Genomic DNA, 144,179 nt, shown 5'->3' with positions numbered 1-144,179 from the left:
CTCATTTGCAGCCACTAAATTTCATACTTTATTTTTAATCAGACCCCTTCAGTTAACAAGTCATGGTAAACTTCTCTTTCTTTAGCATTCATTTTGTCTTGAATTACATGCATTGATTGATTTTAGTGCTGTTTCTTCAACTCATAAAAGCAACTTGGTTTTTTCCAGCTCATTGTAGAAGAATCCACAATGTAGGAGAGTATCTGGGTACTGAGCTCTCTAAATGCTTATGATTACAATTCTTTTTTACCTCTCCCCTAAGATTTACACCTGACCTCTTATTCCACTTCCCTCTCCTTAAGTTTCTCAGATGGGGAACAGCTGGGAACATGGAAGGAGTATTTCATCTGCAGATGCCTGGGTCAGTCAAAGAGAAATGAGATGTTCTGCTCCATTAGCTACTGTGCTGTGGAGCTGCTTTTTCTGTGTCAGAGACCGGAGAAGGTGGTCCTGGGGGTGAGATGGGCAAAAAGAGGCAGGAAAGCATCTGTGTTAGCAAGCTGGGAAGAGAATATTAATGCAGTCTGAGAACATGTGGGCTGCCCTGAGCTCCTGGAAGGGCTCCTGAGCCTCTGCTCTCACACAGCACAGGCTCCTCACTGGGCTCAGTGTGTCCAGCCTGCCTTCCCACTTGCTTGGCTGCTGAGGTTTCTCTGGGGCCAGTTAGAGAAGGTCCAGGGGCTGGGGGTTCCAAAATGATCTAAAGCAGAATTATCCAACTACTCTCTGCAACTGCACTGGGATCAGGACATTTTGACTTTTGTTTCATCTTGCAGTGACAATCACATTAACATCTTCTCTGGCAGTAACATTAAAAATCTAAATTGGTGTCCACTGAAGTTAATGAAGAGTCCTGATTCATCAGGCACACAGCATTTCAAAAAGATCTTGGGCAAGTGTTTTACTTCTTCATGTTTTATCCATTCCTTCTGTGTATGGAGATTATATAGATGGTTATCTGAAAAACGCACATTCTGATATTTTTTAAATAAAAGCCAGCTGTACTGAACCCTTGGGTGGCAGACACTTGGAGAAAACACAGAAATATTATTAACAGGTTTGTCTTTAATACGTATCTTTATCTGTATAAAAGTGTTAAGAGAGGTTTTGGAAGTGTTTTAAATTCACAACTGTCCTGGTTTGAAAAGACAGGTGTCTGCCGGTAAGGGCAGAAGTTTCCCTTTGAATCAGAGACTTTGGTTCCACTCCCCACCAAGTATTATAATTGTTTGAATCAAGGACTCTGAGGCAGAGATAAGGGGGTGGGAATAACAGCTCTTTTACTAATATATCTAACTGTACAAGCAGAAAACAACAGCAGTTGTTAAAATTGCTAACAGAACAGAACAGAACAGATAACTCGGTGTCAGTCCCTTTAGATGCAAGCACGCTGTGTCTGTGCTTAGTCCACAGCCCGGAGCTGCCGAGGGCAGGCGGGGGGCGCAGGAGGAGCTGGGGGGGGGGGAGACAGCAGCAGCCACGCCGGTCTCGGGCGAGAACGAGCTGGAGCGGGCGGCTCCTCGCTCACCGTGTGTGTCCGGGTGATCAGCTGTGTCCGCAGAGGCAGGAGGCTGGAACGGGGCAGATGCAGGGCAGGTGATCACAGAGGGTCTGGCTCTGCTGTGCTCCGGCCGCGTGGCTGAAGATCCGAGCGTCCTCCTCCCAGCTCGCCGGAAACACGAGTGCCCTCCCGGAAGCCTCAGAGGCCTCTCCGGGAGCCGTTCCCACCCACCCCTTTTGTCTGGACTCATCAGAGACCCTGGGTGTAACCCGGCCAGCTCCATTGGCATGATAATGGGAAAAATTCTTTCAATTGACACAGTAATAGGAAAACACTCAACCCCCAACAGCAACCCAGAAACTTGAGAGAAGGAGTGGAAAGGCTGTCTGGGACCACTGCAAGGTGGCAATAGTTACTGGGGAGGTCAAAGGGGAAAATATTTTCAGCAGAGAGCACAGCTCTGCCACCATGTTGTGGAGGGGTGCTCATGGGGTGGATCCCATTGGTTCTTGCTGTGGAATATCCTGAATTGGTAGGATCATGAAGGGTCAGTTTGATCCTGTAGAGCCAGTCCAAGGGCTCAGTACCCTGAAGTCCTCCCACCTCTTGGTCCCCAGGTCCCTCTTTCCTTGAACTGTCAGAAGCCTTTAAAATGACAATTACTTTTGGGGTGGGAGAGGTAGTTTTCTCCCTATGAGTGTGAGGGAGAAAATGTCATAACAAAAAAAAGATAAAGAATAGCTATAATCAAATTAGCCATGATTAATTTACAGTGCTCTGTTGGGGGCTATCAAATACACTGAAGTTCAACAAATCACCTTCAAACCACAGGGATCTCACTCAAGGCTGTAAGTCTCACACATGTGAGATTAAAGGAAATCCAAGAATGTAATAAATTACATGCAGTATGTGAAAGAGTTTACATCAGATTTTTTGAAGGAATTTGTAGAAGCAGTCGGTTTATCTGCAGCTATGTTATGCTCATTTAATCTCCTTTGCAATCCTAATGGTATACATGTTTTTCTCCCTGCCCTCTAGAGTTGTTTGGCTGTGCCAGGCTCTTTGGTGTTTCTTTGGAATATCATGTAAGCCACTGGGTTGATGTAAACTGCTCTGTTTTGTAGCTGGTAATTGTTCATGACACTGAACTCATGCACAAATAAAGAGCATTTGTGTAAGTGCAGCCTTGGGTCTGCCTCAGAAGTGCAGCATTCTGAAATAACTGCGTAGCATCTGTCTCTGAAGTTACACTGCATGTATGTCTTATCCCCAGAAGTTTTTTTATTCCCTTTGAGTTGTTGTTCATGGTCTGAATTTGCTTTCTTGAAGTCAATGGAGCATTGCCATTAGTTTTGACCAGTGAATTTCATTAGTGACTGAACATCTTTTGCTAGCTCTCTCCCTACCCTCTGTTTTCTTTTTGATTCTTCTACAATGCTTAATGCATTAGATCCTCTATAACATATCAACCATATTTTTTATTTACCAAAAATAAAACTCTGGAGAGGGGGGAACCCAAGAACTATTTGACAGGCTCTGTAGATACAAAGATGTTGTCCACATGGCCAGATTCCTGAAGCTCTGCAGATGCCTAGTGACATTGTCATAAGAGTCAAAACAGATTAGCTATCTGTGGTATTTAGGTATGTCAATGCTTTTTATTATCTACCCCTTAATCTCCTCAAAATTTGGCTGTATAACAAAAAAGAAATTATGTGCTAAGGTATTTACAGAAAGGAGCTTTTTTAAATACCATTCTTCTGTGACTAGAGCATGAAAATAATATTTATTGAACTTGCTAGAAAGTACCCTTGTGTTTTCTCACTGTCCATCCTTAAATTTAAACCAGAGATTATGTATGTAAAACTTGCAGCAAATTGAGCATGGTATGACCCTTCAGCTGGGACTGAGGAGTAGAAATGCCAGTATTTTTTAGGAGTCCACAGCAATATGATTCAAATAAATTGAGTCAACCTACACAGCAGAGAAACGTTACTTGTTAAACAGTGGAAGAAAGTCACTGCTGAATGAGCTGCATCCTCTCCACCTTGAGCTTGTAATCAATAAATCTCACTTGAAAAGTGCTACTGCCACTTATCCTGTCAGCACCAAACTGTATTATTCCTAGTCTCACAGGATTTATCCTGCTGACCTGTTATTAGCCATGATATCAGCATACATGGCTAGGTTTTATCAGAAGCCAGTGGGTGGAATTGCCCCAGCTGTGGAGCTCATTGACGGAAACAGAAGCACTTTTCTGTGGGAAAGATGAGAGGGATGGGCTATCTGATGGCTGGTGTCTTGTAGCAGGTCAGACATGCATCCTGACATGAGGCCATAGGTAGCCCCAGATGCTTGGCTACAGTGGGTTATAGCTGTACATGTAATTATTACATGTCTCAAGCAGCAGCAGAGGGTTGAGCTTTGTCATCACACTGCCCTTGATGCTCCCTATGCCCTTGAACAAGATGTGTAGGCTCTGTCTACACTAGCAAAGTAGTAAAGCATAAAAGGATCACATCTGGAGACTGAAAAAGTTGAGGATAAACACACAATAAACACACAAGCTCTCCAGGCTAAAGAGTTTTCCCCAGTGAAGGTCTAGTCTGATCAATAGTGCTGAACATTCATGAGGCTGAAGCACAATAGGTGCTCTCTTGATAAGCATCTTGCTCTAGTTTCACCCAGGTTGAATCCAGCTGTTACTCTGTGATCTGTCTGCAGTATAACCCAAGGTACAGGAGCTGCAGACAACCTGGCAAGTGAGCTTCAGGAGTGCAGTAATGGTGCAAACTGAAATGCCCTTGCAACTCACCTTGTTACTCCCAATGCCTCAGAAGGAATTCAGAGATTCATTTATGTGTGTCCTGCTCAGCACAGCTCAAACACAGTTATGTTCTTTGTCCATTTCAAAATGAGGACTTCTTATCAAGTGGTGGCTTTAACCTGGGTGGCCTCCCAGGGAATAGTTTCACCCCTTCTCCATGGACTGGGAAGATCTGGTTCTTTTTTCTTCTGGGTCTGTCTGTCCCACTTGCTGAGAGTGATGAGTAGGAAGTTCCAACTATAGAAGTGAAGCAAGTAGCACTATTTATTGCATTCTAGGGTTTAAGAAGTTATAACAAAACTTTAAAAACAATAATGTCACCTTGTGAGCTTCCTAGATCATAAAGCCTGGGTAAACTTTTTTTCAAACCTGCCCCATCCATTTAGAATTGTTAATTTCTGCAGAAAATGGAGATTTTTCTAAATTGCCTGAAAGAACACTGTTTTGTTTAATTCTGGTTTTCTTTATCAGAGGTATGTTTGTAAGGATGGAAATTGCTGCACAGATAAAAAACACCCTGGGCTTCAAAAGAGGAAAAATGTGGTAATTAAAAGCAAAAAAGCAAAAGGCAAACTCCAAGCTTGTCTTTTCTGCTTTACAGGATGAGCAGAGTGTGAAACATCTGCTCAATCTGCCCTGTTACATAAGACTCAGACTAGGATTTTGGCAAAAACTTAAGTGTTTGGACAGAAATTTTCTGTATCTCAAGTCAGTTTTTGTTTCTTAGCCTAAACAAGGCTTATGTTCTCAAACTGAAAGTTGTGGTAAATCAGAGTGAGTGTTGACCTGAGCTGATGGGTGCCAGAGGAGAGGGAAGGGGAAACATGCCTCCTGCCACAGAGAAGCAGATGATGTGCTGCCTGTAGCTAAGGAAAAGTCCAAAACTTGCACTGTTTTTATATTAAAGCATGCATGGACTTTTGGTTGTTGTTGTTTTGTGCCTTGTTTTTTGGGGTTTTTTTGTTTGTTTTTTTTTGTTGTTGTTGTTTGGTTTTTGGTTTTTTTTTTTGTTTGGTTTGGTTTGGTTTGGTTTTTTTTTTTTTTGGGGGGGGGGTGTATTTTTTTCCTGGCATGCTGAGCAAGTGCTCCCTAGTTTCCAGGTGGAATAGCCTTTCTGCCATGCAGGCAACTTCTTCCATCTCCAAGAAAATCCATAATAATACAAGAACTGACTGTCTGGAAAACCAGCAGCCTTGGACAAGAGGGATACCTTAGGCCTCAGCAGCTTCTTTTTAAGCAGGTAGACTTTAGGTGCACATGTTTTAGGTGAAACCATCAGATCTCATCAAGGCTCTTTGGTATTGAACCATTTTAAGCTTTCATTATCAAGTGCTTAATTCTCTGCCAAACAGCATGCGCTGAGGTGTCAACCTGACTTTCAAAATTTTCACCTCCTGCCTTGGGCCATGAGGGATGCATGGGTCAGTCATCTCTGCAGCCTCTCAGTTCCCAGTTTGTCACTGTGGCAGGCCCTTTGTTTCTCAGGCACTAGGCTAGACCTGTTATATATCATCTCTAGAATAAACCAAATATTCTGAAGGGAGCCTGGTCCTAGTTACCATACAAACTTTGAACAAAAAGGTGATAAAAAGATTAGAAATCTTAGAATGGAAAATGGAGTTTGAAGGAAGTGTCTGCAGCTAATGGCATTATAATGCTGATGAAATTAATTGTTTGTATTCCAAGAAAAATAAACAAAAATCTCCCAAATCCAAGGTGACTGTGTTCCAAGGTGGCCACATAAATGTGGCATTCAGGCTGTTCTGCTGCAAGTCTGCCTTCAGCTATATAGCTTGAGAGATTAAAGGTATCCTACCCAGCTGAGAAGCATAGAGCTGTGACTGTGCTTATTTTGAGAATATATTTTGAAATAGGAGTAATAAATTTGGAACAGAGCTAGAGAAGCTATGTGACTTTACTTGGTTCTAGTTATGTAACTGGATTAAAATGGAATTGCACAATAGTAGACCTGTACTTGATATCCAAATTTTTCTTCCTCAAAGGGTTTTCCATGCCTTCAGCTGCCTTTTTTTCTTTTACTTATGGTAAGAGTTAGGATGCCAGTTTGGGTGGGTTAGATATGTGTTTCAGCAATATTATGAATACTTTTTCTTCAACTTTTTAAAATGTTGATATATGAAATACAAATTTTTACAAATTCAACAAAACAATCTGGCTTTAAAACCATGATACATGGGTTTCTTTTTAGCAGGAGATCAGTAAGAAAAGCAGGCTAATGTGTTTGTTGTTAAAAGTTGCTAATAAAGGGATGCAGACAAAATGCTGTTTACAATGCATGGAGGGAAGTTTGATCCAGTCTGGGAGAAATAAGTGCCATCAGCAATCAGCATATCTCCACACACATCTCTCTCCCAGGATGTGTCCATTTTCTGCTCTTGTGAAATGGAGCTGTGCAGTATGGCAGAACATGGCCAGATGCTTGAAGGAGCCAGCACAAACCAGAGGAATCAATCTGGAGCAGAGCCCTGGGACTGTGGGAGGAATGATGCTGTGGTCCCACTGACTGATTTTTACACTGAAGTGTATTTCCCCATGCATTTATGCAGTGCTTTGTCTTGCCAGCATCTCAGGGCTGACAAATTACAGGCAGAAACAAGAGCCAGACTATCCACCCCAATCTGCTGCAGAGATAATGTTCTTGCATTGAAGGAATTTCACCTCATCCCAGGCAGGTAATGGAAACCAGGTCAAGCAGGCCAGCAGCTCTGCTTTCCATATTCCAGCAGCTTTCCTTGGTTTCACCCTTGCTTCCATGCTACTCTCCCAGTCCAAGGAGACATGGGGTCTCCACTTTGTGTGTGCTGGCTCCTCACCCTCTGGGTTCCAAGGACAGTCTTTCTCTGGACTCTGTTTGTTTAAGCATTTTCCAGGTATCTGCTTGCTCTCCATGCAGTGAGACAGACACTGCTCTGCCCCACAGGTGTTTGTTGCTGTCCTTGAACTCTTGAGCTGCCCCTGACAGTGGGATGTAGATGTGAAGAGAAGTGGTGCTTGACTGCAGACGTGAGGCAGGTTCAGGAATCTTAGTCCAGTTAAATTCTTCTAATGAAAAAATTTGTCTTGTATACAAAGTCCAGCTAATGCTAGAGTTTTTGCTAAACCAAGATAAGAGAGAAACCTGAAGTCAAAACAATCCAAGGAACAAAGTTTCCCTTTCTCCTCTGAAGAGTTTAGCCCACAGAACAGTAGATTTAGTTGACAGAGAGATTGGAAAATCTGATACATGCAGACAGATGCAGACATGTATAAGATACATAAAGTAGTTACCTGTAGGCATAAGGATTAACATACAAACATACTGAGATTTGTCAATGCAAATATGGGAATACCAGTACAAACACTGAAGTGATGGTTTCTATACATCACATAATTATTAATTTTTGAACCTTGAGAATGTGTGCCCCAAACTTATCTGTTCTGAGGATGAACACAGAAGCAATTTGTCCCTCTGATCGCACACGGCTGTCTGGATAGGCTAAGGTATCTGAAACTGGCTGAGATCCTCTCAAGGCTCTTTTACAGCCTGCCTGGGCTCTGACTGCCCCTCTGGAAAGGTGTGTTTCTTCCACAGCTCCTACCTCTGCCAAGTGGTGTGGGTATCAGAGCTAGCCCAAAACACCTACTGCACAGGTACCCAAATTGCTCCCTTCAGGAACCTTGCTGGAGCCTGTATTTAGAGAAAATTTTGACCAGAGTGGATTTTTGCCATTGGGAAGACCAACACACTGTGGAAGGAAGAAAAAAATTAGAATGGATTACATAGGGATTGCTTGACTAAAATGCTACCAGTTGTGTTTTGGAACAGGGAGTTTTGTTACTACAGGGAGGAAAGGGAGAAAAATGCCCACTTTGTTAGTTGAGAAAACCCAATTTGTAAAGTTCAAATCTGCATTCAGACCAGAGTCCAGGGTTATTTTGATCAAAGGGGTAAGTACAGCTTGCTGAGAGGACAAAAACTATAGCCAGGCTGGGCTGGCAGGGAGAGAGACAGAGTTTTCAGCCGCCAGCTTCTCCTATCTTGGGAGCATTGAGCCTGGATGTGGCTGCCTGGCAGTGAATAAGTGCACAAAGCAGCTACATTTGGGGGCACTGAGGCTCTGTCAGGTAGATAAGGCACTAGCAGGAGATTAGATTGTGTGTGTTGATGGAACATGTGTTTTGGGGAACAGCAGGAGGAACAGAAAGAAAAAGACAATATAATGTGCAGAAGGTAAGGTTTTGACAATACTGTCAGTTATTCAAATTTTTGGATTTCCAGGAGAGTTCTCCTTGTCCAACCATGGGTGAACTTTCCCGCTGCTCCCTGCTGGCAAGGAGCTGTGTCCTTACAGGAGTTCCAAGGAATTTGCATGTGATGGTTACTGCAGCAGAGAAGGCCCGTTCAGTGGCCACACTTGATTTAAGGTAGTAAACCATACCAAAGACAGGATTTATGATGCTGTAAAAGAAGCATCTGCATTGCTCAGGGTTATTTAAAAACAGCCTTTACTGAATCACAGTTCAATATGAACAACAATATGAACTTAACAGCACAAACCATTCCTGCTCACCTTTAAGTTTTCTTTAATCTCTCTTTATGTTGTGCTTCTGTTCTGAAAAAATAAAAATAAGTGGTCCTAACAACACCAATCATTTGAAGAAATGAAAATGCTGATAGGATGGAATGGCTCAGCAGCAGAAAGCAATTTGGCACTTAGGGTTGCAGAGGCTACAAAGAGCTCTAAGTGCTGCATTCCCAATGAGAATAACACTATTGATTTATTTCATAAATTCATCTGCCTCTCATTGATAGATGGCTGCTTATTTTGGTCCCTGGAAAACAGTTCTGCACAATAACATAGGTGCATTGAATGCTCCAAAGGTCAGGCAACTTGAGCATGGGAAAATATTTGTGAACGAGGCCCAAAAAACTACTGAAAGAGGTGATTTCTGGCTCAAAGATTAGTCTTCATTTAGAGACTGAAAATTTATTGCTGCCCAAACCAGCATTATCAGCTTTCTGTCAGCAACAATCATCAGGATTTCCTTTCCCAATCAACATGAGCTGTGACCTCATCGCTGCAAAGGTGAAACCCTGACAGGGATTAAAGGCTAATAGAAAGAAATGAGGTAGCAGGGCTGAACAAAGAGGAGCTTGTTACACAGCAATGGCCAACTCAGGCAGAATGTTACAGCTGAAACACGAGCCACCAAACCAAAGGTGAAAAAGAGTATTTTTAAGAGCCTGAATAATGCTGGGTCTCCCCATCTTTCAGTGGAGAAGGAAGGCAGACTGCCATCCTTGCATCAGAAATTTTTCAAGTGGGATTAGAATAGACTTGTGGTTTGTCAAGTGTTTAGTTGCAATTCTGCAGGGACGCAGCCTCAAAGACACTGGAAACCAATTTAACAATCATGCCTATCATTATATTCACCAAATTGCTCCTGTGCACATATAATATTCAGTAGTCTGAAACAGAGAGGCTGAGTCTAGGGCAAGATTTAGAACGTGAAAAGTGATGAAAGGCAAATACATGTCAGATATTCATCAAGCAACTTAATCCATGGTGGAAGAGGGAAAACAGGTAAAAAGGGGTTTATGTTGTTGATCTGTGAGTTGCTAGTTTTTTTTCTTTCATCCCCCGAGTTCCTGGAACCAGCAACTGAGGCCATTTTTTCGGGAGCGATTCTTTTCTCTTAAAGGTCACTCTTGGCTGCCACAACATCTTTTCATCTTAAAACCCACCACAGACTTGGTTCAAGCCCCAGTGCAAGCCATATGTATCATAACTTTCAATGGGCTCTGGATAGGTCCCTTTGTCAGTCACCAACATATCCCTGCTTTTTCTAGCAGAGGTAGACTTGTACTGTAGTCCAGATCCAAGTCTTTTGGAAGTCTATTGCATCCAGGATGCTTTCTGCAGGTTTCAAATGTCTTTAACCCACCAACACAGGATAGCATCTCCTCATGCTGTGTTCTGGGCTCTTTCAAAAGGGACAGGATAATTTGACCTCTCACTGGAGAACTGTCCTGGTTTGAAAGGACAGGTGTCTGCCAGTAAGGGCAGAAATTTCCCCTTGAAACAGAGACTTTGGTTCCACTCCCCACCAAGTATTATAATTGTTTGAATCAAGGACTCTGAGGCAGAGATAAGGGGGTGGGAATAACAGCTCTTTTACTAATATATCTAACTGTACAAGCAGAAAACAACAGCAGTTGTTAAAATTGCTAACAGAACAGAGCAGATAACTCGGTGTCAGTTCCTTTAGATGCAAGCACGCTGTTTCTGTGCTTAGTCCACAGCCCGGAGCTGCCGAGGGGCAGGCGGGAATGGAGGCAGGAGGGGGGCGGCAGCGGCCACGCCGGTCTCGGGCTGGAACGGGCTGGAGCAGCGGCTCCTCGCTCACCGTGTGTGTCCGGGTGATCAGCTGTGTCCGCAGAGGCAGGAGGCTGGAACGGGGCAGATGCAGGCAGGTGATCACAGAGGGTCTGGCTCTCCTGTGCTCGGGCCGCGTGGCTGAAGATCCGGGTGTCCTCCTCCGAGCTCGCCGGAAACACGAGTCCCCTCCCGGAAGCCTCAGAGGCCCCTCCGGGAGCCACGGCAATTGACACCTTTTGTCTGGAGTCATCAGAGACCCTGGGTGTAAACCGGCCAGCTCCATTGGCATGATAATGGGAAAAATTCTCTCAATTGACACAGTAATAGAAAAACACTCAACCCCCAACAAGAACAGAAATCACCTAACAGGGCTCAGGGTACTTCACACCTCATGGCATGAAGTCTCTGGGCTGTAGTCTATTCTGAGGCTGCAAGTAGAGGACTAAAAACCAAATCCATCTCAAGCATACGAGAATACTATTGAATTTGATGTAGACCAGATACTGTCATATTTGACATGGTGTACTTTGAGCACTTCTCAATCCAGCACAAAGAATCCAAGTGAATCTCAAGCAGAAACGATGAAAGGAAACATTCTTGTTATAAGTACATGCATAAATCAGGTTCCTTGCTGATACTGAGCAGGCTTCAGAAACTATTTGGAATAAAAATATCTCCAGCCTAACACATTATAGAGCTCTCTGAGAGGAATCAATGCATTTTAAAAACCTCCAAACCTTAATTCTTTGTATTTTAGAGATTAATGTCAGCCACAAATGCAACAAGATTAAGTCCTTTTGTTGTAAAGAAATCATCATCTCAAGCAGTCTGGCTGATCCCCAGCTCCCAAAAGGTCAGCCTTCAGATGCTTCTGAAATGTTTGTAAGCTTTCTCCAAACCCTGAGGTTGAGCCGTGGATAATCCCCAGCCCAGCATTAGGAAGCATTACGATGCAATGTTCATAGCTGCAGAGAGTAGCCTGGCTGAAATTCCACTAATGATGAAAACCTCTGCAGCAGCTTTAGAAGCCTGGGCAAAGTCAGTGCCCTTTCTGGGGTGATTCGGGTGGAGTTTGACATGGTTAAAACTTTTCACTCAATGGCAGTTAGATATTTAATTGTATGAAAGACTTAGAAATACTAGATTTAGTGATTCTATAGCTTGAATTCCTTTCATTTACTACCCTCAGCCTAAAAAACATGAAGCCAATTGGGATAGAGGAATAATGAGTCCTGTAGCAAAACCCAAAGCTACTACCCAGCATTGCAAGGCGAGCAACAGGTTTTGGGTTTGTCAGACAGTTTTCAGAGAGGAAGACATGCACATAATGTTGAACTGAAGGGAAAATATAAGTAGGGGCAATGTAATTACCAGGCCAGGAAACTGGGCTAGGATCTTTATTCTTTATGAGAACTACATGGATTGATGCTTGGCAAACTAATTACCATGAATAATTTATTAATTTGTATGATCTATCAATTTTAGTCACAGACTACCTGCAAACAAAGTTAACTTTTCTCTTTTTCCTTCATCAAGTCTTCAGTGGTGATCAAACAGGATCCATCCCAGCTGCCACCTTTCTTGCCAAATTCTTGTTTTGATCAACTTAATTTCATTCATGCTATTTCTGCTTCATGCAGAAATAGCCCTGGCTCTCCAGGCACAAGAAAACAAAAAAACAGTGAAAGGCTTCAGTCTATTTTAAAGTTGAGTTCAAACATTTTTACCCACACCTGAAAATGGAGGAAGATTTTCAGGTTTTTACAACATGGGAATATTTTAAAGACAAAATTAAAAGTCTCATGTCTCTTGGTCCCATGTCTTTGTAAGGAATGAGCTATGGAGATTTCACACTGGCATGTGGCCTAAGGCACCTGCATCTCCCTCAGCTCCCACGCATGCTACCAAATCTCTTATCCTACTGAATTAAGATATGCTCCTTTGAGATCTTTTCCTGGTATGTTTGAACACCTTTTTATTTGTATTATAATCAACTTGAAAGCATGCCAAGGGAAATAGCTGTGCCTTCCACAACAGGACCAATTAAGCACAGAGATCAGCATTACTCAGCTACAACTATCAGAGCCCTCCTCATTTCCTCCCTTTCTCTGCAAACATACTCTAATCTAGAGTGAGCTAAAAGTATTTTTCCCCTGCATATATTGAGGACAGACTTGGTGTTTGTATTGGAACAGGGCCTGACATGGCATTTGTGAGGATGAACCATGAGCATGTGTACTTCAGCTAGGCTGAACTAGGGAAATATATGCTAGAATCAGGAATAAACATTTTCCCCTCTCCTTCTGCTTCCAAACCAATAAGGCAAGGAGGAAAACACACTTCAGGCTTTTCCTTTGAAACCTGCAGCCAAACTTCCTCTTACCTCTCTTGGCATGCACACGCGAGGTCCCTTCACAGGGCTGGGGACTGGCACAGCTGCACGAACAAGTTCTGTGAGGTGGCTTTTGCACAGGTACAAGGGGAGAAAGATACAAGTGGCCACACTTTGGATGGCACTTTGGCTTTCTTTTCCAGTAATTTGTGAGGCAACGCAGCTAAACTTTAATGGAAAAGATGATAATATGTCCCTAATATAGGCAGTAATTGAGCGTATTCCCAATTAGAACACAGTGGAGGGATCTCTCCAAGGAGGCAGTAACAACTCTGTGTCTGAATTTTGTCTCTGGTGTGTTCCTGGAGTAGCTCTGCTCCTAGCCCCAGGCAGCAGCAGCTCACACACTGCAATGAGCAAAACTCCATGGCATTGTACAAAGATGTGTTCTGTAGTAAGGTTAATCTGAAATGTACAAAAGAGCAGCTTGGCACGTGGAGCAGAGAATTAATTGTGGGACCTTTACACGCAATGGTCATCACTTCAGGCCTCACCCAAGCTGCTACCAGCCAAACTCCCCTAAACAGACTCTTCTGTTCTTGGGTGTCTTTCACAGGCAATCGTGGCTTTCTCACTGCCCCTCCAACATCCAATACAAACAACTCCCTGCTTGGTAACTTTCCACTTTCCAGAGACAGACTGTACCAACAGAGTCAAGAATTGATCCCTTTTCAACAGGTACCATCTTATAGTTCTACCTTTGCACTGGTGCCTATCACTGCTGGAAACTGAGAGCCAGTTGAGCAGGCTATTTCTGTCCCTCTGTATAGGAAAAGCTCCTGGGATAGTGTCCTGGTGGTATTTGTGCTGTGCTCATTCGAGGGGCAAACCAAGACATTTTTTTCCAGTAAATAAATACAGATGTAAGAGGAGATTAAATTTGTGTGGGTACATGTGAATCATGTCTGTAGAGTGTAAGGGCTTTCCAAGGACCACTACAGAGCAAACTGAACCAGGCTGAGTCCCTGTGCACTGGCAGAGATGCTCAGAATTGCAGCAACTGGGCTAAGAGGTGGGAATGGCTACTGTGCAGAGGGAACATGGAGATGCTTCTCCTTATTTGAGGCCAGTGGCAGCTTCTTGATGCCCTAATAACTTTTGTTTTCAAAATCATCTACCTTCCACCTGTGCTCAGAAGTATGTTGTTCATGTCCTGGAGGTAACTCCTACAAAATATCTTGATTTGCAGTGTGACTGGAAAAAATACTGTCATTTCAGCTCATTAGATCCTTTCAGTAATTAATTGTATTATTCCTGCTGCTAAATCAGCAGATTTGGTCTGGTTTTTTTCTTTTTTTTTTACAATATTCATTGAGACTGTAATGCTGGAATTTAATATTTGCAGTATTCTGTACTTATATTGTGATTATAAATGTAGTTGTGTGCTGTCATTCCTACCCAGATTATGACATACTCTATTTACTCCTCTTTTATCCAAATGCTGCAAATCTTTCAATGAACTTTTCTCCTTCAAATTAAAATGCTCATACACATTTTTATCCTCACTTCAAAACTTGGAGAATAATCTGCTCAAGAATGAAAAATTAAAGTGTTACCTTTTTTTTTCTAAAAAAAAAATGAAAAAGACTTTATTTGATATAAACTCAAAAATTTATATCAAAGGTGACATCATCCAAATTTTGGAAAGCTTTCCAAAGAACTGAGTCAGATTTATTAACTCTAATAAACTGGATATAGTGTGATGGAGGGGTTTCTGTGATTGAAATGGATAAAAACTCTTTGTGTTTAAGGTTAGGGAGAGCTAACTGAAACACCTCAGCATCTCCTCTAAGTAAATTATTAAGCATGCGAAGGTAGAAAAATCAGGAAAACTGCAGTTAATATGTTTTCCTGATAGATTCCTCAGTCATTTATACCTCCTCTTTTTGTTTAATCATTTAATCAGTCAATCTTTTCTGCTTCACTTGCATCTGACTTCTATTGCTGTGTAGGGATCTTAGACAACTTTTCTCTCAGAAACCCTGCAGGGATTAACAAGTTGTTTTTATAAATCAAAGGGAGAAAATCAAGAAAAGAGATTTTGTTTTACTATAAGCAGACTGGCTTTACTTCCTTTGGAATTTTTCCCCTTTATTGTCAATAAGAAAACATAATCTCCCTACCTGGCTTACTGTGAAACCCTCTTTGCAAGTTTCTTAAATGCAAAAGACGAGTAGGATGGGGGTTTTAAGAGAGATTATTGGACAGAGTGTCTAAAGAGGTTGATATACAACTTTAAATAGAAGGTATTTTTAAGAATTTGGGCTTGAGAAAAAAAAAGTTTCTGTCAGCTCAACTCTTTGTTTGCCAGAGGTCATTGAATGATAAGGAAGAGATTACACAGCAAGCAAACAATGTTGAATAACAAGTTTGAAACTCTTCTGAAATTTTAAGCTTGTGTTTACTCCTTTTGTTTCTTCTGCATTGGTCTGAATAAGTCTTCTTAATAAAAAAAAATCAACATCTGGAACAAATACTGATGTGTCATGTAGACCATGGGGCTCAACAAATGTTATTGCTCTTTTGGGCCTTAGCAGAGTGAGTGTGTGGTTGTGGCTGTGCTGTAGCTGCTTGGAGGATGTACTCTGTAGGGTTTGGTCCATCCACCCCTTATTGGGTGGGATTCCCTTATTGGGAATGTTTTCCCTTGGATTCTCTAGAGCTATCCATGACTGGCATGTTTCTGTCCTGTGCTCAGATAGGTGTGGACAGCCTGTGCTGCTCTCACCCAGGGGGGGACAGAAAGAGTACAATGTCACTTCTTTGTTCATGAGCTGCCTGTGGTTTCCTTGGAGTCTAGTTTGGGTACCTTCTAGCTCTGAGCTGTCACAGCTCTACAGGTACCATGCTATCTGCCCAGCACAAACCGCAAAGTGTATCTTGCTTTCCAGCTCTGACTTGTCTTCCCAAAATCACCTGCCCCACTGCTATGGGGGAAGGTGGCAATGCCAGTTATCATATCCTGCCCTCTCACGCTTCCTGTCCCTTGTTCCTGCAGGCCTCCATCTCCTGCCTTGTGTTGAGTTAAGTGTAGAACCAGCCCACAGTTGATCAGCATCAGGAATAAATAAAAACTATAGCAAGAATATAACGCAAAATTGGAGCAGTTAAGTCACCAGCCCACAGGGATGTGTGGCCACAGAAACGCTCACAGCAGCACAGCATGAGTTGTGGGGCACCAGCAACCAAGAGCAGGCAGGAGGAAGGAGGGCAGAGAGTCCTGAAGTCAGCTTCCAGCTTTCCTGCTGGATCAGCCCTCTCAATCAGCTTGTTCTTCTACTGGGTCACTGACTGATAGACCTCAAACAATGGAGCAAAGATGGGAAGTGGCCTCCAGGGCAAAGCAGGACTGTTGCTTTCCAAGAGCTGTCAGCTCCAAAATCAGTGTGCAGTCATTATGTGCACCCGGCTCAACTCCCTGAGCCATATCCCCAGCAATCAAAAGCGGAGGAGGGAGGCCAGACCACTTCAAGGCAGACCATTTAAGGAAGTCATCTTTATCTTCTGAAAGCACAGTCTCCTACAGGATATTCACTGCTGTTCCCCCCATCCTGGCCTACCTGCCAGAGAATATCATGGGGTAGAAGTAGGTCTGTGAGGTGCATTGGCAACCTCTTCTTGATGTTTGCCATTGCACCAAGGGCTGAAATACACCCCAGTTAGTGGCACCCCAGTAAAATACCAGAACAGAGCTATTGTTTAAAGGAATATACGAGAGGAGAGCCTGTTGAGAATGGAGGTATCCCCTGAAATAAGGAATTCCTCAGAAGGCTCTTCCCAGCGTATTCTGGTATACTCAATACCAGAGTAAAACAACACAACTTGTTTAAGACTGAAATCTTTGTTAAACAGTGAACTCGGGCTGAATGTACTCTTGTGTCTAAATCTCAGCAGTCATTAATGGGATGGGAGAGGGGAGGCAGAAAAGACAAAAATAACCCATTCATGACAAAACCAGTCACTATTTCTTCCTTTACAAACAAAGGGGGAAAAAAGGAAAAGAGCTCTCATGAGAACCTGCATGAATTTCCTTAAGAGAGTGCACTTTAGATGGAAAATAAGTTAAATTCTGTGAGATGTTTGGGTTACCAGGGTAACAACATTTTGAATGCAAAACCAAATAGATGTATGAGCCCAAAGTAAATAATTAATGTGCATCAGTATATTTGAGATGGGTTGAAGTGACTTATATATTGTAGTCCTTCTTTAAAAAGTGTTCTTTGATTTAAAAGTAAACACTTAGTAGGCCTCTTTTCCGACAATCATGTCCTCTTTTCTACAAAGCACTTTGAAAAGAGACTAGTCATTGATGCCATCTAATAGAATAAACACAAAAATTTGATGGAGTCAAACAGAACAAAGAGGCCTTGATACATCAAGAAACTTAAACATGGGCATTATTTTAAGGTTGGTAATCATCCCAAGACTACCCTGTTTCTTGCAAACTTGCATTTAACATCCTGCTGAATTCAAGCTTATATGGTCAATTTGCACTTTTTAACCACAAGGAACATATCTTAGTAACTATTTTTGAACTGAGTTTTTCTATAGTAGAGGAAACGAGTGGTTATAGATAGGTTGGGGTTGGATGTAACTGTTTTCCAAACAATTATCTTCTTATTGATACCTGTTTTCCTTGTTTAATACCATTAATTTAGTCCAGGAGACCTGTTCATAGTAGCATGATAAATAACTGCAAAAGTAAGTTAAATGAATTGAAGAGATCTCTAACAGGATCCTAAATTAACCCTGGCAAGTACTGAATCTCTACTTGTTAACTGGTGCTAGTAACTGTGAATGATTGCTTTCTTCCCCCAATATCTGACCATTCTTCCCGACATTTCTTCCCATTCTCATTTTTATTCTGGGGACATACTCAAAATTTGGGCTTCATAATTAGTAGGAATAAAACATGGTCATTTAACAATGTCACTAAGCTGGAACAAATGGAGTTACTTTGCTTATTGAAGTTTGGGGCAAACAACAGAGAATAATATCCCAGAAGAGAAAAAACATACTGCATGCCTAACATTATGGAAGGGAATTAAACTCTGACTTGCAGTTAGGAAATCGTTGTATCTACTTTCATTAGTCCAGTAAAGAAACTCAGTTCTTCTCTCAAATAGGAAGTGGCAATTTATTAAATGTTGGAATTTTTGCAGTTCACAGAGCACTTGAATGATTATGAAAAACAGGTTCTGAAGAACAGAAGTAGTGTTTCTTCCAAGGATTATTTTTGAAAACTCCTATTTGCTGGACATTATTGGTGTCCCTTTTAAAGTGGTGGTGAGTTTAAGCAACTTCTCTTGCAGGGCTGAAAAAGGATATTGGTGAATAAGAACTCCTCTGGCTCCTGCAACCCTGCCGGTGGTCTGACCAAACACCTTTCTGGGGGAGAGCAGCTGCACGGTTAAAGGTCAGCACAAGAGGAAGGGGAGCTCTGCCGACCTTCCCTGGGAAGCTCCAGCCAGATGACAGTGCCACACCACATCACTGCTGACAGTTCCTTGAGCAGATTCCTCCGTGGGCAATTAGCTTTCACAAAGCATGAATGGACTAGTTTTCTATCAGGAGACTGAATTTTAGCTGACAAATTAGACAGGTTCCCTGAGGCCAGAGTTATGCGGCTTTGCCAGTCTCACTAAAAATGTGATTTATAACAGATTCCTCAGCAGAGGCACTCCTTGCTTCAGGAATGAAGGTGCACACTGTGCTCAGACTCTTCACCTAACATGATGATCTTACAAATCTTTGTCTTCTGTAGGAAAAACTGACTGTTACCTGCTGTTGACTTATTAAGTGACTCCTCATCTGCTCATGAATGGATAGTGCTGGGAAATCCAGTGCATGTTTAGAAGTCAGGCAGGCACAGGTGTGAATAACATTTTAGGAGTTAAGAGTATATTAATTTAGGAAGTTATTTCAGATGTAGCTGGATGGAGTTTCTAGCTGTAAAAACAATGCAACAGATTTTGTCTAAGATGGGACTCTGGCATTTGATGCTGGCATGAAACAGAAGCAGAGGAGCAGAGGCTGTGGTGCAGAGGGCTGCACTAATTATATGCAAATATCTCACCCTGCATGTTCCCAGCACAGGGCAGGTGACTCCCAATGCCAGCTGGTTGTGATACAGCCGGGGGCAGGAGGAGTCAAGGACAGCTGTTCCATCAATGAGCAGCAAGCACAGGTAAGAGACAAAATTAAAGTCTAGAAAACACAAATACCATATTGTACTTTATTCCCTTTAAACCAGACCATTCTGAAAGGGAGAAAAAAAAGAGATGTTCTCCCAAAGCTAATTAAAGACACAGTTTTGTGCAGTTGCAGAGTCACAAAAACGATGGGCAAGGAAAAAAGGGAAGAGAGAAGTTAGATCCCAGACCCAATTCCTGCCAACTGAGGCTCCACCTCTGACTCATCACAAGGTTTTCCCCTTGTTTCCCTCTCTGGTGAAACCAGAATTTGTATTCTGTGAATATTAACACTTGCTGAGATCAAAAAGCAGGCTCACCCATCCCTAACAGTGTCTTGAACATGTCTGTGTTTGCATGGAATTAATAGGTAATAATTTAATTATTATTATTATTTAATAACTGCATGCTGTGTTACAGGGGTATGAGGCACACTCAGACTGGTAAAGGATGGGAGGGGATGCTAGCAAAGCCCACATAGCATATATCTAGCAAATGGATAACATGTGACACACGGATGCACACACAGGGGCTGATTTTATTTGGATGAGTTTTGGACTTAAGGAGAACATTGTACAGGTGAACAGATGGACAAAGTGCCTCCTTCAATATCTGCTTCTATCTCCATATGAGCTAGGAAATGTATAGCTCTGAAGTATTGTTAGTCCCAGTCATTAAAGAATGTGGGATTTATGAATTTAGAAGCCTGTCATACAAATTTAAATAATGACTTCTTCAGAGGCCAAATCTTATAATCAGCAGATGCAGAAGGAAACTATCAAACTTAACTTATATTTGTAGCAGCTTAAAAAAGATGTTAGTTAGAAAAAATTAATAACCTATCACTTTAGTATACTGACATGACCTTGTGGAAAAAGACATATAAAACAGGCTTGGATCAAAGTTTCTGTTCAGATAGATAATTAGACAAGTGGTTTTGGACAGCCTTTACATACTGGTTTAAAAGAAACTTAATTTGCTTTTTTTTTCAGATTCACTGGTATGACAGGGAGGTTTCATTAGGTATTTCTTCATTGGGTTAAGGTTTTGAAATTAAAAAGCAAGAAAATATCCATATATCTGAACCTTCTGAAATCCTCCAACGATATTATTTTAACTGAAATATTAGTTCTTTTTTATAAGGTTTAGGTTGCATATTTCTTTCAATGAATATTAAGCTAGCATAGGAAAATTATAAGAAAATAAGTTCTGAGATTTTTAAATAGAACTTCACAAGCCTCATAGTATTATATCAAAATGAATGCTCACAATTTTCCATGGCTTTTTCATGTAAGTATTGAAGCTTTTCTTATAGCTGCAAAAATTGACAAAGATCTAAAGAAAAAGATTCTGGAGAACTGAAGTTTAACCCTTTATTTCTCAGTTCTGTCAGTGTAGTAACTCTATATATATTTTCTCCTTAAAGACAAATAGATAACGTATGTAGTAACTTCTAGTTACCAATAGCATCTTCTCAAATATTTTTTCTTAAAATGACATTAGACTGGCTTTCATAAATTCTGCAAAAGCAAACTTTGTCTCCTAACATGAAGATACTAATCCCAGGCCTACTGCTCTCACCTTACAAAGATTATCTGCTGACAGGTGTTGTACATAGGGAAAACCTAATGGCTTAGGTTATTGTGATTCAGAATCCTAAATTATCATGAGTTGGAAGGGACATGTTTTTAGTGTACAATCAAGATGAGTAAACTAACTCATATTTCACAGATGGAATTAACAAATTAAACGGCCTCTACACCAGATTCTGCAGTGGGATGGTTTTAGGCTGAGTTCTGTTGCCCACTTTTTACCTCCACTAGATGTCAGGCTTTTGACAGAGCTGCAGGGGTTTACTCTCTCTTTCTTAGTATGAAGTGTGGTCAGGATCACAGCTACAATTCTCTAATTCCAAGCACCAGCAGTAACCCAAAATAGGAGATACTCTGAGTCACTGTATGGGCTTTTCTTGTTCTTCATTCTTTTAGACCTTGTTTTTTCCCTGCAGCAAATTTCTCAGCATTGACAAGGTACACCAATGCTGGTAAATGGGAGCGCTGCCAATGCCCTGTGGGCATTTCCCTTTGCTCCTCCATTCATTGGCTTGATACATCGGTTCAGGAAGACTACAGAACTGCTGAATTCCTTTAAAACATTCAATGCCTCTTTACTCTCTGACAGCTAACAGGTAGTGGGGAACTTTTCAGTTATTTCTGCTCCTTAGTAGGGATATTTATTTCTATTTTCTGGGAATGAGATGCCATTTCAGAGAGTGTTCCCATCTCTCCAACAGCATCTTTGTGAGACATCTGAAGGAGCCAGGCTGACCCCCAGACTTAGCAGATGAATTACATTTTCCAAGTGACAGAAGGCAGATAGCATTTCCAAGACAGTACACAGGATTTTGTAAGACTTTGCTAACCAGTGACTGCCACAGTCCCCAAAAGGTGTGTTTCCCATGTGGAGCTATGCATATATGGAGCAATCCCAGCAGGTTTAATGTGCATGTGGAGAGTGATTTCACACTGTGGAAAAGCAATGAGTCTGCTTGAACTCCTTGTTTTGTGCCACAGAGTGACAAAACCCTCTTGAGCTCAGCATAGAGGTAATTTATGCATACTGGCTCAATAGTAGCTTTTTGGATGCTCAGTTGTCTGGACTGCTGAAGTCCAGAAAAGCTGTTGCTGCAATGAAAAGCAGGAAAACCCAATATTTTCACATGAGAGATGAGATCTGATTGTATTTGTATGGGAAATGTACATTATATGGCACAACTGTCAAATCTATCTCCCACATTGCTTGTGGGAGCATTTTCACACTGGCTTCTAGGACTTTAACACTGGATAGCGGAAAAGGTCACATGAGGAGACTAGTAACTGCATGTTCTCACCTTCACAGGCCTCCTCAAGAATCCTTCTTTACCACAAAACCTTAAACAAGATCCTTAGAATGTATTTCAGATTTGCTGTCTCTATGCAGCATTTCTACAAGCTCATTGCTTACTGTCACATTCCCCATATCTATAATTTTTCTTTCGGCCTCGTGACTGGTGTCAAGGGCAGCCTGGCTTGTGGAGAGAGATGTCTTTCCCTGCTTTGTGTAGGGCCTTGTGCATCCCTGTCCTTCTCTACAGAAATTAAACTGTGGTAACCATTTTTTCCCCCTGCAGCGGTGTTAAACTATATATTACTCCAAATCACAGAATCATGGAGTGGTTTGAGTTGGCAGGGAACTTAAAGAGCATCTCATTCCACTCCCCTGCCTTCAGCAGGAGCACCTTCCTCTAGAACAGGTTGATCTAAGCCCTGTCCAACCTGACCTTGAACACTTCCAGGGATGGGACATCACCTGACACTCAAGAAGAAGAAAAATCAGTGACTTTTTAAAAGTTTAGTTTTATCCAAATTTGTGTTAACTCTTAACAGGGACATTCTCTATCCATGAAAATAAATTTCTAAACAGAAGGAGGCCTCTTCCTGGTACTTTGTAGCATGGGAAGAACTGCAGGATGACACAACATACACAAAACTTCCTTTAATTCAGGACCATCCTTTCACAATTCAGCTGCACTTTCTTCTGTACCAGACAAAACCCCGACTCTAAATTCTACACATTATACACCAACTGGTACATGAACGAGGTGAAATTCATGTACCATGAAATTCCTCAGGCTACCAGGGAACCTTTGGGTACCAGATATCCTAAGTAGCATCTCTTTGATTGAGCTGACCAGGAAAAGGTAGTGTCCTTCCACATGCTCATGCCATTGTCTAATATGATGAGGATAATGCTGATCCTAACAGAAACACTCCATGCAATGTGGAATAAAACCTTTGTGAAGGGTAGATGAGTCATAAAATTCCTCACTGCCTCTAGAAACTGGACTGCATCTAACAAACGAGGCAAGAATCCCTGCAGTGACTCGGAGCCTGACAACTGTGCAGCTGACAGCATTTCATCTGTGTCTGCCTCTCAGAAGACATCATTTGTTTCCAGGACAAAATGCAAGGGCTTTAAACGTCTCTGAGGCATTGCAGGCTTTTTTTCCAGATGGAGGGATTTCATTCTTATATAGAATTAAATTTATTTATGATATTACATAACAAACGAGTGACACATAAATCTCAACATCAAATGTAACTGCTCTTTTATGGCCTTCAGACACGTGTAACATCTCACCTGAAGCCAAATAAACTCTGTTTATAGCTGGCTTCAGATTGCAATAGTTATTCTTGGGTTTGAGACAGTCTGCAGTATTCATTTCATATGGATTCTGTTTTACCTTCAGTGTTTAAAAAGATGGTGCTACCTCCTCTCAGATCTGCTCTTCCTCATCGTAATGCAGGTGTTCAGAATTCCTTGGCAAGGCAAGGAGTGCCTGCAATTTGCCCAGTGTAAGCAGGAAACAGAGGGCATGCTGGCCGGGTATGCTCCACAGATTTAGCAACAGAGCCTAATGCAAAGCATTTTTCCAAGTGCATCGATCAATTTCACTAGATCCTATTAAATAACAGAACAAAAAAAAAAAGGCTTTTGGTCTACAGCTTCAAAGCTGTGTGGGCTAAGTCATGCTTAATGTAACACAGGCCCAAAATAAGAGTCAGAAAACTAGTATTTATGCCGGAAATATATAAAATATTTATGCCACAGGATTTGCTTCTTTACCGTAAAGTAGCTTTTCCCAGAGCCCAATTTTATCTTCTGATGGAAGTTGCCCCCAGTAAAAAAGAAACACAGTCAGTATACACATTATAATACATTAACTTTTCATACATGTTTAGAAAATGCTAGACGATATTAAAAAAACCCCAAAAAACCAACCAACCAACCAACCAACCAACCAAAAACACCTAAAAACGTAATATTTAGTTAAAAATATTTTAAAACCTGAAACAATGTAATATTTATTCACAGAAGGGCTTGCGCAGGGAAGGACTTTAGCAATCGTCTAGGTCCACACCCCTGCCACAGGCTGGGAGATCCTTAGGATATTAAGCATGAACTAATGATTCCCGCACTTTATGTATTTTTATATTAACATTTGTTTAGATACACGTATCTCCAAGAACACACACGGAGAGGTGCGGGACGCGCAGCAGCAGCGGGGTCATAGGAGCCAGCGCCGCGATGAGCTTCCAACGGGGAAAAGGAGGGAGAGCAGGAGAAAAAGGAGAGAAAGGCGCGGGATTGGAGAGGAAAAGGACCCGGAAAGGCAGCCCGCCCCTGAGGCAGGCGCGGCCTTCTCGGGGCGGTGCCGCGCAGCCCGTCCCGCCCGGCGCCGCCGCCATTTCCGCGCGCGGGGGCGGAGCGGGAGCGAGGCCGGGGGCGGGCGATGGTGATGGCGATGGCGGCGGCAGCAGCAGCAGCATCAGCAGTAGCGCTGCCCGCGGCCCGCCTGGAGAGCCTGCGGGCGCTGTCGGCTCTGTTCCGGGAGGCGCAGCCCAGGTAGCGGGGAGCAGGGAGCGGCGGTGCCGGTGGATGTCGGGCAGGACTCGCCTCGGCTCCCAGCGCGGTCCTGCCCATCGTGGAGTCGGCTACGGGCCGGAAAAGGGGCTCGCAGTATTCCCATATGGATCAGGTCCCTTCTGGAGAGGTTCTGCACCCCCAGCTTCTCCTGTGGGGGAGCGTGCCGGGAGGCGATCTGTCCCTTCTTCTGTCCTGCCCCCGGGGGTCCGTGAGGAGCTGCGGTGTGCTCAGTCCGTGTGCCCGTAGCGCGGGGGAAACGTGTTTGTCTCTAGTCGTGGGTGACATAAAATATCCTGGAGATACAGAATGGCTTGGGTTGGAGGGACACTAAAGCTCATCCCATCCCACCCTTTCTATGGGCAAGGATACCTTCTACTATCCCAGGTTGCTCCAAGCACCATCCAGCCTGCCTTGAACGCTTCCAGGGATCCAGGGGCAGCCGCAGCTTCTCTGGGTAACCTCTGCCCGTGCCTCACCAACCTCACAGGGAAAATTTTCTTCCTAACATGCAATCTAAACCAACTCTGTCAGGCTGAAGCCATTCCCCCTTGTTCTGTCACTTCAGGTCCATGTAAATAATCTCAGTCTTCTTGTAGGTTCCCTTCAGGTCCTGGAAAGCATCAGATAGGTCAGGGCAGAGCTGCTCTTCTCCTTGCTGAGCACTCCCAAGTCTCTCAGCCTTTCGTAATAACAGAGTTGCCCCATCCCTCTGATCACCTTGGTGCCTTCTCTGGACTCACTCCATGTGCTGGGATCCCAGGGCTGGAGGCAGCTCTGCAGGTGGGGTCTCATCTGAGCAGGGCAGAGGAGCAGAACCCCCCTCCCCTGCTGCGCACGCTGGGGGCTCAGCCCAGCACAGGGGCCTTCAGAGTCCCAGTGCACATGGCCAGGGCATGTCCAGTTCTCATTCTCCAGCATTTCCAAGTCCTTCTCCCAGGGATGCTCCATCTGCTCATCCCCAGCCTGGGCTGATCTAGGGGGGTTTTCCTGACCTGGTTGCAGCATCAGCACTTGGTCTTGTTGAACCTCATGGGATTTGCACGTGCCACTTCTGGGGCTTGTGGTGCATTTCTGGGCAGACACCTTAGGTGGGATGTAGCTGTGGGAGTAGCAGAAGTGGGTGAGATGTGCCTGTGTGAGGCCCTGCTGGGTGACAGTCTCATGTGAAGCCAAAGCTTTGGATGAGGGAGGTGACTGTGGGCCTTAGGGACAGAGAGCATGCACTGTGTGGCAGGGTGGGCTGCACTGGCTTCATGCAGGAAAGGTTAGATGCTCCTCAGTAGGTTTAAGATGAGTAAAGACAGAATGGGGCTGATGGAGAAATAGGGCTGATATGGTGCAGTGCCTGTAAGGTCAGGGAGACCTCTGGAATACCACACAGCACTGTTGGCTTTGGCAGAAGCTGGGCTTGCAGAGGTTCAGCTGGGAGACTGGGCTTAGAGTTTTGCTCTCCTGGAAGAAGGGAGAAGGCACAGCGCAGTAGGAAGCTTGTGCTCACTTCTAGCAGTGATTGATTGAAGGTCTTGACACCTGAGAATGAAAAAAACAGACTTAAGCTTGGTGTAAAATCCTGCTGGTGTTTTGTTTTGATTGTTTAAATTCCCAATATGGTTTTTAAAAGTCAGGGGGCAAGGGGGGATGATATACTCACAAATATTTTTTTGTGATCTCCATGGGTGCAGGAGGCCTAGGCGACTTTGTTCTGGTGTTCGTCTCAGCTTCTCTGGAAAGAAGGGAGGACCTGTACAAATTTTGGGCTTATGGACTGATGCTTTCTCTGTCTTGCTCCCCGAAACCTCTGCCACTGTGTTTGAAAGAAGAGCAGGTATTTCCCAAAACTGCCAAGTTTTGTGGGTACAGGTGGGCTGAAAGAGAGACACTGCAGTTGTCCTTCCAGAAGGACCAAGCTGTAGCATTACCTTACATCCCACAGGATGTGTCAGAATGGATCTAGGAGCAGCTCTGGCAGAAAATTTGCCAACTCTGGCAAATCTTGTTCTTGATGCTGTTCAATCACGAAGACAACCCAATGGATGGTTTGCTTTGAAGGTGTGATATTTAGTGACAGTTCTTTTGTTATCACAGCACTGTTCAGTTTCATGGAAACAAAATACATTAAAAATGTGAGTTCTGTTATTTTGCAACTCAGAAGGAAATAAAGTGAGGCAACAATGCCCCTACTATGAGACTGTGATGTGGAATTTGGGAGAGTTGCCTTTGGCTGTATGATTTACTTGAGGCTTCCAATGCTTTTAGTTGATTTCTTTATGCTTTCTTTACTAAGCTACAAAAGCGAGAAAATGGTTTTATTTTGTTCCTTGGAATGTTGTGAGGATAAGTACTTCAAAGGCTTTTTAGGAACTCTGCTTACAGGGATGGAGTTGTGCAAGTACCTAAAAGTTAGAGTGGAAATACAGAATTGTAAATTCGTGGATTTTTTCACATAGTTCATAACTAGTTTCATGGTTTTTTTGGACCCTGGGCTTTTGAACACTGTTTCCTTACTGTTTTTAACACTGTGTTCACTAGAGTGCTATCTTGTAGTTTCTGCTTTTAACAATCAAACAGGTCTGACAAGGAGTGACAGTAATCTTCCTTTTGGCATGGGTACAGGAATTCTGACTCTTTGTTTTGACTTAACAAGGAACATGTCCTCCTTGTCCAAGAGCTGGGCTGCTGTACCCTTTGCCTCTGCTTCCTTTTGTATTCCTGCTGAACTTGATGTGGAGATGAAGGACAGGTAGCAATAGCAAATTGTGGAGCTGCTGTGTTAGTCAACCAGACACAGGAAATAGAAGTTTGTGGAATATCCACAAAGCAGTTCTGGATGGATTTCAAGGCATGTTTACAATGCAAGGTATTATTTTAATCTAAATTTAGGAGGCTCTTTGGCAGTTCTATAGATTAAAAATTAGGGAAAATATTATGGAAGGAAAATACTTTCCATTTCAAAAATATGTTTTTAATACTTATAGCTGCTGCTTTGTATATGAATATTTGTTGTACTGCTGGAAAATGATTATTTTTAAAAAACTGTTAGTAAGCATTGCTGTGGAGCAGTTTCCTGAAGTCAGTCTTGGCTGGTTTCTTAATATCAGCTAAATATTTTCCTGCCGTTCTTGCTAATTTGAGGATTTTTTTATTCAGAAGGATAGTTTTCATTAAAATTCCTTTGTAGTACACACACAAATTGCAGTGCTCTTTGAATGCTTAGGTACAAGACTCACATGTAAATTTTCTCGGAAAAGAATCTGCTTTATCAAACAACATTTAAGTCAGTCCATCTTCATTCAGAATACCTTTCGCTTGCTCACTTAGGCTTTGAGATTTGATTTCTGCTGGAATGGTCTGGCTTGGTCTGTCTGGGTTTTCTTTCATAGTGTACAAGAGGCGGATTTGGAGTTTTGTCTCTCCTCAATGATGTAAAAAAATCAACGTCTCCTTCCACATTTACACAAGAACAGATACTTTCTTGTGTACCTCACGCTTGCTCCATTAGGACTCACAAGGTTTTCATCTTCGTATTTTACTGGAAATGTCTGCACTCTTAGGTTTTTGGTTTTTTTCTACTTTCAGTATAATTTTAAAAGAATTGTCACAGCAGCTCAGCATGCTTCTGTTCCAGTGTCTGACTGAAAGTTCTGTTCTGCTACATAGCTCTGCCAGGAGAATGGAGCTTTTCCAGCAGAAGAATAACTGTAAGGTGTCCTTTTACCTGTGGAGTCACAAAAATGTGCACAAAAGTTCTTCTGGCTTCTTTCATTTCTCTTTTACCAATTTAAATAAGTGAATGTTGTACAGTAGTATGTCTTGACTGACCTCTGTTTTGTGTATTTTGCATGGGTTAGGAAATGACTGGTTTCATGGAATAATCCAACAAAAGGCATTGGCTGATATGAAGGAAACTGCAGTGGGTGAGCGCCGCTCCCATTTCAGAGTAATGTCAGAGTTGAAGGAATCAGAACTGCTAATAGTTCTGCTAAATGCAGCACTCCCTGGCTGGGGGCTACCTTACCAGGCCATAGCTCTTCTTTTAGGAAAACTTGTGTCTGGTGCATTTCCCATGGGGCTGTGGTACATCAGCCACTGAGTCTTCTCTTGGCACATCATGAAGTGGCAGGAGCTGCACTGCTTCTTGTAAGTTGAAGGTTCAAGTTCCATGAATATATTTTCTTCAGTCTTGAAATCAAAACCAAATTCCAAACTTTCTTTCTGGTTATGTAGGCTCAGCTGTTTTCTTTATGACTGAGGGCCAGCTCTGCTTTTGGTCTTTGTTTTTTATGCCTCTTTGGTATTTTCTCTTTAGTATTGCACCACTGTAAAATGTAGCTTCTCCCCTGTAATTCTCAGTGATGCAGTGGTGGGTTTTTTAATGTTTCAGTGTACATGGAGAATGTATAAATATATTGATCTTAATCAATATATTTGATTAAGGTTGCAGAATGAAGTACTTGCTTCCTGGAGATCTGAAACCTAATGTTGTATAATTCAGTGATAGTTGTATACATTGTTGTAGTTCCTACAGCACTGCCCCTTCTTTTTAAGTTTCCTCCACACCTTAACAGACCTCAACATTGGAGGCACTGTACTGTCAGTAAGATGTAACCTAGTAAAAAAGTGTCACTGTTGGAGAAAACAAATCTTTTAAGGGACTTAGAAAATGTGAAGTGTGAGTAAAGACTAAGAGTTTTGTTTAGTCTAGGAAAGAAAACATGGCAGGAGCAGAGGTAGGAAATAGTATCTCCAGATATGTCTAAGGGTATGCTTAGGGACAAGGTGGATTGTCAGTGTTTGGTTAATGTTGAACTTGATGATCTTAAAGGTCTTTTCCAGTCTTGGTGGTTCCAGGGTTTGATTTATGGGCATGATCATTTATGAAAGAGAAGGTAGAATTTGTGTAGGCATTTGAGTGAGCAGCAGAATGCAGGTAATATTATATCACCCTGTAGTGTTTGATCAAGAGCTTTTTTAATTCTCCTTTAGGAAAAGTTTTCTGTGTGTACACTTTATTTAATGCTACTTTATATTGTCTCTCATCTTACTTTTTTCTATTTGATCCTGACAAGCCTATTTAAGGTTCAAGGAGGCTGCATCTGGATTTCCTTTTCCTGATCCCGGTCAGAAGTATTGGATGAGCAGATTTATTGAACTTCCCTGTAGCAAGGCCATAAACACTCTCTGGTGTGGCTTTTCTCCACCAGCATGTGGTATCAGAACTGAGTTAGCAACATATGGCAAATGTTGTCCTCATCTCTTTTGTGGACATAAAATCAGGGCATAGAGTAGACAAATAGCTGTAGTTTGGAAATGTTGTTTACCTCTGTGTGACAAATCATCTGTAGATGTGTGTGTCCATCCCAGGAGCCATCCCATGGAGCAGCAGCATCAGCTGTCATCCAGTTATACGGATTTCTGCATGTGCTTGTGGTTTGGTAGTGCTGTTTTCCTTGGTCTGGGTGCTCCAGGAAGTGGCCTGGTACCTTCTGTGTTGGATGGTTATGTGCTGAGGTGGAACAGAGTTGGCTTTTTCCCTTGACTGTGATTCACACATTTCAGAATGGTGCTTGTGCAGCCACCAGCTTTCTTCATGACCTTTGTCCCTCTGAGGAAATCTGCAGCAGGGTGGAGCTTCTGATACCTTATGCTTCTGAAACATCTAATGCTAGACATGTAAACTATGTTCATTAACTAAAGCAATTTCTCTTAAAGCAGCATGCAGTGGCATGTATAAATCTGCCAGCTATATGTATTAGAGAGAATTTTTTTTCTTTTTAGTAAAATTCAAAAGAGCTGTTGTAAAGTCAGGAGGAATACTAAGGCAACACAGCTCTCCTACAGCCCCTTTTCTAAAAAAGCTGATGGGAAGATTTTTGTTCTTTCTACTTGAAAGACTGTGGGTAGTTAAATACTCTGAATAGCTAAAGATTGCTAAAGAAACATCTTTGGGTTTACAATAATGTCAATGTCATAGGCTTTTTGGTAGGAGTGCATTTATATTTTTTCTTCACCACAACTACATGTGTTTCAGAGAAACAGCAGAAGAAAGTGTGTTTCGGAATGTCCTGGAAATCCTGACAAGCACCTCAAGTGCCATTGAGCAGACCTGTAAGGACTCCTGTGGACTGGCAGATCTGGACACCCGCCTGCTGCTCATAGCAGAGTGCTTCAGATGTCTGAGGAATGCCTGTGTTGAGTGTGCCAAGAATCAACATGTCATGAGGTACAGTTATGATCCTTTTTAGCCCATTCCCAAGTACGACCCTCTGGTATTTGTGTGGTTTTATAAAAGAGATTCTTATTTTACACTGCTGTGTTAGTTGATTTATTAACTGGCATTTCCTGCTTGATACAATAACTTGAATTCAAATATGCTAGAAACAAAAATAGCTGACCTGTTTGTAGGCCAGTTTGGGGCCCTGCTCAGTAATAGAACAAAGTGTTTAGGTCCACAATACAAGTTGATTTACACAAATCATATAAGCCTGTTGGAAGCCTGACTGTAGAACTATCCTTTTTTTCCTCTTTCTTTGATTTTTTTAATGACAAAATGAATAAGTAAATGGTCTTAATAATCAGTTACAGGATTACTCTGTATTTTAAAGTTCATTTAGATCTGTCTGGCTTTCCTAGCAAAACACAGCATGTAGAACTGTGCATATTAATCCTGGTGCATATATACAGGCAAGCTGAGCTTAAAGGATATTAAGTCTATCTGGTTTCTTAAGTTATTTAGCCTCTCTGTTCTTTGCCTGTGTCTGTTGCAACATTGAGGGATGCTTGTGATACAACCAGCTGTAGTTACCTGACAATCTGGTTGATATTTTTAAAAAACCTAGCAAAATAGCAATAAACACCCTTCTTGCCCAGATGCCCCACAAGAACCCCAAACCAACCAACCAACCGAAGAACCCCCTGAGTTTGTTAACCCTGAGTTGGTTATATCAAAGAATTACTGGGGACTATAGTCTTAAAAATTGGCTTCTTGGTCTTTTCAAATTCGATTATTGGACTAAATGTAATTTTGACATGGGATCAAGTCTTACTTTCTCCGCTGGGGCAGAATTCTATTAATGCCAGAGAAATTGCAATGCAAATCATTCAGAGAGTCTACCTATGATTACTCCTCACTGGAGAAAGGATAAATGATTACTTGTTCTTTATGCTTCTCTCTGAGAGCTGTGTATGTTTCCCTTTGAGCTGGCCCTGTTGTTTTTTGGTAGCTGTCACTAACTCCTTTGTTGTCGTTGAAAATCTTCCAAGTTAATTATGAAGTAACATGCATGATTCTTGTTCTGGATGCTTGACCTCCAGACAAAGCAAAGTTTTTACACAACTAAAGCAGTTGAAATTATATGAATAATTGGCTAAAGTTTAATGTCTGATAGGAAGAATAGCAAAAATGGAGGAAAAGGTACTTAGCTCTAGAGGTTCTGTGCCCAAAATTGATAAAATGCAGGATGATGCAGTAAACCCCTTTGATTTGCTTCTGATGTAGTGGTGTGACTACTGATAAGCAGGCAGTAATGTAGGAGAAAATATTTTTCCTAAAGATTTCCTGTTAACTTTTGTGAAAAGCCTTTTAAATTTTTTGGGTGTAAATTATTGATTTTTTCTCAATTTAATAATAGGAACTTGGGTCTCATCTCTACATCTGTCCATTTGATAAAGTTGCTTCATGGAATACAAATCAAAGAAGAATTGTTACTGACTGGTAAGGCTGGGGATTTTGTTAAATGTAAAGCCTGCACTATACTTCTTTGCATGAGTGGTATAATGTCACTTTACTGATGTATTTGTTTTATAAATAAGCTTAATTCTTTCTTGAATTGCAGTCAAGAATTGGCCCTCTCTTTGACTGCTTGAAAAAGGTCTCAACCTCAAGTCTAGTTCAGCTATATTTTCACTGATCTGTTCCTTATAGATCGCTAAAGGAAAGATATGTGGAAATTTTAATATGAAGCAGGATATTTGGTTTTATAAAAGGAAAAGTTCATGTAGTACCACTATTCAAAATACATTCTGCTGTTTTACTGTCTTTTTATTTGTTTATACTTAAAATAATTTATCTGATTCCAGCAAGTAAATTTGACTGTGACTTCTTAAAAATTATTTTTAATTTTTATTTGGGTACCATGGTCGCTGGCCAGTCAGGGTGATACCTGCCAAGAGTTAAGTACTGATTTGAGTAGTGTTCACATTTCCTTAGCAGATGAGTTTTTTATTTCAACTCAGTGAAGAGAAAATGTGACTATGTTACCCTTCCTCCCTAGTGGTGGTTATTGCTACTCATTTTACTGGATATTTTAGTTTTCAGTTTTTCTCCTCACAGTCTGTTTTTCTCGGTGTGTGCATGTGAAGCATTATATTTTGGACTCCAGTTGTGACTGTTTGTGGTTGCAGAAAGTAAAGCTTGTTTGTTTTCTTTATTTCTTTTCACTCCTGTTCCTCAGATGAGGTTTTTTACTGCATTTCTGCTGCTGCTTTTCTGTTGTTCTGTGAAAGCAGGTGAAACAGCTGTCATATGGTACCTTACCCTCAAACAGCTTTATGAAGCTGTGAGGGAGCAATGAAGTCCAGACTGGGTTTCCTTTTTGCTGATGTGTTTGGCTCAAAATGAAGCCCTGTGGGCACGAGGGTATTATGCTTAAGCCAGATTCACCCCTGGGCCTGTTGGTCAAATCCTGCTGCCAGGGAAGGGTCGGTGATGCCAGCACAGCCCTTCAGTGTGGGAGGAGTTGAACTATAACCTCTGTGGGTGGCAAAAAGGGCTTGCTCAGTGGCCCTAAAGAGGAGGAATTGATGGTGCACAGGAGTGGCTTTCAGGCTATGGTACAGGAAGGACTGGAAAAGGTCATAGAGGGCAAGAGCATCCTGCCCCACAGTTGTGAACTGCTTTGCAGACCAGCAAGATAAAAGGAAAAGTGATGGGAGCCAAAATGTTGTTTCTGTCCAACCCAGTAATTTGATTATCTACATCAGGCACTTTTTCTTAGTCAGAGGACAGTGTAAAATCTCTGTTTGTCGACATTTCCTATAAGGGTGGCATTGACAAGACAGTTTTTAACAGGATTTCAGTAAAAGTTGTTTTGTAACTGTTAGTCTGCATAGCCTTTCAGTAAATGCATCTGAGTTATCACTAAGATTTGCTGTATTGACCTAGGATAGGAGGTTCATTTAATGCTGTAAGTAGCATTGATCTCCTTGGAGTACAATAAAACAAAAATTGTAGACAAGCAAATGTTGCTAATTCCTTGCTGAGTGATTTTTTTTCTAAGTGGATTTTTTATTCCAAGTGGAAATTAATGTAGTGCCTAGAGCACTGATTCCTTCTGCAGGGTTTACCTCAGAAGTTAACAGTTACATTTCACTGTGGATTATTAGTCGTAACAAAGCAAATTGCTAAATTGGACTTAGTATTGTCAAAATGAAAGAGACCCATGAAATTAGTAAATGGTACTGTGTTTATTATCTGTAATTCTGTTTCATGATTCTCCTCATGTTTCATGTAGGAAATCAGGTCACAGGGCTTGAGTAGCATGTGTATTTTGTTCTTGCAGATAATTAGGTGTTAAGTTAAGTATTTCAAGTTGTTCATTTGGGTGTGTCTCATTTCCTTCCTCTTGGGTTGGATTGGATGATCCCTCTTGGTGCCTGTGTAAATTCTTAAGGTTTTTAAAATACCTTCATGTAGCTTCCATAGCAACGAAGTACAAGGAGGAGGTGGTAAGGCTGTACTGCAGGGTGAACAGTACTAAATGGTGTTTCAGATCATGTTCCTGTGAAAAATTCCCAGAACAAATCATTGTAGGCTAAATAAACTTGAAGTTCCAACATTGCCACATTTATAAAGATGAGATCGAAAATTCTTTCTGCAGACTGAAATATTCATTTAACCCGATCTATGGCAGGTTTGCACTCTAATCCAGTAGTAGCTGTAAAGGCTAGTAAGTGAGTGGTGTGATAATTTTTGTTAGAAAGTTCAGTGTAGTACAATTTCAAATGGATAAAACAAGAAATTAAATAAAAGTATGTGTTCTTTGGCCACTGCTGTGACCCGTGTGATGGTTAAGGGAGAGGACATGATCAAAGAAATAAAAAAGGTGATGTTGTACAAAGTGGTATGACTAAAAATTGTTGCTAATATTTATTCAAATAAATCCAGACTCCTTTGCATCTTCTCTGCTAGGAGTAATACTTTAAAAATGGTTGCCCAGGAGTTATATGCATGGTTAATTGGGCTCCTCAATTCAGTATATCTACTGAAACAACTCTACTGCATGTTTTCACTGTACATATTTTTTTTTTTTCAATGCTTTAAAAAGCTTGATAAATTTCTGTATGTTTGTAATACTTGTCCTACCCAGCTATGGAAAAAGTTAATGTTTTGAGTGCATGATATACCAGTGAGGCAATGGGCCAGAATCCTTGAAGGTGAGATAGAATGTCTATCCTGAAATAGTTGTTTGAAACTTCATGTAGGTTGAAAAATAGTTAATTCATGCATACAGCATTCAGAGATTAAATCCAATCCCACAAACAAGCCAGCTGTAATAAGAGTCTTCTTTCTTTTTGATACTTGCATTTAAAAAACAGTAACATTTTTAGTCATTTCTTTTATGGTATCGTTACAGTTAGATGTTTGTCCCCACTCTTCCTCCTTGCCTACTTCCCATTTACTTTGAGTTGAATGCCACAGCCTAGTTTTATTTCCTGTAATTGCTTACATAGCACATCTGTAGTAATCAAAGACATTCTTAAAACTAATCTTTCTTACAATTAATCTGTCTTGAGCAATATGTGTTTTGTACTCCTTGGAGAAGGGAACCTTCTTTGAGGAGTTGCATGAGGAAGCCAACAGAACTTGAATATTCCTGGTGGGAAGACAGACAAGATGATAAATGCTGCCCCCTTTGCCCAGTTCAGAATTAATTTGGATGAGGATTGAAGGCGTAGAAACTGTACCTGCTCCTGCAGAAACACTACATGCAATAAGATCTCTTATGTTTCGTAACTGATTTGAGACCACAGTCTTCCAACAAATAGATAATAAGATACTAAGTTTTTTTTATCTGAAGGAAAAAATTCCCTGCAGGATATATATTTTATGGAATTTCTGAAGTGTCCTCTCCACATCCCTTTTGTTTTAGGTGGGTTTTTTTTTTTTTTGGTTTTTTTTGGGGGTTTTTTTTTTGGTTTTTTTTTGTTTTTTTTTTTTAATTAGAGGAGTCTCATCCTAACAGCCTTTTTTTCTGCTGTGGGTATGAAGACCAAGAACAGTTGCCAGAGAAGCAGCTGATGAAGCTGCCAGATGAACTTTAACTGAACTTAAAGCAGACCCACATCTCTTAAGAGATCAGAAGTAGTTCAGTATGTTTGGGATTGCAGCAGACATAGGAAATATCCTTGTCAGAAGCCCATGTAGAAAATCTCCTTCCCTTCACAGCATGTGTCTTTGGTTGTGGGGTTAAGTTTGTTTGGTTTTTTTTTTCCTTTTTCTTATGGCAAATCTTAAGCTTTCCAGTGGAATCCAGCAGGTCTTTGTGAAGGTACATTGAGATTTGTCAAGATGGTGGATCTTTAGGTTGCATAATGTGAGAGCTGGATTTAAGATCCCTCTCCAAAATCTGGAAAAAGTCTGAAGGATAGATTTCTGTCTCCTTGATAAATTTCAAGCAAGGACATGCCTGTTTTGTGGCTGCTGTAGGCAGCATACCATCTGATCCTTTCATTGATTCCCACCTCAGCTTGGACAGTAGGATCTTTAATGTTTTTGTTTGTAAACACATCTTCTCAGACCTTTCACCACTTCAAAATACTGCTGATGCTGAAGAATGCTCTTTGAATTCCAATATAATTGCTTAAAAATTATTTATCTGCCAAAGTACAGTTCTGTCCTGCCAAAATACATTTCTGTCCTCTCAGGTGAAAAGGCAATGAATGCCTCATAGCTGCCCTGCGTGAGACAACTTATGTGAGTTCTCCAAACGAGGTAATTGTCCTCTCTGAGCAGAGCTGGAGTCTCAGCTGCAGTGCTTGCCTGAGAGGTGCTCCAAGCATCCCACCAGTATTCCTCATGTCCAGGCTGCTGGTGATACTGACCTTGCTTTAAACCAACTGGCACAGGTATTGTTATTGCTGTGCTGATGCCAGACCTCCATAGTTTTTAGGGGTTTTAACAACCCAAAGAGCTACATAAAATGTGTTAACTTGAGAATCATGAAGTGACTGGGGTTGAAAAAAGACCTCCAAGACCACCATGTCTGGCCTGTGACTGATCCCCACCTTGTCACCCAGACCAGAGCACTGAGTGCCATGTCCAGCTATTCCTTGGACACCTCCAGGCATGGGGCTCCATCACCTCTTTGGGCTGTCCCTGCCAGTCCCTGACAACATTTTCCATAAGGAAGTTCCTCCTGATATCGTACCTGAACCTCCCCTGGCACAGTTTGAGGCCATTTTCTCTCATCCTCTCACTTATTCCCTGGGAGCAGAGCCCACCCCCCCTGGCTGTCCCGTCATGTCAGGAAGTTGTGGAGAGCCAGAAGGTCCCCCTGAGCCTCCTTTTCTCCAGGCTGAGCCCCTCCAGCTGTCTCAGCTGCTCCTTATTGGACTTGTGCTCCAGACTTTCCCCCAGCTTCATTCCCTTCCCTGGACATGTTCCTAGCCCTTCAGTGTCTTTACTTTTTTAGGTAAAGGCTGAGAACTGAACAGAGGATTGGAGGTGCCTCGGCAGTATGCCAGTCACTGCCCTGGTCCTGCTGCCACCCTGTTGCTCGTACAGAATTTTTTTGGTACAGAATGTTAAGAGCCTGGGTTCATGTCACAGCCACTTCTGGGGATCTCAGTCAAAGCCTGTGCCCAGGTGTGCTGCCTGGTAGAGCAAGGTTTGGGGTGTTCTCTGCTCATAATTCTATGAAGTCCAGAAACTTTGGTTAAATTGTAGTGGATTGTAGCTTGAATCCACAGACAGGAATTTGAACTTTCTTCCAATTTTCTGCTAAGTGTTTAGGTGTAGTTAAACAGCTACATATACTCTCTTCAGAACAGAACTTACAGCATTCCTTTAAAAACAGTGATGAAAGATGACTCTATGTAATTTTTTTAATACTTCCCTTATAGTAACTTGAGCATTTTCTGGTAGGATGTTCAGTAACATGAATATTGTAACACCTGTTCATGCTTCCTTTTGTGAGGGAGGATGTGTGGGGAAAATATGTGATACCTTATTTTAAGCATTTTTCAAGTACTACAAGTGCCATGTTCTTATAAGTGAGCTATAAAAAAAAATAATTGAGCCTTTTTTCTTCTCCCCCCCTTTTTTTTCTCTCTCTTCCCTCTCTCCCTTTTTCTCTATTTTTCTCTTCATTTTTGTCTCTTCTTTTTTCTCTTTTTTTTTCTTTTTCCTCTGTCTACTTTTTTTTCTCTCTCCTGTTTTTCTCCTCTCTCCTTTTTCCTTTATCCTCCTTTTTTCTGTCTGCTTTTCTGCCACCTTTTTTTTCCTCTCTCCTCTGTCTACCAGGACCGTTAATAGTACAATGGGTTCAGCCTCAGTCAGTGTTGTTGAACTACTTCAGCTGTTCTGGACCTGATCAGTTTTCATGCACATTTTTCTTTCACTTAATGAAAACCCAGTTGCTCTTGACCTATTTGTGCTTTATGGGTTGCTCATGGTCTAGGAAGAAAGTGCCTTGGGAAGTGTTTTTAATCTATCAATGTGGAAAAGAAACACTCTGCAGAAGAGATAGTAATGAGTAACCTTTGAATTCAGAACTCTGTATAAATAAAAATATCATTCCTTCATATACACTAAAACAAAATTTTTTAAAGCACAGGGGTGTCCATGTGCTTCAAAAATTAGATGCAAGGGACCTAGGCCTATCTGTAGCTTCCAGAGATTGTTTCTTGCAAAGGCCAAGTGGCAAGCAAACATTTAATCTTGAATGAAGTAAAAAGACAAATGTTTCCCTGAGGTCTACAGGAGAGCATCATGTGGCTGTTCAAAGAGGGATACTTTATTTCTTTGCAAGCTTTTGGAGGTGAAGACATGTTGGGTTTCAAAAGCCACGGAATATAAGCTGTAGGTGCTCATGTAGTACTAGAAAATCATGTTGGCATTTTTTTAGGAGAGATCCCAAAAAATAAATGGCAAGAGGAAATAAATTTCCAGCAGCTACATTGGGTACCTTCATGGTTCTAAAAAGTTGTTAATTCAAAATGCTTTTTAAAGGTTTACATAAAAGGAGATATTTAATCAAATGTTCTTGTTTTTCTGAAGAAGAACATGAGTAAAACAAGATTAAATTGTTAGGTTTACAAAAGTGTTCCTGAAAACAAAAATGGGTAAATACCCATGAAGTGATTTCTATTTTTTCAAGAGGATATAGGGGAAACAAACTTTCAGTTCCATCCTCGCTCAGTGAATAAAACCAGGAGATGTTTCTTTGCTCTGACCTTTTGCATTTCTGCACTCAAGGATTGGCAGTTTGGAATTACAGTGGAAAATCAAGAGTGGCTAATTTTGAAGGTACTTAGAAGAGCAGGGGAAGGAAATGCTTTCAAACTTGCCAAAGCACACTGTGTTGGTTTTCATGTATTCCTTCTTAAATGGGCAGCCATGTCTCCTTAAATGTTTACTGTTTCTTGTCAATGTTTATTTATCTCTGTATTTATTTTCTTCCCCTAGAAGGCAATAGTCCCCTTAAGAAGGCTATTTTGGCAGTAGGAAAATGAGTTAGAAGTAAATACTTGGACTTTTGGGAATGCATTGGAGTGGTACCTTTGCAGAACCAGTGAGTAGAAAAATCTGGGCATTAGAGGCTTATGTACTGGCATCACAGTCTAATTAGTTTTCACCTATTCTTGAAATTATTTGAAATGCCTGGACATTCAGCAAAGTATTTTAAATCAGCAGGAAAGAGAGTGGCCAGTTATGGAACTTAAGTGGTCTTTAATGAACGCCAATATTGACCAAAGAAGTCACTCTCATCTTTCGTGCTTCCCTTTATTTCTTGTCCACTATTTTTCATTCTTCTGTTTGATTCTTTTAAAAACCTGCATTTTGCTTTCACTTCTTTTTGTAGTTTTTCTTTTTGTAGTTTTTTAATCATGTTGCACTGAATGGTTTCACTTCCAAGTTACTGTTAATGTTTCCTATATAAAAAATAAATATTTTAAAACATGCTTGGAAGATGTGATGGACGCAGGAACTTTTTTCTAGACAGACATCATAGCAGAGCTCATGCAATGCATTTGGGAAACCATTGCCAAGTTTTATTGTCTATAAACAGAGGTTTGTGACTGTCTGAACAAGTGTCTTCACACAAGCTTATTTAGAGGGATTTGGAGAAGGTACAGTTTTTAAATTGTGTCCCCGAGACTCTCATAGACAGTGGCTACTAAATTTAAACCAACAGGGTTAAGGAAAGAAAGCTGATCTTTCTTCTGTTTCCACAACACTGTCCCAAATACTTATCTATGAAGGAAAAGGCATTCTCTTTTGTTAGAGACCTTGGGACTGTTTGTGACCAAATACAGTAAATTATTGTGCTGCAGATTTTTTTATACAAGTCATGTTACATGCTGATTTACATGGAATGAGTGAGTGGTTATAAAGCTTAAATAATTTTATCTCTCATACAGGCATCATGAACTATTGATTGGTGACATTTCTCAACTTGAGTTTACATCAGCTTTTCTTTTGAGGGAGAGGAAGAGGGAGAAAGCAGATCCTGAGTGGACCCACAGTCCATGGGATTAATTGCCAAAAAGCAGCATGACAGAACATGCCTGAATTGCATGAAAGAGAAGAGAATATGAAAATCTCCACTCCCATTTATTTTTGTATTTGGGGTTTCCTTTTGCTTGCAGCTAGCATAATTAAAACTACATGTGTATTATACCTTAAATGAATCAACTGCTAACTTAAACAGACTTTTTTTAGACATAGGAATAAAGGACAGCCCTGACCTTAATAGTTGCCAGTTTCAATGTGTGATCTTTGTTTTGTCTGTTAGGATTTTTGTATGGGGGACTGGTGCCAATACTTTGCTGCCACTGTTAAAGTAAAAACTGTAATTACATTGTCAAAATAATACTTAGAGTATTTTTGGGGAATAATTGTGGCAGTGTGACGAATATATTATACTCATCAAACTTTTATGTAAACATAAGCACGAGTTTTTTATTTGAGTTATTTGTGTTGTTTTTGGCCTTTGTGTTTTTCCAATCTGTAAAAATAATACTGGGATTTTCATGGTCTCTAGCATTTGCAGAGTGTGTGCCCTAACAATCAGTTGATACGCTATCTGGTAGGAGTAAACTGCTAGTTGCACTTGTATGGGGATTTTGGTTTCATGTTTCCATAGCTTAAGAAAATCCTCTGTTTTTTTGAGTTTTGCTATCCCCTAATTACTATAGCTCAGAGTATTTTACTGCTTTACCAAACAGGAAAGTTTTAAGTAATTGGTTTGTTCTTTTATACCATTTGTTTTTTTGGTTTTTTTTTTTTTCTGTTGTTGTTGTTCCTCCTTTGTGTTTAGCTCTTTTTTATTTTTCTTTTTTTAAATGAGTCTGAGTTCCTCTTAAAAGTGAGTGTGAACATCTCCCAGAAACATATATGGTAAGTAATTGTGAGGTTTTCTAGCAATATGTAGATGTCCCTTGGCTGGTTAAAGGTACAGGCAGAACTTGGCTGCTGGGCAGTGGGAAGTTACCAGATGCACAGATGCTCCAGTCCTGCCTTGTACTGCAGTTTTAATTGTGCAACTGTTCTGTCTCTGCTGTGTTTCAGTGATTATTGCCACAGATTTTTAATTAGTTGTGTTCAGAACACCTACAGCAAGGATTCCAACTGTGCAGCTTTATGTTCCCAAATCATGCTGAGCTGATGCAACCTCCTGTGGGCAGGAATGTTATCTTGGTTCTCGTAGTTTGGTCCAAAATTCATTGAAGGCTGTGGAAAGACTCTGATTTGTTTGGGTCTTGGTTGAGGTCATTGTTCCAAGGCTTTGTGCTTTGGCCTTTTTGCAGAAACTCCAAAATAGAGAACCAACCTTTACACCACTTGCCACTGTCTGCAAAAGAAAAAGAGCCAAACCTGGACACCAAGAGCACTCAAACTGATGGGTTGTCCTGAGTTAGCAAATACAGAATTCTCTTTAGCTCTTGTGCATGTGTAGTAGTGGCCCTGCCTGCAGTGGCTAACTCTTGCCCCATTCACTGAGAGTTCCCATGCTTTGGGTCTTGCACAGTTCACAGCTCCCTGTGCCCTGCAGGTCTGGGGTATTTATGTGATACAGCAGGAACTGAGATTTTGAGTAAATGCCAGTGTTACCAGTGTTTTCAACCTGATACGTCTGTGTAATGTTGGCTGTGACTTCTGGTATTAATATGGGAATTTACACATGCATTAATTTCATTTTTCATTTTTTGACATTTGGAGTGGAGTGGGGTGGGGTTTGAGAGAGTCTAGATCCTCTGAAGGAGGGCATTGTAGGATCCATTGTAGGACTAGGGACTCTACTTAAATGCAGCACTTTCTTATCTTAATGGCAAATGGAAAAAGAAGAGGGAGTGGAGCTTCCAACTTCCAGCAGGACTGGGATTTTCATTATTACAGCCAACTGTAGTTGTAGGCTCTTGTGTCCAAATATAGTAAGCTCCAGTTTGCTGTGTTTATCCCTTATTAATCCCATGGATTTTAAAACCCTTTCCTAACTCTGGTCTAAATGTCCTACTGTTTGAATGCAGTGATTCATGGTAATGGGGTTTTTTCCTACTGTGGGCTTGATCCTTCCTCTCCTTGAGTCTTGCTGGTTCTGCAGTCGGGGTCTGATTTAGAACCACAGAATTGCCTGTGACTCTAAACAGGACCTTAAAGATCATTGTGTCCACACCCCCTACCATGGTTCCACTATGTCAGGACTCCAAGCCTTATCCAGCCTGGACTTGGACACTTCCAGGGCTGAGGCAGCCACCCCTTCTCTGGACAGCTTGTGCCAGGGCCTCACCACCTTCATAGGGAAGAGTTTCTCTAATATGCCATCTAATCCTGCCTTCTGGCAGTGGGAAGCATCCCCTCTTTTCCTGTCAGTCCAGGCCCTTGTAAATGTCTCTCTCTGTTTAATCTGTGCTGACTGAATTATTTTATTGACTGTGTATATGTGAGTATAAAAATGTTTTATTGCAGCAACTTGTGGAGTCACGATTTGAGCTACAGACCAGATCCTGCCTGATGAGGTTCCTCTGTCAGGTATTAATGACATGGATGGCATTGGAAGCTGACTTTGAAATAAAGATTAAAAAGCTAGTGCTTTCCTAGCAGTTTGGTACTACTTGTGCTGATGGTTAAAACTGTCCTTCTTGTGGTACTCATGGAAAGATGTTTTGATTGCTGTACTGGGAGGCAGAGGGAGTGACTGTCTCAGTGTCAGTGTAAATCGTTTTGCTCCTTCTAGGAGAGAGAGTAACCTGAGGAAATATCCCCAAGTTAGAACAATTAGTCAGTGGGCTCCCCTGTGGGCTCCCCTGCTCTTGTTGCTGGTACAGCTTTTAGTGTGTAGAGCTGGTTTGTTTTTTTCCTGCTCCTGCAATTTGGAGGCTTTCTAGTATTGCCTGCCAAGATGTTGCTGATTTATGCCACATGCATAGCGGTTTTATAATGTGGACTGATACCCACTTGGAGCACAAAGGAAATAGGAGTTTGCTGATGTCTATTTAATTAGAATGGTTTCTGGTTACTTTGGTTGAGGCTTGAAATGAATGGTAATGCCTGTATTTCTGTGGATCTCTAAATACAGTGTTCTGTAAGCCCTTTCCTTCCTTCCTTGCTCTTAAGTGTCCGCTACCCTACCCCAGCAAATAGTGTCAGCAAGATTCGTAATGAGGCAAGTTTCTGTTCTACACAAATATACGTGAATCAAACCATGCAGAAACTTCCCTAGATTTAAGATGGTCACCATGTTTTTTGCAGCAGGGACATTAGGATCTCAAGATTAAGGTGGGAAGAATGGAGCAAACCAACCTTTTAATTGCAGAGAACTTCCTAAAGACAGAACATCATAGACTTAATGCAGGGAGAAGAAGCTTAACTTTTTTCACATATGCTGAGATGAAATATCCCTTCTAAAGAGCTACCCACAGAGGCCCAAAGGGCCAAGTGAAAGCCCTCCAGGGAAAGTGAAGATGGAGCAGGGATGGAAAAAAGCTAGAGGAAGATCTGGCCAGAAGGAACAATGGGAAGCATCTGTTGTCTGTTGGGATAAAAAAACAAGTGCTTATAATTATGTAGGAGTTACACATGTCATTCTTTTAACTGTTTGATTATCATTGCTATGGCACAACTTCCGTACTCCCCAGTTACAGGAGCATTGTTCTGGTGGAAAAGGGGGAGTTGTCCAACCATGGCTTTCCAGACACAGTGCTACAAGACTTTTATTTCCCATTCTGCAGCACCCTTTTTTTCTAGTGGCTTTGGTCTTGGAGGGAAATGTGTCTCTTGCTTTTTGTTGAGAATTTTAGGGAACATTGCCAAGTTACCTAATGTGTAGAGACATCAAGTAAGTTTGTGAGACAGATCGAGTTCTTCCCCTTTCTTTCATCCTCTGGGTATATGTGGTATAAAAGGGACCATAGCATGATAATGAGAAGAGGTAAGCCGCCTTTACAGGTATTAAACTAAATAATAATGCCCCAAAAAGGCAGGTCCTAAAACCGTTGCTGTGCATTAATATGGATATGCAAGTAAAAATAGTAAGTCAAAGTTTGCTTGTAATTCTGTATTCCAAAAGAGCTGTGGTCCATTATTAGCAAGGTTCAGAATATAAATGGTACAAGTAGGTGGGGGGAATTCTGATACTCCTTCCACAGACTTACAGAAAAAGATCATTCAGCTCTTTGAGTGCAAATATAAACACTTCAGTGGAAATTTTGGGTTAAATGAAACAACATACATAGTATACTATCAAAAGTAATTGGAGAAATTTGTTCATAACCTTGGTTAGTACTTTATGTGTTAATAATTTTTTCTTCTTCTTTTGTTTTTTTTTCAGACCTGTACAAGGTATCATGTGGGAGGAGTGTGTCTTATAGTCAGACACCACAAATAGTGCATAGTGGGTGGCCAGTCCTTCTTATTTTTCTTAGTTTTCTGGCATGGTTTAAGCCCAGTTTGAGACTCCCCAGTACTTCAAACTTGCTGATTTCACTGCTTCAGGACCTTTAAAGAGACATTGCATTAGATTTAGACTCAGCTCTTGGGCTGATACAGGAATAAGATTTTACATCCTAAAGTGTACAGGAAGGTAATAAAGGCAGTTCCCAAGTCTGCAAGCACTTAAAAGTGTTTTATTTCACACAGAAGTGTAATCTCAGGCATGTGTTTTTGCTACTTGTGGGGATGTAACAGGAATCCCATTTGATATGCCTTTAGATTTTAATTGATAATTTGTTAAAGAAATGAGCACAAATTTATGTTTAGTTTCTAAAACTGAAATGATGCAATTAAAATAACAGGAGATAAAGAAAATGGTTGTAGTACTATGTTTAATAAGCCTTGTTAGTGCTGTATGAATCAGAGTTGGTTTGAACCTGATCTTGATAACTGTCAAACTGACTCTTTTCTTAGTAAATGCACAAGTAAGTGGTTCGTTTTTTATTAATCTCCCATAAGGAGATCTCATTGGAACTTAATTTGCATTAGAGGCTAATTTGACATGTGGTCTGGTTTCTTCCAGCTTCCTTCTAATTTATTTATAACTCTACATTTTTAGTAGTGTGGTAAGAATTTCACTTGCCTTTGAGTCAAATTCTCCTTTTAAGTCAGAACAAAGTATTGATATTTTGCCTAAACATTTATCTTCCAAGAATACAAGGATTGTCCAATCAACTGCAGGTAATGTTCTGTTAAAATTAGAGTTGACACTTCTGAAGAGAAAGAAAAAAAAAGTGTGCAACTGTTTCTCAGATGGAGGGAGGGGGAGCAGAAACTTGCTAAACACTACATTTTTGGTATTCCACAGATGGTAGAAATGGGTTACTAGTCTGCACTGCAACAAGTGCAGTAAGACCAAGGTGGAAATATAAAAGGTAGCTAGAAAATAATTTTATTTACAGCAATAAAATACTAAGTACAGTTTTAATAACATTAAATGACAGAGCCCATATGTGTATTGTACATTGAATTTCAGTAGTCTAGACAGACTGTTTTCCAAGGAAAATACATTTTCATCAGTATTTGTGGTATGATTCATGGTGGTGAAGAGGCAAATAACTCTTTATGACTGGAAGTTGCTTTAACTTGTAGCCACAAGGAAACGAGTCAATGACCGGATGATAGTGGTGGAAACTCACATTTTATAGTAATAGAGGTCTACACCTTATGCTGAGTTGGAGGTTTTATGTTTTTGACGCAGTCTATCACAAAGCATTCTGCCATTGTTTACAAACAGCCAGAGCTCCTCTGTGTGACAGTTCACACCCCACAGTTTAGACTTGCAGAGTTTATAAGCAACTGTAAAAGTGTGCAGGCGTTTGAGAGCCTGGGGTGTTGTCCCAGGACTTACTAGGCTTTGTGCCTACCCCAGTGCAGAGGGGGCACTCCAGCTCTGTTTTTCCTGCCTATGAGAACATTAAGACAGAGCAAGTTTGTAAGGCTTATATTTACAGTCTGACAAGCAATGTTGCACAGGTTTGTATGGGCTTTGGTTGGATCTGTTTTATATCTCTATTTGTTTTATAACTCCAATAAAGGCAGAGGCTTGTGTTCACAACTGTCACTGTGTTGTCTGACCCAAATAAAGAGCATGAAATCTCTTAGGACTGTTTTAAGCCTCTACAGTTGATGTCAAGGTTTTTTGAAATGATTGCTGAGCACATTTATAGGCACCTGTTCTGACCATACAGAACAGAAGGAAACAAGGTGTTGAGTTTTAAAATCCTGATGCTTAAAGTCGTTGTCCTCAGAACTTCAGGGATTTTAATTTTCACCTAATGCACAATCTGATTCTGCAATTGCTGTTGCGTGAAATGTCCTTGTGTGGACTGGAGCATCTGTGCCAGGGAAAGGCTGAGGGAGCTGGGGCTGTCCAGGCTGGAGAGGAGCCCCAGCTGAGAGGGGCCCTGAGCCCTGGGTGTCCCTGTGTGCAGGGAGGGGCAGAGCAGGGCCAGGCTCTGCTCCAGGGGCCCAGCAATGGCACCAGAGCCACGGGCAGGGACTGAGCCCAGGGGGTTCCACTGACAGGAGCCACAACTTCTTCCCTGGGCAGTGCCCAGGCACTGAACAGAGACTAGAGAGAGTGTGGAGTCTCCTCACTGGGCGTATTCCAGAAACCCTCTGGACACAATCCTGTGCTCTGGAATGACCACACTGGAGCAGGGACCAGATGAACCACTGTGGTCCTTTAGACTATATAATGTAATTGTTAAATGAGATAATGTCAATATAATAATTAAATTAAAAGCATGCGCTAGAGCCTGGCTCAGCTGTTCTGTGATAATAAAGGACTGGAAGAAAGAAAGGGAGCTGTGATGTTGAAGATACTGAACTGCTGGAGTGCATTTAAACCATCCTCATACAGGACCATCAAGTATCAATTGCCTCACCTTTGTCATGGGTGGCCTTGAGCAACGAAATGTGCAGTTTACATGTAGACAAACATTTAGGTACCAGAATTCATTAGGTAAAGAATCAGTGTTTCTGCTTGTACCCTTTGCCCTGTTGGATAAAGAGGTTATTTTTTAGAATCTAGAGAAGTTCCTTAAACTGTTGCCGACTGTTGTGAAAGCAACATGTAATCTGTGTATTTGCTAAAGAACACCAGCTTTTATAGGAGCTATTGAAATCTCAGTGAGGGGAAATCTCTTCAGCTCCAGGGTTGATTTGTGTATCAGAAGTTACATCTTAGAACATGCAATTTCATGGTGGTTGACCAGCAGGTTAAAAATACTCCTCTTGACCACACATAGAGTAACCTTTTTTTAAAAGTAGAATTGTGTCATACTGATAGCTACTGAATTAAGACAATTGTTTTTAGCTTTGTTAAAGTCTGCATATTTTCAGACTTATGTCTTTTCTTCCCCCGCCCCCCTCTTTTTTTTTGTTGTTGTTTTCCCCTCCCCTCTTTCAGAAAGCGCATCTTTATTGCTTGGATAGCAGAATGGAAGTCTGTCTTCATCAGCTTCTTCATTTTCTTGCTTTTGCTGTAAGGACATGGAAAGACTATGGAAGTAAATTGCCTCAAATTGTGCCAGGGGAAGTTCACATTAGATATCAGGGAAAATTTCTTCATGGAAAGGTTGGGCAGGCATTGGAATGGGCTGCCCAGGGAGGCAGTGGAGTTACCATTCTGGAGGTATTCACAAAAGGTATGGATGTGGTACTTGAGAACATGCTTTAGTAAATATAATGGTGCTGGGTTGACAGTTGGACTTCATGATCTTACATGACTTTTCCAAGCTTAAAATAGTTCTATGGTTCTGTGATTTTACGATGAAGAAATTCTTACAGAGGGGAAAAGCGGTATTTGCATTGTACAGATATCCAAGCATATTTCAATCATATGTTGCAGCAGTCAAGTCCAATAGAAATAAAACAGAAAAAGAAAAATGTGAATGCTAAGAAAATACTTCCATAGTTCAAAATGCAATACTTCTGTTGTGTTTGTGTTTTTTAGCACACACATACCTCATTGTGAATTAACAGCTCTAGTTTGATTTTTGAGGAGTTTCTTTTTTAATGCATAAATACAATAGTATAGATTTGCAATGCTTGTATCTAAATTCACTGTCCCTTGGTAACTTGGTGCTAGGCTAGTACATTTTATTTGGAGTTACATTTGGTGAGAAGCACTGGATGAGACATTTATGTATTCCAAGACCACCACCTGTGGAGTTCTGGGGGAGTTTTTTAAACACAACCATACAGATACTGCTGTCATATGCTTCAAAGAGCATCCTGTGATGACCTACTCTGGGTGTGGTGTGATGACTTTTCATGCTGTTTGTGCCTCTTCTTCTGTGCCTTTCTGTCTGACTATGTGACTGCTACATGTGGTGTGTGACAAGGCTTAGCTGCCTTGATTCCTCATTTCTGTTTGTAGAATCACATCTTCCCAATTGCTGAGAGTCATCATGTGAGATTACTTGTATGGCAAAATGTTGCATTATCAAGGCATCCTCTTTCTCTGTTTAGTTGGGAATAGATGTGATAGGTTTTGTCTTACAGAATATCCACTTGCCCATATATTGATTTGTGTTCTCTAATTAAAAGAAAAATCTTAACTCTTTCTGGTTGAGAACAAGTACTTAGTGATGAAACTGTCTTTTTTTTTCATGGGTGCATTCGCAGAATTGTCACCTTTTCCTGTATCTTCCTTCCATGATTAATGGAGAGTTCATAGCTATTTATTACTGTACTAGAAATGTGTTCATGACATTTTCTCTTTGTTACAGAAAGAATGGTAACTTTACAAGATCTTGAACTTTTTTCCTTGGTCTGTAGAACTTTTTGGACAGACTAATCTTTAACAACCAAGATGTACTTGATAGCTGAAAAATGTCAAGCAAATTTTAAGGAAAAATTGGAGTATAGTCAATTTCACCAAGTGAAATAGTACCCTGTTTGTAGTATTTACTACCTAGTTATTTTTTCTTCTAGCTGGAAAATGTTTCCATAAAATGTCTGCTGGTGTGTCATGCTTGCTATCCTTCAGAAACTCCTTAGTCAGCACAATGGGAACCAGATGGGTGGGAGAAGCGGAAGCACAATGATGAGCAGAAAATACTAAACCACTGCAGATGTGTAGGGGGAGACAACAGAGATCTTAAGAACTACAGGAGAATGAAATTCAAGATGCATTATGGAGAATACATACATATTTTGGGCATGCATATATATATATATAGATATATATATATATATGGCAGAGAAAGTTACTTTTTTTAAGCCCAAGTGGCCACTTTTTAGACTTGCTTTCGTGTTCTCAACAGGACATATGCCCAGACCTGTGTAGGAAATCTGGCTGCCAGCTGGCTCAGCAGCATAGCACCTTTCCAAGAGACCTAATTTTAGATTTGGAGAACCTGGCAATACTAGCTGCCTCCATATGTATTAGACTCTTTGTACTATCTGTTAAACTGAATTTGAGCATGTAATTTCAAGTTTCTTTGACAACTTATTAATAAGGGCCAGGCTATTGAGAGCTGTTGATAAGCACAAAAAAAGTGTTTTAATTTTGTGAAGTCTCTGGGTTTGTGCTATTGTTTTTTTATGAATTTACACTTTTTGATGGCTCCTCTAGAGTATAAACTTATGTGGTGAAATATCATCTTCTTGTATTTTAAATCTGTATTTAGAGGCAGCTAAAATAAATCATTTGGAGTAAGAGCAGAAATGGGCCATATTAAATTCAGTGTCAAAAATGGAGGCAGAGCAAGCTTTCATTTTTCTGGGATAGAAGGTATTGAGCACATCATAATAGTCTATAGTGATTTGTCTAGCTAACCAGAATATAACGTGAGGAGCAAGAACCTATCAATTAGCTCTTGTAATCACTAGTACCCAGTGTGTAATACTCAGACAAGTCTTAGGTATGATTCTGAAGTGCTTCATAAAATTATTTGCATTAAAAGAGAAAATGCAAATATTTATGTACAGTAGCAGTGAAATACTGCACCTAAATCTTCCTGGAGATGGATTCTGTGGTGTGTAACTGGAATATTGAAGTATGTAATTTTTGTGAAATTTGTATGTGTTGCTTTGAATTTTATGTGTTGCTTTGAATTCTTGTTAATATATTTTCTGGATTTCTTTCAGCTCTTCGCTGTAGTCTCCAGTTTCTTGGAAACATTGCAGCAGGAAATGGAGATTCCCAGAATAGCATTTGGAAGTGTGCTTTCCCAGATCTGTTCTTGTAAGCATGGATGCGGGTTTTTTTTCTAGTGTCAGTTCTGTGGTTATATTAAAATCTTTTGTACATGGTAGTTGTGCCTTTACTAGCACCATGAAACTGAAAAATAACTTTGGTGAGAATGGAGTGGTTGAGATCGTATCCTGTAGATGTTTTTTGTTAGTCAGCCACAGGAGTCAGAACCTTTAAAAACCTGCTTGTTCTAAACTAACAGTAAATTGATTTAATTTAGCAGAAACTGTAAGAAAGCTATTTTAGATTACGAGCTTCAAACATAAGCTTTATTTCAGATATGTTTTCAAGTAGTTACACTCATTTCCAAGAACACAGCATTTTCTTTTCCCATGTTGCTGCTGTGCAGACCTGTCAGTATTGGTGGATCAGATTAATCAGTAAAAATTCCTTAATCTTCATCTCTTTCAATCCTTCTGTCTTTCTCCTAACCTCACCAGAATATCTTCCTGGGGATTTGATGACATACATGTAAGGAAATAGTGCATAAACTATTTTGTGCAGACACATGTGCAGCACTGTTGATGTGTTCAGCCGGATTTTTTTGTAGTAAGCTGGTAACAAAGGCACTTTGATTTAGTTTGTTAATCATTCTGCATGGGTATTCGGAGTCCACTTGTCAGCAATGGGTGTAGGAACACCTTATGGTAAGAAAAACAGTTCCAATTTAGCATCAATTTTGTAAACTTCCTGTGAAGTTTGACCTTCAGCTGTGAGTTAGATATTTTTCCTTGCAGATGACTTTTACCCTTCTTAGGCAATGACAAACTCGTTCTCTAGAAGACAGCAAAGGACAGCTCAGCGAGCTCAATGCCACCAGCCTGTTTCTCCAGGGTCTGTTTTAACTTGCCCGTAACTCCTTATTTTCTCTTGAAGGACATGCCTGATATACAGTGATGAGAAAATTGTCACCTATTGCTGCATGGTCCTGTTCACCTGCCTGGATTCAGAGCGAGTGAGAGAACTCCTGGATCCAGGGAACTTGACTGTGGCTCTTCATGTCCTGAGAGCCTACAAGGAACAGTTGGATTCTGAGTGGTCGTATGTATCGATACATTTTCTTTTTCCTCACCTCATGATTAGGTGGTTTTTTCTGGTGTAAATCACTGTATTAAAACTGTCTAAACTTGTGTCACTGCAAAGTAGTCAATGAAGATCTAATAAGAAATTAGTAGTTTATAAAAGAGATAATTTTCCTGGTAGTTTCAATGACTCTTGATTGCTGCTAAAATAAGAATCCTTTTTTGTTGAGGACATAGGAATTTTCAAATCATGGTCTGTTTTTCTTTTCTTAATGAAACAGGGTTCTAGAGTGCAAACCAGTTTATACTTGTGTGCTGGTTTGTGGAGATTTTTTAAAGTTAGCACTGAATAGTCTCACAGACTTGTATTTCTAATGCTTGTGAGTGCTACATAAAACTTGTTTTTCAATATAGCCCTTTTCTACTGCAACATGCAGTCATTTTTATATCAGAATAGGGAAGACTATTTTTTGTGAATCTTCATTTCATACTTTAAGAGCACCTAATCAGTGGTTTTATCCCTTTGAACTTTATATTTTTTACAATGGCCATTCCTCTAAATACTGTTGTCAGTTATGCCTTAAATAAATGTGCTGCCCTATATAGCAAGAATGCACATTCAGCTAATTGTTACACTGTACTCCAAGGAGAAAAAATTGTTTGTATGTTTTTGTAGCATTCTTTCTAGGCTTGTGTTTAAATTCAGAATTTAATGAGGAAGAATTGTTGGTGTTTTAGAAGTGATATGGAAAATCTCAACACAGACTTAAGAAGATTGAATGAAAAGTAAATGTCATTTTATAGTTTGGTTTTGTACTGAGAAAAATGACCTGAAATTTGTTTGTGGCTGTGCTTTTTTAATGGCGGGGCAACTTGCTTAGGGCATAAGTAGTTTTCAAAAAACCAACTGTAAGTTTAGGGTCATGTGGTGAGACTTCTGTTTCAAAACTGACAAACTGAGTCTTTAGTTTTGTTGTCTGTCAGTAATGTGTAAATTGTTGCTTTTCAGCTAATTATCCTGATAATTTTTTTAGATGTATTGAAGATACACTGAAATTTGTTCTGAGATACCAGAGTTGTAGTGATTGTTTTGAAGTTAAATGCAGAAAAAAATGCAGAATCAAAATAAATGCTGAGGGATGTGTTTCCCGGATCTCTCTAGTGTGAAGTAGATTCAGTTGATGTTATGATGACTTATCGCCACTGTGGATGTTTCATGTGGGTGGGAAGTGGTCTTTTTTCAGGGTAGTCTTGAAATGAAAAGGGCAAACTCTAACCCTAAAAATTTGCAGTTGTACTTCAGCTCTCACTGAAGTCCATCTACATCCCAGTAGAATTGCTGGAAGGAATTTTCATGGCTATGACATTTGCAGTGTGCCAATGTCCTCTTGGAAAAGTTTGGATCTCTCGTGCCACAGCTGGCAAAAGTACACAGCAACCGTTTTATGGTATTATACGGCTGGACTCAAATACGGATTGTTCTTGTAGGTTATGCTCACTGCTTACTCACAAGCGACTGAAATTAAGATGTTTTTACCTGAAGTTAAAGGTACCACTTAATTCCTGCCTACCTTCTTGCCTCTGAGCTGGAGCATCTGATTTCATGTTACAACAAATAAGAAGCGATTGCTGTGTGTATGTTTAGTCGTCCTCTTGACTGGATTTTCTTGCTGTCAGTTCCTGCTTTTAGGTATTGGAACTCTTTGTTTAAATAACTGGGGAAGTTTTGGTCATAGGAGAACTTCTGTTCATTCTTTTATTCCCTTTTGTTGTGTGCTGAAATTTATGAAATCAATGTTTCTCTGAGACAGCATCCAATGCATTCCGCAAGTAAACAACTGTGATGCTCAAACTACTTTTGCAGTTGCTGCCATGACTTGTTAGGACAGAGAGAGTATATTTGGGATAAATACATGTATTTAAGGCCGCTGGTTGAAATGTAGTCTCTCCCATAGAGTCCTCACTATTCACATTCAGCTAGCACATGTTAGATTCTCTATTCCTCACCCATAGCAGGAACACATTTCAAGTCTTTATTTTGATGAGCTGACAGTTCTTGCTCTGTTAATAATCTTATATTCATATTTAAAGTCATGTTTCCCATCTTCAAGTTGGAAAAGTCCTTAGGAAAAGTTCAGGAGGACCCTCTTTCCAAGTGTGATGCCTTTTGCCTCTTGCACAGCAGTTTTGTTGACCGCCTCTGTCTGAGGAAATCTGAGATTGTTCTGAGCAGTTCCTTGGAATTTTTTTAGAGGCAGCAAGTGGTAGCAGAACTTTTGCTGCTCTTCTGTCTGCCATAAACTCCTCTCCAGTTAGAGAGAGCAGAGGAAGGGTCTTTAAAGGCTGGATGTAGCTTTCTGGAATTTTTTTGTCACTTTTGCCTACAAGATGTTTGTTAGAAGGTTAAGATTTGGGTCAGGAAAGAGGGAGTATCTGAGGTGTTGGCTCTGCTTCCTGAGAGGGGTGGGTCATGGGAAATAAGATCTCAGTTCAGCAACTTCTGATTCTAATCAGTAAAGGAAAGCCAAGTCATTCACTTGCTAAGCAGTTTTTGAAACAGAGAAGAGCTGTTTTGCAAATCAGCATAGTGGAATTTCTAGGCTAAGCGCAGATACAATTTTAAAATGTGTTTGTAGATTGACAATATAACAAAAAGTTGCCTTGTAACTCGAAAGAATGAGAGGTAACAGTGTTGTGTGCACATCTAAGTGTGTTTCTTGAGTGATACACATTCTCTTAAGTATTTTTGTCTTGTGCTGTGGGCTTAGAAATAGTTAATAAAGGAGGAAGTCAGTTTTATAAGGAATGCCCTGGTCAAATTTTGTGTTCAGTTCTTCAGTGATCATGTTTCTCTGGATCAGATGGTCTGAAGGCTCATTTCATTAAGCTTGTGGTTGCTTGTCAGCCTCAGAAATGCTTCTATCTCTGAAATCTGTGAAGCTGGGGAATGTAATACACACATTTAATAAATATTCTAATGATTTAAGAACTGAGGCATCCTTCTCTTTCTCTTTTAGAAGCTTGATCTTATCAACTGCTCCAGAATTATTTACATATTGCTATCTGCCATTTTTAATGTTAGATGCTGAATGGCATATTAAAATAATTTTAGCTAACTTATATTATACAATATATTTTTACATTCTATTCAGTACACATCCTGAACTTGTGTCAGGCTAGCAGTCCTGTAATCATGAGTGCTGGGAGCTCATCTGAAGTTGCTGCTGCTGGTCTGACTCTCAAGAGCAGTGATCTGAGGAAGCAGATGTTGTATATCTCCAGCTGAGGCTCTTAAAAATATTTGTCTGTCTGTCTGGTACCCCTTTGTAGCTGGGCTTGTGGAAATTGCCCAGAGCTTGCTGCTTTGGAAAGTTGCAAGGTGTATGTTACAGAATGTACTTCAAAGAATAAGTCTTTGCAAAGACACTAAAGCTGCAGAAACAAGTTTGCTTCCTTTCTTGGATGTGATTTCTGGCATACCCTAATTAACTGATCCTATCTCCTCAAGAGTTCTTTGCTGTGCAGTTGTTTTCTAGAAAGCATGCTGTTCTTCACAAAGTGAGCTACTGCCTGAGCATTTAGATCAGGAATTAATGCTTCCTAACTGTGGTGGAAAACATGCTGCTCCAGCCTGGTGCATCAGGGACCATTCATGTCCTAACTGTAATTTTGCTCTTTAAGGTGGGCTTCCCCTTTCAGGGATGCGCTTCTTCTAGTTTGCTCTGCTCAAGATCATGGTTGTGGATTAGCATTCCCTCTAAAATGCTTCCTTGCACATAGAAAGTTTTTAAGCCTCTCAGTTCGGTTCAGTTTTTCCTGCCTTCTTGTGATCATTTATTTCCCATTTCTTTTAGGGTTACTTTTTTCTTTTTGATCTGTTCCTAAGCAGCAGCAGATCTGTCTCCTAAACTCTTACTGTTTTTTCTGCATCTTTTGGGTCTGCTTCTTCCATCCCTCTCTTCCATCTTATATTTCTGTTTAAAGAGATGAGTATGGTTTTCAAGCTCTTGTGTGACAGTAATTAATTTTCTTTGTATCTTCCATCTTTCCAAAGTATCTCTAATGATACACAAATTTAATTCTGAACTGTTAATATACTGAGTTGAACATAAAGAATTGTAGGATAGTTTGGATTGGAAGAGGCCTTATAGCTCATCCAGTTCCAGTTCCCTGCTGATAAGGAGAGTAAAATCGCATAGCATTTTACTCACTTGGTAAGGATAACAGAACAGAACAACCTTTTACTCTAATCAAATAAGGGAGCAGTGTAGTGTTGGAAAAGTAGGCAAAACAGAATTAATGCAAAACGCAAGCAGGATGCCAGCTCAGCTGTGCAAAGCTGACAAAAGGGAAGTTATGCAAAATGATGATATTGCTCTTATTCAAAAGTGAGGGTCAAGGAGCAGCCACATAAAAGGGACGCTGGATGTTGAAGGGGAGACTCCCAAAGAACCATATAAGGACTTCCAATAAGGAGTGCAGCTGTGTCAAATAAAGTCAAGGAAGTTGCTCATGAATATGTAATCAGAGTGTGCTAAAAAATTCTGTTCACCTGATGCTTGGAGCACTCAGTTGAAAGAAGTATCCCCCTGGGTGCCCAGTGCCACCCGGAAGAATTGCTGCTCTCTAAACTGAAACTGTGTTTCTGTCCTCAGTATCAATGCCATGGGCAGGGACACCATCCACTATCCCTGGTTGCTCCAGGCTTATCCAGACTGGCCTTGGACACTTCAAGGGATGGGGCAGTCACTTCCCTGGGCAACCTGTGCCAGAGCCTCACCACCCTTACAGAAGGAATTTCTTCCCTATATCTAATCTAAACCTACTCTCAGTTTATATCCATTCTCTGTTGTCGTGTCACTACAGTTCCTGATGGAAAGTTCCTCTCCAGCTTCCCTGTAACCCTGTCAGATACTGGAAGGTGCTGTATGGTCTCCACACAACCTTCTCTTGTCCAGGTTGAACAGCCCCAACTCTGTCATCCTGTCTCCATAAGGGAAGTGCTTCTGTTTCTTTATCAACTTTGTGTCCTCCTCTGGACTTGCTCCAATAGTTTAAATGTGTTAATGTTTAAATATTTTAAACACATAAGCAAACCTGTTCCATAAGCTGATTCTTGTCTTCCTACCAAAGGATGCTGTCAGGAAACTGGACGTATCCATCCTTTAGGAAACAAAGCTGGAATATAGCTGAGTACAACTGTTCAATAACTGAAATGTATTTTCTACTCTGTTCTGTGTGGATGTTACCTGAAGACCTTCTGTTACAAACTGTCTTGCAGTTCCACAATGTTCTATCTAGTTTTTTCAGTAATAACTTTTTCTAAACACATGCAGAGAACCTTTGGCTCTGGAAAAAAAGTTGTGGAGCCTTTCAAAAGTTGTTTCTCTGTGTTTCCACATACATCTGCATTTACTCCCTCTGGGTTTGTGTTTATCAGGAGCAAAGTATGTCACACAATGTACAAGGTACAGTATTTAGAAGAGAAACCAACAGAGAATGCCACATGAGATCTATTTTAGAATGTGAACCTGGAAAAATATGGTTTTTTAAATAATTAGTAAAAAGTGGTACAAAAATTACGTTATAATTCATCCTAATCAAGATCAATATGTGTTCTAAAAGCTGTTTATTTTAGAAATACCTTGGTGGCCCCGTTAGAGATCAGAGCATAGCTTGTGTCATTGGTTTTTTCAAATGTGTGTATGGGCCAGTTCAGGTAATATGGACAGGAAAAAACAGGTTGTGTTTTTGATTCCTGAAAAGCAAAGAGCAAAAATCCTCAATTTTTTAATTAAGAGAAATAATGTGCCTTTTGGCTTTCTGAAAAATGATATTAGGAGTGGGGTCAGCTGTTTGACATTGAAATAGGTTTTGTTGAACATCTACTCTCTTTTTGAAACCACAGCTAAATGATTACTGTAAAGATTGGGATGTGGGGCTATCCCTCCCCAGTTTTTTGCCTTTGGGTTTTTTGTCCTGGCATATGGAAAGATGTGTGGACAGAAACTGGTACTCCTGGGGCAAGAAGACTTGCCTATGGGCACAGATTTAAAGGTGAGGATAGCACTCTTCAGTACTGCTCTTTTTGCTTAGTTCATGTGTGTGTGGTGAAGAAACTCTCTTTTCCAGAAAGTAATTTTTTTCAATTCCAGAGAAGTTGGAGTTACGATGCAGATTCCAAGTTCAGCTGTGGTTTTAAATAGTACTGACACTTGGAAAAGTTTCCTTAATTTTAGAGATCTGAGTAGCTTCTACTTTCTATTTGCAATAGCAGTGAATTGGCACAGATTTCCTCAATCTTTCAAAGCTCAGCCTCATATATTTAATTATCTTGTCACCTCTTTCTTCTTGTGTATATTGTGGAGAGGGGGGGAACAGGAAGTGATATTAGCCATTGCTGATCATCTTCCATTTTTTTCTTGATAGCTCTCCATAAAAAAAATATTTCAATTTTACATATAAGTTAGTTTTAATTTTTCTTTAGTGCCTTTCAGATGCAGCTGTCAAATTGAGTGGGAGTGTCTTCTAGACTTCAGAGTTTACTTGGTGGGGGCTATCATGGCCAGGAGGGAGGATGCTTTCATTGTAGGAATGCCTTTGGAAGATGAAGGATGTTCACTGTTGTACTTGGTTCAGCACAGCAGAGGAGTATTGTAATGTTTGATACTAGGACCAAGCATTAAATATGAAAATGTGTTTCTTTATTCTCCTCCGGAGTGAGATGTTTTGGTGTGGGAATGGGGTGAATTACCTCTTCTCTAGTAATTTTATGACAGCACATGTTCAATTTGTTATTAAATAGCTTTTTACTTGTAATTGTTTATTTATATGGTTTTGGTAGGGTATTCTGTTTTTGTGGAAGGATGAAATATACTTCTTTTAAAATATGTTCTGATTCCAAATAATTCCTCATGAAGCCTACTACTTTTTTGGCATCTAAAAAGAGGTGGTAAGAGTTTGAAAGTTGACTGAAAGTAGCTGAATTTTCTTATTTTCTTCAAAATGTGAATGATTTATTACATTCTTTGTTAAATTACAGTGAAAAGATACCTATTTAGTTTTTACTAAATATTTTGGATAAAGTGGCATTATTGTAGGGTGATGAAAAATGAGATTTTGAGATTGAAAAAGGAGGTTGCTGATCAAGTAGGGAATTGCCATGTCTTGTTCTTTGTACTTGGAAAACATATGTGGGGTTGTCTTCCTCTTTTTCTGAGACTGAGGAAACTCTTCCCTAAATTTGGTAATGGGATAAAATCAACTTGATGTGGAGAATTACATTTGATGATAAAGTTGATTGCTTACACCCAGCTTTGATTGGAGCAAGCTTAGTGGCCATCTGGAATATACTGAGTGCAAATGCAGCTCATAGCACTTTGTATTGGCTGTTTCTGAACCTTAGTTTGGTACAATACAGCCCTTGTGCTGTTATAAAGTCTTTGAACATCTCCTTCTGTATTTATCTACTATGGAAGCACTCGATTTTTTTAGGACTTCAGCCAAACAATTTTTAAAGAGTCGAGAAAATTGGCATATTTAACACTGTTCATTTGTTACTGTGTTACGCTTGCATAACGGCTTTAATTTTCACAATTTCCTTCACTAAATTACAGTGGTCTTCAGCTTATTCCAGTGGTTCTGCTGTTGGCCCCCACAGAGATTTTGTCTCCTACTAGAGCCTTTGTGTACATTTGAAATGCCACATCAGTCAGTAACCCAAAACTGAATATCTTTTTATATTTCAGAATTGTGAATGATCTTACTTTTCCTCTTCTTTTCCTGTGTCACAATGAGAAACAGGAGAGCTGAAAGGACTAAAGATAGTATATTGAATGTGCTGCATCCTTGCTTAGCTACCTCCAAAATTTCTGGGCATGGTGAAGGAGTTGGAAGTGCTTTACTCCACTGTTAATTCTTCTGTTTTCTCTTGGTGATGAATGCTCGTGCTCTGTTCTTCATGATGCAGTAGTGCAAAAAGCGGATAAGGTAAAAGGGACACTTAAATGCAGAAGCAGATACTTTACAGAATCACAGACTGGTGTGGATTGGAATGGACTTTAAAGCCCATCTCCTTCCACCATCTGGAAGGGACATTTTCCACTATCCCAGGTTGCTCCAAGCCCTGTCCGGCCTGGCCTTGGACACTTCCATGGATGGGGCAGCCACAGCTTTTTGTTTTCTGAAGTGTTGCGTCCCATCATGAAACCAGAAGGTAAGAATCATAAATTTTAGTCTTTTAAAATACTCCAAGCTCCTCAAGCAGTAGAGGTCTAGTCCACAGAATTTGCAAAATGTATGTGAGGAAATACAAGAGTACAGACCCAAGTAATAGCTGAACAATTCCACTTTGCAGTAGTGATCAGGCACATGAGCCTAATAACAGCAGATCTTTTTCTGTGATAGTGATTGAGCACATTTTAATTACATGACAAATAGTCAAGATTTCATTAGCATAGTCTTTAACATGAAAATTAAGCTCTAAATTAAATAGCCCCAGTTGTAAAATGGAAAAACTGGGCTTCAGGCTGTCCCTTCAAATTCACTTTTTACTCTACTGCATTATCAGCTGAAATTTGTACATTCTTAGGCCAAGTTCTGTGTTCTGCACAGCACTGATCTGTGCTATTTTCTTCTCCAGCTCCACACAAAAGTTTGTGTTTCTACTTAAATCCATGGAAAATGAAGTTGATTGTGACAATTCTGAAGGCTTAACTGGGGATAGCTGTGAGTTGTTAGTTCAAGAACTATGCAAGAGTTGCACTTGAGTGCCCTGCTGACAGCTTGACTTAGGGGCTACAGCTGAGTTTGTGCAGCTCCGTTTCATGCATTTGTGCTGCAGACTTTGGACGAGTCTTTGTGTTTTTTGAAATGGGTTTTGAAAAACTCTTAAATCAGCATGCCAATTTTAAGTTGATGATTCCTTAGCACTGGTGAATATTTTTTCATGAACGAATGTGTGAATATCAGTAAAAAGAAGTGCAGTAGAAAATAGTTTTTCTCCCACCCCCCCTTTAAAATTCTAAGTTTTCAGTAACTGAACCAGATGCTGGCTCAGTCCACAGTTATTATTAGAAATATAATAGCTATTAATCTTTTGGACCTCTTATTCTCCTATTTGCCCAATTGGTATTGAGTACTTGTCCAAAAAATACTTTGTTGCAGCTAGCAGTTTTGGTTGTGACCTTCTTATTAGCTATATAATAGTTACGGCTATGCAAAATAAAGGCTGTCAGCAAAGGGAAGACTAGGGAAGAGGTGGAGGGAGTATTGAAATTGCTTAGTTTTAATATTATTTTAGCTATTCTTTCTCTGTAGCTTCATCAGCTCAGAGGATATTCTGAGATTTAACTTGTAATTATTGTAGCCTAGACATGCTACTTTAAAAATTGATCATCTAGTTTGTGTGTACCTGTGCAGCATAAATATCACTGCTAGTGCTCCTGGGGATGTGATTTGAAGAGCTAAGTACTTTTACCTACTTTGTTTTTTTCCCATAATGCTAGTAGTATGAGTCTGGGTTGAAATTAAATGACTGACACCTGCTATGGACTGCTGTGGATGGTGCTTGGGAAAGCAAAAGGTGTGAATTTTGGCATTAGCACAGGGCCAAGGAAAATCATATTTTCCAGAGAAAGTATTAAGAAGAAAGAATGAGCCGTTAGCCAGTTTTGGATAGATCATTTTTTTAAAGAGACTCTTTTTTTGAGGCAGGTTGGTATCATAAATCCCTTGCAACATTTTAGTGAAGACAAAGAAGAACCAGTGGCCAGTTTGTCAACTTTCGGTTGTTTGTTGTTTTTTTTTGTATTCCAGAAAGAAGCCCCAAATGTGGTGTGAGAAAGGGAATGCAAAAAGGAAAGAACAAAGCTTAATAATTTATTACATAATATACTTCACTGTATTTTGACTGAAAAGGTCCTTATGTTAAAGTTGGGTGTGTCTTGTGCAGGGCCAGGATCTTCATGGGTCCCTTACAGCATAAGAGGTTCTGTGATTTTATGTCTACCATCCTTGTTAATCAAGAACTTAGAATTGGTTCTCAGCTTAGGCTTCTATTACACAAGAAGAGTTTGTTTGTGAAGTTGAGAAAAGTACTTTGCTACCTTGCATCAGACAAAGAAGTTCCCATTTGCTTTGTCAGATTGCATTTTTTAAAGAGAAATCAATATATTATTTGGGCACTTTTTTGACTATTTGGGCTTACAGACAGTGTTGTCATGAATAGAATAACAATTTTCAAGCTTGGACTTTGGCTTTTTGTTTGGGTGGTTAAACCATTGGATGAGTGTTTCATTGTTTGAATTGTGGTGTGTATAACTGGCCTAAGACTCCAGCCAGCTTGCCTTCAAACATGTGATTAAAAGTGTGCTGAACTGATGAGAAATTGTTCCCCTATGTTAGGTGAAAAACTACAGGACAATGGGCAATTATTTTGTGACAATTTGTATCTTTTAGCAAGCAGGACCAAAATCACAACATACATTAATCTATAAATAAAACTAGCACCATTTGGAATGAACATGGGTACTGTTTTTACAGCACCAGTAAGACATTCTTTTTCTTTTCCTTTAGGTTCCTGATTGTTACGGAACATTTGCTGAAATGTCCAGAGCTGGTAAAAGCCCTCTATGCTAAACTGAGCAATCAAGAAAGGTAACCCCAAAACCAGTGTGGCTTTTAGTATTTAGCATTCCATATAGAGTATCCTGTTCACATGATTGAAAAACTGTGTGGTTTCATAGTTGGCACAAAATCTCTAAATACATGTTTCTATGTCAGTAATGGTTTTAAATTGGTTGGTTAACATTACAGCTTAGCCACAACTGGCAGTGATTTATGTAGGGTTGCAGAATCCAGGTTGGCGCCATTACTCAGTAAAGAAATACTTCACACACAAAAAAAAGGACAGGATTTCATGCCTGGGTCTTGATTTCATAAAGGCACCACACCCTACAGAGTTTTACAGCTTGATTAGAAATGTCCTCAGCTCTTCATACTTCTGTTGTTGTGTCAAGAAATTAAGAGAAATTTAAGAAAAATGGAAGTGTGTCTCATACTGGTTAGCAGAACCTACAAAACATAGATAAGCAGATGCCTTTGATTACTTAATCTTTAATGTTTCCACTGTTGAAAAGCTTCAGCAAACATTCACCTTGAAGAAGCATTGATAGTTTTGCTTCAGGCGTTTGAGTAAATGTGTGCTGAATTGATGGGAAATATCCACTGCTATAATGGAAAAATGCTCATTGCTTTAATAGAGATTTGAGGAAGATTTTTAAAAGATATTTTGTTAAGACAGTCAAATTTGGGAAACACTTCTAGAATTCTACAGGTCCTCCAACTGCTAGAAGATTTTGTGGTCTCATTTATGTGTTTAATGTGTCTACATTGTTCCACATCCACCCAGGGAAGCTGCAAGTTCCTCTCTAGTTTTTGCAGGTGTAAGACAAAGCTAAATAAAACAGTGCCTTTGTATTTTTTTTTTAATGTTTTGTGTTGTTTCCATCATTACCACAGATGAGGGTTCAGGCACTAATTGCAGATTGTAAGAAAACTGAAAGGATATCAGACAAAGAAAGAATATGCAATAGATTTGAACTGTAAATAAAATATCATTATCATATAAGGATGGGATAGGAATGGTAAAGGAGGGAAATACTGCTTTCCTCCATAATTCAGGATGACCTGGTGGGAACAAATCTGAGCTGTGTGCTTAATGTACCGGGAACTAGGTGCTGTATAACTGTTTTAAGTGAATGAGCTAGATTTAATTCTTTTGGGGAATACAATGAATGGCAGTTTTCATTTTTTCTTAATGCCTTTGAGGATAGCCAGGGCTAGGTTAGGGTGTTCAGTTGTACTTAATGCAGTAGGTGTAACCAGGTTCTGGAAAGGTCTCAGCATACTACAGACGCTCATCGGATTCCTCACCTCAAAGGCTTTTGGTGTAGGCAATAATAGATGATAGATGATCACAGGTGAGATCACTAGTTAGAGCGTAACTCCTGAGTTCATTATCAATCCCAAGAGTTCTGCCAGTCAACTCCATTAAGTTTTTTAAAGACATAATCACAGTACAGTGTGTTACGAATTGGACACTGGTTAATTTACTGACAAATATATGGAAGTGCTGTGAAATAACTTTTTTGCATCCAAGCTGTAGAAGAATACCCTGCCTTGGTATCTTCCTAGGTAGTGTTAGTGTATTTAAGAATGCATTCTTTTGAGGGACATGAAGAGACAAATCCAATTAAGATAAAAACATTTTGACTGTCATGAGCTGGAGAAAAAAGTAGCCATAAACCCCAAGCATAGGGAATTCATTGTTTCAAAATGAGACAAGGAGTCTTCACTGCAAGCACTGTCGTATTGAGTGTCCGGTGGGCTGACCAAGTCCTATAAATGAAGAATGGACAGTTGTGGTATTGAGGTGTCTGGGAAAGGCAGCTGGAGCTCCTGAATATATGGTAGCCCTTAGTTGCAGTGTCCTCTGTCATGCACATTAAATACAGATAGTTTAAATGTATTTGCTGAAATGAAATTAGCTGTGCTGAGGAAGTTCGTGAATATGCCCATTAGTGGTGACTCCCAAAGCTGGCAGTTGCTTGGGATGCCCAGAGCGTGTGTGGGTATGTAACCTCAGTTATTTGCACTATTCAAAGTATTTCCTGCAGTTGAAATCCAGTGTATTTGTGTTACAGTGGCCATGGTGCCTGCCTCAAAGTAGTTCTTGTTCAAGTGGATCAGGAATTTGAATTTTCAATTAAAATGAAATTCCTGACTTCTGGACAACTTTAATTTCCTAACAAATTTAATGTGTTGCATGTCTGAGTGTGCAAATGGCCTGAAATAAATCCTGCGTTAATGAAGTCAGGTTTTTAGTAGTATTCCAGCCTGGAGAAGTGCATTGTGTTGTGACAATGCCTGGTGGTTCTCTGAAAGGGATTATTGTAGAAGGATATGGCCATTAAGCTAAATGAGTGTGGATTCTTGAATTCTTTACCAGATTTGAGATTTTCCTGCATGTGTGTGCAGGTATTTGGCAGAAGTATTCAGAAAAAGCTGGTTTGCATTCATCCAAGTTAGCCTTGAGCATAGACACTGTAAGTTCATGCCTTGCTTGTCTTAATTATATTATAAAATCTTCAAAAGTGAGCACATCTGTTGTTGTCCCTCCTGAGAAGGGGTTTTGCTTTAATTAGCAGCATGAAAAGGTGCAGCTGAATAGCTTCAGGTGTTTTTAAGATGCTCAAGTACTTACATCTCTAGGTTTGATTTTAATGTTGTCAGGTGAAGTGTCCTGAGTGAAGGATGCAGCCACTGGTGGAATTGCCTGCCAGGAAATGGGCACTCAAGTAAGCAGCACCACTTCTTGCTAAGGCTCAGCTACAAGGCTGCCATTGTAAGTGCTTGGGATGGTTTTGTCCTGGCAATGGTCACAGACAGAGTACCTGAAGGTAGCACTGAACTACAGTTGCTCACAAATTTGCCAGTTTTCATTGAATATGATACTTGCAAGTATCATTTGAAGATGAAAGAAGTGAAAGTTTTCAGGAAGGGCCTAATTTGTCTCATGGAGCCATTGCTGTCAGGGAAGTGTTCAGGAAGGAGAAGCCTAAGCCACAGAGGAAGAATGTCCCAAGTGTCTGGCCCTTGCTAAGATGTTATAAACAAAACACATTTAATGCAAACATTGTTTGGTGCTAAGAAAATATAATTTTACACTGCTAGTTTTAGGCTTAGTGAGGCAGTATTTTATTGTGTGGTAATGAACTTCCAGATTTAAATTGCGTTTGAATTCTGTGGTTTATTTTCAGGCTATAGGAGACAGAAGTTTGTTTTACTGATGACTGCAAATACCTTATACTGGCTGTTTTAAGTTTATGCCAGTTTAGCTTCAGGAAGAACTGGTTTAAATTTGGCTAGGGGAAAAAAAACAGCGAGAGATTCACAAAAGGTCTTCCTCAGTGGTGTCTGAAGAAAAGGAAGATGACATGGTATGGTTACTTTCAAACAAAAATATAATTGTAAATACAATACAGAGAATTAGATTTGAGATACTGAACTGAGTGTTAAAAAAATTCAGCTGGTACTAGCAGTTGTCATATTTGTTGTATTTAGCTGCAGGCAACAAGTAGGAAGAAATGCTGCCATTTGAATGGCTGAACAGTTGTGAGGCCATTTAAAAGAAATGGGCAAATTGCATTGTCTTGGAGAGCCAACTTGGAGAAATTGAGGTGAGTCTGGAAAGAAAACTGAGAGAAACAATAGAAAAAAGGAATGTAAGGGAACTTGCACCAGAACAAAGCACATTGCTCTCAGGAAGCTATTGGCTGAATGGCAAGACTTGCTTGAAATTCAGGGAAAGATGGCTATGTCCTGAATGACTGTGCCTGCAAGAAAACTCAGGAAAACAGTTTGACTTGAATGCCTAAAGAGACCAGAAAACTTCAAAAGAAATTACATTCAGGTGATGTTTTAACGAAGGACTGCAATTGTTGAAAAAGGCATCCATTCATACTGAAGGGGAGGAGTAGTGCAAAAGAATTTCCCTATTGGCAACCATTTTATCTGTTTAATGGGGTTTATAGAAGTGTGGGGACTCTCCAGCTTATTTACAAGAGGATTGCTACTCAGTTTTTAGCATTTATTATTTGGGTTATTGGTGTAAGAAGCACTGGCTAGAGTCATGTCAAGCAGAAGATAGTATTGGTTTTGGGTTTGCATGGCCTGGTTTTGATAGCAGGGGGTACAGGGGTGGCTGCTGTGAGAAGCTGCAGGAAGCTTCCTTCATGTCTGGCAGAGCCAATCCCTGGCAGCATCAAAGATTGACGTGCCACTGGTCAAGGCTGGGATAACTAGAAATGATAGTAATGCCTCTGGGATAAAGTATTTAAGAAGAAAGAAAGAACCGTTTGCACAGTTGTAATTGCAGCCAGAGAAGAGCAGGGTAAGAATATGTGAGAGGAACAGCTTTGCAGTCACCAAGGTTGGTGAAGAAGGAGATGTTCCAGACACTGGAGCTGGGATTCCACTGCAGCCTGTGGCACAGACCATGGGTAGGTGACCCATGGTAGGGTGACCCATGCTGCAGCAGTTTGCAGGAATCTCTTGCCTGTTGGGTGGACTCAGGCTGGAGAAGTTAATGAAGAACTGTCTCCCATGGGAGGGCCCTCAGGGTGCAGGAGGGTATTCCTTAGTATCAGGACAAACAGTGGGTGATGTACTGACCATAGCCCCCATTCCCTGTCTCCCTTCACCACTGGGCTAGGAGGTGAAGCTGGGAAGGAGAGGGGTGGGAGGAAGGTGTTTTAAACATTTTATGTTATTTCTCATTATTCTCCTCTGATTTTGTTAGTAATAAATTTAAGTTATATCTCCAATTTTTTTTTTGAGCCTGTTTTGCCCATTACAGTGTGTGATGGGTGATCTCTCATGGCTGTTACCTAAACCCATGAACCCTTTGTGAAGTTTTCTCTCCCCTGTCCAGCTAATGGGGAGAGGAGAGGGAAGGGAAGCGTGAGAGCAGCTTTGGTAGGTGTCTGGCATCTGGCCAGGGTCAACCGACTGTAGTCCTGGAGTAATTCCTTTGTTCATCAAGTCTGTGACAGCCTGTGTTCTTAGCTAAGCATATGCTTGAAAGACTGTAAACTTGGTGAAAACTGACCTATCAAGTCTAGCCCTGTGTTGGGGGCAAATGACAAATCTGCGGGCTTGGGTTTTGTATTGATTGCCAAATGGGAAAGCCTTTGCTCAGTGTGGGGTGTTGGGGAGCTGGGCTCTGGTCATTTGGAGATGGGCAGGGTGCACCTGGCTGTGACCTGCAGAGCAAAGAGACTGTGAACAGAGCCCCAGATAGAGGCTGCTCCAGCCTCCTGCCTGGAGTCTGCCCTTCACCAAAGGTGCTGACAGCTCTTGTGTGCTGCCATGCTGAAAAAGCTTTTTGTACTCCTTCAGATAATAGTTTACTTCAGCTGTATTAATGACTTTGATAATTGAGTTGAGCAAGGACTAAGTAGCTGTTTTGTGATTAATAGAAGTGGGGTTTTGGAGGTCAATAAAGCAGTGACCGAGCTTTTTCCACAGAAAAAGACATTTCTCTTCCTCTTCTGACAGCCTGCTTGGTAAATTTAAAAGAAAAAACATTTGAGCTATTCCACATGTTTAAATGTCAGTCCTTCCATCTGAATTTCAAATATTTCACTGAACGAAAAGCCTGAGCTGGCAGTTCTGTTTGAATTCATTCAATATACAGTGTTCTTTCATTTTAAGAGAATAACAGTGAGGTTTCATCAATCCCTGTGCACTGGACTGGAGCAGGGACCAATAGGAGGGCCTCTGCTATGTCTGAGTCCTACTTCCACAAAATCCTTCCAGTTAGCCCTGACAGCATGAAAGGACATTGGAAATAAAATTACATTAAAGCTGTTAAAAAACCCAACTCAAGTAGATTTCATTATGTATCTAGTTACTTGCCAGCTTAATACATTGAACTTGGATTTGCTTTGTCCATCTAGTAACAATTATAAAATTACTATAAAGAACAGAGTGTGCATATCAATTTTTATTTTCCCTGTTTGGGCTCAGAATAGGTTTGGGATTGTGAAGGAGAATTAGTGAAGGACTGTGGTCAAGGCAAAGGCTGTGAAAACCTGTATTTTTTAAGCAGAAGTCAAATAGTCTCTGCAGCCTTTAAGAGCTGGTTTGCTGGAAATTTTAGATATAGGGAATATGCAATCTCAATAATGTTTTGTTAGGACATAAGAAGTTATAAATTGAAATAGACTTGAGAAAAATGTTGACTTTCTTGCCAGATTGTCCTAATTGAATGATGAATTAAATTAATTCTGTATAGCAAAAAACTCAGCAGACAGAAACTGATTGCCAGTATTCATGAGGCTTGTTAATTTTTAAAAATCCTTTCTGTTACTAGCGTGATAGTTGTTTTTATTTTTTAGCTACTGCTTATTCCACCGATAATTCTATGTGGTTCAGTGAATTTGAGTAACGAATTGTCTTCTGTCTCCAGAATAACTTTGCTAGAGCTGATGATGGTGAAAGTAAGTGACAAGAACTCAGTTAGCAGTGAAGAAATGAATGTGTTTGTCAGACATGCTGACTTCCTTGCAGTCTGTTTCCAAGACAAATGTGGAGCTGTGCTCAAGTTAACTGCTGCAGCAGACGCAGAAGATGAGGTATGACTCATAAGTATTTGAATTTGATGTGATAAATCATTGCCACTGTTTCCCAGGAGGCATAAATAACAGTATATTTTCCAGTTTATGTTGAGAAAGAGGTGGCAGGGCCCACACTAGAGTCTGTAGGACAGCAGCCAAGTTTCACTTTTAATTTGCGGATGGCAGAGGATATGGTACTTCCAAATAAGTCTACCCCATTGTTAAATATTTCAAAATCTAAAAGATGTTCAAGGTGTCACATCTTTGGGTATTTTATTATCCTACTAAGGATCACTTCTATAATTATTTGAGTTGTGAGTTGTAATTCCTTCAAATTTAAAAGGATATGTAGTGACAGGACAAGGGGGAATGGGTTCACATTGACGGGGAGTAAAGATAGTTTAGATGTTAGGAAGAAATTCTCCTCTGTGAAGTTGGTGAGGTCCTGGCACAGAGAAGCTGTGGCTGCCCCAACCCTGGAAATGTCTAAGGCCAGGCTGGATGGGACTTGGGATAGTGGAAAGGTGTCCCTGCCCAAGGCAGGAGGTTGGACAGGATGGGCTTTAAGGTCCCTTCCAACTCAGACCAGGACCTGAGGTGAGCTCAGTTGGTCAGAGCATGGTGCTGGTAGCACCAAGGTTGTGGGTTTAATCCCCATATGGGCCATTAACCTAAGAGCTGGACTTGATTCTTGTGGCTCAGAATATTTTGTGATTCTATGATGATCCTATGATTCAAATACAAAGCAAATTAAAATACTTATTCTATTCGTAGATGGGAAGCATTAATATAAATGTAATCAGAATAATTTTATTGTTAATATAAAACTAATGTGCATTAGTTTCACTTCTAGAAACTCTAGAGAAGAAGCATCATAAATAATTTATTATCAAAATAAAAAAAACATTTATCTTAAATGCTTTTATATGATAATATTAAAAAAGTATTGTACTTGCTTGGGTTTTTTTGTTTGAATAGGCACAAGAATTCTAAAAGTAGGTTGAGACGTGTTTTGAAAAAATACCATAAATCACTTTATGGGGAGGTGGTAGTTGCATATGTTAAAAAACCAAAACACAAACCAACAAGCACACAGTCTCTTCTTATCTGTCCAAGAAACACAGTCTCCCCCCTACTCCAACTGTTTAGTCTAAGTTATGTCAGATAACTTAATTGACTGCTTCTGGAAAAGGTACCAACTTGGCAGTAAGAGGACATACATTGAGACAATTCCATCTTTACTTTTTTTCCCCACCTTTCTTTTATGTTTTTTTGTCCTTTATGGTTACTTTCCAAACCACTTTCTGTGGTTTCAGTTAATGGAAAAAAACCCCTATTTGTTTGCACCCACCATTAGGAGATCTCTGTCTAACCAGAAGGTGCTGGGACAACAGTATTGTGAATATTACTCCATAACTTGCCCTGCTTGATGCTGAGTTCTTATTGTTCTCTCATATGAACAAGATATATGATAATTTGAGTATCATTGTTTGGTGGGAAAGTGGGGCGCACTGAATGAACAGAATATATAAGTCCTAATAGGTGAATAAATATAGGGCAGTATGTATGCATGCATATCTGTGTATACATTTGTTCACAACATATGCTTGCCATGGGAAAAGAGAAATGCCAGTCTAAATTCATAAAATTGTTTCTTACGAGAAATTATAAAGAATTGCACCAATTTCTCCTCATTTGTATAAGTATTTTTAAATTTTGTGCAGCAGTTGTATTTAACTGCAAAAAATGTAGTTGTGCATGTAGAGTCTGTTATTAAAAAGGCTTTAGGCAACATCTGTGATACTCAGCTTGGCTTTTCCTGGCCTTTTCTGTGGCCCACAAGCCAAGTGCCTTGCTCAGGTCATGTCCGTAGTAGTAAGCTGCCTTAGACTCCAAAATTCTGAGGCCACATTTGAAAACTTTTGGGAGCAGTCCTTGGACTGGCCTGACTCCCAGAATGTTGTCTGGGTGTCCCATCCACTGTTTAATTTGTTATATGTAGACGCTGCTCGGTTTTCTTAAGGAGCATCAGGTCTTGTAGCTTGCATCTTAAACCCATGAGAATCTAATCATATGCTTTGCAGTGCTTAAACCAATGTTTAAAATAGCTTTTCCATTCGAAGCCTGACTTGGGCATGGACTAACTTTCAACCATACTTGCAAAATAAAACCCTTCCCTAGACTTAGTTCATCTCTTTATAAGGAACATCTTTTCTGCATCTTGCTCTAAATATGTTTATTCTAAAAGTCTTCAGTTATTTCCTTATTTGCTTTTCAGATTATATCCATATCAAGATGTCTGTCAGAGTTCAAACTGTTTTGGGTTTTGAGCTTCAAAAGGAAGTATTTTTCTTTACTGCCGTTCTTTTGTACAGGTGGAGGGCAAAAAAAAAAAAAAAACAACCCAATTTGCAAAGTCAGCAGCAGGGAAGGAACAATTTTTTGAACTTAGCAAGTTTCAAATATACATGAAAAATTGGGAGTTCTTTTATATTTTAAATAATCTGTTCATCTTAAAAATTGTAAAAAGCTGGTTACTGTCTCTGAAATACAGTTTGGGTATTAATACTTTGCAATATGATAATGGCTGATGTATTAAGAGTCTGTCTTTGTGCTGATGAAAGCAGTTTATTGAATAATTTAGGGGAAGACTTGCGCTTTCCTATGCCTGTATGGGTCAAAAAAAAAAATACAGCTTTATAACCTGGACCCTATAGTAATTTGGTGTTTTCAAGGAGCAACGAATAAATATAATTGTACTATTCAATTACAGAACACTGTTATTGATTATTTGAATACAATTGTGTTGCTTATATGGATCCAAAATATTATACTGTTGGCAAGTAAACCATTTTTTTTTTTTCTGGACCAGACAAGGCAGGAATAGTTACTGTGACCAATGTCTGAGTCTTTTCATGGCTACTCGCAGTTTATGTAACACACCTGGAGTGGGATCAGCTTGGCTCTTTAGCAATATGTGGCATTCCAAATTCTGTCATGTGCCCTTAAGGTATTTTCTGTAAGTGCTGGATTGTCATTATATGCAGGACCAACATATTCCGTGAGAAAAAAATAGTTCAGTGGCTGAATAAATAATATGCAAATGAAACTGTGTCTCGTACCTCACCAAAATGCTGCATCGCTGATCAGAATTTTATTTACCCAAGAATAATGTAAATTCTCACAGCCAGAGTTTGTTTGACCACAGAACTTTACAGAATTCCTGCGGATAACAAATTGGTGTCTTGCAGGCGGTGTTTGTGTCTTTAAAGTGGAACTCTCTGACTGAATAAACTCAAAGAAAACATTTATACAGAAATAATTTTCTCAGCTAGTAATTTTCTGTATTTCTGCTTTTGGGAGCTACTGTGTTTTTGTTAAAATTTTATCCCTTATGGCTCTATTTTGGTTTCCCCATGATTTTTCAGGCAGATATAACACTAACTGTAGAAAAGAAATGGCAATCTAATACGTTATTGTTATTTTATAAAGTTGCCATAATTTTATAAAAATTTATCCTTGGCAGTTTGGAAAACCTGCACAGAACCTGAGGAGCTGAGAGTTCCTGTCTCCTATTTACATTTCTGGGTTTATTCTTTTATGATAGCCTTCATAAGCCATTTTCAGAAATGCAGTTTTCATTCCAGGAAGCACTGGTGACAATTCGTCTTCTCGATGTTCTTTGTGAAATGACCTCAAACAACAGCCAGCTGGAACATTTGCAGTCATTCCCTGGTTTGCTTGAAACAGCTGTAGGTGAGTGAACAGCCATTAGGCTTAACTGTTGGTGCTCTGTGATTGAAAACATGTCTTTCCCAACTGATGGTAATTATAATTCTGACCCTTGAATAAGATAAATAAACAGGAGATGTTAATCTGCATTTTCAAATATTTGATTTGTTCCTGGAAATTTTCTGCTTCTTCACTTTGTCTGTTAGCCTGTGTTGTGCAACAGAGCCTCGATTCAAGTAGCAGCAATGCTCTTTTCCTACAGAAAATTATGGAAGGGACAGCTTCTTCCTATGTTCTATCACTGGCTGAATGAGTAGAAGAGTTTCTACAAGAAGTAGAAAAGGGACTTTTCCTTCATGCCTGTTCCCTTCTGTTTCCCAAACTTTTGAAATTTATGTGCAGTTTGAATGTTATTAACCAAATCCAGTGACTTTTAAAGGTCAGCTTTAAAGAAGCTAAGAAAGAGCAAGGGAAGGACTGTACACCAAGAAAATGTGTTAAGATGTTCCAGAGATGCTCCAGAGAGGACAGAGGGTGATACATACCATGACCTTTTTTTTTTTTACCTCTTAGCACTTTGAGACTGAGGTATGATACCTTTTTATGAGAAAATTGTAAAAGTTTGTATATTTTTAAGACCAATAGGTAAGAATTAAAAAATAAAATGGCTGTAACAGCTGTTAACTGTGGCTCTTTTGAGATGTTTGGAGGGTCCTTATTGAAAAAAGCCCAGACAAACAAATAAAGAAAATACCTCCAGCAAAAACAAAAGAAAAACTTAAATAGCAACCAGAACTGTGGTTTTGGTGGTGGGTTCTTAGATACATGGTTTACAGTAAGATGACTAACAGTAGGATTTATTTTGTGCATGTGTGTGTGTTAAGGAAACTTAAAGTTGATTGGAGGGATGGAGCAACTCTGCTTTGAGGAGAGGCTGAGACAATTGGGATTGTTGAGCCTGGAGAAGGTTCAGGGAGACCTAGTTGTGGCATTTCAGTACCTGAAGGGAGTCTACAGGAGAGATGGAAGGATACTACTGACAAGGGCCTGTTGTGACAGAACAAAGGGAATGGCTTCAGACTGTTAGAGAGTAGGGTTAGATTGTGAGAGGGTGATGAGGCACAGGGTGCCCAGAGAAGCTGTGGCTGCCCTATCCCTGGAAGTGTCCAAGGCCAGGTTGGACAGGGCTTGGAGCAGCCTGCGATAGTGGAAGGTGTCCCTGCCCATAGCAGATGAGATAAGGTGGTCTTTAAAGACCCTTTTAACCCAACTATTCTGTAATTCTGTGTACTTGAAATTTCTCGTCATGCTACAGTGCCAGGAACAGGCTGAAGAAGAGAGGAAAAAGTGATTCTTGCGGTTAGTATGTATTGCTGTAACAAATCCAAACTACAGGAAGTTTTCTAAAAATCTTGGTTTTAGCAATATATTAATGGTGCCAGAATTCTCAACAGACTACAAGTTCTGACTCTTTAGGTGGAGATTGATAGCAGCAGCCTTCATGTGTGAACTGTGTAAGAGTGTAAATAGTACACAAAAATGATTTCTGACATTGGGCTGGTCTTTTATGGATGGTTATATTAGCCCAAATCACACAATGAGTAAACTTTCAAAGTTCTCTGACATGATGTTGAATATCAGAAATTATGTTGCTTAGCATTGAACTCAACAATTAATAATAAAACTCTGTGCCAAGAGAGACTAATTTTCTAATGGTAATGTATTAAAATGTTTTCTCTAGATACCCTGAGATTAACTCACCTTGCTGGGAAACAGGCTGTAAATATTTTCACTGCCACACATGCTGTGACAGGGCAGGAAGAAATTTCACATCCAGCTGTGGGTTTCAAATCTCATCTCATTCGTTTGATTGGAAATCTGTGTTACAAGAATAAGGAAAACCAAGACAAGGTGAGCTTATAAATTTTCTGGCAGAACTTTGATGTGTAAGCAGATGCCTGACTACAAGGTAACTGAAATATATTGTTAGTCTAGAAATTGATTTGTGAATTGTCAATTGATTGTATAAAGCAGACATTATTTAAGCATCTATGAATTACTATCACAATTATGCTGACTTATTACCAACAATGTAATCTTTGCCTACCTACCTTTTATTTCAGCTCTGTAGAATACAAGCCAGTTCCTAATTCCTTTGTGGTTTTCACTTTTGCACTTTCTTTGAAAAGTTTCAAACTAAATTTCCACTTCACTTTGAAGGGAAGTGGGTGTGCATTGTTGCATGAACTTAATTTGAAATCTTTGAGTTAGTCTAATGCTTCTTCTTCCTTTTTCATGTCACTTTAAAAATGCAGGTCTGCCTTTATCAAATCGCTTGAAACCCTTTATCTTGTAATTCCTATATAAAAAAGCAGTTTTGTTTCCATAGTGGGGAAAAAGAGGAAACAGCAGCAAGCTTTAAATATTAAGCTTTTTTTTTTTTTTTCTTTTTTTAAGTGATAAAAGATGTGGCTTTTCTCCAGGATTTGTAAGACTATCTTGGTTTCAGCAAGAAATGCATTTCCAAAAGTGTTATTCTCTGACAAATTCTTCTAATATGATTCTCTGGATGGATAATATGGGAATGGTCTTCCACTTCCCTGTTCATATTAGGAGTATGTAATCAAAGTTTTTAATACGTCTGAAAATTATTAGTACTGTTAATCACTCTTGCTTAGTGTCTCTGACCCATTATGATGTAATATGTGTTTGTGGAAGTGAAATACATTTTTGTGGAATAACTAATGATAGTGGAGGGGAGAAGGTTGCTTTCCTTTTGAAACAGTTTATTTGCAGCTTATTGTCCTTTTTACTGGGATTTTCAAAGGCCCCTGGAGTAATTAAGCATGCAGGCTTAATGTTTTTATGGAAGTTGGGTATTAAATTGCTATAAACTGCCTGAAAATATTGCCTTATGCTGTCTAAAACAATTATTTAGATGCTGGTGTGTGTTATCATGGTACATTATTGAAGTGCCATTGAAACTTCAGAAATGCCAATTGTATCATATCCTGTCTGTACTTTCAGTTTATTTAATATATTTAAATCGGTTCAAATACATGCACTTGCCATTTGTAAGGCAGTTTTCATACATAAACACATGCTTGTGAGGAACTGGGCAAGCAGCTGCTGTCATTGCACAGATAAGAAGAGTTTTAAGGTAAGAGTTAGTTGCTCGAAGTGGTGCAGGGCTCAGACTGAGAACTGAATTCCTGCTGCTCTTCAGACTTGTATCTCACAATATAGGTCTGATTTTGTATCCATTACTGTGTTTACACCCAGTTTAACCCAGAGTTTGCTGTCTATATTAAATCAGAAGCAATGTAAAAAGGGTAAATTGTGGGGTTTATGTAACAAGCCAAGTGACCAGTGCATGTGAGTGACCTTGGGACTTTACCAGTGGCTGTTGCTGTGCTGTGGCTTACAGTGGGAGCTGTGGGTGTGGGCTGGGGAAGCAGCTTTCTCTCGGGATAGCCTGGATAGGTGCCTTGCAGGAGAGGGCTGCATGGCAGTAAAAGCCTGGAAACAGCTTTACCAGAGGCTCTCCAACTGCACTCTTAGAATTCAGGCTCTTGAATGAACTGAGATTTTCATACTTGTTTTCTCTAGTATTTTTTCCATAATTTCTAGTTCCAATAGAACTCTTTCCCCAGTAACAATGCTAATGAATTAGTAAAGAGAGTAATAGCCCACTGCTAATAATAAATATTAAAGAACTATATCCTCTATATTTATAATAAGGGCTATGGATATGGGGGAGAATATGTAATTGGAGAAGATTTCATGGAGACATCATAGCAGACTGCAGGGAAGTCAGGGAGGAACTCTTTATCAGGAACCATAGTGACAGGAGCAGGTCGAAGTGGAATGGCTTCAAACTGGCAGCAAGTAGGTTTAGATGAGAAATTAGGAAGAAATTCTTGGCTGTAAGGATGGTGAGGCCCTAGCACACGTTGCCCCAAGAGGTTGTGAATGCTCCATCCCTGGAAGTGTCCAAGGCCAGACTGGGTGGGGCCTGGAGCCACCTGGTCTAGTGGAAGGTGTCCCTGCCTGTGACAGGGGCCTTGGAACATCATCATCTTCTCTAACGTCTATACTAACCCAGATAATTCTGTGATTTTATTCTCTGAATCAGTAATATAATCTTAGTGCTTGATGTTGGTTTGCCTGACTTTTCTGGAAACAAAAGCAGTCCCCAAAGACCTGGGGTTTGAATAGTGTCTTGGGCCAGGCTCACCATGGAGCAGAGTTGGATCACTGCATCCAGGAGCTCTTCCCTGAGCCAAGTGACACCAGGCTACTTGCCCTCTTGGGTGTGGGTCCTGCAACGCGTGTCTCCAAGTTCAGTGGGGCAGCTCGACTGCATTGGGTGTTGGTAACAAAGCTGAAGCTGCAGACTGTCCAGAGAGGGATGATCATCGCTCTGCAAAGGCTGCTTTTTCACCTCTATGTTCATATGCTCTATCTTCACCTGTTATAACAGCAATAATTGCAAGGGATTAGTTCACTGGTTTGTTGGCAGTGAGGAAAAATCTTGTAATGCTCTGGAACAGAGAGATACCCTACCAGTGCTTTATGGCTTCTTCACTTTCTGTTTAAAATCAGTCTTTGTTTTTAGAATGCATTCTTTAGCTTGTACTCTGTTAGTGTTAGGAATGCATTCTTTACATCCTTTCTTCCTCATAGCTTAGTTTCACTGTTGTGATAGGTTCTTAAGATTCAAGGCTTTAAGTATTTATTTTCCACTCTCAGAGCTGTGACACGATGGATTCATTCAGCTCATTCTGCTGCTTTAGTATGGAGCTGTTTAATAAAGAGTAAAACATGGAAAAGAAACCTAATGAATGAATTATAGAGGATGTAGTTCTTTATTGTAGAAATGAAACAAATACAAAAGAGGTCATAGCAGTTAATCTGCACCCTTGTTTCTGTGTTCCTTTACAAGAATCATATACATGGAAGGGGAGATGACTGATCTCTGCCTTATTTTGTACCTTGCACTGCTCTGCACAAGCTTTTATTTCCTGTCCCTAAAGCTGCCAGGGACAGTTTTTTGGTACTGTAGATGCCTATGAACTCAATCATAGCCTCCTAATCTTAGAATCTGTTTCTTCTTTAAAGCTGTTCAGTTGTTCATGTAGGAGGAAAAATTAATATTTATAAGTTGTCTTTGGTACTGGCACCTTCTTACCTAGGTAGAGTCACTCTAGTGAGATGAACAATTTTTGAGGGATACTTTTTTTCATGGGCCTGTATTTATTTGAGGGCTTTCTCTAATGCTATAATGCTATTTTTTATCAATGCAGAGATGAAAAAGTCTTCTGGAAGAAAAGGGAAAAGAAAAAAGCTTCCACTGTTAAAACTATTCTTAATAAAAGTAGCAAGTAAAACATCAGGATACTATTTTAGGTGTTCAAATTAACTTAGATTTATTTATATATATATCTAAGTCAAATTGTTTAATATGAGACCGGCTTCCTAATTTGAAGACTGTTCTGCCTGAAAATGTGAATAAGGTTTGGCTTGTTTAGAATTCAGTTTCCAAGTCCTTTTTTCATGGGGTCAAGGTGTACTTATTTAGCAAAAGTTGCTGACATCCTTAGATCAAACAGTGACCACCCAGCTCCTCAACTTCATCTTGTTGCTGTAGGGATTATAAAATAGAAAAAATCACAGTAAGGACACATGCTTTATTTTTGCAGAATCACAGAACAGTTTGAGTTGCAAGGGACCTCAAAGACCATCATGTTTCACCCACTGCCAGGGCAGGGACACCTTTCACTATCCCAGGTTGCTCTAAGCCCTCTCCAGCCTGGCCTTGGACACTGCCAGGGATGGGGCAGCCACAGCTTCTCTGGGCAGTCTGTGTCAGGGCCTCCCCAGCCTCACAGAGAAGAATTTCTTCATAATATTTGATCTAAACTTACCTTCTTTCAATATGAAGCCATTCCCCTTGATCTTTCACTACACTAAGTTATTTAGCAAATGGTTCTTTCTCACTTAAGGTCTTTAGAAAAACTCCATGAGCTTCTTCTTCTTCTTCAGGATTAATGTAACTTTTTAAAAATAATTTCATTCTGGCATAGAAAGATTTGAAATTACTTGCAGTGAAGATTATCCCATGTTTAACTGCATATGCTATTGAGAGGTGGTGGGGGAAGAACTAAACCTCTTAGATTTTTTAAGTAGAAACTTGCATCATTGTTAGTATTATATTTTCCTAATGTTAAACAGAAGCCTAAAATGGAAGAAAGATTCTTGGTTTACAGTTGAACAAAAGAAGGAGCCCTTTGGATCTGGATGCTCTGAGCTGGAGCTCCTGCACACCTACCAAAAATTCTGCATGGTTCCACTGGTTGGGTGGGGCTGTTCTCATGTAGCTCTCTTTATGTTTTAGTGCTTTGCTATGTAAGGACAAAACATTCAGGGTGTTGCAGGACTAGCTCTGTAATTAGTAAGTTTTGTCTGGGTATAGCACTGTGAAAATTACCAGGAAAGCTGAAAATGGACCTTCTGACAGAAGTCCTTTTAAAAGCTGGGGTTTTGCTGTGGAGATGGGGCTCTACCTAACTAATACAGGAATACACCAAGTAGCAAAGTGTCTGTGTCTCAAGAGTGTCTTTCAGAGTATCTGTTGGGACATATAAGGGAACTGTCTCAAGTCCTGGTCCCATATTGTTATGATGTTAGTCTTCAGCTCCGTTGCAATCATGAATCCTTAATGAAATGCTAAGATTTCCATCAAAGCATAGAGACTGGTAGGCAAAAGAGAATCTGGCTCTCTCTTAAGGGGCAGGACAATATGAGTAATAAAGGGCTGGTGTGAGGTTTTTGCCTTGAGGTCAAAGATGAGTGCATAGTGTGCAGTATTGTTTGTAAAAATGATGGATCATTTATGTAACGTGACTCATTTGTCCTTAGAGAAGAACAGAAAACTTTATTCTGTTGTGCTGACCCTTTAACAGCAACAAGTTAATGTTCCCTCTTGCCCTCCTTATATTTCCTCTTCTGCCCCTCCAGTTGTTGGCAGCTGATACAGTTGATCCATTGTGACTTGTCTTGTTTGGGCAATTTCACTTGAAACCTTCATCATACAAAGCATGGAAAGTTAAAAAATAAACCAAGCTGGCTCTGTATACATTTCCAAACAGTCAGTACCAACTTGTAGGCTTCCTCGCTTTTGACCCTGGATGTTAGTGGGTTTTTTTGGTGTTGAACCTTATCATAGTGGTACAGCACAGAACTCCAGCCCTTTTAAAAGGAAAGCTTGGTACACCAGTGTCAAACAGCTGTTTCCAGGTGTTTTGGCACTTACCTACATGTTGAAACTGCATCTGTAGCATTTCTGTTTAATGTGCTTGTTGAAGGTGTAAAACAATCATTTTCCCAGACAGAAGGTAACTGACCTGTATATGGAAGAGTTCTCAAGAGATTTCTGCAATTCCTTTCCTGGTCCAGCAGGCTGAGTAGTAGTTATCATACCTATGCACTGCTTCAGACATGAATTAGTCTTGGTATTTGCCAAAGGGGTTTGTGGTGTTGCTCTTTCCTTTCTTCAGCTTGGTTTCAAATGATTCTGGAAGACATGGGTTATTAAAATTCTAGTCACTTGAGAAATACTTGGAGATGTTTTCAGAGATGTTTTGTAGTTACCTGTATCATACTCAGTAATGTGAAGAGCACCATATCAACTAAAACCATTTCTTACTAGTTTACTAGCTGGTGAAGAGCTGAATTTGTTTGGAGTACACAATTTTAGAAAAACTTACTAAAATAACACCTTCTGATGTAGTTAATTTTTTTTTAAGAAGTTCAGAAGATCTAATGTATCCTGCATTGCAGGAAAGGGGTTATCTGTGGTTGCTGGGGTTTGCCAGTGATATAGATTGCTGGAAGCGGGACCCCCATATGTGGAAGAACACCCAGCTTTCTGTCTGCTCTTTCTCTGGCTTAGATCTGAGCTGTTAATTCAAGTTCTTCCCGCTTTTACTGGTATCAGATGCAAGTGGCATATTTTCCAGTGCTACAACAAGTGTCATCAGTTTTCTATGTTGTTCTTCATTGTTCAAACCTCAACATGAACTGAATTTCCCCATCTTGTCTGAGCTGCCATCCTGCATATAATCTCTTCAGGGTGTTTTGTTTATTGGGTTTTGTTTTTTTTTTTTAAAGCTGCACTGGACTTCACAATGGGCTGATGTTATAGTGCTGTGACTGTTGAATATGATCCTTCTTGGATATACAGCTTTCTTCTTTTCCACTTAAAAAGGTTGTGCTGAAAGGCACAGGAATCGTTCATCTTTTCATCTGTTTCCTGAGAAGTGACTAAGTTTGGTTACTATGATATATTAAAGTTTCTAAGTTTGTATTTTTATTAAAATCCTGAAGATTATAGGAACTAGCAGAAAAAAAGAAAAAAAAGAAGATTATTTTCTTTAAAGTATTGAGATTTGGCCATCACTGCTTATAATGTAGCTCAGTTCATATTTTGGAATAAAATAGTTTCATGGAGGAAATAATGAAGCATGACTACATTTTGTGGTGAATTTAATGCAGTAGCTTGGTTTTAGTGGCACACTGTGCTGCATTCAGGGTGAGGAGAGCACCAAGGATACTTTGTGTGTAAGGGGGTGGTGTTACAGCCCTTCCAGTGATCACCAAGCACATGCCACTGAATCCTGATGCTAACTTTCCCACCAAAATCAGAGAAGCACTGAGCTAGACAGAAGGTCTAGCACAATGTGCTACCAGTTTCAGTTTCACCACAGTGGGATTCAGTTACTGACTCTCTCCTCTGTGGCAGGCATTATCAGGTTCAGTAGGGGTGTGATGCCATGCTGGCTTCAGCCCAGCTTTGCCTCGTGAAAAAGCAGTGGTCAACTTTCAGTTCTCTCTGCCTGTGTGCCTCTGAACCAGTCTGAATTCTCTTACCAGCCCTGAAAATTAGAACCATAGAATAGAATCTCCTAGGTAGAAGGGACCCACAAGTATCATCTGGTCTAACTGCTGACCCTGCACAGACACCCGAACAGTCCCACCCTGTGCATCCCTGAGAGCGTTATCCAAACTCTCCTGGAGCTCTGGCAGCCTTGGGGCAGTGACCATTCCCTGGGGAGCCTGTTCAGTGCCTGACACCCTCTGGGGAAAAGATATTTTCCTAATATCCAACCTAAACTTCCTGTGACACAGATCCAGCCATTAATTAATTGTTTTCTGAAACTTCGGTTGAAGGGTGTGAAGCCATATCTCAGCACCTAGTCTTCAGACAGTGACCAGGCATTTGATGTTACTAGAGTTTTTTTCTGTTCATTTTTCCTGTTTTCCTTTGTGTCTTTCAGAGTAGCCAGAAAGTGTAGTGATAGTCATCTGCAGATTTGCATTTCTGCCGTTGGGTGATGCTATTTGTTCTAAATTGTAGCCCTGCAGGATTCTGCTTCTTGCTCTTCAGCATGGCAGTGCTTGAGCCAAGTTTAGTCATGCCTATGCCCGAAGGAACCAAAGAACTGGTCTCATTTTTGAAGAGGCAGGGGATGAGATTGCAGAAGTCCATGTAAGCAAAGATTCTGCCCATTCAGCTCTTACTTACGCCTTTCAGTTATATTTTCTGCTTGAAATGTGGGCTCTTCAAAGAGCCCCAATGTTATAAGAGGATTACAATAATATAAAAATAAATGATCGCTTCTGCATGCTTTTGTCAACTAATTTAATGTGCCTGCTATCCTCAGCCAATGATTGGAAGAAACCTACTTAGCTTTTTGTGTAAGCAGTGGCAGAACAGGTGACAAAAGAAGAACTTGGAGTCTTTGAGGAGATTTTAGCAAAGTATCTTCAGTTTCTCTGCATTGTTTAAGGACTTTATAAATATTCAGGATCATCTGCCTCTGTTGTGAGAGATAAGACTTAATATTCATTTTCCAGTCTATTGGTATATTTAGCATGCTAATTCACATTAACTGTGCTTGCTTAAAAGCCTTCTATTCTTCAACCAAAAACCTCACTATTTCTATCAAGAATTGTCAAAGAATTGCCTCATTCATGAGTATTTAAATGTTTAAAAATGTGAGAGTGCAAGTTTGCCTCATAATTGCAGTCAATCAGATATGTTCAGATTGTTATGGTTTGCTGGAAGGGTTTCAAAGGAACATTGACCAAGATCTCATAAAGACAGTGGAAAAACAATTGGGTTTAAGTTCCTTGAATGGAGCATGGCTTGTATTTAGATATTGTAGCAATGGGAGCAAGATCAAAGTATGTCAAGTTGTCTCATATGCTGAAAGTCAGAGCACCAAGATATTGAATTAATCCTCTGCTGTCTATGAAATACAGAATGAGCTAGATTTAGCAAAAGTCAAGATGATGGCTTGATTGTATGTATTAGTATTTATTTAATTAAAGACTGCTAGCAAGATTGTTTCCATCTTGCCCCGAAGCATTTCCAGTGGGTAACACCACAAGGCTGATTGCTTCCATCACATTCTCCTCTCTAACAAAAGAGAAACCTGTGCCATCAGTGTGATTTTCCTTCATGCTCCTAAGGGTGTCATTCAGTGGGGCAAGAAAAAGCACTTACTCATAGTCACTGTATATTTACATCCCCATAGGCTTAGCCTGAGGGAGATTAAGGGAGCAGACAACCAGTTGGCACATCTGTTTCTCCACTTTTGAGGACTAATAGAGGCTCCCATGGACTTTGCTTGGAAAAAGAAAGTGGTAATACACAGTATGCCCAAACAATCCCTGTCTACAAGACTGAATCCCTAAATTTCAGATACATCCTCACAGTCTGGAATTCCAAAATGTCCTTTGTCACCACTGATTGAGGATTGAGTGAAAGCAAATGTCTGTGTGTGTATTGGGTCTGACTGAGGTAAATTCTCAGCCCTTCTGGTGCTGTACTTTGCATCAGTAGCTGGACAGGTATTGGTAGCACACCAGTTCTTTGACTACTGCTGAGCAGCACTGTCCTCTGACATTCCTACCCCCACCAAAGGGAATGGGAGTGGGCAAGGTCCTGGAAGAGGACACAGCCAGGCCAGCTGACCCAAATTTGCCGAAGGGATATTCCATACTGTCAGCTCAGATATATAAAGCTAAGGGAGAGGAGAGGAATGGGGGACATTTGTGATTCCTTAATGTTTGCCTTCTGGAGGAATCCTTATGTGTGCTGAAGCCCTTCTTCCCAGGAAGTGTCTGAACATCACTACTAATGAGAAGTAGAGGTTGACTTTTTTTTTTTTTCGTTTAGCTTATGTGCATGCAGAATCTTGCTTCTTTTTCTTTCACTGTAGTGAAACTGCCAAGGTAAACCTACTACAGTGTGCTAGTTGCAAGTGGGTCAAATAGGTGTAGGAACTCTTGGCAGTTGTGATACACAGGTAACAAAGGGTCTTGACCAAAGTCATTCTTCACAAGACAAAGCAGGATTAAAGTTCAGTATAGTAATTATTGTGGAGTCATTCTGGCTGGTTATCACAAATGTCCTCTGAGGTGGAAAAGCACTAATCTGAGGAGGAACAGAAGAAAGATTTCATTTGCACTTGCCTTTCTGTCAAAACAAAATAGTGTTCTTGTCTTGCTGTTTTCATTTATAAAATGGAGTATTTCTCCTAACGGAAGAATGAGAAAATTGATAATTAATGGAAGTTAGATATTTTGGTGTTTAGTTGCTGTATAATTAAATATATATTTAATAATATATAGGGAAGGGAGCTGACAAGAAGAATGGTGAGAGGCTATTTACCAGTTCCTGGAGTGACAGGAGAAGGGGGAATAGCTTCACACTGACAGAGGCAGGGTTAGACTGAATATTGGGAAGAAATTTTTCCCTGTGAGGGTGGTGAGACTGTGACACAGATTGCTCAGAGAAGCTGTGGCTGCCCCATCTCTGGAAGTGCTCCAGGCCGGATTGGATGGGGCTTGGAGCAATCTGGGATAGTAGAAGGTATCAGGGGTATGGACAAGATGATCTTCAAAGGTCGCTTCCACCCCAAACCAGTCTTTGATTTAATATGTATATGTATGTATGTAAAAACATATACATACAGACTCCTCAGTTACCTCAATGTACTACTCCAGGATGGCTTCTCTGGGTAAAATTGAGAAGATTTGTCTTACTTTTGGTTAAAACTATTTGTATTGTACATCTTGGATTTATTTCACTTTGATAATCTTGCCATAAGCAGAGTTCAAATTGTATTACACAAATATACTGTGAAAGAGATTCTCTTGATTAAGAATCATAACTCTTGTTCAATTCCTGGGAGAAAAGTTGCACTGTTGAATTTAAAAAAAAAATACCATAAATATTTTCAATGTATCTTGGTGGATCATATTTTCATTACTGGCAAGATGATGTCTTTTGGCATCTGTTAATGAACTTCGTTTAAAAATTAGTCTTGGCACAGTCTTACTGATGTGAAAAGGAAGAAAGGAAAATGACACTGATACTTGAAAATATGATAGAATTGTATGAGCATACATGGTATGAATTTACAGAAGTTGAAAAGTCTTCCTTTGCAAGCCAGCAGTAATTTGAAAAGTACAAGTACAATAATGCACAAGTCTTGAATGGTGTGTATACCCAAGGATGTGATTTAGGTCATGGTGTGGACCCTGGGAATGATAATCCCCTGACTATGGTTTCTTGTGGAATAGGACGTCCAGCTAGGGGATCTATGTTTAGTATGAGTGGGTTTAACTGGTGCTGGTGCAGTATTCTGATTTCAGTTACATTATGTGTTCTGTTTGTCTAACTTCAAAACTATAGTTTTGTTGCTTTTAACAAAAATTTTAGATAGTTGAGTGCCTCTAAAGTAAAAATAGCCAGTTTACTTCATTTCAGTGTAATAATTTTTTCAGTTATGTGTGCAGTATTTCAGTTTGCTTTAATATTTTCTCATTATTACAATCTGACTGATATTTGAAGTGAAGTATTGAATCTGGTCAGGTTGGACAGGGCTTGGAGCTGTGTGGTCTTGTGGAAGGTGTCCCTGCCCATGGCAGGGAATGGATTGAGATGAGCTTTCAAGTCCCTTCCAGCCCAAACCATTCCATGATGCTATGATAAGCTTCATTGTGTAAAAATAGAAATTTTTGTATTCTACATAAATGATAATAAGTATTGAATATAAGTTTCTCTTCTCTGTGTTTTCTGCATGTTTTAGTATTACAGTCAGCTTTGCTTTGACATTAATCTTACCTACGACATAATAAAAAGAATTTAGATTTTGGTATAGCAATTACTGTTCTAAAGCACAATTACGAAGCTCAGTGGATTCATATTGAAGCTGGCAATACATGTTGAATTTGAATAAGGGGAAATTATAGCATTTACCTTCAAATAAATGTTTTCCTGTCTTTTTAGAAAATATGGGTTGCCCGTGGGGTACCCATGGAGCTGTTCAGGGCTTGAAAGTTTTCATAGGATAGTTTCCAACTTCTCTAAAAATCTCTTCATCCTTGAGTCCAGCAAATGTATGATTGCACATTTGGAGATATTGAAGGTCTTTATTTGGAAATATTGAAGGCCTTTATTTTAGGCAGTTATTCAGTATTGTAGCTAATAATAATAATAATAATGATAATAATAAAGAAAGCAGTGTTTTGCCTGCAAACAAAAACGCAAACAATTCAGTGTAATTAGTCATAAATTGGTAGGTTCCCTTTAACCTGCATCTAACTTTTGTCCCCTGCTATTTGAATGTCACTCCCTCAGTATTTTCCAGCCAGATCTGTTTAGTTGTCTCAGCTCTGTTTGTTCCCCACAGTTTCAGGCATAAGAAACAGAGCCAGTTTGAGAGGACACTACTGCCAGTTCTTCTGGAACCTACAATCCAAATGGAGTATTTGGTGGTTGGGAGTGTCGTCTCTTAGATCCAGCTCTTGAATTATACAGATTCACGAGCACCTTACCATTCAATGCACTTTTGTAAAAGTGCTTTTAGAATTTGTAGCTGCTGAGGGGGAAAAAAAAAGCATATAGTTCCCCTACAGTACATCAACCTTGTGGCAGCTTACTGAGGTTCTGATTCAAGGCTTTTTCTCCTCTCACCTTCTGACCCACCATTACTGTCAACTTGTTCCTGCAGGCATTTCTGTAAAAGTGTTGACCAGCTTCTTGGAATATCAACTTCAAATGAAAGTGTTTATTATTAAACTCCTATAGAAATTTTCTGTCTTTTAAAAAATAGTAAAAAATAGTGACTTATAGAATTCAAAGTTTTTTGTAAAAGTTTCTAATTTTTATGATTACATAAATTATGGTACAAATTTCATCTATGGAAATGTACCCTCAAACTTTGTCCATATGAGATTTTTTTTCTTTTTAATGAACTTGCTAAAAAGTGTTGATTTTAATAACATGGTGTATATGTACTTAATGCAGAGTAATGAAACAGTTTTGAAACAAGAACTCCTCCTATTTTTCAGTTAAAATGTGCAGTCTTGACTTTATAGGCTGTCATCAAATAATGATCAGTTGCAAGAAAAGAAATAACAATATAAATAATGCAAAACAGAACATTCAAAATTGTATAAGCAATTGGCTTAGTGCTTGAGTGTATATATATACATGCCTTGTTTAGTGCAATAATATTTTTCACTAAATTAATTTTATGAAAGGATACATTTATTATGGAGTTTTTAAAACAATTTAAACAACACCTTTGCAGAATTGAAAACCTCTAATTTTTTTCGTCACGGTTTCAGGAGTTCGTGAAATGGGGAGCTAGAAATGGGGAGTCTTACTTTTGTAGTATCTGCAGTTGTTATTACCAGACTACAAGACATTTAGAGACACAAATACTCAGAAAACCCTCTGATAGTTATAATTTAGAGGTAAATTAAGAAATGACTATGCAATCTCCTTGTGTACAGCTTCATGTATCATCTCACTCAGTAGCCTGAGGCATTAGCAAGCTTTCAGCATGAAATTTAGTGCTGGAGCATGCATTCCTGAGTTATTGTATACCATGCATACCATTTATGTGGTTTTTATAGACATATAAATCACAACATCAGGAGTTTTGTTTTCTAAATGTAAAGTTGATCTTAATCTCAGCAAGGTGGCTAAATTTATCTTAATAAGAGAATCTGATCCTGTGCAAAGGTTATGCTTGTGAATCATTAAAAGGAAATGTGTATTCTTAGCATTTTAGGTAAATGCAGAGAATAGTTGCTCAGCTTTCTGTAAATCTGAATTGTCAGCAAAGAAATAATGTTCGTGTCACATGAGGACTGGGCCAGTCCCTGGTGGGTACATCAAGTGTGTGAGGGACCAGCCTTAAGAGCAAGTTGCAGTTTGGCATGGCTCACAAGCACATCCCAGCATTCTCCTCTTCCTTCCCTCAATCTTCCCCACCAAAATCAAATCACAGAGCTGCCCTTCCTTTTCTTTGAGAAGAGCCCATGCATGCACTGTGTACTCAGCAGTTCCTGAGTGTTGCCCAGAGGAGTGGAGTTTGTCAGGAGCCAGCAGCACCCAGGGACCATCTGAAAAATGAAGCAAGAAGCAGCACCCACAAGGCAGTGCCAAATCCCAGCATCCCAGCTCTGTGTCTGACCATGTACTCAGAAGCTCTGCTGAAATGAGCTGCATTGATCCAAGTTTATTGCAGCCTTCAGACTTCACTAGTGTATTGTTCATTCAGATGAGGTTGATTAATCTTGCCCTTCCTTCCATCCTACGTTCTACATCTCCTGTAATGGTCATTGTACTTATTTTGATTACACTGGGAGGGATTAGACCTTGGGTCCCATTGGGTTGGGCGGTGGAAACCTGCACCTCAGAACGTTCCATGTGGATGAACCTTTGGCAGATCATTGCTAGTTTATTTGCACACCTCTTGAATTACCACACATGGTTTTGAAGCTGGAATGTTTCCTGCTACTCTATTAACCTTGTGACATTCTCTGGTTCCCCACCTAGTCTGTAGCTTGTTTTCCTTGAAAATAGTTTTCAAAATACAAACAGCTCCCAACCCACAGGAGAGGTTTGTTAAGTAGTGCATTTATCTGCTTGTTGAGGGGGCAGGCATTCAAAATTAGCAAAATCATTCTAGAATGCAGTTGGGTATTCTCTAAGTTCTGTGAGGAGTCGCTCAGGGAGCTGGGGGGGCTCAGCCTGGAGAAAAGGAGGCTTGGGAGGCCCTCTGGCTTTCCTCAACTCCCTGACAGGAGTGTGCAGCCAGGTGGAGATCAGGCTCTGCTCCAGGGAACAAGGGACAAGACAAGAGGAAATGGCCTCAAGGGGAGATTCAGGTTGGTTATCAGGAGTAATTTCTTCATGGAAAGGCCAGGGAGCTGGTGGTGTCATCACCTCTGGAAGTGTTCAGTACTCTGGTCTGGGTGACAGATTGGGGATCGGTTGCAGTTTGGATTTGCATTTTTGATCCTGGAGGACATTTTCAACATGAGTGATTCTGTGGATCTGAGCTGTGTTATGGTGCAAGTGGACCATGTAATTTAATAACTGATGTCTTCAGTGGTCACGGGGGTGCAATGTAAGGTGCAAGGATTTATTCCACTTTTATTTATTGCTGTGGTTGTAGATAACTGCTGAAAGGGGGCAAATACTAAACTGTTACACTACTGTAACCTAGAGTATCATTCAGGTTGTTTTCTGAATTCTTTTGTGGTTTGTCAGCTTGGGACTTTCCAAAACTATAATGGGAAAAGATACAAAAACTTTATGCTGCCAGAATCACACTTTGTAAAAATTGTCAGTGGAAAAACTCTCTCGTCAGTTACTTTTAACTGCAGTTACATCAGCAAAAAGGGTTGCAAATGTCAAAAATTATGAGCCGTGATAAAAAGATCATCATTCAGATTTCTTTTACAGTTCATAATGGAACATGATTTCTGACAAAATCCTGGAATCACTGAGGAATTAATCCTGAGTGCATAAAAGCTGCAAAAAAAGACCCCAAACCAAGGTAAACCCCTTTCTGCTTTGCAGTGTGAGAAACGTGAAATGTTTCAAAAATATGTGTGCACAGGGATTTCCACTACTTCTTTTGTTAACCTGATCAGAGTCGTAGAATCCCAGAATGGTTTGGGTTGGAAGGGATCTTAAAGCTTCTTTCATCTCACCCCCTGCCATGGGCAGCGACACCTTCCTTTTGACCAGGGTTCTCCAAGCCCTGTCCAGCCTGGCCTTGTTAAAGAATAACACTTGAATTCAACGATACTAGTTTGCAAATCTTAGGTTAATATTTTTCTCTTTAAAAAACAGAGGAGACTTCTTTGTCATGCTTATATACGGTGATATTTTCCACAGTTTATATTTGCATACAGTGCTGATAGCCACTCTGTAACAGGCTGGCAATCCATAGCACCTTTGTTAGTATATCTCTACTTCTCATTAAAGAAAGATATTACAGAGCATACAGCTGATCAGAAGCCAACTACAGTTTGATTTTAAAAAACTAAATCAAATCTGGAAAATGACATTTGTGGAAATAGTCACCTTTTTTTTTCAGGATACCATCAAGTGAGAATGGAAGCGTCATATTAATGAATGCTAACTTGAATATGTATTTAAACATTTTTTCTTTTAAAAAGTATTTCCCTCATGCCAAAGCTTCCCTTGTTTTAACGTTACCAAATCCTTTAAATAAATCACTGAAAGGCTTATGTTTTCTTTGTTTCATTTCAGCATATGAGAAACCATTTAGTCTGTCTGGGATGCTCGGATTTCAAGAGAGCATATTCTTCGTGTTCCTTCAAGTTTGTAGTCATGAGGAGGTTTTATTTGTAAAATGTGCGACTGTTGTCTTAGTAAAATTGTTGCTGAAGTAGTTTGTGACATTGTTTCAATTATGCAGAAATAAATTCCATCGGAATTATAGAGTAATCCTGAGTTGGAAGGGAGCCACCAAGGGTCATCAAGTTCAACTTCTGGATCCATCTTGTAAACAAAATGGAACCAAAAAATTAATCTGTTCATTTTATAATCACTTAATTCACAGTAATTTCTTGTTTTTGACAGTGTTTACAATTTGTTTTACTTTGCTCTCTGCAAAACCACAATACCAAAAAGAGGCATAAGAAATCCCAGCACCCTTAGTAGGTCTGCTGTTGCTACCTGTGAAGTTAACATGGTAGGCTGGGGTCACTCTTCCAGGAAGTGTGGGCAAGAACTGATTGCTGAGTGTGCAGAGCTTGAGGGAGGAATGAAAGGATCTTGCTGTGGGATCATATATAAAAGAGGACCTGTTCCTCATTAGGGAGTTAAGCTGAATACTTCAACCCTTTCTTATCATTCCTCCTGAATGTCCCAGTGAAGTTGTTGAGATTTATTCATATATTGAACAAATACAGATTGTACTGAATTTGCTTATAAAATGACATAGGGAAGAATTGAAAGGGTTTTACGGGACATATTTACATCAGGATTGGTGTTTTGTAGGGGCCTGTAAAATAAAAAGATAGCTTATGAGAATTACTTTTGCAAAGTTAAAGTGTAGTTGCTTTGCTATTGTGTTTGAGAGGCCATGCCATCATTTCTATTTTGGATGAAGAATACTTTGTGATTTGACAGTCATAAAATATAAGGAAAAAAACATTTGTCAGCAGAATAGTGTATGTCTAAAGCTTCTTCCAGCTCAAGAGTTGATTTGCACTTGCATTGGCTTCCTTTGAAACTATCCCCAGCAGGCTCTCCAGTAAAGTGAGACATCTGTTAGTCCTGACAGAAAACAGTTTTTGTAATTGTGAGATTTGGAGTGGTGGGTTTTTGTTGCTTGTTTGTGATTTTTTTTTTTTCCTTTCAAAAGGACCATACTTCCATTATTTATATGTCTCTTGGAAAACATCACATTTCATATAAAATAGAAGTGGGCATTGCTCAGTGGCATTATTTACTTCAGTATAAGCAGTGGGGTTGTATGGCTGGCTCAGGCTTCTGAAGGCTCCTTTGACTGGGTCTGATTTAAAATACAGGCAGCAAACTGTCTGCTCACTTAGTAGCCAGCTGAGTCCTGCAGCCTCCCATTTACTGTTTCTGCAGCATTCTAAAAAGGCATTTTACAGTCTTTTCCAGAAACACTTTGTTTTACTATGCTTTAACTTGGTGAAAATTTAATTATCACGAGGGATAGTTTTGTATTTAACATGTAACAGAGTGCATGTCCTTAGCACATGTACTAGAAAATTAATGGTTTGTTCTTTGACCCATCAGTAAAAATCTTGGAAGCTCTCCATATAAGGGAATGTGGAAGCAGAGAATCATGAATGCCTTTAATAAATGTCTCTGTGCTATTTCCAATCTTCTAACCTACCAACTTTCTCCTTTTCTTCTTTTCTCACCCCCCCTCCTCCCCTTCCCCCACCCCTTGGCTGTGAAGTTTGGGGTGATATACTCAATAACTTACTCTTTACAGCTCCTTAAAAAAATTTAGCAGTACTAGAGTCACTTCACAATTACAGTAGGAAACTCTGAGGGATTACAGGAAACTGCCACCACTTTGCTTTTATTCTTGAGTCTGTCAGTTCACTTGGAGGTGATGTGATTCAGTGTGCTGAATTTAGCTGCAGAATTTAATCATGAAACGTAGAAATCACTGGCATAAATCATTGCATGCTTTGAGATCATCCTACATTTTTTCACACACATTATTTTAATTAATTGAGGGTTTCCTGCAGATGGAATTATATGTCTGACATTGATTTTTAACTTTTTTTAAATCCTTGTTTCCTGCAGATGGAATTATATGTCTGACATTGATTTTTAATTTTTTTTTAAATCCTTGTTTCAAACTGAAACTACATGAGAATGTTAAGTTATGCTGGATGCAACAAAAGTCATCATTAGAGCATGGACGATCTGATTGACATTTATTTTTGCTTGCTGAATTCAGAAATTTCCAAGTAAGAGTTATAAACCTAGATATTGGGAGTGGAAGCAATTTCAGAATATAGTTGTGATGTGTGACAATGATGACATATGTGGCCTGTGTGAGGTTGGTGCATTCACAAAACAGGTATGATTTTGGATTCTTTTTCTTTCTTTTCCGTTCCACCCACTTTAGGTTGAAAGCAGCTGACGGTTTTCTAGGATTTCAGCTGGATTGTGTATCAGGGAGCAGTTGAAATGTTGTGACAAGGAAACAGCAAGGCAGGTGTGTCAGGTGTTGGACAGAAATGAAATAAGTACCAAAGCTGGCCTGAGTAGTAGGGCAAAGCAACAGTCACAAGGCTGTGATGCCCATTTTTGTCTGGCAGAGTGTGATCACTAGTGTAGTACACTAATGAGGAAATCTTCAACAGGAGTGTTCAGTGGTAATCTATTTTTCTGTTAATGTCAATGATTTTCAAAATCAGGATATTTTCTGGAATTCTATTCCGGAAGAAAAGTTAATCCGATGCAATATAAAATGTGAAACTGGAGGGAACAAAACTTTAAAGAAAGAAACAACAAAAATATCCCAAAAAATGACACGCAACTCAGAAAACAGTGTCTCTCATTTTAATTGAGATACTCATAAAATGCTTTCTGAGGCTTGACATGGAAGACAAAAATACTGTAGTCACCAAAACAGTGGCAGTTAGTCAGAATGACTTGGAACTTTCTATTACAATGGTGATTTAAAAGGCTGAAAGGGGTCACATGATTTGTTGTTTAACCTTTATCCTTGTATTTTTTCGGAACTTCAAAGTGCGAAGTCTTCAATTTTCACTTTGCTTTAGAACTAAATAACATTTTGAAGTTTTGACGGTCTTGAAGAAGTTATCTCTAGTCACACAACTAATTCTTACACTTAATTTCCTTTAAGTTTCTTTTTGTTCTGATGAAAGAAGAGAATTGAAAGTCACTTTTATAGCAGTGATTGGATAGTCTGATTACTGGGTTTAGTGGACTGAGTAGGAGAGTGTGTGACTAAAAGTACATAAATGTATGCCGTGGTGTTGATGCAAATTTTACAAATTCAACTAATTTGAAGGGCAGTGTTGAATACTGGATGATGTTTAGTACCATCGTTCTCTTCTACTGCTGCTGCCAGGATAGGCAAAGGCACAGGTATTGTGTGTTTCAGCAAAATGAGTCTGTGTTGGACCTTGCTTTATCCACATGAAGTCACAGATCTAAACTATACCAGAACAGCCTGCTTCTCATGGCAGCGTCTATTTGTTGTGACTTCTCTTTCAGGAACTGTACGTAGGAGAATGAGGAAAGCTGCACTGTTGTGTTACTGTCTCTTCTGGGAACCTATTCTGAATTCTCAAGTGTTTGTATTACCATCACAATGGCTGGAAACCCCTGTGTTTTGCTCTTAGAAAGACTGGTTGATTCAGCAGCTGAGTTAGCTTGTTACCCTTTCCTCATAGCTGAGCACTTTGCATCTGCTTATTTTGGCTCAGGCCTGATGGTGTTTGGAACCTTCATCTTCCCTTTGTCTTCTGTAAGGCTAAAACCCTCTTTTTCTAAACTACTTCTCTGAGGAGAGGTTTAGGACATCACAGAGGAGCCCACATTGAAATTCTAAGATATTTTTATTACAATTTTTTTACCTCCAAGAAAGAGGCAAGGATCTCCACTTTTGGGAGAGTTGAAATAAACCTTGTGTCTGTCTGGGAAATAATGCTGAAAGAGAGCAAATGTCTTTGAAATTAATGTAGCAGGAGGAACAGGTTTTGTTTCCATGGTTTCACACATTAAAATGTTAAATACATGCTTACCTAGGTAGTGTAGAGGTGGAGGAGTGTTGTGGGGACATTACCTTTATTGAAGTGGACATGAACCCAGTCACTGATGCTGGTGCAAGGGCCCAATGGCCAAAGACTGACAACAAATGCCCAGTGTATATTTCATTGGATTCCTTTTCTTTGACATAACTTGATATTCTAGTGTGATTTTCTGTCTAAGGAAGTCATTCAGACTTAGGGAGAGAAGGGTTGAGAAGGCTGGAACCATTCACCTGTCCAGAGGAGGATCAGGTTGGGTGTTCAGGCTAAGGTTTGTCAGGTCATTTGCAGAGACTTGCAATTATGGAGTCTGCTTCAGGAGTCTGAGACTTGTGTGTCACTGTATTGCAGTGCTTCATTGGGCATTACTCTTAAAAATACTTAATGGATGTGTAATTTGAATGGTCTGTTTTTTAGGCACACTTCATCTTGTCCTCCTGCACATGGGTAGTAAAACATACTATTTTGCTAATTAAAGGTCGCTATGTTCACCAACAAACTTCTGCTATAGGTTAACCATGTTGTTTATGCTCTTTTTAAAAATTTTTCATCAGTTGTGGGACTTAGACCTCCCTTGTAATCCTTTATTTTCATCACAGCTAGTTCAGGTATTTCTTCAGTATATTGAACAGTACAAAATTATTTTAACTCTAGAAAACATGAAGTTGTATAATTTTGTGCAGCTGAGAAATCCTTTTTATTTGTTCTAAGACATTAATTCAAAGTTATAGAGGTTTATAAAAAGAAATTTAAATAAATGGTCTGGCATCCAAAATACAAATTGCTTTAAGATTTCTCTGTCATATGAAGTCAGTGAATATGCCAGATTATTCTACTATTGGTTAAGTATCATTTTTTCTCTAGAACTGCTTCTGAATTTTACATCCTTTAGTAAATTTCTGACAACTATTTCCTACTTCATAACCAAGAAAAGATCAGAAAGAATCTGATCTTCCAACTAAATGTAAGGAAAATAATTGACCTGTGCTTCTTTCTGTGGTCTCAGCCTTTTCATTTTTGCTGGAGTGAGACAAAAATGTCTTAAGACTCACACAGTTGTTCAAAAAGAGATCTCCTGCCTAAAGCTGAATTCAGAGTAGGTTACTCAGAGATTTTCTAAAAAAGTCTTGAAGTCCTCCAAGATGGAGAGTCCATAGTGGCTGCTCCATATCCTCCTAGTAAAAAAATTCTCCTTGCATCCAGCCAGATCCTTCTTAGTTGCACTTTTTTATCCATATTTTCTCTATTTAAACTGCTTTGAACCTGAGTCAGGAGAGCAGGTGAGTCTTGGTGACCTGTTTGTAGGGATGTGGGAAGGCTGCCAGCAGGTTCTCCCAAAGCCTCCTCCTCTCCAGGCTCAAACCCTCAGTTCCCTCAGTGTCTCTGCAGGGCTTCTCAAACAGGTTGTCTCACAAGTGTCAGGGAGTGGAATTGCTTCCCTGGATCTGTTGGCTCCATTCCCATGGATGCAGCTTAGGAAGCTGTTGATGTATGTGTGATGGATGTTAATATCTTGAGGATTCAGCTCTTGAGAAGTATATTGCAATTTAATAATTTCAGTAATCTAGGTCACTAAGAGAAGTCCTAAAATATAGTCATCAAGTGTGTTCTGCTACCTTAATACATTTACTAGGATTCATGTGGTGATGCCAGCCCAGCTGTGTTAATCTTCCCTTTCTCTCTGACTTCACCTCCTCCAAGTTTGTTTTTTTTGTTTTTTTGGTTTTTTTTCTCCCCATTTTTGTCTGTACAGTTGCTGGACCTGGAGATTCTAATTGCATTTTACTAGATGCTGGCAGACTTAGCAACAAACACTGTCCTACAGAGAATTTGCATTATTACCTCTGAGCTTGGCTCCATTGCTGCTAGAGGAAAAGATTCAATAAGTAGTCTCAATTAATTTATATTTTTCCTGGGCTCAGCTGTGAATGATTATGTTAATGGTAATTCTGTGTTCTTCATAAAATACTGGCATGGTGAGGAGCAGTTCTTTTTAGGCACATCCTTCACTGTGCTGTTGACATTATTTATATATTGGTCAATAAATGTGACTTCTGTAAGATAACATAAAGATGTCAATTTTTGCCCATATTTTTTTCATTGATTATTAAGAAAAAAAACACAGCTTTTTCTTCGGGGCTGACATGTCCCAAATCATCTGAATTAAAGACTGTATCATCCTTTGGCCATGGAAGCGGTAGGCAAGTACAGCCTTGGGCTAGTTCTTCCCATAAACTTCGTTTTACATTGTATAGCACCTTTCCTTGCATGGGCTTCTGTTTAGAGCCTGGTTTAAATAATTAAGATAAATTATCAAATTACAGATACAGAAAAAAAAAAAACAAACTAGCAGTCACTGTCACTGAGAAGCATTTTCTTTTCAGTGTAATACATTTAAATTTCTCTTACTGGCATGATACACATCTTGACTCTGTTTCAGAAGCAAGTGCTGTAAACAAATGGCAGCAATATAAAGCTGTGTTGTGAAAGTAGGCTTTTTAACTGGCAGGGATGGATACCTGCCTTGGAATGCTAGATATTCTGTGTTTCTCCTATTTTAGAATGCTATTTCAGAAACAGACATCATTAGGGCAAGATACTCATTACTGACTTGACTGAAGCACTGAAGATCATTGGGACAGAGCTGTATTGTTTAAATTCTAAACTTGTCTTAAGTAATCTTGCAGCTTCATTTCATGTTTCAGTGTAGTTCATGATACAGTATTATTCTGAATTACTCTGTTTTTGATAATGAAATAAGAATGAATAATAATGAAATAACCTTGTGGCTTTGTTACAGTCCAGTGCAGTTCCCTGTTACTGGCCAACTATGTTGTCAGTAATGTAAATGGAGAATAGATTTAGTGATCTTTTGCAACACAGGCCAACATGAGCAGTTCTGTTCACTAGACACCACAACTGTCCTATTCTTTAGTTTCTGTCTATAATTTCTTCTAAAATCTGGACAGATTACAGCCAGTTTCAAACCAGCCATAAATGTTCTCTTCATAAGGTACTTTGACACCATATTTAAAGTAAGATGTGGGTTTTGTGCAATATTGAGTGCTTCTCCAAGGCCTGCAGAAGATCCCTGCTAAATCTCCACTCCCTTGCTCTACACTGGGCACATCACAGAGAGTTCTCTTCAAAGCAGACCAATAACCTGAGACCAATAATTAGTTGGAAAAGTTCCCATAGCAGTTTCTCTTGGGCAGTGTAGTTCCAATGGATCTGTGTAAGAGGCTTGGGTAAGATCTGTGTAAGATTTAGGATGATTTCTCAATGTTTGCAAAATGTGCTGGTTTGGGAGGTTACAAGGATATGACAGCAACATGATTTGAGAGACTCTGAGCAATGCCAGTGAGACACTGTGGGACAGTGGTTCTTCCCTCTGACTGCCTGTGACACTTGTTGCAGAGGTGGCTCTGCTGTGTGCAGAGCAGTTGCTGGACTGGCACACATTGCAGAGCACAAATTGTAGGTTGCCATAAAATGCTTTTTCAGTTGACCACTGGAGGTTCAGGAACAGCTGGCATGGACTGGAACTTTTCTAATAGTGGTTGCTCAGGATTTGACCTCTTCATCTCATGAGTCACTTGGAGTATATAGATGTGTCTTGGGTAGGTACACTGTAAGCTTCTTCTTGCTCCATTTCCCTGTGTAGTAAGTCACAGGTGATTTACTAAATTCTAAAGCTGGCATTGTGGTGATAAAAGCTGTGCCTAACTCATGCAAATTGTGTGTACAGTTGAATTGTATGACGTTGAAGATGCTCAAAGGGGAGATGCAAAGCAGTGGTAGTTAGCAACTTTTTTTTTCATGAAGATATCACTAAGGCTGTGGTTTGCTGCTGCTGTTCCCACATTACTTTGAAGGAATCTTATCATATTCTTGCAGTAACTTTTTGAAGTGACAGTGGATCCTAATTAAAATTGTACTTTCCCAAAATGCTTACTCTGTTAACCAGATGTCTCATATGAATTAAACTGGAGCATATTATTGCATGGCTTGTTTCTGTTGACAGCACTTGATCCCCATTAATTTCTACTGTTCAACATTTCACTGGTGGGAAGTAAGAGGTAGGTAGCATTGTAGGCACATCAGAATTAGGCTACAGCCTGAACATCAAAGAGCCAGCATTTCCCAAGCATGTGCAAGTGCTGTGTTACCTAAAGGTCACTGCTTGTTCAAGCTTTCAAGTATGATACTATACATGGTGCGTGGCCTTTGGAGAAAACACAAACATTCTGTGGAAAGAATGGATATTTTTAAACTTGTATTATTAACTGTACTTCATATAGGTGAAATTAGGCATGTTAGCACAGATGTGCAAGGTGGCTTTAAAGGCCTAGGAGTACTTTTTGCTTCCTATAAATGTAAGCATTGCATGTCTGTCTATTACTGCTGCTTTCTCATGTAGGTTGAGACCCTGCAATAACATATCTGAAAAGGAACTTTTAAGAGGCATGTGCTCATCTTTATCTCTGAATTCAGTTTTATTGATCCATAGGCTGTTGAAGATTTCACATCTAAATCTATTTGACTTGCCTCTCTTACTGCAAAACTTGTACTTCAGAAAAGTGATGATCTTGCAGTGTAAACTTTGGGATTTATTGTTTTCCTTGGTACATAAAAATGCATCTTGTTTGGGGCAAAAGAGATGGGAGAGAGAAGAGCATCATCAAGTGACGGCCTAAATTTGCATTACTTTAAATTATTTTAATTGGCAGTTCTTGGTTTGAAATTAAAATTTAAGAGGTTAAAGAACATAAGATTCGCACAAGTATAACTTGGCTGTCACAGAATAGTTGAAGTTGGAAGGGACATGTGAAGCTATAAATATGCAGGTGAGATGTTAGTGTACTTTAGGAGTCTACATAAATTTCTTATGGAGCATTCATTATGTAAGATGATAATGCTCCATGTATATTGTTAAGATCAGCTTGTCCCAAGTACTTAGTGAAGTGTATGTGTAGTCTGTTAGGATTATATGTTTTTATCTCACACACACACATAAATGTAGTAGTGCAATGTGTGAAGTCCCCTGTGTATGTATGCACAAGGCACAAAAGACACCAGATCTCATTTTTGCTCATTTGCTTGTAGCATAAGGAATTTTCTCAAAGGAAAAACATCCACAGTTCTTATTTGATATAAAGAACTTGTTCTGGGCACATGCAAGTAACACATTGTGATTGAAGGTGTGTCTCATGCAAACTTGTGTGTGTAGGTGTATTTTTCAACTTCTTTTTTTTCCTATTTTTTGCTGTACAGTTTTTGATGGCTCTTCCTTCTCAAATCAAGCAGGAGCTGTAAGTGAGCATGGCTTATCTGGCTCAGTGTGAGAAACAGAGAATACCTCAGTCAGACACTTGCTAAATGAAGGAAAAATGTGAAATCAGAGTTCACTTGTGATACTGTTTTCTGATACTCTTGCTGAAAATGGCAGGTTTACTCTGCAATTCATGTTAGCATGTTTAATATTTTAGATGAAACAAGCATCCCTGTTATGTTTTTACATATTTTTCGCATGACACATTGTTAGTATTGTTGAGGCATCTGTTTAATTTAACCTTTTTTTTTATTTAGGTGTATGACATGGATGGCATTTCCTTGATTCTGGATAATTGCAGCATTGATGACAACAACCCTTGTATCCTTTACAAAATAATTCTGTTTATTGAACATGACTCATGAGAAGAGGTATGGGGATTTTAATGAAAAAGCGTTGCTTTCACAGGATATCTAAATGTAACTGGCCTCATAAAGTTATATTTAAATTGTTCAGAAGTGAGCAAGGCCACAAATAGTCTTCTATGAACTGGATTCTAAGTAAGTTAAGTGTGGTTATATTCTATTTCCTAAAATAATAAATATTACTGTTTTGCGAGTGCCTATTCAAAGAGCTGTGACAGAAGTCTGGATTCAGACTCTGGTCTTTGTATCAGATTTTAGAGCTTTTGCTTCCAATGGAATCTGTTCCAGAAAATGAAATAATTGATTCTCTACACTTGTTAAATCAGATTGGTGAGCTTATTCTAAGCACAGAGACAAGGCTAGCAAGCTGTTATGAAAGTGTGTGCAGTTGAGAAAATCAACGATGCAAATTACTGAAATGTTGGAAAGATTTTAGCATAAATAGTGTTGTGCTTCATATTAGAGATTTCTTTTCCTTGAACTTAAGAGCAGAAACTTTTAAAAACAGATTGCTAATAGAGGGAAATAATCTTATATTGAAGATAAGCAGTTGTTACATAGAGATACCCATCCCTAAGTAATACAAGTGTGTTCAGTGACTGAGCTGTGATTTTCTGTCATCTGATCATTAGCTCTTTGAAACTTTCTGATAATTGCCTCTGGAAATCAAGTACCTTTACTGTACAAACTCACATCAGCTGTTTTATACTGAACACATGAAATAGGCTTTCAAATTATTATAGAAGAAAAAGCACAGTCTTTCTAACAAGTATAACAGGCAAACAAAAAGAGAATGAACATATTTCATATTCTCTCAATTGTGTCCTATAGAACATCATCTACATATAAATATATCCTAAAACAATGAAATAGTGTAGATTATAGCACACTGTTAACAAGTTGGGTAGAGGAACAAGGGCTGGTAAGTATCCTCTGAGTTACTTACTTTGATGCTTTATATCCACAAGTTTTATATCTTCAGTAATCCTGTAGTTTGAGACCTGACAATGTGCCTCTTGACAGTGCACTGAGTGGCAGAATTGTATTTCCAGATACAATTTCAGTTGTATGATCCAGATCTCGTAATGGGCACTGTTGGCTGTGGTGGGAAGGGCAAGGAAATTTACCTTTTCCTAAGTGGAAAAGCAGCCTAGAGAAAACCTAATAAAGAGTTTTTGTCCCAGGTGACTCTTCTTTGCTGGAAAGCACAGCTGTGCAACCACTTCTAGGATTAATCCTTCATTTTAGCTGTAGTTGAAAAGGATAGAGTTTGAGACTTTCAAAGGGTAGACTTGTAATTTATGATCTTGAATGAAAGGAAAAGAAAATACCATGAGAGTCTTTACTGTGTTTTGAGCAAAGTGGAACTTCTTGCACCTTTAGATACAGCTGTTAATGTGAGCTTTCACCACTGATCCATAGCGTACAGTATTGGGGGATATGGAAAAGTGAGTAGCATGTGGGCACAAGGAGGACTTGCCTGCTGTGACAAAGTTTTCTGCATCAGCTTCTGGAGTGCTATGAAACTGTTTATTGTTTTGACCTCTCTCTATTCCAGGTTCTCTTGTGCTACATGAAGATAGTGCTTCCCTACTTCTCTCATGCCTCGAACATTCCTCATCTGCTGCCTTCCCAGCAGATCATACATAGGCAAGCAGAGGAGAAGTTTGCAGTTTAGATCCGTCTCTATTTTATCTGCTTTGCAGCATATTCTGGTACTTCTGGACACCACAAACAGGTCCTTAGTAGCATGTAGGGGACTGAATCCATTGCATAATGTTTCTCTGAAGAGATTTGACTGTTTCTTTGTGCTCTCTGTATGCTCCAATCCTGCCTGGCACAAATCCCAGAATGGTAAGGTTGGAAAGGACCACAGTAGCTCATCTGCAGTTTTCCAGGGTGGGGTGGAAAGCTGCAAGAAAAAGCTCAGCACAGCTCTTCAAATATGGCTCCTTCAGGAAGTCATGTCCGGAAAGTTAATTTTACATTTTTGTTCCTAGTGCCTGTTTCTGTGGTTTCAGGCTGTGTTACTTGGATTTCTCCTTGGATAAAGCTGACTGGAAAAGGTTTCACCCAGAATCCTGTCATATAATAACTTAGATTTCTTACTAAGTCTGGTAGATGCAACAGATTTTTGTTGAATCTGTTTTGGAGTCACCCAAGCTCTACAGCTAAGATGTCATCATGTTTTCTCCATTTTACTAGAAAAGTTCTGCCTCCAAATTGCACATACAAAATTTCTCACCAAAAAATATAACTTTTTCAGTAAAAGCTGTAGGATATTTTTCTGGATGGAAAAAAAATAATTTCCCTAAAGTGTGCAATTTATCAGTAGAAGCTAGATTTTCACATTAGATGTCAAAGGAGCTCTTTATTACCTTTGAGAGAAAATATTCTTTGATAAATCTTTTTATTTGTAGCATATGGAAGTACACTGCAAGAGGAAATGGGTCTTCTCTTATCCTAAATTAAATTCCTTTGTAAACCTGTCATTACCTTAAAATTGCATCCTTTGAGATCCTAAACAGCTCTGTAATGTGAATAGAAATAGTGGGGAGTTTGTAGCTTATGAGGTTCAACTGACATGTTTGCATTGCTTTAACTAATTGTTTCAATTCATCTTTTGGTCCCCAGTTTGGGAGAACTGTTGTATTTTCTGTTTATATCTCAGACTTGTAACTTCTACATTTATAATAGCAAACAGTTGGGGTTTTTTTTTATCCTTCAGGATATTTCATGAGTAAAAGCAAACAAACCACCACTCATAGTTACAGACATGAAGATTATTATGGACAGTTAAAAACAAATCTACTGTACCTCTGTAATTATTTGAATTGGTATTTATATTTTCCAGCTACTACAACTTTGCATGTAAATTAAACAGAGAGATGCTGAAGGATGCCAGTTTTTCTGTGGCTCTTAGGCTTTCAGCACTGGACAAAAGGTAAACAGAATGAGACTGGGGAGATGCAGTTCATTAAGAGTTAAACTTCAAAGGAGGCTTAATACCACTTTTTCTCTACCTGGTAAATCTTCCATGGATTCGCTGTGTCCTAATCATAGCTGTCCTTCTGTTTCAAAGGAAAACAGGGTGTTTCAAAATGCAAGCAGAGTTATTTGCCTTTAGATTAAGGAGAGATTCATGTATGAGCTAATCTTTTAGTTTTGAAAATTCATTTTCTTGTTCTCCTTCTGAAAAGTGAGAACACTGTGCTTTACCTTTGTAATCTGTGCTTAAAAACAAATTAATTCAACCTCCTGCTAAAGGAAGGCAGAGTGAGTTGGAGATACCTATCTGGATATACCAGTAAAAAATTTGCTCCAAATCCTGCTTTTCAGGTTACTTGTGTTGAAAAAGTGTTCTAAATTCAAATATCTTCTATTTTGCTCTCTTGAATCATCATCTTCCCCATCTCTTGACTGGCTCTGTCATCAGACAAGAGCCCTTCTTTTTGTTCTTGCCTTTTATCTCATCTTAAGCTCTTCCTGCTCCTTCCAGCTTCATTTCTGCCCTTTCAAAGGTTCCATTTCCTTAAGGTAAACATGAGAAGGGAGGTCAGCCCATTCTGATCAAAATACTATTGACCCTGATCACTCAAAAAAGGTGTTTTTGAGAGGCTTTAAATAAGCTGACATGTTTGTTACTGAAGACTTTTCAGTTTACCTTAACTTAGCTGTTCATTTTTTCACTGCTTCCTTCCTTTGTGCTCATGAGTAACACACACAGATGTGCCTTTTTTTGCTTTTCAGTGGCTGTCCATAGAAATATTAATCACTATTTTGGGAAAGAAATATTATCCAGAGTACTGCAATATACTGGCTGTTAGTTAGTGGTAAAACTTGAAAGTCAGAAGTGGCCTGCAGTTTTGAAGATGGAACATTTTTTGTTACTTCAGGCTGCTTGCTAAATTGATGTTCTTATAGAAGATGTCTCAAAAAATTTATTTTGTGAGTGTTTGGATTTAATCAGAATGACCTTATGTAAGTATCTATTTTACACAAACTGTTAATTAACACAGCTTTCTATTAGCCAAGAATTCAGTTGTATGTGAAGAAAATATATCCTGCTGTGAGGATATATGTTTATATATATATGTGTGTGTAAACACCTAGCAAGCTGTGTTTTAGGAGTAAGCATTTTCTGCATTTATGAAAGGAAATGCTGTGGTCAATATGAATATACATACACAGATCCCATCATTTGAATAATGGATGAAACTGTAAAAAGAGTAAGTTAATTTTCAGATATTCCATCCAAAGCTGCTTCTATTATATTCAGTCATTTGAGAGATAGATTGAAAATTCTTCTGACTTCATGGCAGTAGCAAGTATAATTGTGGTTCATGAATCTGGCTAAAGCTGGCGGAAATCAAGTTGCTATGGTCTACAACAATGGCAGTTTGTTTTTGCAAGATGCCAGCAAGGACTTGTGGGGGAGCTGACAGACGTTTCTATCTAAGTTCCAGAGTGCAACCTTAAACAGGCCACATGCTGAATGGGGGCCAATAGAAAGCAAAAATAGGAGAGTAAGTTGTGAGTTAACTTTTTAGAGTGAGCCATCACAGAGCTGGGCGTTTTCATGCACGTGTGGCTATCCCATGTGTGCTGCCAAGAAAATACAGCCCAATGTCACTTCAGCAGTGATTGCCTGTGTTTTGGAAAGTTCATTTCAGGCACTGACAGTGCATTAAGTAGTTTGAGGTGACCTATTTGATTCTGTATTTTCATAAACATGCACATAATCACATTCGTATATGGTCGCTGTAAAGGACCCACAGAACTGATGATAACTGTAATGGTTCTTCTCTTGCCCTGTCAGGTTCTGCCCACTTGGACAGAACTTGGCCCTCCCAACCCAGACTGTGCTGTGATTCTATGGAATTACCATTTTCCTCCTCACAGTGACAATTGCTTTGCTGGACAAGTAAGTTTGAAGGCCACCTAGGCTAAGGGGGAGTGTATTCTTTGGCAGAGGGCCTCAGATTTGCATTGTTGTTGGTTGCTCTGTGTCATACAAGGATGACACAGAGCAGTGCAAACATCTTCCATCAACCAGTACTGAATATGTCACTGTGACTTTAAGAAGCAGTGGTTGAGGTCAGCAGTAGAAGAATGGGACATGTCAGCACAGATTAAGAACATAAATTAGCTGGCTTGAACCCTTTATTCATAGAGCCAAAGGCAAAATAAAATAACAGCTGAGTGGAAGCCAACTCTACCCATTCTCACTGGCACAGGTTGCCCAGAAAAGCTATGGCTGCCTTATCCCTGAAAGTGTTCAAGGCCAGGTTGGATGGTGCTTGGAGCAGCCTAGAATAGTGGAAGCTGTCCCTGCCCATGGAATTAGATGAGTTTGGAACTAGAATTGGAGCTAGTTTGGAATTCGATGAGCTTTAAGGTCTCTTCCAACCCAAACCAGTCTGTGATTCTATTTCATAATTCTACCATAGATGGAAAACAAGAAGTTGCTGTATTGCCTTGCTCGAATTCAGACTAATTCAGTTCCTGTGTGCTGAGAATTATTTTTGAAGAGTGGAGAGAGTGGAAGATTCCTGCTTTGCAACATGTGCACCTGAGCTCTGTCTGAATATAATTGTAAGGTACAGTCTTCTCTGTACTGATCAGACAAGAAGCTGAAACAGGTACAAGTGTGGTTATTCATTGTGCGAGAGCAGTCTGTGAGGAGCTTACTGCTTTCACCTTATTCAGTAGACAAAATCCTGCCCTGCTATGCAAGTTGCTGTGAATTCTTTGTAGCTTTATTTTGTTGGTGGCTAAGGCAGACAAGGGTTTAGAAGGGAATCCCTCTGTGTTGTATCAGGGTGGGCCTTTAGCAGGCTAGTTCCTGAAGTGATTCCCAAAAGTATTCAGCCAAACAGCTGTTTTCAAACACCACTTTTGGTTGCAGTTGGGAAGGTCTCCTGCCTACCAGTGCCTACTGTCACTATCTATCAAGGGTATTTTTTACACTCTTGAAAGAAACATTGCCATATTACCCAGTCTTTTCTTACATCAACATTAGTTGACCAAAGAGGTCTCAATTCCATTCCAAGTAGACTTTTCAGAATATTGCCTCAAGTGTCCTGAGTGGGATTATTATAAAGCTCCAAAGGGGGAGGAGCTGAGTACTGCTCCCTGTTGAAAAGGGCACAGGAGTAACCTAATCTTATTTCACATCTCACTTAACCTTGGCTGCACATCCGAAGAGTTGGGATAACACAACTTCCATGTCTTAACTCATTGCTTATCTTTTCTGGAAGCTGCAAACTCTTTGGGGCAAAACTCAGCTAAACGTGGAGAACCAAGGGAAAAACATACCTCATTAAGCATATTTGTTAGATTCAAATTCTGACACAAAGACTGCAATTCTCAACTATTTATTGCCTGAAAATACTTCTTTTAGAATGAAAACAAAAATACGAAGTTTTCTTGTGGGATGTTCTACATTACTAATTCTGTCTTCCACACTCTTCCCCAGGAAAACTTTTCTGTCAAATGCAACATTCTCATATAAAAATTACTTAAGAGGACAGAAAGAATGTAGTGTGCAATACAGAGATGCTCTAAGAAATTCAAGCACTTAGCCTTTTTCCAGAAGTGACCACAGATCACACTTCGTGTTTTATCATTTAACAGAGTTACAAATTCTAATGGTATATTTGGGGTTGCTGATTGTATAATTCTTTAAATTCTTTTTTTTGTTTGTTTGTTTTTTTTGTTTTTTAGAGCATCAGCAGGATGATTAAAATACTGAAATTACTTCAAATAGTTTAAAAATACTGAACTTCAAAGTTCGAGGGGGTAGTGGTGTTAGTAATGAGTTCCTTGAGAGCTTATAAAATATTAACACAGATTTGCAGAGATGTGAATATGAATCTATTCTTCAGTATCTCATTTCTACTGAGCTATCACCATTAAGAAACATAGGATGTACAGGGTCCCTCTTAAAGCTGGAGGAAATCTAAGAGAGTTATACAGGATACCAGAAGGCTCTTTCAAATGTTGCATTCTAATATTTCTAATCCTTTGTGAGAAGTAATCTCTGTAGGCAGCAACTCATGCATGTAAATGTGAGGAATTAAAGTTAATAACTCTATTTCTAAATCAAATATTGTCATATTTGTCCTCTTCTCTAATCCTCTTGGTAGATTTAAATCCATGACAGGCTTGAATTCTTGAGAGAAAGCAGATCTTTAGTTATCAGACGCACTCTAAAAAAAAGAAAAAAGAAAATATATAATATTTCACTGCTTTTATAGCTCAAACAGCTTCCTTGATTTTTCTGTAGACTTAGTTTTGAAAAATTCCCCTCTGGGCTGAGACAGAGCACAAGAAATTTGAGAGCCAAAGATTTTTGGTTTTTTTAAGTAAAGCTAGGAGTGGTTCAGAAATATTGTTGAGAATGGAATTCCTTCTACAACCACCTTATCATATTTCTGTCTGTCTTCTTGACATTTTTTCTTTTGCATGCCTCCAAAGAATATTTGGATGTCATCTGGCCAGTGCTTTGAATAATATCTTTATTCTGACATTTTTCTGTTGCCTCATATTTGATCATTGTAATTAAAACAGTTTTATCTTCAGCTGGTGAAATGTGTTCTCCTGTGTAGCTCCTTCCTGAGCCTTAAAATGTTTGTTTTCGCTTCCTCAGATACTTTGGTTAAACTTTGTTCTTTTGACTTGCAAATGGTTTCCAAAAACTCACCTTTCTTTCCTCACTCAGGATTTATTTACAGTTCTTTCCACTTGCCTTGTGGATTTGTTCCTTTCTCTTGGAGTGGGGAGATTTCCTCAAGAACATGCAGCTATTCCCTGAAATTGTAGACAGAATTGTGGCTAATGGCTATTTTGCTAAACAAATAGTTGGTTATGATTTAGTTGCATCTTTCAAAACACCCATTTATTAAATGGTTGTTATTTTTGGATGCACACTGGGCATCATTTGGTTTCTTTAACCATGGAACTGGAGTTTTATTTACTTTCAGTGTTTTGATTATTTGTCATAAAGTGACATTTGAAATAACCATATGCAGCAGGGGGGAAGGTATGCCACATAATTTACTCAGAGACCCTGAATCAATAAAATACACATGTACTGTGCTGAAAGATAAGGTGAACTAAAATCCTTGTTCAATTTATGTAAATGAATGAATCGCTAACATTTCTAAACAGAGAAAGAGCTTCAGTGCAAATTCTGTCAGCTCAACTCATCATCTGTCTTAAAGTGGTAAATTATAATTAGCTTGACTACATCTCAGGCATGAATTAGATTGGCTTTTTAAGTGTGGTGCCAAATTTCTGAAAGTTTTGACTCCTGTAATTGCCATTTTAAAGCATTTTAGAAAATGTGTGTATTTCTACATGTATGCATATGAAAACAAATTAATTTCTGTGTAAAGGTGGAGCCTTTTTCTTTCCATGTCACAGGAATCTTAAAAGGACTTCCTTATGATCAGTCACCATCACCCTGTCCTTCCTTGCTTCACATCTCAGTGTTTGTGGTAGATGTTAATAGTAATTTGATACATGAGTTTCAACTTCATGAAATGTTGCATTTTTTTTCTGTATTTGGGAAGTGAAGATAAGGTAAGGCATTTTTAACAGTAAGGCAGCAGCAGTTAAAGCTTTTTAACATATCAGCCTGCTAACTCTGGTACCTCTTACAGACAGCTAATTGATTTAGTTATGAACTCTTAAAATGGAATTACTGTAAAAGAAGGGACAGAAAGAACTGAATATTCTAACTGTGAAGTACTAGCTTGAGATATCGATCAAGACTGTGGTTCTTTCTGTTTTAAAACCAGATGATCTGTAGCTGCTCATAAACTATGGGTTTATATTAAAAATGTAAGTCATAATTTTAAAAAAATTGGCAGCTTAAGCAGCAAAAAATGAAAGTGTCATATTCTTGGTTTTAAGCTAGTATTACAAGTCTGAGGAAGGGGAAAAGGAAAACAAGCTGGAGGTTATGGCTTAATTTTTTTTGAAAGTTTTGTAAGTTTTGCCAAAAGAGATATTGTAATAAAAATAGCCTGAAGAGCTAAACATGTCCTATGACTTCTGTAGCTCTGAAGTGCTAGACCAATTAATTTTGTTTTAGTTCATAGTATGCTAAGATGTTCTGGCATTGAGTTTTAAGTCCTACAGAACATGAAAGGCTGCACACAGAATATAGATTAAATGTTTAGTTGGCAGGTATTAAAAACTAATCGCAATCTGGGTGCATAATAGTGCTCAGAACTGTTAATCCAGAAATGCCAGTGATCTAGGGAGAAAAATTCCTATGTGACTCTAGGTAAGGAATGTCCCATTAAATTTCAAATTTCTGAAGTAGTAAACCCCATTTAATGAAATAGGGTACCATTTAGCTACATGAGAATGTAGTTAAAGGGAAGCCTTGGAACTCAAATGAGTCTCATGATCTTCCCTGGCTGTCAGTAATCTGGTGCCTGTCCTTCAAAAAGGATGCTGAAAAACATGAATCGAGGAACGAGATACAAAAATTATGCAAACCTTGGAATATCTCCCTTGGTTTCTCTTTTTAGTTCATGCAAAAAACACTTTACCAAATGCTGGTTATGATCTGGGAATTGTGGGGCTTTTTTAATCTATGCTTAAAAGCCATGTTTGGAAACAATTCTAATCAAATCTAAGCCAGAAATAAGTCACAGGCTGTAATGAGTGAGATATTTACCTACTAGGACACTTTATTTAGGGACACAGTGAAATCTTCCAGTTCAACACTGAAAATTTTTCAGAGAAAAGGTGTGAAAGCATCTTGTGCATGAAACATAATTGACAGGCTTGATTTCAAGAGGAGCTGATGTTTGATCATCTGTGTTTATGCAGAAGAGTTGGGTAAAAAAGGTTTAATAGTCCATTCTGGCTTTCAAAGTATGTTTGTTGGCTGTAGATACTTAAATGAAAGAATTGTCACTGAAAGTCATCCATGAGGTTTAACATCTCTGTGTGCTGGTTATTCAGAAGGTGAAAGTCCCACTTTAAAGAAGCCTATGTCCCACAAGGCACACTTCAAGAAATGGATTCATCATTGCAGGTCATGGGTAGGCTGCTCAGAGAGTGAGATAATGCAAGTAGCCAGAAGGATGGTGTTTGTCTGCAGTGGGAACACTACTGGCATGGGAGGATAGTGAGGGCTTTAGAACTGGAAAAAGTATTTAACATACAATTATTTTGTGCTATGGATGTTTCCTGTTGTCTCTGGGCTGTGAATTATAGAGAATATTGCCTTAGTATTGAAGCTGTTTCATTGCCTTAAAACCAAATAGTTTTGCCCATTTCTCTGTTGCGAGATGGGGTAGTTTAAAGTCTCTGTCAAAGCTGTGTTCTGCCGGGTGGAATTCAACCTGCAAACCCCAGTTCAAGTTTTTGTGAATAGTCTTTCTGTCTTTACTGGAATATTTTGTGGAAGCAGCTCTCTTTGGGGAGGGCTGCAGGTGGGGAGTGGAAGGGCTGGCTGCAAGCTGCTCATGCCACACATGCTGTCCAGTGAAGCTCTGCTGCCACGCTGTGGTGGAGATGGAGCCTTGTTTGGTAGCGGATGGTCCAACCTTCTGCCTGATCCTTTGGACCTGGTGAGAGTTGCCTGTGGCAGAAACATCTGCTTTCACTTCCCTAGTGTTACAAATCTTATCCCTACAAAGTGTGATCAGGAATAAATACCTCTGCCAGCATCCAGTGGTACCTCTGTATTTTGGAGGCTTGTAGACTAGATGGTTTGTATTGTGTCAGATCTGTGAGAGTGAAGTCAAGCAGAGCATGCAGGAAGGGACATTCCCAGCTTGTACAGTACTGCCCATTTCTACCTTTTAAACCCAGAATGTGGTGACTGCAATCATAGGTGATAAGAACAGCTGTGGGATAAATTGAAACACAGGCAACTGAAATATTCTAGACATTTTTTTCCTATCTTAAGTTTCCTATTTTAAGTTTGTATAGGATGAATTTCTGATGTTTTCTGGTGCTGGTAATTCAATGCCAAGAATAAACAGAGTCTAAAGCATTAATTCTGAAAATATAAATCAGGTTCTGGAAAATAAGAAAGTAAATAAAGATAAAACATTTAATTCATTACATTTTCTATTATTTTTTTGTAATGTCATAATCACAGGTCAAAGTTATAAAAATATAGAAGAGTTGTAAGAAATTACTCTGATTTTATACAGGTTCTAGAACTTCATTAAACTACTAAAACCCTCAACAGAAAGAAACCTGTAAAGCTTTGTAAGCAGTTTGGCTCATTGTGAAGGGCCAAAGTCCTGACTGTCTGTGTGTGGTGCATCACAGCTCCAAACTGTGAGGAACAGCTGTGTTGTTGTCTAGAGACCTTTAGTGGTGGGAGGAATTCTCTTCAAGGTGCTGTGAAACAAAAATGCTTGAAAGGACTGAAAGACTGGAAAGAAAAATGGTTTATGTCTTTTCAGTGCCATCCAGTCAGGTCTGCAAGTGGAAGTGACTCTAAGTGATGCATCAGTATTTTATTCCAGTCTGCAGATGTTCTAATGATAATTGGATTACTTGTTGAAGGCCAGAAAGAAATATAATTATTGTACAATACAAGTGTTGTATTTTCATTACCTCTGCTTTTTGGTCCTACAGACCTGTTTCAGGGTAGCTCTTAGAAAAATTGGATGGCTCTAAGAAAGGATTACATAAACAGCCCATTTGACAAGGGTTCCAACCTGACAAGTGTTCCAAATTAATAAAGTTCTGTATCTCTTCATGTATTTGATTAGAATGTATTTGTTATTTAAATAATAAAAATTTTGATTTAAATAAGTAATGGGATTGGGCAAAGATAACCCTCTTCTGCATGAGACCTAATTACTCGTAAGGAAGTTCCTAAGTAATAATTTAGTTATAGAAAACTGACTGTAGCACAGGAAAAAGTCTAATTAAAAAAGAAAGAAGACCCTACACTATAGAATAAATCAAATTCTCCAATAAGAATGTTATATTTAGAGATCCTTCAGTATTAATAACTGTGAAGGGGACTTAGGAAAACAGATGTATGCATTTTGTTCTCCTTGTCATCCCTTCAGTATCCTGTATTAATTAATAATTAGCTTCTGAAACTTGCCTTTTTCAAGCAACGTACAACATACTTCCGAGATTATTTGTGCATTGCCTTTAATCTACTTCATCAGCCTCCAACCTTATTAATTTTTTTATTTCTGTTCTCCGTGATCCATAGAATCCAAATTACTTTATAGAACAATTCTTTGGGGTCCTGGTGGCTGCAGTGGGCTTGTCAATAATGTCAAGTTCCGGTTGGACTAAGAATGAGAAGGTGGAATGCTCTCCCTGAGAAATAGTCTGTACGTCCTCTCCAGCAGTATTGGTTAGTGGTTCCTGGCAGGACATCGTTGTATTTTCACACCCCATTAAGCTTACAAACCAGTCACTGTGCTCTTGCATTGACTCCAGCAGCCTCTTGTAGCAGAATCCAAGTGAAAAGAACTGGGAGAATTGTGGAAAATTCCCTTTACAGTCTGTCAAAACTTAAACAGGATTTAGTGGCATAGATTTTCATGACTTACAGGTAGTAACATTTTTCATCCTTAAGGGACAGTTTTCTCCACCTTTCTTCCTTTCTCTTTGTGTTTCCCAATCAATGTTACGACCCAGAGGAAGATTTTAAATTTTAAATTGTAGAATGAGGATGTTGCTTAAGTATGGAAGGCAGGGCAAGTTGATTCGGTGGTGTTATTTGTGTATGTCAAAATATCATGGCAGTCACAAAGCATGCAGTACTGAAGGATTTTGGAAAAGTGTTGCTATAAATGCACAGAAATGTTTGTTTTCAGTCCCTAAGCACAGATAGTTAGTGATGAGGCAAAATAAAATGAATTGTTTTCTTCCTTTTGTATGCCATCTTCCCTGTGGCAGAATACCATAATCTTCACTGTTTCTATAATATTAATTTAATTCTATAATATTAATTGAGAGTGTAATAGGCCCAGCTGGAAATATATAGACAAGTCTGTGCAATCAGGTCTGCGGTTCTCGCTGTGTTGTTTCTCCTTGGTGCAGTTTCACAGCTAACAGGCTCACACTCGTATTAGTAGTAACTATGGCAACTTTAGAACCTCTCTTTCTAAAGCTGAGTGTACAATAAAGTGCCTAAAGTGTAGGTAGGATTAGAGACTCTCGAATATGTTTAATTTTCTCTCTGTGTCTCTGTCTTTGGAGAGGAGCAAGAGGGTAATGTGAGTATTAGCTGGGGACTGGCTTTAATCTTCACAGACACTCAAGTCTGCCAGGGTCTGCTCCCAGCTGCCCAAAGGCCTCATCCTTCCCCAGCATTTGAACAAGGGGATCATGAATATTCATGGTGTGGTCACAATGGAAAACCTCCACACAGAAAGGGGTTTCTGAAGGAGTGAAAATGTTATTGAAACCATTTTGCAGCTTCAGCTACAGTAGTCAGTAATGATAAATGCCACAATGGTGATAGAGTTCATAAGATAATGGAGATGTCTTAGATATTGTGTAAGCATGAATGGATCTGGTAATAGGAAAAGAGCTTTTGCCATGGGGTTTAGCAGCGGGTTCATGTTGAAGGACATAAAGACTATACTAGCAGGACCATTCCCAAGCTAATGCACATAAAAGTTTTGAGAGTACATTTTTTGTCTGTGTGACACTTTATGTGGTTGAGAGGTGTCACTCTGAAAATTGCTGTTAATATTGTAGAAATTATGCTTTTATGCAAGTGCCATATTTTATGCAGAAGCCGTATTTTGGGAACACAACCAGAAAAGTCTGTTTCTCATCCCAGGAGCTGAGCCAGGGAGGGTGGTAGGATGTTTTTTGCAGTCCACTGGGAGAACTTCATGTTACTTTTTGGCACTTGTGACATGCCCTAAATCAGACCTGGAACAGACCTTTTGGGTGTCAGCCTTGGTTTATCTGAGAGTCTGCACATATGTGATTTTATTACTTCAGCATCTTGCTCTTTTATATACTCAAATATAAATATTGTCTTTATAAATATAATATTTAGTGCAAATGCCACATTTATGTAAATTAATTATAGCTTGGCACTTGTCTTTTTACTTAATTTATTTACTTAATTTACTTAAAAAATCACTACAGTAGAAGTGATGTGCTGACAGAAGACAATATATTGATATTCTCTGTTATGTTCACCTGTTAAGGCTTTGATGTGATGCATGATTTGTTTTGGTCTTAATTTCTCTCCTCTTGTCATTACCTCACACTGGAATTTTTTTGAATTAAGAAGGTGTGCAGCATGCTTCCTGACAAAGGCTAAGGAGGTCTATCAGGAAAAAAAAAAGAAGCTCCATAGTAGTTAATGCTTTATTATTTTTGATTTTCAATTCTGGACTTTTTGAATTAGAGAATAATATAAACTGCTAAAATGCTGTTTTACTGACACATGCCAGTGCAGGGCTGTTCCCTTCCATTTGTGTCCAAGCTTCTCTTCATCTAAACCCATCTGTCTGTTGAGGTTGTGTAGGATTGTTAAAGTCCACTGTCTCTCTTCTGTTGTTTTGTCTGAAGTTCCCCTCTGTCTGAGTTTTCCCCTCCTGTCGCCCCCTGGCAAATGCCCACAAGAACATTTATCTCTGTGCTTAGATGCTCTCCAACCCAAAAGACATCAAGGAGATGAGTAAATTATGAATATTCTTCTACTGGATGTGAAGCTACATGTAGTAAATAATTGGTGCCCTGCAGGCAAACCACTTGTGATTCAGAAAGGCTTGTCTCCTGTATGGGTAACTTGGGAAAGATTATATCATAACAGCTTCTCAGCTGCAGAATTGGGACCAACATCTCTGACACTTCATAAAATGAGCACTGTAGATCGCTTGGAAGATGCCTGGCTGATAATCCTGAGAATTTAAATTCTTTGTCTACATCCCTGACATGTGCCTCAATCCTGGCCTCAAGGGACCACCTTGGGAGGTGAATGAGTTGCAGCTTGTGCCCATTTAAACATCAGCGGGAGCTCCCTGCCAGTGATCATAGTGTCTCGTCTCCTGGCAAGTGTGTAAAAGCATCCAGGCATAAAGGACTGAGTTTAGGTATTATTAGATGTCAAAGAAGTTTAAGGGTCTCTGACATTATTTGTGCTATTTTCAAATATTAATCTGATTGTCTTTTTCTACATCTCTTCAAGTTTTGCAGTGAAAATGGTCATCTTTCCCGTGCATGTTGTACAGCTTGTTTTCTTTGCAGTGCTTGGAAGTGTAGTGTCCAAGTGTTCAGATCATAAAGAACTGACTTATTTTTCACTTAAATTCACTAGGAAGATCATTGGAACATTACAATTGACTGTAAATTTTATTTAAAAGACTTTGTCTTTTAATTCCTGCCATTCATTTGGTTGGGGTTTTTGTTTGTGTGGGTTCTGACTCAACATAAGCCCTAGTAAATTTGCCTGAAGTTTGGGGTCATACCTGTTTTAAAATTAAATTGCCTCATATGCAAGTATTTGCAGGTTCAGTGTCAGCATTTATAAACATCTTACTTTTTCAAACCCTTGATTTCTACTTGTTTTCTGAGTTTAAGGAATTGCGGGAGGGCTCGGGGAGATGGATGCGGTAATAAATCAAAATAAGCAATGTTTCATCTTTAAATAAATAAATGATCCTTAACTCTGCCCAACAGTTGTGAGCCAGTGGGCAATTTATGCGATCCGGAATCTCACAGAACAGAACAAGCAGAACCAGGCGCTGATTGCACAGATGGAGCAGAAGGGGCTGGCGGACAGCTCTGCCCTCGAGAGAATGGGCTTGGAGATACAGCAACGAGATGACAAGTTAATTCTGCGGTCAGTCAGGAAAAAACCCTCCTGAGCAAAAATACTAGCAGTAGTCAAGTCATTAAAAATGTATTTCTCTTATAAAATTTTCCCTTGCTTAGCAACCAGTTCTTTCAGTTTTAGTGCCGGCCTGTTGAAATTACTGTGTTTGTTCTCAGAAAAACTGCCAAATGATGCTTCAGTCTCCATTTGCTGTAAATAAAAGGTCACCTGTGTATTTTCTATGTACCTGGGTAAATCAGTTTGTGAAAAAAGGTCCTTCTTGTCAGTTGGTTGGAATTTCATTACTTCTTTTTTCATCAGTAGAAGAATGTCATATGTGCAGTATCAACTTGTTATAATTTCCTTTGCTGAACCTGGAGATAACTATCATTTTAAAAACTCTAGAAAGAAAGAGCTCCTTTGCAGGCTGCCTTCTTCATATAAAAGATCTGTGCTGAGTCAAGGCTAAACAAGCAGAGTTACTGATTTTCAATTGTGGGACCTAAATGTCTCAATTTATATAAGCATCAAAGTTGGATGTACTTAAATATTTAGTGAATTAAACACAACATGCCTTTTGTCTATTTAAGTATTAGTAAACTGTCTTTTCTACCTTGATACCTATCAGTCTTCATGATAAGTATATTAAAACCAAAGCTGAAGCTGTTGTGGCAACAGATGCTGCATTCCTTTGCACTGGGGCATGTCTCTGTTTTGGAGACTTGGGTGTTTGTTTGAATTTTATTTGTTCCTTTGGAGGGTAAGTCAGCCCACTTTCCTTTTATTTTGCACTTCTCATGGGTTTTCTGAACTTTGGCAGACTGCTGAAGAGGTAGTTTCTCACTGTGATTAATTCTAGCAGTTTCTTTTCACCCCTCTGCCTTTCCAAAACATTGACAAAACTCATTTCCAGTTAATTAATTCAAGAGAGGCAGAAGAATAGAAGGCCCTGCCTCTTCATTTTGGGTACCCTCCTATATTGTTGTTGGACCCTGCCACTGTGGAATGTGGCATGAATGAGATGAGGGAGAAGGGGGGTGAAGCTGAGGGGCAGGGGAGGAGGGCACAGTTAACTCTGTGTGTGCCATAGCTTTGCCCTATATGCCAAAAAATTTAATCCTCCCTGCACAAGCTAAACAGGAATTATAGCTTAATATTGCTGGTACTTCTGTATGTTACTGTCGTTGGATTATCTTCAGCCACCTCTAACTCAGAGGTCTCAGAAAAATTAACATGTTCATAATCTTGTTGACATTTAATCCCATTCTTAAATAGAAAGGCAAGTTCATGTCCTTAAACTCCACATTATGTGGAACAAACCTTCATCCATGTGCATGAGCTTTTGTTCCTTCAATTGAATTTTTGGTTTAAAAATGGAAAAAAGCACACATTGCTTTGAACTCTGAGAAACACATCGTACTGCTTAAATCTGATGGTAAGTAGAGCTGGACTGCTAAAGGCATTTCAAGTTAACAGAAAGATGTGGATGTCTGCCATGCCAACCTGGTGGGACTAGGGAATTAACCCAGTAGGATTTTTAGACACCTGTTGGTTTTAAAGTCAAGGATACAAAACTTTTCTACAGCCGTTTATTAAATAAATTGTGTCTGAAAAAGGATAATGGCAATAGCCACAAAGACTCTCTAACTCTTATTTCTTTTAGTGACTTTTTACTTGAAAAATAAATAGAGGAGAAAAGTGTTCTTTGCTTTAGCAAAGAGTAAATATAAATATAAGCAAATTGATTTGTTTGTTTTTAAAAAATAATTTGACAGGAATATTTTGTTGAGTGTTAAAAATTGTGTTGAAGTGATGTTGGATACAGGTAGATACCTTTTGCTGACTGAAATGAAATGTGATTGTGGTACTTCTTGAGCACATGGCTTCTCAGTGATTTCCTTAAGCCTTAATTTTTGTGTTTAGGCCAGAATTCATTTAGTGTTTTCATTACTGTCAGATAAGATTTAGAGCTGGGTTTGTCAGGGTTGTGATCTTTATCTCCATAACACAATGGAAGATTCATACTTCTAGCACCTAAATGGAAAAAAACAAAACAAACTCTTCTCTTAAAAAAAGACGGGGGGAAGTAGTTACTTGGAAGGCTGCATCATTCAACTTTAAAAATAAAGAGCTAAACTTTTACTAACAAAGGAACATCAAATGTAATACTATCTGAAATAAATGAAGTTGTTCTTAATGGAGTAATTAGAAAAATTCACTCTTACTTTAATGCCACTACTTAGGAAACTCATGTTAGATAATTTAACAAACTGATTTTTTTAAAAAATCAAATTATTCTGAACAGAAAATGGACTTTCCTGGCTTTTTGTGTAAGAAAAAAAATGCAAATAATTTTCTTTTATTTAGGGTGATAAAGAGTTAAAATCCTGCTCACTAAGCAAATCCAGAGAGAACTTTGGTTGTGGAAAAAGCAGTGGGAGTCCCTTTTTCTTTTTAAGCAATGGGGAATAGACTGGGTGGGTTTTTTTTAAATTTGATGGTTGTATACCCACCAATGGAATGCACACAAACCCATAAATATAAACCAAATAATAACAAACACACACACACCAAAAAAAAAAAAAAAAAAAAGTTGTGTGTTTTAGTGCATAATGGCATAGTGGAGTAATACTTGTGTTTTCTAAAAGAGAAACATAGGGCTTTCATAGTGGAGAACATGCTGATTACTGTATTGTTAGTGGCTGGCTTTTGATTTTCCAGGATGGATTAATTCTTGGAAGACAACAGCTTCCCTGTCCTCCCCCAGTGGAGTCCCGGTCTCCAATAGACTCATTTTATATGCTTGGGGATTAATACAGCACAGCAATCAGTCATAAAAAGCAAGCTTTAGTGAGTTTGTAAAGGGGCAGAACAGGCAAATCAAGTCTTGTGACCATCTTATTGCTTTCGAGTGCTTTCAAACAATAGTGATCAGATTTTTTTTTTTTTTTTTTAAGGTCCATTTGTTATTAAAAGAGAATAGGGAGTTGGTTTCTCATCGTAAGTGGAGAGATTCTGGAAGAGCTTTCTGGCAAATTGTGAGAAATAACCTGAAATGTTTGCAAAGCTCTGAACATGCTTTTAATGATTTAAGTTATTTTTGCCTTAAGTGCTTGTAAAATGCATTTTTAAATGCAATCCCCTCCCCCAAAAAAACACCGCAAGTGCCATTAATGCCAGTGTCACAACCTTTATTTAACAGTCAGTTTGTATTTTGAGGTTAGTGTGAGCATTTGTGTAGTGAGAATCAAAAAAAAAAAAAAAAAAAAAAAAAAAAAAAAAAAAAAAAAAGTCCACTTGATTTGCAAATGAGAAAGTACTAAAAATGTGAGGCTCTGCCCAAAATTACCCTCAGATTTTGTACCAAGCCTGAGCTGTGGCGTTGGGTTGTATTGACTTTGAAATCCCTGTCTTCTTGGTTTAGACTTCTTTGTGTCAAATGGGGGGTATTTATGGAGCAATGCAGAATAATGCATTTGAGGAAGAAATTCTTCTCTGTGAGGGTGTTGAGATAGTGCTCAGGTTGCCCAGAGAAGCTGTGGCTGCCCCAGCCCTGGCAGTGTTCCAGGCCAGGTTGGATGGGGCTTGGAGCAACCTGGGATGATGGAAGGTGTCCCTTCCCATGGCAGAGGGGACCTGGAACTGGATGATCTCTAAGGTCCTTGCATTGCAAACCATTCTGTGATTCCCTGGACTTCCCACTTCCTTCTTAAAATCCCTGTGTCCCCCTTATGAAGCGTGCACCACCGGCTCCCTGCGGTACTGTCCAGGGTCCTGACGAGCTGCCCCCTCTGCCAACAGGCCTTTCCATGTCGAGAGCCGATTCCAGTATCTTGCAGCTTGGCCGAGGCATAACCATTCCAGTGGGGGGCTTTCATGCTGCTTTAGACTTAATGGGTTTCTCTGAGGGAGCTTTCTCTTCCAGTAGTTTCTGATAACATCTAGCAATTTATGAGGGTGAGAAACTAGCATTGATTTTTTAATAGGTCTTTAGTATCCTTAGAACAATTTTTTTTTTTTTAAGCTTTAGCTATTCCTTGTATAAATGAGGTTAGTGAATTCTCCTCTGACTTGGCCACATTGTAAGCTCTGGAAAACTTTAGTTTATACACTGGAAGTAGAGACATGGGGGCTGAGCTACTAAATTTACTGAATTGATGTTCCAGTCATGGATCCAGTGTCTGCACAGGACATTTCCCTCAGCTGTTTCCCCTCACTAGGGTTGTGCTGACAAAAGAAGGCAAGAACTGAGAGACTGCACTGCTCTCAGACCAGCCTGGTGGTGTCCATCTTACATGAATTAGGAACTACCTAGACTGGAGAAGGCAGAAGCAAATAAAACTAGATCGTGGAGTGAGAGAGGGAGGAGTTCAGGTCCCAGGGAGAACTCCTGAGAGATGTAAAATATGTTGTCAGTCAAATGGGAGAGTATTGTTAGTTTGCATCTTCCCTCCTGCTGTCTGAACACTCAATGAAATTTGCTGTCCATATGACACCTTTTTAGGAAGAGCCTCCCTTCTCCAGACTAAGATAAAAGAGTTGTCTTCTTTCACCCCAAATTTCATTTGGATAGGATTGGCACTGCATTGCTTTTAATTGCCTTGTAGAGTCATGAAATCATTAAGGTTGGAAAAGAGCTCCAAGATTATCAAGTCTGCATTGGAATTAAGGATACTCTCCAATTTTGCTCAGCATTTTCTGCAGCCTTACAGCTTACTCTAAAAGTAGTATGTAACCCAGAGAATACCTAAATAGTTAAAATACTTAAACAGTAGAGAGAATATACAAACAAATCAGACAATTCTAGTTTTGCATGGATTTTCATGGGAAAGGAAAACACAGCTGTAGGTAAAGACCAAGGGAAGCCCACAGCATTTGAAATTAGCCTCCTGGTTTTTGCTGCACGGCATCTCATCTCATTTCAAAAGTGGAGTTGTTGCTGCACCAGTGATGACACAGAGATGTCACAGAAGTTCCTGAGCAAGACACTGTTAAGTTGCACTTGGTTTTGTTTAAATTTAAGATGGCTTTCATACCACATTTGTCCTTAATTTAAAGTTTTGTTTCATTTCTGAATACAAGTAAATATTAATGTACAAACATAATTACACAAAAGGGATTTGTGTTTGATTTTTTCGTTTTGTCATTCAGGAAGTATTCCAACTTGTTTGTCCACTTGCTGAATTTTTACACAATGCCTTTTGAACTGTATTAATACGAGAGTTCTGAAAATCTTCATGCTTTAGCATACATTCATAGTCAATATTTGTTATAAGACAAAAAGTCCAGTCAGTAATGTGGTTTTTTTGGCAGGGTTGCTCTTAAAACATTTTTTTTTCCTGGAGTTTTGAAAATGTGATCAAAGTAAGCATGAAAGCTGTGATGCCTAAAGGAAAACAATCTTGATAAAGCTCTGAAGTGGTAGTGCATTAGTTATTGAGAGGTACATTGCCATGGTGGTGTTAACTCCAAAACATAAGCAGAACAAATGTGGTGATGATCACTCTTCTACTGCAGACCTTGTTTTCAGAAATACATGTTTATGTAATATTCATAGCACAGTAATAAGGAAAAAAAATCAGATAAATTAAATAATCCATACCAATTAATCCTCAATGGAAAGGGGATTTTCAGCTTTGTACTGGGCAGTTTTAATTTTGAAATTGTGTTTACTGAAAGTTATTATAACTATAGAATGATTTGGATTGGAAAAGATCTCTTCAGACCGTTGAGTCCAACCATTCCCCCAGCACTGCCAAGGCCACCACTAGCCCATGTCTGCAAGTGCCACATCCACATGCCTGTTGAATCCCTCTAGGGATGGTGTAGTGAACAAGTAGAAAGTAAGGAATGTTTCTCTATTGCCTCTCTGAATATTAAGTTTTGAACATCAGTTTTGAGCTGCCTCTAACAAAAATGTTAGAACCTGGTTTATTTTAGAAAATGAGACACCCTGTTTGAAGGCCATTAAAATAGCTTGTAATAAATTTATGGTACATCCGGCAAACAAGCAGTGAAGTTTTGATATGTAAGAAAAGCAAGCAGTAAACTTTATGATACATGAAGGGAACTTTTCCTGGATATCAATGAGCAGCCAATGAACTTTTAGGGAGCAAGATGGAGTTCTCCACAAACCTGCTGTTGCTCTAAGGTAGATATGACATTGCCATTCTGTAAGCAAGTGCCCAACTTGCTGCAGGTTGCAAAACCTACAAAGTGTCAGTCTTTGCTGTCTGTGCGGTTCTGTGCTGTCCTGGCTGCTTCTACAAGGCTGCTTGTGCCCCACCCTGCTGGTCCTGCTGCCGTGGCACTGCTCTGCTGCTGACTTGCTGGCAGCTCTTGGAGAGACTTCACTGGGGATTATTTTCCCCATTGTATTTTAGGAGCCAGCACTGGACTCAGAGAGGTGGTAATGCCTTTCCTGTGCTTCTCATAATTGTTCTTGGCATTTTCCTACTTTGTTATTTTATCTCTTTCTTTCCTTCTTTATGGTGGGGGAGGGGGGGGAAGGGGGGGTGGAAATTTAAGCTGAATGATCGCTTTGGATTCCAACATTTAAGCTCATTTGGGTTTTAATCTTGTTTTCCACTACACTAGGAACCTAATTCCTTTTGATGCTTTAAGTTTTAGCTTTCATGATTTTTAGATTCTGTACTGCCTTAGTGCGTGATTCTGAACTTCATATATAATGCTAGTAAGTTCTCTTTACAGGGTATTTGGACTAATCAATGCTTTTCCAGCCTACGATCCAAGGATACCGTTACAGCCTCAGGCACAAAAAGCATAAACAACAGCGAATTCAGGAGAGCAAACTGAGAGGGTGGAACTTCATAGCCTGAGGCTGTAATTGGATAATTGACTCCAATGCGTAAATGGCCCAAAACTTACAAAAGTGTGAAAACTTGGAGCGTGCTGTCCATCTTGGGTCCAACTTGGGTGGAGCTGTGGCTGGGCTCTTGTACTGCCCAAGGTGTATCCTTTGAAGGGCTTTTTTAATAAATATCTACTTTATTCCTTTAACTTTGTCTAGCCTCTGTTTCCGGTCAGCCTGTTTAGGCATCACTTTGTGCAATTTTGGACTGGGGCAAAACTTACCTGTCCTCACCTTCAGCTGATCAGAACAGGTGGGGATTCCACTACTGCCCTGAGAAGCCTGTGGATGGCCCTCTCCAGGTGGAATTTTCCTAAACAGCCACCCTAAATCTCCCTGGCACAGCTTGAGGTCATTTCCCCATGTCCTGTCTCTTATTCAGGAGAATAGACCAATCCCAATCTGGCTGCACCCTCCTGTTAGTGAGTTGTTGAGAGCCAGAAGGTCTCCCCTGAGCCTCCTTTTCTCCAGGCTGAGCTGCGCCAGCTCCCTCAGCCACTCCTGGTATTCCAGCCCCTTTGCCAGCTCCATTCCCTTCTCTGGACACACTCCAGCCCCTCAATGTCTTTCTTGCAGTGAGGGGCCCAGAACAGCCTCCCAGATTCAGGATGCCTCAGCAGAACCAGAACAGTGAACTGTCCAGTGACTGCTTATAAAAGCATTTAGCTTGCATGATAAATCCTATGTTTATTGCTTGTTTTAAATGCGTTTAAACAACTTTGGCTAGGAATCAATTTAACACTGAGCATTTGCATGTTCTATGTTGGCACTTTTCTCACAGAACAGGTCATGGAAATAGTGTACATGGGCTTTTCTGAAGGCAGAGTTGGGGAAGAAGAATAAGTTTGCTGCTTCAGATTACCTCTGTATTAATTGTGGAGGAAGTTAGCTACATTTGCTACAGAACTATTCAGCTGTTAATATTAAATGTGATAATTAAAGGAGAAAGAGCATGCTGAAAGAATATATAAGGCTGAGTAAAGAAAAAGAATGTTATAGAAAAAGATATCATAAAATCATAGAATGGCTTTAGTTGGAAGGGACCTTAAAGCTCATCTCATTCCACCCACATGCCATGGGCAGGGACACCTTCCACTAGACCATATTGCTCCAAGCCCTTGGCCTCAAACACTTCCAGGGATGGGGCAGCCACAGCTTTTCTGGGCAGCCTGTGCCAGAGCCTCACCACCCTCACAGGGAAGAATTTCCTCCTAATATGTAATCTAAGCCTACTCTCTCACAGTTTGAAGTTGTTCTCCCTTGTCCTGCCACACCATGTTCTTATAAATAGTCTCTCTCCATGCAAGACCAAGCTGACAGTACCTTAACAAAAAAAGTTGAAGCAAGTCTTGCAGATCAAGGCACTGTGGCAGGAAAGAAGTAGATTTTTACTTCAGCAGTAATTTTAAAAGAGAAAAAAAAGCAAATTTTGAAATTGTTGATAGACCATTTACAAAACCACATTTCCCCAGACAGGGGATGTACAGTGGCTGGTATTTCTGTTCCTTACCCCCTTTATTCTGCACCATGCATTTCTTTACTTATGCACATCACAGTCTGTGCCTGCTTTTGATTAGAAGTGAGCCTGATTTACATCAACAAGGGGAGAAAAAAAGGCAATGTTACATGTGCAATAAATGGGAAAATGTTGATAAGGAAATAATGGATGAAAATGCCCAGCTATTTTCTGAGCGTAAAAAGCATCCTTAGTGACTAACACCTATGAGAAGCCTAACCTTCAATGTTAAGTCCTTTAAACTGGGCCAAAAGGCTTGAGCACAGCTTTTCTGCCCCTCACCAAGGGTAAAGTGAGCACATAACATTGCAACAAATCACCAAGGGATCTTACTAATGGCAAATTAAATTAAATTAAATTAAAATTACAGCACATCCCTTGTCATTGTAAACATTTGTGTATCATCTAAATGTTGGCTTCACTCTCTTCTTTTTGCCTTGTAAACTCTTCCTTAGCTTAATTATTTATTACTACATTTAGACAGACCTTGGCCTCTCCTATCATATGCTCTCTAGGCCAACATTAAATTTTGGTTTAGAAGCAGGTTTTTTAGCCACATATTTTATAAAGTGGTGTGATTCCAGTCTTTGCCCCAAGCCCATGCTTGATAATACCAAGATGTGTCTGGGAGAGTTTCCTCCTCAGTTCTGTGTACTTCTCATTGCCAGGGCTTTTTTCTCAATTGCAGCCATCTGTTGAGAGTCTGTACTCCATGGGTTAAAGTTTATTTTTATATTAAGACAAGCTTTCATTATGTTTTCCCTCTTTCCCTCTTTCTCCTACCACCCACCTCCCCCCCCCCCCCCTCCCCCCCCCCAATTTGGAACTTTAGGCTTTCTAGTTAAGCTTTTATGGTGGCCACAAACAGGTGCGTGCTTTACAGAGGGTCTTATTCTGCAGCTCCCACTGGCATCCCTGGCCTCCTGAACTCCCTTTTGCTACCTCCTTCCCCCTCAATAATTTTTTATGAATGATAGCTTTTCAGCACCCTGGGAACAGCTTGTTGGGAAAAATGCTCCTTGTGGGGTGCAGTCAAATCCTACACATTTCTCCAAGGGTTTTCTATGAAAGGGCTGGTTCTGTGTTGCAGGTATGACGTACGTGTGGACTCCCCCTCCCTGCTGGCTCCCCCACCTCCTGCTTCTATGATTCACTGTGATAAATTTGCTTCTTAATAATGCCGGTAGACTCTCGCCACAGGTGCTTCTCAATTAAAATCCACTTTGTTTAAAAACTAAAGGCTTGTTTAACTGAGCCCCTGGGGAGAGTTGACAGATCCCAGGATAGGTGACACAAATAGATTGGTGACCCTCTGGAGCTGCATTGAAAATACCATATCCTGGGGTACCAGAGGGCAGCGTCACTCTGAAAACAAATCTGCACATTTGAGAAACCCTGGGTGGAATTCCTGGGACTCGTTGTTTTCACTGTGGGGCCTTTTAAATCCATCTTTTAGCATTTTGTTTTGTTCCTGCTACCCTTCTCACACCCCCTCTCCCCCAAGTACTTTCTTCTTTTTTCTAATACTGATTTAGCTATTTAGAAAATACAAAGGTAAAAGGGGCTTTTTTTTTGCCAAGAACAGTCTCTCTTTTGTATTCTAAAGATATTTGTAAGAAATTAATTGAAATGGCAAAGCAGGGTGTAAAAAATATATTTGGGAAAAAAAAGAAAGAGCAACTTGAAAGTGAGTGACATTTTTTCTTTTTTTCATTTAATTTCTTTTTAAAGAGAAAGGAAAATGTCCTTTTGAGTGATCCAATCTTTTCCCTGCCTTCTTAGACATATATTTTTAGCATTTTGAACACATGTAATGTTCTCAGATATTGCTTACCAGAGCACTTTGAAATAACTGTAGAGGGTGGATGGGATGACTCAGGGGACTGGTAATTGAATGCGGAGCCTTTTCACCTCGAAGTCCCCAGTTTGAATCGAACCCAAGATGAGAGCGACCTCGTGGTTACCCTCAGAAGGGTGTTTAGTGGCCTGTCTGAAGTGAGTTGGTGGTCTCAGTCCAGCTCTTGGCAAACAGCTGCCACATCACAGCAACCACGGCTGCAGTTAGTGCCAATTATCAGCCGGGCTGGCAGTGCTGGCAGTGAGGGGAAGGATGGAATTAGCATGTGCTGCTTCTGCTGTCAGAGGTGGTCCCTGTTGCTCTTGGAGTCCTTCAGCAGCAGCAGCAGCTGTTTTTGGTGCTGTTGGTCTTGTGGATGTGTATTCCTGCACTCTGGGGAGATGGCAGCTTTTCCTGCTCCCACATGCTGAGCCAGGTCCCCGTGTGGGTTTGGTTTTGCTTTGCCCTCTGCAGGTTATCAGTCCCTGGGTTCCAGGGCATCTTTGTGCATGGGGATTGGACTTTCCCACACACCCTTGTCAGTCAGATTTCTCTCTCTCTCTCTGCTAAGCATGCCAAAAAGGAGATTCTTCACATTTGTGAGTCCAGAGAAGGGAATGGAACTGAGGAATGGGCCTGGAGCACCAGGAGCAGCTGAGAGAGCTCAGCCTGGAGAAAAGGAGGCTCAGGGAGGACCTTCTGGCTCTCCACAGCTCCCTGACAGGAGGGGGAAGCCAGGGGGGTTGGGCTCTGCTCCCAGAGAACAAGGGACAGGACAAAAGGAAATGGCCCCAAGCTGTGCCAGGGGAGGTTCAGGTTGGGCATCAGGAGGAATTTCTTCACTGAAAGAATGCTCAGGCATTGGCAAAGATGGCCCAGGGAGGTGGTGCAGTCCCCGTCCCTGGAAGTGTGCAAGGAATGACTGGACATGGCACTCAGTGCTCTGGTCTGGGTGACAGAGTGGGGATCAGTCACAGGCTGGACACGGTGTCTTGGAGGTCTTTTCCAACATGAATGGTTCTGTGATTTCAGTCCATGTGTTTGATAACAGTAGTCACATTTCTGGTAACTCTCAGCTCCCAAAGTTTCTATTATTTTGCAGTCCTCTTTCTGAAGTGGTTTCACATTTTATCTCTGAAGTTCTTTCTTTTTTTCTGAACCTAAACTAAAATTGTAGTCATTTTGAAAGTGTGAGGACAAAAATCAATAATTCATACTCTTTAAAATCCTTTGTATCGGAAAAAAAATCTTGCATAAATATCTTGCATTTTTTTTTAGAGTATAACCCTCACAGAGATTCTGAATGATGCTTTCATGGATTCCAAAGCCCACAGAGGATCCCTCTGCTGGCAGTAAGATTTTGGGTTGATGCACAGATCTTATCTGTGGCAATTTGTTTGCAAAATCAGGACAATTTTCACATGTAAAAGAAAAGTTGAAATAAATGTGGTTTACAACATTTTAAGCTGTAAGACATTTCTTTCTGAAAGCAGGGAGTTCATTTTTTGCACTCTAAGTTTCGTTCAAGCTAACAATAGTAACCCAATTCTAATCAAAATATAGTGGGTTTTTCTCCAAGTGCTAAACTAAGTCCCTTAGAAACCCATTTTTGATTTTTTGCCCCTAACTCTAAATGTTAACTGTGGTTTCTGTAAAAATAAACATTTTCTCAAGGTATTGGCAGCCCAAATAGAGATGCAGAAACTGAATGTAACAAGAGTGACCTTATGGGGATTGTTTACCTCTAATTTGAGACCAATGACAAAAGTGAATAGCAGAAATAGAAACAATGTAGATTTTTAAGCTTGTGATTCCTGGTATTGGTAAAACAGTAAAAAGGATTTTGTATAATAGAAGATCTAAATATTGCCTGTTGAGGAAGATAGGGATATAACTTTTGGAATCTATAGTTTAAGTTGGGATAACATCCTGCTGCACACATGCAAGCAACTAGTTAGGTTGATTTCCTCATTTTCTGGTCACTCACTGATAGATGATTCGGCCAGGCTTCACTGAGAGGGGATGGATTTGGGCTATCTTGGCAGAATACGGTTCCTTTTTATCCAGCAGGAAGATACAAGGAAGCAGGTGGAAGAGCAGCTGCTGGAGATGAAGGGAAGCCTGGCTCAGGGCTTTCTCTTGTCTTATGGACAGCTCAGGAAATCAAGTCTTGGAGTGTCTACAAGGATAATCCCATGCTTGGTGTCTTGAGCAGTCCTGAAAAGAGGCAAAATTAATTGCTGTTTCCATGTCGAGATTAATGGGTAAAGCCAAGAAGATGTTGTAAGCGATTTGCCTCAGTTGTGTCCCTCAATGGGAGGTGATGTGACAGAGTATTCCCTCTTGAAAGCTCAGGAGGAAGGACTGTGCATAAGACTCCCCTGTCTTGGAGCATGTGTTCATAGTGCTCTAAGTCTGGAGGAGATGAAGTCTTCTAAATAATGATGGTTTTATGGAGGAGGTGACACTTCTCAGGAAGGAAGGACGTGGAAAAAACTGAAGTGGAAACAGTTGTCAAGGTCATTCTGTCTTGTTGTGTCAAGAATGCCAGGAAGGAGACCTCCAAACAAACTCAAGCCCTGGGAGGGAGGTATCACAATTTCTTCCTGCTCAAATCAAATTCTTGTTCAAGGGATTTCCAAATAGGGGTGAGGAAGTGAGCACTGCAACCTCAAGATGACAGTGCAAGGCTGTTAAACCAAGACTCCTTTCTTTTTCTAATTAAAATAATCCATGTCCAGCCATTAATCAAAGTGCCTCTGTAACCTGCCATGCTCCAGAATAGACTGACAGAAACATATACAAATCCGCCTGGAAAAATAAATTATGAGAAAAGCTTTAGCTGGAAACTCTAGAGTAAGAATCATTAGCAAGTTGCACCATTGACTTAACATGATTTTAATCACAAACTAGTTGCTCCTCTCAAAGCTAAAAATGCCACGATGCATCTCTTGTGTGAGCACAAGGCACATAGAAATCACATGACAAAAGTATCATTTGCATAATGGTAACAGTAGAAACAAACAAACAAAAAAAAGAGAACAAGGGGCAGAATTTCCTGGCTAGTATGAATTAGACTGAAATCAGTGGAGCTTTACTAATCCATACCTTTGAAACCCTTCCCTTCAGCTTCCCAGTGTTACAGCAGGAATGAGCCATGGAATAGTTGTTGAGATGCCTCACTGAAGTAAAAATCAAACCACTGTGCTACTGAGGGAAAGAAGGAAAGAACAATTTTAGCATGTGAGATTGTGGCAGTGCTTTCAGGGCGGGACCAGCCTGGAGTTTGCCAGTACTTGAGCCCACTTACACTTTGTATAAACTTCTAAATATTCAGGAAACCTTTCAGTGATGTTTTGATTTCAAAATATATCTGGCAGCCTAAGTGTCCATACCCATAAATTAAACCAATAAATTCAGAGGCCAGTCTTTAAAGTTCAGAGCTTCAAATGCTTCCACTAGTGCATTATTCATGGGCTTGGTTTTTTCCTTTGATATCTCTCTATGGTGTGATCTGTATAGCAGAAAAGAACCCACATCTGTCTGTTTACACCACCATGGAAATTCCTGTGGGCAGCCAAAAAAGTCAACCACAAATAACTGCTGGGCTACCAACAAACATAGTATCTGGAGAGTCTCCACCCACCTGCCATCAGGCAGACTTCTAAATCTCATTCGGAATGGGAAAAGTCAGATCAGGGTGGGAGGAAGAAGTAGAGGGAGAGCTGAGGGAAAAAACTAGATTGAAAGACTAACCTGAAATTAGCAGAACTAAGATTATTTTTTTGTTTTTGTTTTTACATGGAGTAGGTCACATCTGGAGCCTGAGCTGAGCATCGTGGTATGGCACAATGGATGTCCTTCAGTCATATCCTTTGACTCATTGTGGGGTTGGGGACTGGCCCATTTGTGCTGAAAGGGTACAGGTTTTTCTGAGCTGTGTCTTGAGTAAAGGTAACAGAAAACATCCTGTCAACCATTCAGAAAATTCATGAAAGGTTCTCCAATAGGATGCTGGGAAAGGCTGTAAATTCCTATTTTGCTTGAGCCAGTGGGTCATTCTCACTTAAGCTGCAGGATCTCTTTACATTGATGTGAGTCTTACTGGAGTTGCAATTTCCATTGGCTTGAAAAGTTTCCCAAGGCTTCCAGTGGTGACTTCCTTACCAAGGCTTTTACTCACCCATATATCTTCATGCACCTGAACTAAAGTGTTGGGGTAGTGTTCTCAAAATCAGTGGAAGTAGTTACGTGCTTAAAAGTAGGCATCCACAAAGTTGGATCTCATCCTACGATACTTCAATTCTTGAGAAGTGTGGAAAAGACTGATTTATTAAGCTGATCCTACACGATGCTAGTTGATTTACAGTGCTGAGAGATCTTTAAGTGTTATTTACATCCCACTAATATTCAATCACTCGGATGCTTCACTTTAAGTTGATTTATGATTAAAAATAAAGCCATGGTGGAGATGGTATGAGAATTTAATTGTCCATAAATAGCTTTTCAGTCAGGTGTTATGTCTATTTCTGAAGCTTTAATTCTTGCTGAGGTAATTTCTTCCCAGTGCAGATCATCTCATGTGCTGGAGTATACCACACTGATGTTGACTCGCCTGCTTAGATGTTTGTTAGTCTTACAGTTTTTATTTCCTGAACCTGGGCAACAGTTTTTCCCCTTCCAGTTGTGTTCAGTTTTCTGAGAAAGGGGTGCCTTTTTGACTCATCCCAACTTTCTCCCTTGTTCTGTTTATCCTTTCTGTAGAAGATGGCCACAATTCCTCCATTTCGTGCAAATTAGAGGTAGTGCTAGGGTCCCTGGCAAGTTCCCAACACAGGTCTCAGATGACTTAAATGCTTCCCATGGGTACATTGACACATTATTGAGCAATTACATTCTCTTGTGGCAGTCATCTGTGGAATAAGTAAACTGCCTCTGTGAGCCCCACGATGATATCATGCACCATAAATGCATGCTTGGCCTCCATTGTGTCAACAATCCCTCATGTTCTCAAAGGCAGAAACACGAGTATAATTTTCAAACTACACTGACTAATAAACAGGTTAGTTTGATTACTTGTTTGTACCTTGAAGGGCAAGATTAAATTTAATTTAAAAGGCTACCATAAAAGGAGAAGGCATATTGGTAAGCATAAAGTGATTACTTGTTTATTCACTGTAAATTTCTTAATTTAGGGTTTGGTGAGTGAAAAGGGAAGCCAGTAAAATAATTACTTGCATTTAGATCTCTTTTTTTTTCTTCTGGCTAGGGGAAGAAAGGATCTTCTTGGTCATGAAGATAGTTTTCTCATCAATAACTTTGGCAAGGCTTTGACATACATTACTGATCATTCCCAGATCTGCTTGCACAAGTAGAATATTTATGCAACAAGATGTCAAGTAATGCTCTCCTGAAAATTAGATCTTTCATCACACAGTGTAGGGTAAAGTTAGTGGTGTAATGAGTCCTTTTTTTCCCCCCTCCCTTTAAAAACTTGTACCTAAATGGTTTGTAAAAACTTTGAAAACTCCCAAGGACAAAATATAACTAAAAAGGTGACATGACTGCTTGTGCACTCATTAATAGCATATGCAAGCTATCATTAATGAGATAGCATGTACTTTGGTGCTTTCTGCAGCCTTTGTGTCACTGTGTCAGTGATGTGCGGTTGAGGATGATCACTCAGCCCAGCACATGGGGAGTTTAGGGTCCCAGCACACACAGCTATGGCACGTCCAGCTCTCACCCATTAGCAGACCCAAGTCCTTTGCCAAGGGCTACTATGGATGACACTGTCCTCAGATAAATTTTATGGCCACCAGGTATATTGAGACCTCTGAAAGAGAGAAATCCAGCACTCCTTCCTGAATCACCCTGAAGGTGGATGTGGCAGTGAGGATGTCCTACGCATGAGGCCAGCCGGGTTGTTTGCCGTGGATCTTTGTTGTGGCTGGGGACAGAGCACAGATCCCAGTGTGCTCTTCAGGGTTGTACAGTATTATTCAGTCTGGTTGAATGACTACCCTCTGCTTTGTCATCAGAGAATATTTATGACCATTGAAGGAAGGCTGAGTTCCTGGAGACGGGATAACGCATGGCTTTCTGCTGCCAGACAGAGTTCCTTTCTGTGGTCACACCAATGTTTTTTCATACTCCCACGGACACCACAACTTTTTTGGATAAGGAAGAAGATGATGGAACACAGATGAGGGAAAGAAATGGCCTCAGAGAACTTGGATACGTGGGGGTATTTTTACCCTTTGGGGTTTTTTCTTCCTGAATTTCAATGAGTGACTTATTGGAAACTTCTTTGGGTTTGAAGTGTTTTTTTTTTTCTTGTTCCACACACAAAACTGTTTTGGGTTGTTTTGTTTGTCTTTGTTTATAATGCAGCTGAGATTGGGTGACTTGATATTTTTAAAATAGAAAACTGATGCCTTCTGAGGGAATAGGGGGAAGAGAGGAGGACTTTACTAGCTGGAAACATGGGTCATACCAAGGACAACTTGTTACTGTGAAGGTTGTGCTGGAAATGAGGGGGGAGGATTTGGTGAAAGCTGGTGTGGAGGTGAGAGTAGTGCTTCTTTTTCTTGGGTGCCAAATCCACTGATGGTTCTCCACATGCCAGATGCCTAGGGTGCCTGCACCACAGCCATATATCTCTTTTTATTTATTAACTGTTTTTTCCCCTCTTTCTTTTAAATTCTAGATTAAACTTTTCCAACCCATGTCATTAGAAACTACCAGGCACTGAATGCCAAGCAGGTGCCTTCAATTTCACTCACTGATGTCCTACTACCTATCACTCCATGAATATAAACCTAAAACAAAAAAATAAAATCTTATCTTATTGGTGAGGTAAATGAATTGGATTACAGATCCTGGTTTTTGAGTTGCTAAGATGCAGAACCCCCACAAAAATGCTCAGCATCATGTCCCTTCTCATTTTGGTCATTGGCAAAGCCTAAAAGGTACTGGGAGTTTAGGAACATCTTCTGGAGCTTGTTGCATGCTGGAGGCTGCCCAGCACACCCTGAAGTGACAGCAGGTTTCCAGAGAAAGAAATTGTCAGCAAGTTGTCCAATGTGTTGTGGAGCGGGAGTATAATGCATCAATGACAGTGTCTTCCAGGAATACCAATCAAACAGCATGAGTGAGTCTCCACAAGAGGCCTCTCCACTGGATGCCTATTGGGAAAAGCTCAATGCTGTTTACCATGTTGTGCAATTAAAGTAATGAATAGTGTAAGGTATTCTACTTTTCAAAACCATCCCCTTTGGGATAACTTAACAGTTTGAAAGGAATATTTCCTTGTAATTTCTATATCTATATTGAAAATAGTATGCATATGCTAATATTGTCAAGTGATCACTGTAGGGTAAGTCTCTTTGATGGTAATCCTCTTTCTCTTCTCTGCTGTCACTGCCATTCCAAAGCTTCTGGAGTTTGCTATGGGAACTAGAGATAAGGATTAGGAATTAATGAAATAAATTCTGTTATTCTGAGATTTCTGAATAACAGGTTTGCTCTGGTGCTGATGGGTTCAAACACAAATTTGGATATGCTTTGCTGGCTCCTGCAGGAGGCCTGAGAGAGAGGGGGAATGTGGCTTTGGTTTTACATATCTATTATAACCTAATTTTGATTTTGTTGTTCTGAGATACTTGATGTTTCATATATTTTGAGAAGTTTAGCAAAGGTACACTTTGTGCAGATGCACTTCAAACATCAGCTGATGATCGCCAGGAAATAATGTTGGACAGGGCACTGTTACAGTCATCCTTTCTACCACTTCCTCTCAAACTGATATAAATAGATGCATGTTTTTATGTGCTTTCCCTTGGGAAAGGGAGAACTCTGAGCTCAAGTGATCAATATGTGGCTTTTCCGTGGTTACTTGGGAAACTTCATCCCTGAAATCCTTTTTAATCACAAGTTATGTCACATCCTTTGACAGGATCCAGCTTTTTGTTTTTCATCTACTGTAAGTTATAGTATAGTATAGTATAGTATAATATATAATTTGGCTAATAGGGAAAAATCTGGATGCAACAATAAAAACAGGTATATATGTTTGTGAAAACTAGTAAGTTTTAAAAAGATAAATAATTGATGTTTTTAAAATAGTGATTAATTTTAGATGTTTGATGTACTGTAGACTTCCATATTCATTTACTGCTTGTTGCAAACATTTTCCATGTTTTATTTTTTCCTTCAGCATTTTTAGCAGATTCATGGAAGCTGGATTTGATGGCTTTTGGTACACCATGATTTCTTTTCACTTAGGAAGGCTCTGAGTGAGGCAGTCCTGTGTGAAGATAAGGTGCAGTGGCTGTTTTGTGATGATCAGTGCCAAGACACACTGGTATGCAATTCCTAGATTGTATTTCTGATTGTATTGCAGCTCTGAACAAATCACATCTGGGAGGTTTTGGAGGGCACACATCTGGTGTTTATTTCCCACTGACACACAGTTACATGAGTGGTTAACAGCCAGTTGTATTTTTCTAAATCCCTTCCATACAGTCCTTCAGTTTCCATGTTCTCAGTTATCCCAAATAAAAGGTGAAGGCTTTGGGATTATCTTCTCTGGAACTGAAGCTCTGCAAAAATAGATTTGCAGAGGTCCCTCCAAGATCAGTGGTAACTCGTTCCTACAGCTGGAGCTGCTGGGCAGCAGGTGAGCATGGGTGTCCCAGGCTGGATATGGAAAGGGTTCATGAGCCACAGCTTCCTTCTAGACACCAATAGATGGGTGAGACTTTGCACACCATGCTGCCATATTTGCAGGTTTAGCAAATAAATTGTGAGGCAGATTGTTCAGAGGGCTGGGAGGAGGCGGAAGGTCTGTGGGATTTGTAGGATGGGAGATGGGATGTCAGTGCTGTGTGGCTGGGAGCTGTGCTGGGAGTTGCTCATGGACCTTCCCCTGGCTTTGAGGAGGGATTAGGACTTGTGAGGCCAAACATGGGGCTTGTTGAAGGTGTGAGTTGGTGTTTTCTACCGGTATTGAGAGCAATTTTAACAAAGCCAGGTGAGGGCAAATGCTATTACAGGTACAATATAGTAGTGCTAGTCCAAACGCACAATAGCCCTGTGGTGCACACAATAGAGAAGAATTGGGAGTTCTTGGATCAGTTTTTCACTGCCACAGACCTCCTGTGTTACTTTCAGGCAGTCACTTAATCTCTGCATCCACCATCTGTAAAGCAGCCAGGCTTGGAACAGTTTGTGTCTCTGGAAGCATGTATCTAATTCAGCTATTATTATCAAAGTTAAATATTAAAGGACTGCTGTGTTATCATAGGATAAAACCGTGCCACACATTTTCACTGTGAACTTTGTGCTTTTGCTATTGCATTGTTTTTCAGGAAAAAAAATGTTTTCACTGCATAAAGGTAAGTTGGGCAGAAGTTCATGATGTGTGTTGTGCGAGCTACACTTGTAGATTTGATATCTGACACTAAAGTAAGAGATGCATGTTAAATGCCACTAGGAAGACTTCAGAACTGATTGTTCAATAAAATGAAGCACAAATCTGGGTATTGAAAGTGAACAAATAATAAAAGACTTTGTAGAGATCAGCCTTCCAAAGCTGATTGGAAAGTTCCATAACTTGTGTCTAACTGTGGGCACTCCTCATCCCCTTGGTGACAGGCATGCTGCTCTGAATTTGTTGTTCAAACTTCCATTAATTTTCTGTGTCAGACAAGGAAATAGCTTAGATACGATCAATTTTCGAACATATTTCTTCAGGAAGGAACTAAAGAGCAATCCTGAAAAATATCTACTGGAATGGAAATTTTCTGATCTTTGGGTACATAAAGGAACTGCTGTGTGAGAGGAAAAATATCAATACATTTGGAGGACAGGTGAGTTTGTTTGCCAGACTATGCAAACTTCAAGTCTGTCTTTGAGAGTGCATGGTCAGTTTCTGAGGAGGTGCTTTCTGCTTTAGGAAGAACTGGTGAATGTCAAAACAATATACATTCTTCACATAATGAAACATGGGAGCTTCCTGTGACAATTGGCAATTTGTCCACATTGGGAAGAGGATGAATGAAGACTTTTGAGAAGTTCAGTTTGAGCTTAATTGTGTTTTTCAGAACTCATTGATACTATGCGAGATGGTAATTAGCTAGTTGAAGTCTGGAGACGTGTAACTCCCCAGTAGACATTTACAGCATGTCCCATGCACCCAAACTGGCAGGGATTTGGGACACTTGGGGCCATCCAAGTGTTGTTGAAAACCGGCAGTTCCCCCAGTCCCACCCTGCAGTTTCTAGCTGATGAGAAATTTTACAGCATAAAGGCAGCTTCTGAGGGCTGGAACCCTGAGAACCACATCTTTTCTCATCCTCCCAGCCTTAAGCAGAGTGTAGTAATGACCCATATGTTTTTACAGAATTTCAAATATTTCACCTGTGTTGTGTCTATATTGTCATATGCACTGATGTGTCATCCCTGAAACATTTCTACTACGCTGTTAAGTATTTTGTCTCAGCTATGTCAATTTGCCCTCTAGATTTTTTTGCGGGGGATGAAATATTAATTAGAAAAAGGAATCACCTATTTTTTTTTCCATTGAGTATTTTAAATGATTCATAGACTATTTAAGATTAATTGTGGACAACTTCAGAACAATGTTTTGATCAATTTTTTCTCCAAGATCTGTAAGGTACGCCACTTTCCAAAAGCTCTCAAAAGCATGCCTAGAGCCTCTGAATCAGGAAAGTATTCTGTTGGAAAACCTTGCACCTTTAGTGGGAAAAAAAAATCATCCATACTCTTTGAATGGCCTTCTGTAATGCAGTGACTGTTACAAACCTCAAAAACAGAGAGCTACTCCAGCTCCTGAAACAGCTACATCTCTGCCTGTTTGTGCTCTTGGATAGTTTGGTACAGCTGTCACAAAACAGAGCCTAGCTCTGAGGCACCTCCATATCCCTGCCTCGTCTGCTGGGGCAGATGGGGCTGGTGATGTCTCTAACCTGCCCTGAGTTAGTTGTGTCCTTTGCTGCAGTAGCATCTTCAACATCTGCTGTGTCCATCCTGCTGGCAGAGGTTGTATTTTGTGTTACTGGGGTTAAATCAGCATATCTGGCTATGGTTTGTATCATTCTGTGTAAATTTGAGTCTTTGGAGTCTAAAATGCTTGGGATGTCCTTTGTGTCAGTGAAATGGTCAAGAAGAAAATGTTGTTAAGGAGGAGGCATAATTTAAATTTGAGGCTTCAGATGAGGTGTGCTGCACTGCAGGTTTTCATGTGGAGTTGCACATGAGACTTTCATCCACATAGAGCACTGCAACAAGTTAGAACAAGGAGCACTAAGGCCTCTCCTGCAGGAATCCCATTCCAGGAGAACCTTGATTTGTGCACGAACCTCCCAAAGAAGTAGCAAAGTAACTGCTTGTAAGGGCCTGATAGACTTTGTATGGTAGTAGTGTAATAGGCTTGGGAAATATGTATTATAATAAATCATGTGTGATCTAGTAGGTAATTTCTACCTGTTTTCCCTTTTCCATGTGCTGAATCTTAAATACCACATGACACTTAATCTACACTATTAGGCAGAAGGCTTCATTTTAAATTACTCATTTGAAGATGAAACCATTTTTGTGCCTGATAATGTCTCCTGTGAAAGGTCACAGAATGATTTAATTAAAAAGTTAAAGCAAAGCAGTAATAATACATGATATCTCAGCAAACCCACCCTCATCTCTTCTGCAGCTATTGGATTTAAAAAAAAAAAGTCATCGAAGAATGAATTAAGCATGCTTTCCAGCCTGAAAGCTTTAGGTAACACTCTACCAAAATATAATTCTTAATAGAAATATTTTGAGGAGCATCATAATTTAGAAACCTAGCCAGCAAGCATTGGATTCATCTATTTTTGTTGTTATCATTGCAGGCTGGCAGTACTTCTCTCCAGATGTACCATTTGGCACATTAAGCAATTCTTTTCTTAGAAGGGGAACCTATGGTTTTGCCATGTAATGCAAAACACCAATGGAATCACTAAATAAGCAAAATGCCAGTAATGGTACAGTGGTCCAGCCACAAACATTGGTATGTTAATTTTGTTTTATTTTTCCTAGTGTGTCATCTGTAGTACTGTATTTTGTATCAGGAGTATGCCTGGACTATTTAGTATCAGATTTTAAAGTGTGTTTTCAGCAAGAGATTTAAGCTAGGAAACTAATGGTTGGCTTTTTTTTTTCTACTTAATATGAATGTAACTATAGTTTTAGCTTGATTTTTGAGACCAGGCCAAATTTTCCCCTCAATTATAGCTGTTCTATCATTCAGCAATATGCATCCACTTTTGATAATGGAACTGAAATACATTGGAAAGCAAGTAGTTTACACTAAGGTTGTGGCTTATATATGCCATTGCTTCCTAAGACTATCAATGACTAAGACTAGGCTTTAATTTTTTTTTTTTTTCAATTCATTTGCAAGAAAATTGGTTAAATTACAGCATGTACAGTTTCTTTGTGGAAAGCAGTGTCTGGCTTTTCCATCTTCTCTGCTTCCTTAATTCTCTAATGGATCGTCCCCAGTCCTTGCAAAGGTAGCAGGGCCCTCTCATCTGGGGCTCCTCTCGAGGCTGAACAGCCCTAGGTCCCTCAGCCTTTCCTCAGAAGAGAGATGCTCCTGGCCCTAAATCATCTCTGTTGCCTTCCACTGGACCTGCTCCAGGAACTTCAGGGTCGTGAGGAGCCCTGAGTTATCCTGGGTGTGCATGAGGTAGTGAGTTCCCCAGCTGCTTCTTATAAGGACCTGAGAACTGGGCATTGAGAAGTTTTCTCCAGATGGTTTTTTAAAGACTCAGGATGGTAAGAAAAGGTTTTTCACTTTGCACAAATGATAATATCGTTGCAATTTCCTTGTCTTGCAGGTGAAGGTCAGAAAAGGAGCAAGGACGTTCCACACATCCCTCTGCCACTGTCCACTGACTCTTTATGTGTGTTAGAGAGTTTCTTGCCATCACCAGGCCTACCCTTTCCCCTGCCTGAAGCTTCCAATGGGATGAGCAGCAGGACTGCTGCCTTCCTCCCAGCCTTGTGGCCAAGGGAGGAAAAGGAGACTGGCCAGCCAAATTGCAGGTGTTTCCTTGGCAGGGCTGGTCTTTGCTCCTGGGAAAGGCTGTCAGCTTGGGGAGAGAGCTGTGACAGACTGCCCTGCCTGACTGCCCAGCCTGACCCCTGCCTTGGGTTCTCTGGGGTTTTTCTATTCATTACAGCAAATATCCTGTAATTTGAGCTTTGTATAAGTGGGGTCATACCATGCTCGGTAGAGTTTCAGTAGATAGCAGATTTCTTTCTAGTTAATACGACAGGTGTTTAGATTTTTCCTGCTATTCACCAGAAACCTTACCTTTATTCCTCCCATGTTAAATAAGTCAATTCTGGTTTTGCCTGTCCATACAGGCAGAAAATTACACTTTCTGATTACTCTCCCCCTGCCTAAAAGCAATAGAAAAGCAACAGTGAAAAAAGAAGTGATTTCTCCCCAGTTGTGTGGCCTTTGCAGTTTGTTAAACTCTGTAATTAGTAATGACCAGGTGAGGCAGGGACGTTATTTTTCTTAGGGTTTTTTCCATCCCATGAATGCTGGGAAAGAATGCAAGGAGGTCACTTAGTTGTGAGAACACTTTTCCTCTCCTATTGGTACAATTCCTAAAACCTGGCCAGGTTTTAAACCCCTGCGAAGAGCAAAATTTCATTATTTCTGCTCTAGAGGATTTCTGCAAATAAACTAGTCCTTGGTCCTGCTCAGACACAGGAGGGAAAAGGACAGTGTTAATACTGTGTCCTGCTTACTTTTTTTTATTTTCTCTTTTTTTTTTTTTTTTTTTTTTTTTTTTTTCTTTTTATTTCTCTTTGAAGCAAACAACCCAGAGCAAAAATTGGTTGTGAAGTTTGCAGCTACCCTTGGAGCTGAAGTTGAGAGAGTCACTGCAGTAGTGCTGTGAGCTCGACCGTGTGGATCAAGCATTGAGGGGAAAGGGGATGCACATTCAAGATAAACCTCTACTTTAAAAGTTACTAACTAAATGTTTCAATGTGTATTTAGTCTTTTCCCACTCCTATTTGTGTTGCAGGAAGTGATCCTCTGCTACCTGTGGGGTGCCTGGGGTGTGGGGATTGAGGTAGACTATGAGATTACCACGGGACTGTTTCTTCTTTAAGGCAAATATGTTAAAATTTGAATTGGTGTGTGAATGTAGCTCACAGTACTGGGACTGCTTTACTCACCAGTAGGTTATGATTAGGAGTCCACAAAAGAAATGTGGATTAGGCAATCAATCTGTTTAAGGCTTTTCCCTGTGGCACACAGTGTTTGCTCTTCATTTTTCTGTATTTTCATAATACAGGATTTTCATATATATTTTCATAACTCTTCATGTTTGCTGTATTTTCATAATAACTGAACTTAACATATTCTCCATGCCAAAGTTCATTCCTTTTCTTAGGACTTTTCACTTAGAGGTAGCTTTTCACACCTGGCTATCATCCAAATTGCATGTTGAAGGCATTTTTGAAGAAACTTGAAGTTTTAGAGTAAAATAAAAATGAATAAAATAGAATAAATAAATAGAATAAAATGCTGGTTGCTAAAATAAAGTCAGATTAGTTCAATGTTAACATAAAAGATTAGGTAAACAGTAAATACTGAAATGTCAAAACAAATGCAGATAATTTTGAAATATCACCCTGTGCTCAAGGAATGTTGGTGATATTTCATGACCTATTCTATTACTTTTTACTTAGAAATTATGCACTGGCATATACTGAGTGTGTCATGGTTCCCTTCTACTGCTGCGGTTCATTATTAGAGGATTCTTCTGTAGTTATACAAAGTCATGTTATGTTCTTTTCCTCCAAAATATTCCTTGAACCTGCATCTCAGGAATGCCTACAGTTTTGTCTACAGCTTGTTGCAGGTATTTTGCAAAACTGCTTTTTGTCCCTGTGTGCCTTTTGTCTTTTTCCTGTCTGCCTGAACCTGTATCTTCTCTTGACCTCTTTATTTGGGAGTTCTCTGAGGCAAGAGCCTCATAGAGCACCTATCCTTGCGTGTAATAATGCTCACTCTCTATACATCCAAAAGCACATATTTTTTCCTAAAAGGGAAAAACTCTCTTTCCTTGAGAGAGGAGTAAACTTGGTGTTTTATGAGATCAGTCCTTTAGCTTAGTTATTGGCTTGGTATGTTACTAGAGCTTTGGCATCAAAGCAGTGCTCCTTTTACATGAGCTTTCACCTAGAAATGAGTGTCAAGCTCATTGGTAGGACACACCCCTCCCACCTGTCCACATGTCTTTGTCCAAAAACCTCGAGGTTCTTGCACCATGTGCAAAATGTGGTTGTTGTGGGCTTGTTCTCCTGAGTTCTGTGGCATTATGATGGGCTATGTTGTGGAGATTGAGAGGAGAATTATTCTGGTGCTGAGTCCTGACCCACTGAGGTCCAGTGGGTACATTTCTACATGACTGACATGATCCACTGACAATGGTGGTGTTATGGTGGTATGCCATTGCTTTCCAGGAAACAGGAGGAAGGAGAAGAGAAAGACTGGGAGAAGTGGTTGGACTCAAGGGTCATAAGGGTTTTTTCCAACCTAAATTGTTCTCTTTAGTGAAACCTTGAAAGGCTTTCTATGTATTAGCAAAGAAACTGGGTTCCAATATCACCAAGACAACCTTTATCACTTTTTTCAAGATGTCTTGAAGCACATGTAAAATTCAACATAAGTTTTAATGTGCTTTTATTCTACTAGATTCCACTTCAAGTCAAAAGCAACTCTTGGGTGAAGTTGGATTTGATGTAAAGAATAGCATTATGTCATCACATAGGAAGGTGCCATTTAGCCACCAAAATACATTTAAAATACTTTTCTGAGTAGATTTATTACTAATTATACTATATGAATTTAAGAGTGGAAACTTGGTTTCTCCATCATCATGGCTTATATGTCTAACATTTTGCACTGAGCTTTGGAGTGCAGCTGAAGTGCAGCTCTCCCGAGAAATCTGTTTTTGATCTAACTCCATTTTCTAGTTAAACATTTCAAATGAAATGAAATGAAATGAAAGCAAGAAAAAGAAGACTACTTTGTTTGGGGTATTCTATAGACAAGAGATTGCCTGAGGACTTCCTTATTGACTGTACCTTATCTTGCTGTGTATCCAGTAACACATTGAGTTGAAGTATAGGTACCTCAAGCTCTGTTTAATTTTCTTTTTCTTTTTTTTTTTTTTTTTTTTTCATCTCAAACTACATGGATTAGAGCTATAAAGATGTTGGTCTAAGTCACAAGAGTTTTGAAGACCGGAAATACTTGATTTCAGTAGTTGAATTTAAAGTTATCTGAAGGTAAATATCTCTTATCTAGATGGTGTGTAAATTGTGTATTCATCTGATTTCCTTTCCTTACTGGTTATAATTTTCCTTTGGTGAGTGGTTCATTTGGCTTCCTAAGCAGAACTAGACAAACTTCTAAATCACTCCATGCTTTCAGTGAGCTGTGTCACCTTTCTTTATTTTTTTTTTAATCATTCTTTTCATGCTTCCGGAACAATTGAGCTTGTGAAGTATTGTGAAAGATTTCCTATCATCTTCTGTGTGACTGTCTCAAACTTCACACCTTAAAATTCAGTGTGTTTCATATTCAGCTACATCTCTCTAATACTGCATGCATGGGGGGTTGGTATTTCTATCATGACTGCAAATATTACCTTTCCAATGATATGTTGTGTTGGATTAAAAAGTGCAAACACTGGAATTGTGAATGCTGGAGTTATGTGCCCTTACCAGTCTGGGGACCTGCAACCTGCTGCTGGAAATTCTTGTTCAGGTTTCCCAAAGATAATACCTTGCTGGAATTCTCTGATAAATTGCTACTGTGTGTTGCAAGTTGTGTAGAGCCCAAAGCTGACAAAATTTCAATGATAGTTCCAGTTTTCAAAAAAGGTGTGTAATGGATACTATAATTGTATAGGCTTGTTTGTGAGTACCCTAGGTGGATATTTGTTCTAATACCAAGTAATTATAGCAATGAATGCCATTAATATATTAGTTAATTCAATGATTTCTACTCTGAGAAGTCATTTTGAAAAAAAATCACCTTTCCTCCATACCATTATCACTCAATAACACACCATTATCAGCAAATACTTGATAACATATCCCTATATGCTTGCTGTTGCTAATGAAATTAATATTTATATTTTATTGCTGCAAGCATTGCCAGAGTGTGTGTCTGTCTCAGTTTTTTAATATGTCTTGGCATTTTTAACTATTTTGCAACTGTGGATGCAAATGCTGCCTTTAACTTAGCATTGTTCTGCCTTACAGGAAACAGGGAGTTTCCCTGTTTGAGGTGAAAGCAGGCTTTGACTCCTGGAATTTCTGTTCCCAGTGGTGCCATGTAGGCAAAATGAAAACCAGCTTGACTTCTGTCAGTGTCCAGGTGAACTTTTCTCAGCTTGGCAAAACATAAGTGCTGTGTTGCACAACAGATTGGTATGAGGAAGGATTGATGCAGTAATGTCTCTAGGTTGATTGTATACTTTATTGTCGTACAATTAAAAGTGTTTTGTTTTTTTTAAAAAAGAATATTCTCCCAGAAGAACTAACTGAATCTTCTCACAATCCTTACCTGGTCTCTGCATCTGCTAAGCTGATGGTTCTGCATTTATCTCAGCAAGTTCTGCATGGGGACACTGTTTTCATCACAGCTCTTGATGTCCTTCCAGAGCTATTAAACTAAGAGGCTGGCATGCCCTCCTTTGAATACCCAAGTCAGAGCTGGGGGAAGGAGGTGGAAGTTTAGTACCATCCACATACATCTCAACTCGTTTAAAAGCAAAGTTATAGGAATTGTAGCAGCAGAGAATGAACGTGCAGTCCTGAAGTCACGTGAAAATGTGACTGCTTTACAGACCTCTTTTAAAACTCTGACCATATTGATATATTAATTTACCAGCTGAAGGGCTTTGAAAAACCTCAATTTCCATGTCAGCTGAAAGAAAAAGTGGGGTCTATCCTCTAGTTCTGTGGCCTTTTGTACCAGTTTTTCTACATGATGTTAGGGATGGTCTCCACTGCTGCATGACCTTCATGAGTAGGAATATTGACACGCTTCCAGTTAGATTGAGGTAGTGATTC

The 144,179-nt window shown here is 39.6% G+C and overlaps 1 protein-coding gene across 1 annotated transcript; it reads left to right on the top strand.

Annotated features, from left to right (window-relative positions):
- Positions 1-24,635: 24,635 nt before the first annotated feature.
- ATXN10 (ataxin 10) lies at positions 24,636-116,367 on the top strand (the record flags this gene model as incomplete). Its single annotated transcript, XM_079303104.1, has 11 exons — positions 24,636-24,736; positions 30,786-30,977; positions 32,386-32,468; positions 50,568-50,664; positions 51,550-51,714; positions 62,271-62,351; positions 68,728-68,893; positions 72,523-72,631; positions 74,349-74,518; positions 99,878-99,941; positions 115,643-116,367. The coding sequence occupies 11 exons, from the start codon at positions 24,636-24,638 to the stop codon at positions 115,828-115,830; spliced, it is 1,416 nt and encodes a 471-aa protein (XP_079159230.1). The 3' UTR covers positions 115,831-116,367.
- Between the last annotated feature and the right edge of the window lie 27,812 nt (positions 116,368-144,179).

This window comes from Erithacus rubecula, assembly GCF_903797595.1.
Source record: "Erithacus rubecula genome assembly, chromosome: 4".
Classification (NCBI taxonomy): Eukaryota; Metazoa; Chordata; class Aves; order Passeriformes; family Muscicapidae; genus Erithacus; species Erithacus rubecula.
The sequence above is the reverse complement of the archived record's forward strand: the minus strand, read 5'-3'. Positions and strand labels throughout refer to the sequence as shown.